At 46.0% G+C, this 139124-nt stretch overlaps 8 protein-coding genes and 1 non-coding gene across 26 annotated transcripts; 3 read left to right on the forward strand and 6 right to left on the reverse strand.

The window, feature by feature from the left end:
- Positions 1 to 6716: 6716 nt before the first annotated feature.
- Positions 6717 to 7050, reverse strand: LOC118658700 (60S ribosomal protein L10-like). Its single transcript, XM_036314258.1, has one exon. The coding sequence runs from the start codon at positions 7032 to 7034 to the stop codon at positions 6732 to 6734; it is 303 nt and encodes a 100-aa protein (XP_036170151.1). The 5' UTR covers positions 7035 to 7050; the 3' UTR covers positions 6717 to 6731.
- Positions 7051 to 7094: 44 nt separating this feature from the next.
- Positions 7095 to 7224, reverse strand: LOC118659452. The gene has a single exon (XR_004968570.1). It is a non-coding gene; the product is annotated as a small nucleolar RNA SNORA70 (small nucleolar RNA).
- Positions 7225 to 9366: 2142 nt separating this feature from the next.
- On the forward strand, positions 9367 to 37107 carry EIF2AK1 (eukaryotic translation initiation factor 2 alpha kinase 1). Of its 3 annotated transcripts, XM_036313022.1 has the most exons (16): positions 9447 to 9578; positions 10820 to 10882; positions 13642 to 13803; positions 15529 to 15662; positions 16780 to 16817; positions 17758 to 17857; positions 18669 to 18749; positions 19235 to 19334; positions 20084 to 20144; positions 20473 to 20800; positions 22020 to 22131; positions 24044 to 24144; positions 29417 to 29528; positions 29698 to 29780; positions 33227 to 33460; positions 35470 to 37107. In XM_036313022.1, exons 4-16 carry the CDS (start codon positions 15552 to 15554, stop codon positions 35599 to 35601), a joined length of 1593 nt encoding a protein of 530 aa, XP_036168915.1. In that variant the 5' UTR covers positions 9447 to 9578; positions 10820 to 10882; positions 13642 to 13803; positions 15529 to 15551; the 3' UTR covers positions 35602 to 37107. The 3 variants fall into 3 exon arrangements, with proteins under 3 accessions (XP_036168913.1, XP_036168914.1, XP_036168915.1); XM_036313020.1 differs by lacking the exon at positions 10820 to 10882 and having other exon boundaries at positions 9367 to 9578; XM_036313021.1 differs by lacking the exon at positions 10820 to 10882 and having other exon boundaries at positions 9367 to 9578; positions 20087 to 20144.
- ANKRD61 (ankyrin repeat domain 61) lies at positions 24693 to 28473 on the reverse strand. The gene is made up of 3 exons (XM_036313035.1): positions 28154 to 28473; positions 27151 to 27284; positions 24693 to 25782 (listed from the first exon to the last, which is right to left on the reverse strand). The coding sequence occupies exons 1-3, from the start codon at positions 28367 to 28369 to the stop codon at positions 24837 to 24839; spliced, it is 1296 nt and encodes a 431-aa protein (XP_036168928.1). The 5' UTR covers positions 28370 to 28473; the 3' UTR covers positions 24693 to 24836.
- AIMP2 (aminoacyl tRNA synthetase complex interacting multifunctional protein 2) lies at positions 36414 to 43925 on the reverse strand. Of its 5 annotated transcripts, none has more exons than XM_036313030.1 (4): positions 43788 to 43925; positions 39886 to 40092; positions 37621 to 37852; positions 36414 to 36937 (listed from the first exon to the last, which is right to left on the reverse strand). In XM_036313030.1, the coding sequence occupies exons 1-4, from the start codon at positions 43800 to 43802 to the stop codon at positions 36549 to 36551; spliced, it is 843 nt and encodes a 280-aa protein (XP_036168923.1). In that variant the 5' UTR covers positions 43803 to 43925; the 3' UTR covers positions 36414 to 36548. The 5 variants fall into 5 exon arrangements, with proteins under 5 accessions (XP_036168923.1, XP_036168922.1, XP_036168926.1 ...); XM_036313029.1 differs by having other exon boundaries at positions 43668 to 43921; XM_036313033.1 differs by having other exon boundaries at positions 39886 to 40067; positions 43788 to 43913.
- Positions 43926 to 44007: 82 nt separating this feature from the next.
- Positions 44008 to 63223, forward strand: PMS2 (PMS1 homolog 2, mismatch repair system component). 6 transcript variants are annotated; one of them, XR_004968203.1, is made up of 15 exons: positions 44008 to 44164; positions 45854 to 45993; positions 46868 to 46954; positions 47125 to 47227; positions 48327 to 48510; positions 48636 to 48803; positions 49216 to 49313; positions 50345 to 50444; positions 50814 to 50898; positions 52919 to 53074; positions 53964 to 54804; positions 56964 to 57131; positions 58925 to 59025; positions 59243 to 59369; positions 62517 to 62656. XR_004968203.1 is itself a non-coding variant. In XM_036313014.1 (15 exons), exons 1-15 carry the CDS (start codon positions 44142 to 44144, stop codon positions 62658 to 62660), a joined length of 2568 nt encoding a protein of 855 aa, XP_036168907.1. In that variant the 5' UTR covers positions 44008 to 44141; the 3' UTR covers positions 62661 to 63223. The 6 variants fall into 6 exon arrangements, 5 of the variants coding, with proteins under 5 accessions (XP_036168907.1, XP_036168909.1, XP_036168910.1 ...); XM_036313014.1 differs by having other exon boundaries at positions 59200 to 59369; positions 62517 to 63223; XM_036313017.1 differs by lacking the exon at positions 47125 to 47227 and having other exon boundaries at positions 44033 to 44164; positions 45859 to 45993; positions 59200 to 59369; positions 62517 to 63223.
- Positions 63224 to 64204: 981 nt separating this feature from the next.
- Positions 64205 to 97756, forward strand: RSPH10B (radial spoke head 10 homolog B). 2 transcript variants are annotated; one of them, XM_036313013.1, is made up of 20 exons: positions 64205 to 64553; positions 65924 to 66238; positions 66770 to 66845; positions 68493 to 68561; positions 69839 to 70012; positions 71873 to 71958; positions 73118 to 73238; positions 76441 to 76617; positions 77759 to 77915; positions 79133 to 79254; positions 80345 to 80534; positions 81475 to 81589; positions 82669 to 82748; positions 82847 to 82995; positions 86860 to 86967; positions 88447 to 88590; positions 90203 to 90319; positions 91587 to 91680; positions 95101 to 95296; positions 96102 to 97756. In XM_036313013.1, the coding sequence occupies exons 2-20, from the start codon at positions 65988 to 65990 to the stop codon at positions 96280 to 96282; spliced, it is 2607 nt and encodes an 868-aa protein (XP_036168906.1). In that variant the 5' UTR covers positions 64205 to 64553; positions 65924 to 65987; the 3' UTR covers positions 96283 to 97756. The 2 variants fall into 2 exon arrangements, with proteins under 2 accessions (XP_036168906.1, XP_036168905.1); XM_036313012.1 differs by having other exon boundaries at positions 64205 to 66238.
- Positions 97757 to 98307: 551 nt separating this feature from the next.
- On the reverse strand, positions 98308 to 114886 carry CCZ1 (CCZ1 homolog, vacuolar protein trafficking and biogenesis associated). 6 transcript variants are annotated; one of them, XM_036313023.1, is made up of 15 exons: positions 114687 to 114882; positions 113584 to 113681; positions 113397 to 113490; positions 113044 to 113121; positions 112578 to 112625; positions 111924 to 112007; positions 111085 to 111260; positions 105458 to 105539; positions 103973 to 104034; positions 103217 to 103328; positions 102686 to 102719; positions 101978 to 102095; positions 100387 to 100545; positions 99760 to 99887; positions 98308 to 98643 (listed from the first exon to the last, which is right to left on the reverse strand). In XM_036313023.1, the coding sequence occupies exons 1-15, from the start codon at positions 114786 to 114788 to the stop codon at positions 98588 to 98590; spliced, it is 1431 nt and encodes a 476-aa protein (XP_036168916.1). In that variant the 5' UTR covers positions 114789 to 114882; the 3' UTR covers positions 98308 to 98587. The 6 variants fall into 6 exon arrangements, 5 of the variants coding, with proteins under 5 accessions (XP_036168916.1, XP_036168921.1, XP_036168918.1 ...); XM_036313028.1 differs by lacking the exon at positions 114687 to 114882 and adding an exon at positions 114419 to 114635; XR_004968204.1 differs by lacking the exon at positions 99760 to 99887 and having other exon boundaries at positions 100266 to 100545; positions 114687 to 114885.
- Positions 114887 to 129605: 14719 nt separating this feature from the next.
- OCM2 (oncomodulin 2) lies at positions 129606 to 133133 on the reverse strand. Its single transcript, XM_036315264.1, has 4 exons — positions 133073 to 133133; positions 132362 to 132494; positions 131810 to 131919; positions 129606 to 129631 (listed from the first exon to the last, which is right to left on the reverse strand). Exons 1-4 carry the CDS (start codon positions 133131 to 133133, stop codon positions 129606 to 129608), a joined length of 330 nt encoding a protein of 109 aa, XP_036171157.1.
- Between the last annotated feature and the right edge of the window lie 5991 nt (positions 133134 to 139124).

The following is a 139124-nucleotide window of genomic DNA, read 5'->3' on the forward strand; positions in this document are numbered from 1 at the left end:
GGGACCTCAGAGTAAAATAAATGTATTCCTTCCAAACCTCCTCCTCGTTTCCTTCTGTGGCTGCACCATCTTTAATGTACCATAGCCAACATGTACATTCTTAGGACACTGCAGGTTTCACGGAGAGGAGCAGAGGGGAGAACTGGAGAGAAGTGAGGCATAATGTATACCTCACCGGATGAGTGAGGAAGATACACAATGACACACTTTCAGAGGAACTCTTTCTGGCAAAATTATAGGACTAAAAGTTACCCAAAGACTCAACAGACCTCACATAACTCTTCTATGCGATTTATCTACCTTAACTCACTGACAACCTACACCCAGCTCGGGAGTGCCGTACTATTAATACTTTCATTTCACAGGTAGGAACATGAGGCAGAGATCTCAAAATATTTCCTCTTGGTTCCTAACCTCTCTTCCAACAGTTCTGAGTAAGTGGATTGAGAGACACCATGAAGCAAAATGAAAAAAAAATGAAGAAGAATGTACCTACTTTAAGGTGGGTAGCTCTCAAAGAGCCAGCAAAAGGCTAGTTGCTGAACAATATGTAAAATAGCATACTGTAAGACAATAAAAACAGAAACCCCAAATAATGTCTCTTCTGTGGGGATACTTATATGTAAATATATAAAAAATATATGGACATATACATATATGTATTGGGTTTGTGTGCATATGATTGTATGCATATATGAGATGTAAAGTTTGTGCATATATTTCTATGTTCATGCATATGAATATATTTATATGTATGCATAAGTATGTGTTATAAATTTACATATGCATATATTTTTTAATTAAGTTTTTTTTTTTTTAATTTCAGAGAGGAAGGGAGAGAGAAATAGAAACATCAATGATGAGAGACAATCATCTGAGCCAGCAACCCAGGCATGGAACTGTGACCTCCTGGTTCATCGGTGGACGCTCAACCACTGAGCCAAGACCCTCTATCTATAGGTATATATTTATGTATGTACACACACGTCCCAACAGAAAGTACGTAGGACTTGGTGCCTGTGTTTTTATTGTCTTGCCGCATGGTATTTCACTTATTGATCAGTTAGTTGCTTACACATATATTTGTGTGTTAATAGAAAAACCAGGAGGACACCCAACAGATAAGCTGCTTACTTCTGGGGAGGGGAGAAAGACTGAGATTGGAGGCAATGGAGAGCCGAGAGTGGAGCGCGGGGTGCAGGCCGAGGCAGACCCGAGCATGGCGCTCCCCCAGACCCGCCACCCCGCCCAACGCCGCCCGAAGACCAGCCCAGGAGGGAGCCAGCGCCCGGGTGCGTCTGTGCTGGACCAACCAGCCTGCCCTCCCGGAAGGGGCGGAGCCTGCGGCAGGGCCCGCCCCTTACAGCGGCCAGCGGAAGGCCGGGGCGGGATTTCCGCTTCCCAAGGAGCTACTTCCGGGTTTGATGGCGAGCCTGGCAGGACCCGCGTGAGGCGGCGCTGGACTGGCAGACGGGGTGCGGCCGCGGGTGCTGGGGGGCAGCTCTGGGTCCGGGAGCGCCAAGCGGCGGGCGGCCCGGTTGGGGCGGTGCCTGCCATCGACTTGGCGGCAGAAGCTCGGACCGCAGGCGTGATGGCGAGCGGCCGGGGTGGATAGCCGAGCTGCGGGAACCGCTTGTGTACCGAGGGCGTCGGGGAATGTGTGTCCAACTCACCTCCGTTAACCGTTGAAAGGAACGGCCACGGCCGTCAGAAAATCCTCTCGCCTTGAAGCAGGAGAATAAGGGATGTCGGAGGCAGGCACTCCCACCAGGCTCAGAGTCACCCCGATTGGGGAAGGTGGCGTGTAGCGCCCGGCAGCTGGAATCAAATCTCCCAGGAGCGAAGACCTGATGGTCAGAGATCACCGAGGAGAATGACAGTGTTGGGTCATGTTAGACATGAGCAGAGCAAGGCCGATGGTCCAGTTACCGAAACGCACCAGGTGCCTAGCCAGGGGCAAAACGGGAACCTCACCCCCAGGTAGCCTGTCCCGCCCTATCGTCTCACTGGTTTGGACCCCTGGTCTGTCTTTCATAGCGCTGCTCAGGCGGTTCAGACACCCTGACCTTTTCCTCCCTAAGGACAACATCTAGGCCTCAGTTGTATTTCAGCTCCAGGCCCAGAAAAGCACCAAAGCAAGACAAGTGAGGCTGTGGCTGCCTTGGGACCAGCTGCATTGACGACCCTAGGGCGGCCCTGGCACCCGCCAATCAGTGGAGACCAGGACCCTGAAAGAGCACACCTGGGAAGCTGGTGAATATCCTATTAAGACCCTCCCCTAAGATTTCTGCCTGCAAGAAAGAGATACATATGCTCAGGACAAAGGACCGAGTGCCTGCTCTCCCTCCAAGGAGCACACGGGTGCGTTCTCTTCCCCCACAGGCATGTATCCCCTTAAGCTCTATCAGCGGTTCTCAACCTGTGGGTCGCGACCCCTTTGGCGGTCAAACGACCCTTTCACAGGGGTCGCCTAAGACCATCCTGCATATCAGATATTTACATTACGATTCATAACAGTAGCAACATTACAGTTATGAAGTAGCAACGAAAATAATTTTATGGTTGGGTCACAACATGAGGAGCTGTATTTAAAGGGCCAGAAGGTTGAGAACCACTGTTCTATGCAATTCCTTGTTTCACTATTCTAAGTATACTAGAGGCCTGATGCATGAAAATTCATGCACTGGAGGGGGGTCCCTCAGCCTGGCCTGCCCCCCTCTCACAATCCAGGAGCCCTCAGGGGCAGGAGTCAACCCGGCGGTCAGGGGAAGGCAACACCCTCATCACACCTCTGCTGCTGTCACTGCTGGCAGCGCAAGCCTCGGCTGGCCCTGGTCAGCTGGGCAGCAGCCATCTGAGGCTTGCCTGCCCCTCAGGTGGGCCCTGGATGGCTGGGGGGGCTGAGTGTGGGTCCGGCCGCACCATGGGACTGCCACTCCCCCCTCCTCCACCCCCCCAGGTTGAAAGGACTGTGGGACTCCAGCAGGGCAGAGGGGACTGGGCGCCACCATCTTGTGGCTATGGGCACCTCCATCTTTGTGACGGTGATGGGCAATTTACATATTCCCTTTTAAAAAATATATATTTTATTGATTTTTTACAGGGAGGAAGGGAGAGGGATAGAGAGCTAGAAACATTGATGAGAGAGAAACATCAATTAGCTGCCTCCTGCACACCCCCAACTGGGGATGTGTCTGCAACCAAGGTACATGCCCTTGACTGGAATCGAACCGGGGATCCTTTAGTCCACAGGCCGATGCTCTATCCACTGAGCCAAACCGGTTAGGGTACATATTCCCTCTTTATTAGATAGGATTTTTGCTGCCATCATGGACCCAATAATACCCTTTGGCTCAGGGCTGTGTAGCTCTTCCCTTTGGCTACCCCATCTCCCATCCCTTTTTTCTTAAAAAAAATTCAGTTTTTCTTTAATCACCATCTGAAATGGCTATTTAGTCTGTCTGTCCACCACCAACTTTAACTTTTCAGGTAACAATTATAGATTGCTGTCCATAAATATGCCAATTCATTTCATCCTCTCTGCAACCTTGTAAGGTTAAGTGGTAGTAGAATCTTCTTTACAGAAGAACTGAGACACAGTTTAAATATTTTTTTGTTTGTTTGCTTAAAACCACAGCTAGTAGTAGTAGAATTCCCAGTAAACATTAAACTGGATACCGGGGTAATTCTTCGAGTTGTTTATAATATTGACATATTGGAGACACCTAATTTCTCTTCAGCTAGGGGAATGGCTAAATTAACTATGGAATATCCAGTTACAGAACACTATTGTAATACGAACGCAGAAAGTTCCCTAGGATGTATTTTGGAGTGGAGAATAAATGCAAGTTACAGAACAATATGTTTTTAGTCATTCTTTTTAAACCAAGCCTCTGCCAATGCTGTTTTATTGTGGTACAAATTTGTCTAGATGAATAAAAAAAGAACTGGAATAAACAGTGGTGAATAGGGGAGTGTTGGGGGGCAACATAGGGATTGTGAGAGTTATGGTAAAACAAAACTTTATCATTATTCATGAGATTTGTTGAGGGGGGGGTTTGTGTGGTCAGAAAAATTATATACTTTATATAATTTAAAATTTTACTAAAAATTGCATTTTTATCCTTTGAGCACCCACTCTGACATAAATGGCATTTGAATAATTTGAGAAATAAAATCCAGCCTTAAGGGGTGAAGATTTGAGGATTATGAGAATATGAACATAAAAATAAAGCATTCTCAGGGAATCCCAGAAGAGAACATAAAAAGTAATTTTAATCAGTGTAGTATTTCATTGTTTAGTCTTGGGGAGCTTAAAATAAATCGGTGTTACCCTAAAACTGCTCCAGGTCTACATTACAAGCTCAAATTGGATGGAAACTCGGAGGTACTAAGTATTCTTTCAAATATGCATCCTGATATTTTAGTTGAAATATTTTATAGCATAACTTTAGAAAATGGTCCTTATTGCTTATCAATATTAATGATTTGCTAAAATGGTTGTACAGTTTTGTAGCCCTGTATGAAAATTGTTGAACCAAAAAGTTTCTAACATCTCTTGCACATTCCTCTGGGGCTGAGGCCCCAGCATGTAAACGGTAAGTCCAGAGATTGAAATGGGAGTGATCCACTCTGATTGGCAGTAACCCCATGAAATTGCCATTTAAAATGTGTCAGCTGACCTAAGGAATATCAAGAAACAATTTGGGAAAAAAATGATTTGGAATTGGGATCCATTAGTTATTCACCGTATTCTGGAAAGTAAAGAGGAAAGCTGAAATAGATATACTCACCTGAAAAGTTCCTTTATATCTGGGACTTCCCTTTATATGGTGGGCAAGACCCCATTAGTAAAGGATTCTAATTCTGATGACATCACAACTGTTGCCTGGTAGTCAGACAGATCAACAGCATCTTCACAAGGTGTTGGCTTAGGTCATTCCTGACCCTGATAAGATGCTGAAATCGAGTTTAGCATATGTATTAATTATTGCTGTGTAAAAAATTACCCCAAACAAGCATTTATTTTCTACCACAGTTTCTGAGAGTCGGGAATCTGCGAGCACTGTAGCTTGTGTTTCTAGCTCAGTCTTTTTTTTAAAAAAATATATTTTATTGTTTTTTTACAGAGAAGAAGGGAGAGGGATAGAGAGTTAGAAACATCGATGGGAGAGAAACATCGATCAGCCACCTCCTGCACATCTCCTACTGGGGATGTGCCCGCAACCCAGGTACATGCCCTTGACCGGAATCAAACCTGGGAGACCCTTCAGTCCGCAGGCTGATGCTCTATCCACTGAGCCAAACCGGTTTGGCTCTAGCTCAGGCTTGAGTTTACAGTCAAGCAGTTGTCCTGAGCTGCAGTCATTAGGGTTCTATTGGGGATGAAGAATCTGCTCCAAACAACACTCCCCTCTTGTTGGCAGGACTCAGTTTCTCATCACATGGGCCTGCCATAAGCTGCTCACAAGAGCAAGGTGGAAGCCACAGTGTCTTTTGTCTTGTCTTGTTTATCCTCGGCGGAGGATATTTTTTTCCATTGAGTTTATTTTTTGAGAGAGTGGAAGGGACAGGGAGAGACAGAAACATTGATGTGAGACATCAATTGGTTGCCTCTCAGACCGGGATACAGTGTCTTCTAAACCAGAGACTTTCAACTGCCATGCCATGCAGCACATTGGTGCACTGCAAGAATTTTTGTCAGATGGCAAAAAATAAATTTCTTGATGTGCCACAGAATTTAGTAATTAGTTTATGTGTGCCATGAGATGAAAAAGGTTGAAAAATCGCTGTTTTAAACTAATCTTGGAAGTCTCATACCATCAATTTTCCATATGCTAATGATCATCTAAACCAACCTTAGCACATTGTGAGAGGAACCTTGAAAAGGGAAGCAGAGATCATTGGGGACCAGCTTGAAGGCTAGCAACCATGGTGTGGTACCATTTCCCAAACTCTCACTGATCATTACTAGTCACTGGTAATTACAGGATGGCTAGAACTGTAGTTGAAATAAAGGAAGTAGAGACTGTAGAATTAGAGAAAAACTGGAGAAGATTGGATCCCAGGTTCCTTAACATCAGATGAATACATACTCATGGAAGATGGTAAAATGTGTACAACTACAATTTTACACAATATGCAAAATTATTTTATTAGTTACCTTAGGAGGAATACCGGGAGTTTACTTTCAGACAAATTGGAGATGCTATTGAGTCATCCACGAGAGCAAGTCTGTGCTGCACAGATACATTGGGGAGTTGTCAGCTTACAGGCGGCCTGTAACGTGATAGGAACACATGTGGTTATCTTCCGAGAGAAGCAGCAGCACAAGAGCCCCACAGAACTGTCCATTGGAGAAGGAGCTACGGAAAGGGATGCTGAGCTGGAGGACGGGTAGAGAAAAACTAGAATTGTGTGACACCATAGAAACCACGAGAGGAAGCGGTTCCCTTCTTCTTCTTCCATTTTTATAGTGGCTGCAGGAGGTTTCATTGTGTGGGTGTTCCCTGACTGCTCTTTTATTTGGGATTTGGATTGATGTCAGTGCTTTTCTATTATACACTACACTTTGGCAGATATCCTTATAGGTTCATTCCCCCCTCCCCCCCCCCGTTGGTTATTTTTTTGGATATACTCCTCTATGTAGGTCCAAGAGTCTGCCTATTTATTTTTTATGGCTGAAAAATTGATTTATTGGTGGGTGTACGGTGGGGGCAGCACCGAGACTCTCACAAGTGCAGGGCTCGCCATTTGTCCAGAGGACCACGATTACGGATGTATTTGACCCCACAGCCATCTGGGATGAGGCGCTTCTCGGCCACCATGTCTTCAAACTCATCCGCATTAAACTTAGTAAAGCCCCACTTCTTGGAGATGTGGATCTTCTGGCGGCCAGGGAACTTGAACTTGGCTCTGCGTGGGGCCTCAGTCACGCGCTCCTTGTTCTGCAGCTTGGTGCGGATGGACATGATGACTTGGCCAATGTGGACTCTGGCCACTATGCCTTGGGGCTTTCCAAAGGCACCCCGCATGCCTGTCTGGAGCCTAGATTGGGGGCAGCATGAGTTCAGACATGCGTGTCCACCAGAAAGGGCTGTATCCAAGGTCCCTTAAGGCAACCCATACTAGCAACAGGTTGCGTACACTACCAAGGATGCTGCTGTTTGCAGCCATTGCACACCAGGAGTCTGCCTATTTAAAAGCTTTTACTCTAAGTTGCACACGTCTTCTAGAAAGAATGCCTTTTTATTCCAACCAGAATGAGTTTGCTTTTTTCTCCATTCTGGTGGTAGTGGAAAAGTGGTGAGAACTACATATTGCACACTGACATTTTTTTTTTCTTTTTCATACTGACATTTTTAATATTTGCAAGTGTGCCATTGTATGGGTGTTCATAATTTATTTATTTATTTTCACCAATTATATTGTCGTCTTGTTTTTGGTATTACAACTAGTACTATAATTAACTAGAAGCCTGGTGCACGAAATTCATGCACTTGAGGTGTGTGGGGGGGTCCCTCAGCCCAGCCTATGCCATCTCGCAGTCCAGGACCCCTTAGAGGATGCCCGACTGACAGCTTAGGCCTGCCGGTCTTCTGGCTGAGTGGCACTCTCCCTGTGGGAGTGCACTGACCACGAGGGGGCAACTCCTGTGTTGAGCATCTGCCCCCTGGTGGTCAGTGCATGTCATAGTGACCGTTCATTCTGCCATTCGGTCTATTTGCATATTAGCCTTTAATTATATAGGACTAGAGGCCCAGTGCATGAATTTGTGCACGGGTGGGGTCAGGGCTCATTGGGGGGGCTGGCCTGGGGGAGGGGATGCGGGAGGTTGGCTGTCTGGCCCCGCTCCCATTGGGCTGGTTGGACAGCCACAGTGGGTGTCATAGCGACTGGTCGTTCCAGTCATTCCAGTCATTCTGGTCACTTGGCTTTTATATATATAGATAGCTTTTTTGTTTAATATTTTTGCTTATTCTTAACCTGTCCCTTAGAATAATTCCCTGAAAGTGGGAATGATGAGTCAAAAGTGTTTGAATTTTTAAAGCTGTGGAAACATAGATAAATCACCCTCTAGAAAATCTGTGCTCTTCCTATCAGCAGGGCATGGAAAGGGATCTCCCTAATCTTTTACATTTGGGAGTTGTCCGTGTACATATGGTATTCCAAGGGATTGTCTGGAGAACTACACCTTTCATTGCTTCTATCAGGCTAAATGCACCCAGTATGTCTTTATATGAAAACTATGCGTAAATAAAATTATTGAATAATACCATTTTCTCACGTTGCACGTCAGATTTTGAGGCCCCCATATCTGAAAGGCTTGTATTCCAGCTATATTATCTGATCTGTGATCTAAGAATTAATTCCAATAGCAGTGTGTTGGGGACCAAGTGATAGCGACATCTCCGGGGGACAAAGAAGGAGGAGATTTAAGGCTAAGGGCTTCAAAAATCAATCCAGTGGCCATGGGGTCACTTGGAAAAGGCCTGTCTCAGGTTTGAAATAATTTCAGTTGAAAGTTCAGTTTCAAAGCCAGCAGAATTTTTGTTAGGTTGGATTCATTTTGGAATCTGGTTGGCATTTCCTGTGCGTGTGGTTTTTATTTGTTTCTTTCTTTATTTGCATTTCCCATTTTGTCTGGTTTCACGATTGACCAAATTAGGATCAGTTCTCTTTGACACGGGTCATTTTTCTTCTTTCCTTTTTAAAAAATATATTTTTAAGATCAACCAAAGGACTTACATGCATGCATATAAGCCTAACCAATGGGCACAGACACCAGGGGGGTGAGGGCATGAGTGGGGGTGGGTGGGGGGTTAATGGAGGGATAAGGACACATATGTAATACCTTAATCAATAAAGAAAAAGTATTTTTATTGACTTCAGAGAGGAAGGAAGAGGGAGACATTGAGCCCTTGACTGGAATCAAACCCAGGACTCTTCAGTCCGCAGGCAGACCCTCTATCCATTGAGCTAAACCAGCTAGGGCTGACACAGGTCTTGTAGATGCTTTTGGTTAAAAAAAAAAAGTGACAAATAGTCCCTGTTGTGTCTGCAAAAAGTAGATATTTGGGGTTAGAATCTGTGCAGAGAGCAATAGTGGTACCCGAGTCTTGGCGTGAGATAGGAGCGCTCTGATTCATGGAGGGTAGTCAGATCTCCAGGACATCGAAGAGGGGCCCCTGGGGGCTCGGGGGCGGGGGGGACCTCCCGCTGGCGTGGTGGGTACCCGGACGCCTGCGCCGGGGCCATCCTAGAGGGACCAGTCCACCCTGCCCTCAGGAAGGGGCGGAGTCCGCGGCAGGCCCCGCCCCAACGAGGCGCCCGGGAAGCAGGGGCGGGACTTCCGCTCAGGAGGGGACACTTCCGGGTTCGTTGGCGATCGTCGCGGGGGCTGTGTGAGCAGGTGCTGGGCCGGTGGGCGGGCTGGGCTGCGGCCCGCGCTGGGCCCGCGATGCTGGGGAGCAGCCCCGCGGCACCGGAGCGCGAGGCTGAGGCCGACGGGGCGGGGGCTGTTCCTGCTCCGCCTGCCATCGACTTCCCGAAGGAGGGCTCGGACCCCAAGTATGACGGTGAGGGACCCGGAATGCCGCGGTGGCCCTTTCCTGGCCGCGTCCACGTTCATTCTCGGGTGCAGCGAGGCTGGCTCCTGGGCCTCGGCCGGTTCCGTGGGGTCCGGGGCCCAGCGGTGCAGTGGGGCGTGGGGGCGGGCGGGCCGTTCGCGTCGGGTCAGCATTTATGGAGACGAGCGGCTGCGGGCGACCCGCTGGCTCGTTTGTGCACATTTCTGCTCGTCTCTCCTCCGCGGACCCAGGGTTTCCGGGGCCCTCCCAGCTCCCAAGCCCCGTGGCTGGGTCCGGCGGGAGCGGGAGCGGTGCCGGCTACTAGGTGGGGCTTTGCAGACCCTGCGGGCTGAACCGTTGGGGCCGAGCTTTGATTTATTGCTTCTGTTGTCTTGCTTCACCGGTCGGGCAGCTGAAGACGTGTCATCGCGAGGCAGTATGCAAAGCCTCCTCTTCTGTACAAACAAACAAACAAACAAACAAACAAAAAAACAACAAGTTTTCATGAGGCTTTTGGTTACTGGGACATACGGTATGTTACTGTCCAACAACATGAAGTGAGAGGTGCTTAGAACAGGGGCTCTAGCCAGTCCGAAGTATCCAGTATTTTAAGGAAAGTGCAGTAGGCTCTTTAATTGCAACTAGTTGTTTTGGCAACTTACTTCACTTGAAAATTTCTATTTATTGATTGTTTTGAGAAGAGTGGGGGAGGGGAGAGAGAGAGAGAGAGAAACATCAATTTGGTGTTCCACCCACTTATGCATTCATTGATTGATTTTTGTATGAGCCCTGACCCGGTGGAACCCACAACCTGGCAATAATCGCACAAATTAAGTTGTGCTATTAAGAATGAATCATTGCCCGGAGTGACTCAGTGGTTGAGCATTGATCTATGAACCAGGAGACCAGGGTTCGATTCCCCGTCAGGGCACATGCCCTCGTTGCAGGCTCTATCCCCAGTGTGGGGAGTGCAGGAGGCAGCTGGTCAGTGAAATTCTCTCGTCATTGATTCTGTCTCCCTCTCCCTTCATCTCTGAAATCAATAGAGATATATTTTAAAAAAGAAGAATGAATACATTGATTCAGGGAGGATTTTACTGTGCAGTGGTTTGAATAGGATGATTATAGAGAAAACACATTCAGTTGAAGCATGAAACAACTGTTAACATGTTAAAATCGATTTAAAGGTGCAAGCCAAGTTGCAAATGTTCTAATTTCTTAAATTCTTCGATTTTCATCCTTAATACCAGCTATAATTCTTGACTCCAGAGGGATACAAAGCAGACCGTGGCAGTTATGAACAGAGGACAGCTGTAAGATAACTATTTTGCAGGGGGCAAACTGATGTTTTCCGTACATAAGGTGGTACTTAGAGCAGCTCCACAGTAAATAGGGTTATGTCATAGAAAAAGTCCCAGCGGTAAACAGGCAAGTCTGCCTGTTCTGTAATGTTGTGATAAGGTTTTCTGCAAACTGAAGATTAGTCTTGAAGGGTGTGATCTTAGATTAGCTTCTAAAAATTCCCTTCTCCTCTGCTACTCATTCTACTGTTGTGTTTACATACTGCCTTTTCTTCCAAAGAAGCCCAGAAGGCCCAGGCCTAATTTATCTTTTTGTGTGGAAATAAGGTCCGTGAGAAATGCAGTAGATGTAAAAACAGAATAGTTAAATGGCTTCTCAAAGGTCTTCTCTCTGATGTGAGGTCACTGTGCCAGTTAATGGTAGAGTCTGAAAATTCAAAACCTAGGTGTCACTCCGAAACCTGTGCTCTGCGGGAGTTTATTGTGTAGGGAGTCATCGGCCTTTGATCAAAGTTACTGTCTTTGATACCCCCTCCCCCGCACCCCCGTCATCTTAGAAGGAGGGCCAACAGTAAGCCCAATGTCAGACTCATTAATTTTTCTTCTTTCACCAGAAATGAGTTTTCTAAAATTGTACCTCAAATTAATCCTTCAGGTTTTTCCCTCGGTTCTTGAACGTCTCCCATCAGGAACAATTCGGTTCTCTACCAAATTGTTCACAGAAAAAATGTCTCCCCTTGGCTGGCATTGCTCAGTGGTTAGAACATTAGCCTGTGCATCAGAAGATCTTGGCTTTGATTCCAGATCAAGGGCACGTATCTGGGTTGCAGGTTCAATCCCCAACCTGGGTTGGGGCTCATGCGGGAGGCAACCAATCGATGTCTGTCTCTGTCTCTCTCTCTCTCTCTCTCTCTCTCTCTCTCTCCCCCTCCCCCCTCCCTCTCCCTGTCTCCCTCCCTCCCCACTCCTCCCTCTCTTCCATTCTCTAGAAATCAATGGAAAAAATATCCTCACTCCTTGGGTGAGGATCACAAAAAATACTTTTAAAAATGTCTCTGTTGTGGACCAAAACTTCAGTTTTTGACCCGACAGCCCTTTCATGCTGATACCTCAGCATGGCAAAAAGCAGCTCTCAGGTAACAAACAAAGGAGAGAATGCTTTTGTTGTTGGAGAACCAACGGATTAGCACAATTTTAGAACATAAAGAGGCCATCAAGAGTGCTCATGTTGCTAAGGGTGTGAGAAAAGCAATGATCACAGGCAGTTGAAGTGGTAGAAAAAGTTGTTGATTTGGATAACGGGGTTGAGGGCATGAGTCGGGGGCAGTGGAGGGATAAGGACACATATGTAATACCTTAATCAATAAAGAAATTTTTTAAAAAAGCAGTGAGCGGTGGAGGCCTCGATAGTGAAAGAGCATCGATGGAGCCTGCTGGCCTCCTGAAAGGCACCCCTGGAACGAGTGCTGAAAGCGACTCCTTTAAGGCTGGAAGGGGGTAGTTTGATAAATTCAAGAAAAGAAGTGCTTGTTTATAGGTTAAACAGTACATTGAACAGTACTGTATACAAAAAAGGTTAAAACAGGGAATCATTTGGGGGTCTGGGACGGATTAATTCAATTTCCATTCTTTCTAGAGGGGAAAAATGATTTGGTTTTTGAACAAATCCCCTCTCGAACAGCCTTCTGGAACTAATTGTGTTCGAGAACCAAGGTTCCACTGTACTGAGAATTCAGTGTCTCATCTTTCCTCTAACAAGCCCTCCTACCAATTTCCGCTCTCATTAACACCCCTTCCTCCCGTTCCTGGTGTTTTAAATCCTGGCCGGTCCCTTTCTTTCTTGCTATTTCTGCGACCTATTCTTTCCTCCATGTTTCTGTCCGGTCGCCTCCTGTACCAGCTGATGACCTTCAGTTGAAGTGCAAAGTCATCTATCCGGTTGGTCTTGTGCAGTGGAAAGAGGACGATGGGCTCGGGAGTTAGTCGGTGTGCCCGCTTACAGATTTCTTACCTTCTCTAGGAGATCAGTGTCCTCATCTGGAGAATGGGAATAGTAACACTTACCTTTTACTGTCCCGTGAGGATGAAATGAGATTGTACATATAAGACACCTGTCCATATGTAGCATATGCTCAAGAGTCAAGTTTTCCTCCTCCTTCCCTTTCTCCTCTGCCAAACTAATGTCTTTATGCCTGGGCCTACGCTGTCCTCGTGACAGGAGGCATCCCCGCTTGTTTGCTTGAATATTCATTCATTCATTCATTTCTACCTTTGTGTACATCACTACTACCAAAACGTTCTCCCTTCCCCCAGTGGCATCTTCCTGCTAGGCTTCCAGCTTCCAGAATTCAACTCAAAGCTCAATTCCAAAAAGTCTGTCTTGATTAACCCCACTCAGCTTAACTACTGTGTTCTTTTTAAAGCCTAGTTTTTATTTATTTTTTTAATATGTCTTTGTTGATTTTAGAGAGAGGAAGGGAGAGGGGTAGAGATAGAAATATCGATGAGCGAGAAGCATAATTGATTGGCTGCCTCCTGCACGCCTGCTGGGGATCAAGCCTTCAACCTGGGCATGTGCCCTGACCGGGAATGGAACCGGTGACCTCTTGGTTTATGGGTGTTGATGCTCAACAACTGAGCCACACCAGGTGGGCTGTGGTGGGTTTTTTCCCTTGAAGTTACATAGTTTGTTTCTTTAATTAGAATGTGTTATTTTGTCATTCTGAGATATGTTTACCATTTATTACAATTTTTCCTTTATTAATTTGTAGAGTCTGATGTTCTAGCAGAACTCCAGGTGTTAAAAGGACCGCAGCAGCAGCAGCCGACCTTCCCTTTTGCAGTTGCCAACCAACTATTGCTTGTTTCTCTGCTGGAACACTTGAGCCATGTGCATGAACCAAACCCATTTCGTTCAAGACAGGTGTTTAAATGTTAGTAAGCATAAATTCATCTTGCTAAATAACACTTGTAAAAGTACTATGGTATTTAATGCTGCGGGTGTATAAAAACTTGAAATAAGTATTAATAGCTTAAATTTTTAAAAATATATATTTACTGATTTCAGAGGGGGAAAGGAGAGAGAGATAGAAACATCAATGATGAGAGAGAATCATTGATCAGCTGTCTCCTGCACGCCCTCTACTGGGGATGGAGCCCGAAACCCGGGCATGTGCCCTGACCTGGAATCGAACTGTGACCTCCTGGTTCATAGGTTGATGCTCAACCACTGAGCCATGCTGGCTGGGCAATATAGTTTATATTTCTTAAAATTCATTTTATATTTTGCTTTGGGTAATTCCTTATGAATATAACTAGAGGCCCGATGATATGTGCAGGGGTCTTGGCCCTCACAGCCTCAGCTGCCTCGGCCCTTGCAGTCCCGGCTTCATCAGGAAGGGGCTTCATCCAGAAGGTCGTTCGGAAGGTCATTCCACCATCTGGTCTAATTAGCATATTAACTCTTTATTATATAGGATTACTTGGTTCCCCGAAAGATTAATAACCATAAAATTGTTCATATTTAAATAAAATATAGGTTTTTTTGTATCTATAACATGATAATCCATATAATGTGTGAAGCTCTCTTATGGTTTAGTCAGTGAACAGGTAAATGAAAATCACAGTTAGTCATTTTGAACCAGGTCTTGACCAGAACGCTGGAACAGCAGTATTTTTGTTGTTGAATAAGAAACTTTTCCTCTACACTAAATACTTTTAACACCAACTGTGTGGTGTTTCTTTTCCTGTACCGCCCAGCTCTCTGTGTTGGTTAAGATATTCCATAATAGAAACAATAGTTAATATTCACTTTTGTTCGTTCTAATCATTTATTTCCACTTCTGCCTTTATTCTTATCACAATGCCTGTTTGCAAAATGAAATATGTTTGAAAATCAGAAGACTACTGTGATTACATTTTTCTTGCCTTTTTAAAAGATGGAGCTTAGTATTTTACTGACCAACCAGGAATGGTTAACAAATGACTGACTGTCCAATGTCAGAGAAGTCAGAATAGATGTGCTCCTGAGCAGTGAGTGTACCAGTTGCTTCACTTTGACCGAATCAATCCCCAGTTGGAATGCGTGTATGAATGGAACTTTTTTCTCATAGAGCAGTGGTTCGCAACCTTCTGGCCCTTTAAATACAGTTCTTCATGTTGTGACCCAACCATAAAATTATTTTCGTTGCTACTTCATAACTGTAATGTTGCTACTGTTATGAATCGTAATGTAAATATCTGATATGCGGGATGGTCTTAGGCGACTCCTGTGAAAGGGTTGTTTGACCGCCACATGAAAGGGGTCGCGACCCACAGGTTGAGAACCGCTGTCATAGAGGCTGTTTTCACTGTGCTCTGTGTACTCTTCAGAAGTGCCATTTTAGCCCAGCCAGATGTGGCTCTGTGGTTGAGCGTTGACCTAAATCTATGAACTAGAAGGTCACGGTTCGATTCCTAGGCAGGACACATGCCTGGGTTGCAGGCTCCATCCCCAGTAGGGGGTGTGCAGGAGGCAGCCAATTGATGATTCTCTTATCGTTGATGTTTCTATCTCTTTCTCCCTGTCCCTTCCTCTCTGAAATAAAAAAATATATATATTAAAAAAAATTACCATTTTATTGATGGCCTTCTAATAATTCTCCGCATTCTTTTTCTAGTACTTTGTCAGACCTTTATCAAAATGGGGCTGCTGTCTTCTTTCACCTGCAGTGATGAGTTTAGCTCATTGAGACTACATCACAACAGAGCCATCACTCATTTAATGAGGTCAGCTAGAGAGAGCGTTCGTCAGGTGAGCTTCAAAATACGTGCTTGGTATGTGACAAAAACGTTTTGATTTCCAGAGGGCTGTATCTTAAAGCGTTATGAAATCCTGGTTATAAAGAGGTTTATAAAATGTTTAATTTGTTTATGTAACAACTATTTATGAACGGCTGCTGTGTGTTCGGCTCTCTGGTACGTGCTGGGGTCCAAGCAGTAAGCAACATAGACAGAATCCCGGCCTCAGGGAGCTTCTGTTGTAAAGAGCAGGTAGTAAACAACGGAACAATGACAATGCGGAAAAATAAGTGGGTTCGATGGTGAGAATGTTAAGGAGAAATAACGCAGGGAAGGGACTTAGAAAATGTGTGAATGTTACGGAGGGTGGCCAGGGAGGGCCGCACTGAGACTCATGTAAGTCAGGAGCTGAGGCTGAGAGGAGGCGCCGCGCAGATGCCTGGAGGGAAAGCACTCGAGTGGAGGCACAGCAGCTCCCCAGTGAGCAGTGTGTCAGGTGTGGGGGAGCAGGATAGGCAGCCGTGTGGCTGGAGTGAGCAGGGGAGCGTGGGGGGCAAGAGGGCAGTAAGGGACGGTGGAGTTGGACAATAGAGTCCGATTTTGAGACCATTTTAATGTCTTTGGTGTTCACGCAGTGGGACAGGCAGCACTGCCGGACTTTGAGCAGAAGAATGGCATCATCTGACTTATGAGTTTAATGGGATCAACCAGCTTCTGTGTTGAGCATAGACTGGGGGGCCACGGGCAAAAGCAGGGGCACTGGTGCATCATGCAGGCAGGAAGCGATGCTGGTGGCTCTGAATGGGTGGTAGCCGTGGAGACGGGAGTTGTCCGTTTCTGCATACTGGTATATTTTGAAGGTAAAAATCACCATTTGCTTATGGTACTCCTTGGTACATTCTCAGCTTTGTCAGTGGGTAGCAAGAATGTAGCTTTTTTAGTAGTGATCTTCTGGTTAAGAGAGAGATATTTTCCATTGTAAACTTTTAGGTAATGTTGAAAAAGCCATTGAGTCTTATTTCTAAATATTGTGTAAGCATTTGAGACTATTGATATGACATTGAATTTTGATAGATTCCTTATTCCATAAAATTTTCAAAATGCTTTTAAAAATAATTTTTTTATTTTAGGATCCTTGTGAGGATAGTTCTCATATTCCGAAGATCAGGTGTGTATCAAATACTTTTGTGATTATTTAAGTATTACTATTAAGTCAGGATTAAGAATCAATCCTGAATTAATCAGAAATGAGTTTTGAGTTTAAAAATACTATATTTAGTATAGTTTATGCAAATTAAAAAACTTTGTTCTCGGCAATTAATTACTGCTCCAAGATTTGCTTTAATTCTCATTTCCCTCCTTTAATAAAAAATAAAAAAGGTTTTTTTGTTGTTTTGCTTTAAAATTTTTTTTCTTCATTTTTGATCCCCTGCTCTCCTCATTCACTGTGGATTCCATAAGCCCCAGCCTTAGTGCAGGGCACTGATATCTGGTCTCTGTCAGGGAAAACCATTGAATGTTGCCTGTATTTAGGAAGTGTTAATATAAAATCTGTAACTTGTCTGGAAATTTCAATGACTTTCTCACTTCGCTAATCTTTTGCCTGTTTAGTTAGTCATTGAGTACTTATTACTGGTAAAATACTTAAAATTAGATTAATGATTTTAATCTAAATCAGGTTTTCATTTTGCTATCATATCAACCTGTCAATTTGCTTAGCAAATGTTTTTTTCATAGAGAATGAAAAATTGCATTAAAATATTTTTATTGACCTCAGAGAGGAAGGGAGAGGGAGAAAGAGGGAGAAACATCAGTGATGAGGGAGAATCATCAGTCGGCTGCCTCCTGCATGCTCCGCACTGGGGATCGAGCCCCAGGCATGTTCCCTGACCAGGAATCAAATCGTGACCTCTTGGTTCATGGGTTGACATTCAGCCAGTGAGCCACACTGGCCGCTCAAAATTTTCATTTTAGCTCATCCTTTCCAAGTCACCACAATTTAGTGATGAAGGAAGTTAGAAGGTCAGTAGTAAAACAGGGAACATGAACTGCCTAGAACATTCTGATGTGCTCATGCTCTAATATTGGCTGTTTGTTTTAACTTTCAGATCAAGGGAAGTAGCCTTTGAAGCACAGACTTCACGTTACTTAAATGAGTTTGAAGAGGTTTCCATCTTAGGAAAAGGTGGATATGGAAGAGTATACAAGGTTGTTTTCCGCATGTCTTTTTTGACCTACTGCTTTAAATAAATGTATTGAGAAGTTCTTTTCAATATTGAAAGTTGTTTTCAATATTGAAAGTAGGCAATTTCTAGGCAGTTCCTAGAAATTGTGTATATTTACTTTTCACCAAGATTCGTCATTTATGGGGAAGTGGGCAGGTTTTCATTTTTTCCTAACCACATTGGTGGGTTGGTGGATTCTGGAAACTGAGTTTTTGTCCTATAGTTACCTTTTATTTATTTATTTTTTTTATTAAGGAAAATATTTTTTATCATATCAACCTGTCAATTTGATTTATTGATTTTCCACAGAGAGGAATGGAGAAGGATAGAGAGTTAGAAACACCGATCAGCTGCCTCCTGAAGAACCCCCACTGGGGATGTGCCCGCAACCAAGGTACATGCCCTTGACCGGAATCGAACCCGGGACCCTTGAGTCCGCAGGCCGACGCTCTATTCGCTGAGCCAAACCGGTTAGGGCCTATAGTTACCTTTTATATAGAATGTTTTACTGAAAAGAATTGTGCTACTGTTTTTTGGGCTTCACAGAGCCCTTTGGCCAACACTGCCATTCTTCCGACCGGGGGCTTCTGGGAGTTGGCCTCTCCTTGCATTTGAAAACCTGTTGTCCAGCTGAGCACGGCTGACTTCCCTGACCATAGCAAAGCGCTCAGTGTTTTTACCTTAATTTTACCTCTCTGGCTCGTTTGGATGGTCTAAGTTCAGGTTAAAGAACTTTCCTTATTCGGTTGAAATTTAATGACACAATATACTTTGTCTTTTTCTCTACTTTTTAGGTCAGGAATAAATTAGATGGTCAGTATTATGCGATTAAGAAAATCCTGATTAAGGGTGCAACTAAGACAGATTGCATGAAGGTAAGATTTAAAAAATGTATTTATTTTGAATAATTGAGTATTTGTTTTTTTGAAATAGTTGTTGTATGTGTGTGTGTGTGAGAAAGAGTGTATTTGGCAAATACTAGGTGTATGGCTTGCCAGTTTACTAAGAATGAGTTACAGTAACAGTCTTCTCCCTAACATGCCGTGTGGTCCTGGACAAATTACTTAGTCCTCCAAGTCACGTCTATCTTCTGCCCTTGACAACAGGTTTTATTTACCTTGTGAACTGGACTTCGTTATAGGAGAATGAGTGTAAATGAACTATGCAAAGCATAAAGTGCCATGTATATGTAAGTTTAGTGGCTATAACAATTGCTTTGGTCTCTCATAAAGATATTCCCGTTATTTTAACATCGTTTAGATTGCTTGTACAGAGGGCTTTTTCTGTTTGCTCTATTTGACACCATGAGCATTTAACAACTTGCCAGTGAAAGCTCGGTCTAATGATGCTTCTCCTTCAGGTTCTACGGGAAGTGAAGGTGCTGGCGGGCCTTCAGCACCCTAACATTGTGGGCTATCACACTGCTTGGATTGAGCATGTCCATGTGGCCCAAACACAAGGTAAGTTTCAGATTAGATAGAGTTGAAGGCTGGCAAAGCTCATTCTTTTATGTTTTTTACATTTTAAAAAATATTAAAAGGCACAAAAAGACTATTTTGTGAAAATTATATGAAATTGCTCATTTCAGTGCCAATAAATACAGTTTATTAGCACACAGGCTCATATATAGGTGTTGTCTGTGGCTGCTTTTGTCCACAGTAGTGGAGTTGAGTAGCCGCAGCAGAGTCTCAGAGCCCGAGAAACCTGACCAATTGGTCAGGTCCTGCACAGAGAGTTTGCTGACCCCTCGTGTAGAGGAACAGCTGTTTTATAGGTCCTTATATGTGCCAGTGGTTTGAATAAGCTTGTATTGTACTTTGCCAGAAGATCATGACATTTTCTATTTTTTGTTAATCCTTACCTGAGGATCTTTTTTCCATTGATTTTTAGAGAGTGGAAGGGAGGGGGAGAGACACAGAGAGAGAAACAATGATATGAGAGAGATACATTGATTGGTTGCCTTCCACATGAACCCCAACCGATGACTGGAGATCAAACCTGCACCTCAGTATATGCCCTTGACCGGAATCAAACCCAGGACCCTTCAGTCCGTGGCCGATGCTCTATCCACTGAGCCATAGTGGCCAAGACAGTCATGATGTTTTTAGATAGGTTGTTTCATTTGGCATTATTTGTATATTTTAGCTCTGCCTTTGACTATGAATTAGGAAATTGGGCTGCTTAAGGATTTGTTTCTGTTTTTATTCAGCAGATAGAATTTCTGTTCAGTTGCCATCTCTGAAAGTGATCTCCGCCCAGGAGGGCGACAGGTATGTGCACTGGTGTAGCCTTTGCAGGTTGACATAACCTGTCACCTGCATTGGGTTGCCTTTGTTTTTTGCTGTTACGAGTTCAGGAATGTTTTAGACTTCGTTTTTGCTTATTTTCATTACGAAATGTTAAATTATTTCCTTCCCTTAGATATTTCCTGTTAGAATTTTAAATAAACGTAGTTGCTAGGTAGATTTGATGATTCCCCCCAACCCCCAGGGCTTTACCAGTAAGAATTACATAGGCCTGAAGGAACAGTCGAGTTACTCTTGATCTTTTTTTTACATTGATTATTAATTATTATTTTTCCTGTTTTTCCCCCTCCAGAGATCAATATGATGTTAAAAATGATGAAAGTAACAGCTCATCCATTATCTTCGCCGAGTTGACCTCAGAAAAAGAAAAACTCTTACGAGAGTCTGGCATTGAAAATCAGAATAACAAATTGGTGAACTATTCCCCCAATCTAGTCACAAGAGATGCCAGTGGATTTGAATTATCCATTGGGCTCCAGGAAAATGGCCTGGCTGAGTGGTCTTCGAGATCGATGGCTGCGAATCAGCTGCCACTTCGGCTTAATTCAGACTTGGAGGGGAATTTCACATCCACTGAGGACTCGTCTGAAGAAAACTTAAACATGGTGGGACAGACAGAGGTAGATTCCTGTTTACTCATAATAATTGTACAGCGGACTGCGATTAGATATGGCCGCCCCTCTTCCTCAGCTGACTTCCCACCTGTTGTTCCTCCCTCTCTGCTTAGCCCTTCTGTCCCGTGTTCAGTCTCTTCTGTCCACATTCCCTATGTATTTGAACTTCACACGTTCCCTTAGTTAACTCGCCCTTTTCTGGGTCATTCCTTCCTCTAGATAGTATCATATATGTTCCCTGGAGTGGGAAGCATGGTGCACAGTCTGTTTCTGTTGTATGTTAACACTGGGTTATAAATATATATTTATGCAGAAAGATTTTCTACATTTGAAACATGGCTTTCAGAGGGTTCGAGTAGGATTACCAGGTCATGTTTCAGGCAACTCTTGTTGAGGGCTACACTGATGCACTGGTGAGACTCCATCGTACTCGCTCCAGTGTCAGGTATTAGTGTTAAGAAATCTGAAGATTAACAGGGTCTGCACATAACTGGTCATACTAGATTACAAAGCTGTGTACACACGCAGAACTAATGCTTACTGTCCGGGAACACGTGGCCGCGTGCATGTGATTCTTTATGTACAGTGTGAAGCCAACCAAACTGTCTGTATGCTGTGGGGTGTACACAGAGGAGCAGGTAGCATATAGCTGTCCTTTTATACTTGACTAGAGGGGGCCCAGTGCACAAAATTCGTGCACAGGTAGGGTCCCTAGGCCTGGCCGGCGATAAGGGCCGCCAGCTGGGGCTTTCCTTCCTCCTGCTGCCAGCTGCCGGCTGGGGCCTTCCTTCATTCCGCGCCACCCCCTAGTGGTCAGCGCACATCATAGCAAGTGGTCGAACCCCTGGTCGGTTGAACTCCCGAGGGGACAATTTGCATATTAGCCTTTTATTATATAGGATTTTAGCTTTCAGAACTTTATGTAGAGAGCAGACCAAACAGTTTCAATGCCTCAGTGTCACATGTGAGAGCTTCTCCCTTTTGACACGGCCTAACTGCAGCAGGTCTACCCCTGCCCACTGGGAATATGACACACAGTTTTAAGTATTGCTTTCCTTCTCCATCTCCTTCACTAGACTTTGGGCATTGTGGGCAGGCCTAAGTGTCACTTTTATCCTCATCACTCAGGCCAGTGCTTGGCCTAGAGTAGGCAAGTGAGTATTTGTTGGCTAAACGAATACTGTGAGTGGTACAGAGATGGGACCAGTGTTGTGTCGCCCTCTAGATGCAATACCACCTGATGCTGCACATCCAGATGCAGCTGTGTGAGCTCTCCCTGTGGGACTGGATCGTGGAGAGGAACAGGCGGAGCCGGGAGTGTGTGGATGAGTCTGCCTGTAAGTACCATGCGGCTCTGCAGGTGCGGGGCTGGGGGATAAAGACAGGAGGACCCGCCGCCTCCTGCTGCCAGGTCTTTAGATGGAGAAAAAAAAATCTTTTAAACCAAAGAAACAAGCTTATTTCAACATGTTTCAAAAACAAATAGTAATTGGAAGTTAATTTTCTCTGTGATAGATACATAGTTTATTGATATTTAAGCAGTAATGTGCTAGAATTTAGGAAACTGATTTAGGGTGGAAAAGGTCTTTAAAATTTTTTTAAGGAAAAAATTTAAATACTTGTTTTTATTTTTTTAACCTGCAAATGTGGTATTCTTACAAAAAGAAACCATAAAAGAAACCATTATAGGAAGGCATGTGGTCAAAAGTTTGTTTCCCTCAAGCTCCAGATCCCATTCCCTCCCCTCCAGTTGTATATTCCCTAGAAATGCTATCAAGTTAATATATACGTGTGTGTGTATGTATCCTCACCCAAGGATATGTTTTTATTGATTTTAGAGAGAGGAAGGGAGAGGGAGAGAAGGGAGATGGATGTGAGAGAGAAACATCAATTGGTTGCCTCCTATATATACCCCAACTGGGAATTGAACCTGCAACCAGGATATATGCCCTGACCAGCAATCAAACCCTCGACCTTTTGGTGTATGGAATGACACTACAGCCAACTGTGCCACACCAGCCAGGGAGTCATGTTAATATATATATTTAAAAATATATATTTTTATTGATTTCAGAGAGAAAGGGAGAATGGAGAGAGAGAGAGAAACATCAGTGATGAGAGAGTATCATTGATCGGCTGTTTCTTGCACGCCCCTTGCTGGGGATCAAGCCCACAACCCCGGGCATGTGCCCTGACCTGGAATTGAACGGGTTACCTATTGGTGCATGGGTCAGTGCACAACCATTGAGCCACACTGGCCGGGCTAGCAGGCAAATTTTTAAGTTGATAATTTTGTATGGCCCTTGAATAATGTTAAAATATCCACATAGTCCTTGGCAGAAAAAAGTTTCCTCTCTCCTGTTTAGTGGAACCATTGCTTTTACACACACGCGTGTGTACACATATCCACACACACACACAGATCCCTAAGTTGTATGCTAGGTAGTATAAAGGACGGTGTGGAGTGGGTGTGAGCTGTTTATAACAGAGTGGGCGCATTCGGGGTGGAGAAGGGGCCTACAGTGTTCTTGTTCTTGAAGGTCAACAATAGGTTGAGGGTTTAAAATGACTTGAATACAGAAGAGCTAGTAAGTTCCCACTATATTACTAAACTTCCTTGGCTGGAAACTTCAGGATGTTTTTTTAATCAATTTTTTTTTTAAATTTTAGTCTTACAAACCTCTCCACCCTCTAAATTCATATGCTCTGTCATCATATTAACAGATGAATTATTCAGTCATTTCCTTTTTCCCCATATGCTTCATTTGTCAGCCATTTTTAGAAAAGTGCATTCTAAATCCGGATGATGCAGCTCACCCTTTGGGGTGAACATAACTTACCTTCTTACTCTATTATTTGTACTAGAATCTCCAATCCACAGTGGGCCAGGATACCAGACTTATTAGCATGAAACCCAGGGTGGCAGGGGTTGAAGGGGACTTAAACGTGAATTAGTCTGGCCACCTGGTGCCTGGGAATTGCTTACTAATTGCCACGGGGGCTCTGAGTGAAATGGGAGGTCCTTTCTGGTGACAGACTCCATCGAAGGTGGGCGCTAGTGTTCGATGGCAGCTTTACTAGCTGAGGAGCCCTCTGGGTTTGAACCATTTTTTGGAGTGTTGACTTTGTTGAAAATCTGAATGTTGTCTAGGTGTCAGATGTTAATGTATTTAGATAATTAACATTTAGATATTAATGAGTAAAAAAAAATTAGAGAAAGAAAAAACATTTTTTTTTTTTTAACTTCAGGTCCTTACGTTATGGCCAGTGTGGCAACAAAAATTTTTCAAGAATTGGTGGAAGGTGTATTTTACATCCATAGCATGGGGGTTGTGCACAGAGACCTGAAGGTAAGTGGCAAAGATGAAATCATTGAAAACTTATCGGGGCTGACTTGCGTTGATTCATTGAATGAAGGGGACTAGGTGCCCTAGGTCATTTATCTGGAAGAGTGCCATTGCTTTCATGTAAATCATCATTTTTTAGGTCCAGAACATAAAAACTTGACTGAATTTAAAAGCAGTAAACTTCGGGCATTTGAATATTCTCACTGTTTTTCCGGTAGTAAGTGTGTTCTACATGCTGCTATAATTGATGATGCTAAGTGTATTTAATGCTGACAAAAATATTCATCTATTAATTCAATCTTAGAGGTAAAGTCTGTTTTTATAATTATCTATCTTAAAGGAAATTTAACATAGAAAATTTCATTCTGCTGTTTTCAAAATCTATAGTTACTATTCCAACATCTATCCACAAAACACTATCAAGAAAGAGAGAACATATATTTACTTCTTTGGCTGAGAGTTTTAAATTAAGTTGCTTACCTTTCAGGCAAAATTTAAAACATGAAAAATGCATTTAAAAGAATATCTAGAGACAAAAAGGTAATATGCAAATCATTTTATTTTTTGAAGAAGTTTAAGAACCAGTAGTTTGTACATTTGGGATGGATGAGGCCAATGGATTGTTTTCTGGGTACCAGTCTAGCCGGAAACCGCGATTGGAGTCCTGAAATCCTGTGGCACTGTGACCTGAGGCCTTATTTCAAGAGGGAAGCCAGGTCGTAATACCCGTACACAGAATTCCAGAGCTTCTCGGGGAGGAGGCGCTGCACATGCTGTTTGTAGCTCTCCCCATAGATGTTCCTGATGCTTCTCTTACAGATGTCCTCTAGGGAGAAGGGTTTTTGCGACAACTTGATTAGGGATTCCCTTAAGAGTTGGAACTCTGATAGCATGAGTCCTGCAGGCAGAATTCCTTGGTTATTGGTCAGTCTCAAGGGGTAAGAGCGGTAAAGCAACTTGGCAAGCAGCGCCGTGTCCCTGATGTTGGAGCTGCGCTGGAGGTACATGTGTATGGGAGATTCCCCGTTTTTTGTGAGGATGTTAATGTTGGCTTCAAATTCAAGCAAGAGATCGATGACTGTCTCTCTGCCGGCAAAACATGCCTCGTGGATGGCTGTTTGGCCCTTGTGGTCCTGGACATTGACTTCGGCTCCGTGAGTCAGCAGCAGCCGGATGCAGCTCAGCCCTGCTGCCAGCACTCGGCCCGCTTTGCTGGACGCGGCGCACACCGCCAGCTTCAGGGCCGTGTTCCCCGTGAAAGGGACGGCGTAGTTGACGTTGGCTCCACAGGCAATGAGTGTTTCCATCATCTCCTTGTTCAGTATATCTGCAGCCATGTGCAGGGGAGTCATGCTGGATTCATTAATGGCATTCACCTGGGCACCGTTTTGGGCTAAAATGGAGAGGACTGGGTAGGTCCCGTATCTTATCGCCAGGTGGAGGGCGGAGTGCTTGTGGCTGTTGTTCACCCGAGCGTTCACTTGGGCTCTGTGCTCACACAGGATGCGGAGACACGTCACGGCGTTGTTCTGAATGTCCGCCAGGAGCCTTTGGATTCTGTTCCCTGGCTTTGTCTGGACGGTAGAGGTGATTGGCCAGTGCAGTAGCATCAGGTGAAGTGTGGTGAGGCCTCGTGTGTCCCTGAAATAGGTAGTGAGCGCTGGTTACACTGAATAAATAGTGGAAATGGCTCTACGCGGGGAATTAGTGGTCAAAAAGGTGACATTTATTTAACGTAATCCCCGCCCTGCCCTGCCCTGCCCGGTTTGGCTCAGTGGATAGAGCGTTGGCCTGCGGACTGTAGAGTCCCAGGTTCGATTCCAGTCAAGGGCATATACCTTGGTTGCAGGCACGTCCCCAGTAGGAGGTGTGCAGGAGGCAGCTGATCCATGTTTCTCATCGATATTTCTAACTCTCTACCCCCTCCCTTCCTCTCTGTAAAAATCAATAAGATATATATTTTTAAAAATAATAAGTAAAGTAATCCCCACCCTTACTTAGTTAAAAAAAGTGTGTGTAAATCTCATTGCTGTTTAATTTTTCAGGATATCACAGCGTTTGGGGGGGGATGCATCAGTGCACGGGGGCCCAGCTTCCGCTGGCAGCTTGTTTTTACTTTGTTCCTCCTGCAAGGGTTGGGCCTCTTCAGGGCTGTGTCTCAGTGTTCTTGGCACCGCAGCTCCTCAGTGCGGAGCTGAGTTCTGTGGACTTGGGTGCGATCGGCTCTGCATCTGTCCCTGGGCCTGATGCTCCCTGTGTGTGTGGGTGGATTAGATCGGTGGTCGCCAACCTTTTGGACCTCACGGACCACCAGTGGTTCTCGGACCACTGGTTGGCGACTGCTGGATTAGATGACAGGGTTGAATCTGGAAACCCACAGCCACTCTGCACTTAGGCCAGGGGTGGGCAAACTTTTTGACTCGAGGGCCACAATGGGTTCTTAAACTGGACCGGAGGGCCGGAACAAAAGCATGGATGGAGTGTTTGTGTGAACTAATATAAATTCAAAGTAAACATCATTACATAAAAGGGTACGGTCTTTTTTTTTTTAGTTTTATTCATTTCAAACGGGCCGGATCCGGCTTGCGGGCCGTAGTTTGCCCATGGCTGACTTAGGCCCATCCGTCTTCATTCCCTGCTTCCACCCGGGTGGATGCATGTTTTACAATCTGGCCCTCATCTGCTTTTTCCTGACATCTCTCAGGATTGCCTCCAAAAGCCCTTTGTTGTGGCAGAGAAAGGGGGAAGGGTTATTCGGAACTACTGCTGAGCGCTTAGTATTCGCGATGCTTTAAGTGGGCTGACTGATTTGTGTTCTTGCATTCCCCCCCTCCCCCGCCCTTTTTCAGAGTATCTCCTCTAATTAGCAAAGAAATTGGTTTGTTCAAAACAAGATAATTTCTAGGCCACAACTCCTGCAGAGCGGATGAGCCCAGACATGACTGGGAAAGCTAACGTCTAGGTCACGTGTCTCCTCATTAAGAAGTGGCCACCTGTTGAGTTACTTACCTTACTTCCGGGTCAGCACCGTGTTCTAACAAACAGTGCAAGCTCTGTGCCTTGCGGTGCTCGGCAGCCAGGTGGATGGGGATGATGGACTGCGTCTGCTTCAGGGGGAAGAATCCAAGTCCGTTACAAGCGTCCTGTGTGGTTAGAACAGGGTGTTAGCTTGCCAGTCCAGAGCAAGCCAGTGGTCTGTGTGTCTCAGGGCAGCACTTCTCTGCTATGTGCATTGACATTTTCCTTTTCTTTGGCCTGTTTTCCGTGACCCAAAGCCAGTGAATTTTATGAATGTTATAAAATCTGTGTGTTAAAGGAAGGCAGATTTACCAAGGCAACAAAATAACTCGCTCGGAGCTTTTAAAGTTGGTTGTTGCGAGGAGCTCATGGTGTGAAATGAATGACAATTGCTATTAAGCTGCTTCGTCCTTAAACTAACCCGCAAGGTGATTGACAAGTAGGTTTTGGGTTTTTTAAGGTTTTGCCATAGTATCAGCAGTAAAACCTACACTTCCAGGGTTTCAGAGATAAGCAGCAAATACTCTGTCTATGATTAGCAGAGGAGTTTATGCTGGGTCTTAAAAATGTATATGTAAGTAGTGGCTTTACAGCATGGCTGCAAGGTAAGAGGGCAGAGTAAAGGAGAGGGTCACTTTTCAAAGGAAATAAATGATAATGGTAATAATTATTTTATAAACATTTAGAAAATGAAAAGTTATACGTAAAAGGGAAAAGAGAATTCCATCCCAAGGACCCAGTGACCACTGGCATGTTTGAGAGGCGACGCTAATGCCCCTCCAACCGAACGAGCGCTGGTCTTTTCCCTCATCAGTATGGTAACTGGAAGGGCGGTGTGGGCTGCTGGCGGGAGTGGCTGGCACACGCTGTCCAGCCGCGGCCTGGTGGGGACCGACAGCCAGGAGGTTGAATGAGTTCACAAGAACTTGATGGGGGTCCTTTCAAAGCACCACGAGTCTTTTCTCTAAAAGTGATGGAGCAGAGAGGAGGGTACCTGCGTCAGAAGTAACCCGCAGCTGGTGGAGTTGGCCAGGACCGTCAGGGGCTGGTTGACGGGGTGGCTGCGCAGCAGGGCCTGGATGGCAGCGCAGTCCTCTGTCATGATGGCTTCGTAGAGTCTGGCGTGGACCACTTCACGTGGGCCCTCCTCCAGGGACTGGGCCCCGTCGGCGACCAGCTCCCTGCTGCCTCTCTTGACTATGTTTCCCATGAGAAACACGTAAGATTGAGGACTTCAGAGGTCAGGGAAACTTGTTGCGGAATTGGTCAGTTTCTGAGTCTTTATGATTCCTCAGTTCAGTTCTAGAACTGTTCTAGAATTGTTGAGAGCCGTATCCATGAACACGACTCGTTTCTGTATCAGAGCCAGACTTTTTCATACTTTGTTCCTATCTCACATGATGTCAAATATAAGCACAGGTTTTAGGCCTTCCTACTTGATCACAAAAACATACCCAAATTATCTTACATGTAAGGCTCTATTTTCTCTTTCCATTTAGCTATAGATAAAAAAACTAACAAAGCTAATACACAATTATACATTAAAATAAAAAATTAGAATTACTACATTTAAAATAAGAAAACCCAACTTTCAGCCTAACTGTTTAGATGTCAGTGGCCTCCTCCCCTTCCCGCGTACAGGGCAGTGTTTCACCGGCATGGGATTGGTTCCACTGGGGACGCTCCGGGTCTGTGGTGGTCGCTGACATAGCGCTAAGTGTGTGCCTTTACAGTGTGACTTAGTCGTCCCCGATCCTGGCTAACAGAATTATCTGGGAGCTTAAAACATTTTTTTATAGTTTTTCTTTCATTAAGAAAAACTGCAGTGTTGGACTTGTTGGAGAGGACAGTCGTTTTTATATTTATTTTTAAAAATATTTTTAATTGATTTTTAAAGAGGAAAGAAGAGAGACAGAAACATCGATGAGAGAGAAACATCATCGATTGGCTGCCTCCTGCACGCCCCTACTGGGGATCGAGCCTGCAATCTAGGCATGTGCCCTGACCAGGAATCGAACCAGTGACCTCTTGGTTCCTGGGTCGATCGATGCTCAGCTGCTGAGCAACACCAGCCAGGTGCGATTTTTTTAAAAGCTCCCCGGTGACTCTAATGTGTGGCTGAGTTTGAGAACCACTGCTCTGATTTTTAATTTTTGAGGGGCTACTTGCTCCTGGGTTGAAAACTCTTTAACATCCAGACATTTTTACCATTTGTTTCTAGAACGCCAAGGAATTCACTTGTTCCGTTTGTTTGTAGCCCAGAAATATTTTTCTTCATGGCCCTGACCAGCAAGTGAAAATAGGAGACTTCGGCCTGGCCTGCACAGACATCATTCAGAACCCAGACTGGACCGGCAGGGGTGGGAAGAGTAAGTTTTGGCATTTTTTTCCATTAAAAAAACAAGATGTCACTTTTTAAAGAGAATTATGAAGATTTAATAGCAAAGTGAGGGAAAGACAGCGTGCCGTGGTACCCAGATCAGTGTTCCTGCATGTGCTAACGCTGCGGAATTTAATGTGTAGCTTTTCAAATTACAGGACCACCAACACATACTTCCAGAGTGGGCACCTGCCTGTACGCATCACCCGAACAGCTGGAAGGATCTGAATATGATGCCCAGGTAGTGTTTCCTGTTTCTTACCTTTTGCTGGACTTACTCTGCAGTTGTAATAACAAAAAGCACAGCGAGAGCAGTGCAAGTCACGAGGGCAAGGTGTTTGGAGGTAACAGTTCTGTAGTTTATCTACCGTCCAGCGGGCACAACAGGAAACTTGACTTTGCAGCTGAACCTGACTGCATTTTTTTAGGCTCCTTGACTATTTCTAAACCCATGGGCATAGCGAATAGTGTCTGAATGAACTTTCCCTTCAGAGTGCCACATTCACCCCAGCAGGCGAGAGTTCAGAGGCCTCTTTTCAGCTTCCCTTCTTGTTTCCAAGCTCAAGTAATTGCTAAATAATGCTCGGGGCAGCGTGTCCCTCCCGTCCCTTTAATCCACATTGTTCCCGGAAGGAATGGTAACTCCTTCTCTCAACATAAAAGCCTAATAAAGTTTATTCCTCTTTTTTTTTTTTATATATATTTTTTATTGATTAAGATATTACATATGTGTCCTTGTCCCCACGTTACCCTCTACCCGCCCCCCCCCCCGCTCATGCCCTCACCCCCCCGTTGTCCATGTCCATTGATTAGGCCTATATGCTTGCATAGAAGTCCTTTGGTTGATCTTTCCCCCTTACCCCCACCCTCCCCTACCTTCCCTCCAAGTCCCGACAATCCAATCAATGCCTCTCCGTCTCTGGATCAGTCCTTGTTCATCAGTTTATGTTGTTCATTATATTCCACAAATGAGTGAGATCATGTGGTATTTATCCGCTCTCCAGTTCCATCCATGCTGTGGCAAATGGTAAGAGTTCCTTTTTCTTCTTCCTCTTCTTAAAGAATACCTTTCAGCATTTCATATAATGCTGATTTGGTGGTGATGAACTCCTTTAGCTTTTTCTTATCCGTGAAGCTCTTTATCTGACCTTCTATTCTGAATGATAGCTTTGCTGGATAAAGTAATCTTGGTTGCAGGTTCTTGCTATTCATCACTTTGAATATTTCTTGCCACTCTCTTCTGGCCTGCATGGTTTCTGTTGAGAAATCAGCTGACAGTCGTATGGGTACTCCCTTGTAGGTAACTGACTGTCTTTCTCTTGCTGCTTTTAAGATTCTCTCTTTATCTTTTGCTCTTGGCATTTTAATTATGATATGTCTTGGTGTGGTCCTCTTTGGATTCCTTTTGTTTGGGGTTCTCTGCGCTTCCTGGACTTGTAAGTCCATTTCTTTCACCAGGTAGGGGAAGTTTTCTGTCATTATTTCTTCAAAAAGGTTTTCAATATCTTGCCCTCTCTCTCCTTCTGGTACCCCTATAATTCTGATGTTGGTACGCTTGAAGCTGTCCCAGAGGCTCCTTACACTATCTTCATATTTTTGGAATCTCTTTTCTTTTTTCTTTTTCGGTTGGGTATTTTTTGTTTCTTTGTATTTCAAATCTCTGACTTGATTCTTGGGATCCTCTTGTCTGCTGCTGGATCTCTGTAAATTATTCTTTATTTCAGTCAGTGTATGCTTAATTTCTAGTTGGTCCTTTTTCATGTCCTCCATGGTCTCACTATACTTATTGAGGGATTCATTAAATTTATCGGCGGTTTCCATAAAATTCTTGAAAAACCTTATAAACGTGGCCTTGAACTCTATATCCAATCGTTTGCTTTCCTCCATTTCTGCCATTTGTGACCTGTTTCTTTGTCTCCGCATTTTGGCAGCTTCCCTGTGTTGATAGAGTGGCCCTGCGCTCCAGGTGTCCTGTAGGGCCAGTGGCTCAGCCTCCCCAGTTACCTGGGGCGGACACTCTTGGTGCCTTGCTTGTTGTAGAATCACTGGGAGGAATTGACCTCTAGGCCAATTGGCTGTGAGAATCAGCTGTGTCTAAAGTGGGAGAACTTCTGTGCTGAAGACACCCTTCTGGGGCAAGACTTGCTTCAGTGGGGCTTTGGTGCTCACTGAGTCTGCTCCCTGAGTGTGTCCCTTATGGATCTGAGGAGTTGCAGTCTGGATGGTCCCCCTCTGACCACTGGGTACAGTGGCTCCTGGATCTAAGGAGGTGCTAATTCAGCCTCTGCCTGAGGCCACACAGCAGGAGCCACGAAGAGGCTCAGCTGTGAAGCTATGCAAGCCGCTGCGGGGCCTTGGGCCTTCTCTTGGAAGTTCCGGGTCTGCCTGGCTGGGCTGCAGTTAGGTACATTCACATGCAAAAGCCTCTGCCGCAGCCTGGGTGGGGCGGGGTCTCAGGGAATCAAAGGGCGGATCAAGGAGCTATGGCTGATTCTCCGCCCGGAGTCGCGCGTCTCAGTGACCCGCTAATTGCTGCAAGCACCTCTGAGGGAAAGCCGCCTTCAAGTTCGCCCGCTGCCGGACAGACCAGCTTCTCCCCGTATGAGTCCTGGGTCCCCAGAGACTTCCCGGAACCGGAGTTCAGAGCAGTCGGGAGCTTGTGATTCAAAAAGACAGCCTCGTCCTCAGGTGCCACCCCCTTTCCTCGCGCACGCGAGCCACCGTACCTCTGCACTTCACCTCCGCAGCGCCTCTGGCTCTCAGCGTGCTTTTCTTTCCTTCTAGTTGTAGAATTTACACTCAGCCAGCCTTTCTGTTGTTCTGGATGATGTTTGCTCAGTCCTTTGCGGTAATTTTCAATTGTTGTGTGAGGCGACAATTTCCCGGTGTTTACCTATGCCGCCATCTTAGTTTTCTCCTCAAGTTTATTCCTCTTAATGAATCGTTGAACTTTTTTGTTTTGTTTTGTTAATCCTCACCCAAGGATATTTTTTCCATTGGTTTTTAGAGAGAGTGGAAGGGAGGGGTGGAGAGAGAGAGAAAACATTGGAGTGAGAGAGACATAGTGATTAGCTGCCTCTGGCACTCGCGCCCCTCCCTCCCCCCAGGGTGGGGAATGAACCCGCAGCTCAGGTGCATGATTGGGAAAGAGCTGCCAGAAAAGAACCATGGTCGTTTAGGAAGCCTGTCTAGTCCAGGCCCTCCTAACAAACGTATTTTCAGGAGAAGCAGCACAGTTTCCGCAGTGTGCTAAGCTTTGCCAAGACTTCCTGCCTGTGAGTGAAGCCGGGTGAGGTTGGCGGAGGCCCCCGGGACACGCCCCAGCACGAGGGATCTCACATCTGTGTCTGGCTGGCCGGGCTTGGGTTTTCAAGGAGGGTGGATGGAGTCAGGTGTGTGGTACAGACTCTGTGGTGATGGGATCATCCTGTCCTCACCTGGCCATTAGTCCTTTGTCCCCTGAGCCCCTTTTTTGTATTAAAGGGAGGGGCTTTGTGACAGTACTTGCCACCTCGCAGAAGATCTGGCTGGCAGGTAATGGCCAGTGAGAGATGAGCCAGCCGTACGTTAGAGACTGTAGTCATCCTTTCTATAAATGCTCTCATGCTGGAGAGGACGGCGTCCTGACAGGGAACTGTCATGCTCACTGTCCATCTCATCACTCAGTGACCCTCCCTCCTTTCGCAGTCGGACATGTACAGCTTGGGCGTGATCCTGTTGGAGCTCTTCCAGCCGTTTGGAACAGAAATGGAGCGAGCACAGGTTCTAACGGGTCTGAGAACTGGTCAGATGCCCGAGTCCCTCAGCCAGAGGTGTCCCGTCCAAGCCAGGTGCATCCAGGAGCTAACCAGAAAGAACGCGTCCCAGAGGCCGTCGGCTATGCAGCTGCTGCAGAGCGACCTTTTCCAGAATCCCGGAAGCGTATGTACATATTTTTTAAAGCTGGGGAAAATATGGAGCTTAGAATTCGTTTAAATTGAGTCCTATTTCATGAAGAACAGTAGAGCTTACAGTAAGGTTTATGCAAACAGTATCTGAACCCATTCGCAAGAGTTCCCAGTCTAAGTGCACACGATGACCCCTGCCAGCTGCCTGCTCTAAAAATTGTAATTACGGGCTTCATCTCGCTAAGCCAAAAGGTGCTTGCTAGTTTTCCTTTCCAGCGCTGGTGTGTAACCTTTCATAAATGATTCTAACATGCCTGCCAGTAAAAAGGGACACAACAGAGGGTAAAATCACAGCAGTCATTCTCAGCGGGTGAGCAGGGGTGCCGGAGACCGCCTGAGCCAGCCTGAGGTCTTCAGCATTCACGTGCGATTCTGGCGCTCCGTCCTGTGCATGGCATTGCCCCGGGCAGCCCATTCCCTTCCTCCCACCTGACCCGTAGCATGCCAGCCCCTCATCTGCAAGTATGACTCATCCATTCTGGCAACACGACTCATCTGTTCTGTTCCTTGAGAAACTTGCTGAGAGTTAAGAGCTTGATTCAAACATATGCGCACAGATCCTAGAGCACTTTGCCACTCAAAGTGTGGTCCTCAGACCTGCAGCAGCAGCATTATCTGGGGTTTATTAGGAACACAGGATCTTAGACTCCACCCGGATCTGCTGAGTCGGAATCTCCTTACAAAGACCGAGTGGTTTACATACACAGTTGCCTGAGCAGCACTGCAGAGAGCAGTGGTTGTCTGTCTCCAGACCAGCAGCATTAGGTCACTGGAACTTGACAGAATTCTCAGGCCCTCCCGCACACCTCATTCAGGGGTGGGGGCAGCCATCTGTGCTTTAACAGGCCCTCGAAGTGATTCTGGTGCCCACTAATTTGGGAACCTCTTATAGTAACTGTTTAGTTGATTTATCTCCTACTCAAGGCTTATTAATTTTCAAGTAAAACTGAATCTTACTAGCTTGAATGATAAACAGGCAGATGGGGTACTTTTCTGAGACTTTGAAAACGGCAATGTGGTTATTAAATGACCTCAGATGGAAGGGATTTCTCACTCCCGGTTAAGGTAGCTTTTAGAGACCAAGTATTTGTGTTTATGGTAAGGATGTCTCCTGTCTTATAGAATTTTTTATAAAATAAAACCATGCAGAGGGGTCTTAATAATCCAGGGGGGAAGTTAGGATTATTCCATGACTTTAAGAGTGTGTATCAAAGCATTGAAACTCTTACGGAAATGAAAAAAACACCTGTAAAACTAATATTTAGTGCAATATAATTGAGAAAGTGTTTCAAGAGTAGTTTGAACAATGCCCGCCTCCCCTATAACTCAGGGCGGCGAATTGTCGTGCTCCTGGCTACGTTTGGATCAGCTTCCAGCACCTGGTCTTGGGCACTTTCGATGTGAAATGTCTTCTTGAGTTCACAGAATGTGAAGTTTTTGCTGGTGTCACACTCTGGGGCAGCGCCATCATTTTCCTCCATGTGTTGACAAGTCCCTTTCCTTGGTTCGTGGCTGCCCACCCCGTCCAGTGGCAGCAGGGCCAGCATTTCCAGGTCAGCTGTTTCTCCTGTGACAGTGTTTTGGGTTGACTCGATTGCCACTGCCAGCATTACCACTTCTCATTGGCTGCTGTCCTTGGCCAGTCCCCTTTCAGTTGTCCATTTTTGAAAAAAATGCCACTTGGGTTCTATCACTGGGACAGGGAGACAGCCTGGCTACACACATGGCCTGTGTGTGGACTAACAGATGCACTGACAGACTTTGAGTGACAGGATGACTGTCCGGATCAGGACGTCTATCGGCTAGTGTTTTGTGGATAAACTTGTGGTAACTGACATTTGAACCACGTTGCTGGGTTACTGGCCTAATTTCACTAAACTGATGACTGGATCCATGCATTTTGGGACTGTGCGAAGTGAGGCATGCTTGTGTATTTAAAAGGAAAGAAGCCATTTTAATGGAGCTTAAACATTTCTATTTCAGGTCAATCTCACCCTGCAAATGAAGATAGTAGAGCAAGAAAAAGAAATAGAAGAACTAAAGAAGCAGTTACGCCTCCTTTCTCAAAACAAAGGGGTGAAGGATGACATGAAAGATGGGGGTGTTCCTGTCTAGCTTAGTCTCCAGAAATATAAAAATGAACTTCAACTCTATAAGCTAAACCCAACTGGAATATATAATTTCAGCCTTAGGGTAGAGATGGTGAAATACTTGGTTTTAGTCAGGAGCTTGTACATGATTTATTCAAGTGAGATTGCATTAGTACCACCACCTACTTCCTTAAGTAGCCCTTTCCTGACCCAGCATCGGAACTCGACTGCTCTAAACACCTATTGTACTCTTTCCTGTCTTTTGTCCCACAAGCTCCTTTTCCTGATTTCTTAGTATTAGTGTCTGTCTAGTCTCTCAGACTAAAAGTTTAGGCATCAGCATCAGTTCTTTTTCTTTTGAACTCTGTCCCCCTCTAGAAGCTTCTGCAGAAATCTGAGTGTGCTCCACACCCAGTCACCACCCAGATCCAGCCTGCGCACGAGCTGGGCTTTTTTTAAGCCTCTCACACGCTGCCAGTCAACCGCCAGGACATCTCAGTTCACGCCAGGCTCAAAAGCCTTCGCTGCCTCCAAGAGAACACTTCAGCTTGGCAGTGTATGTCGCCCAGTCTATTTCTGTCCTCATCACCTTCAGCTTGGCATCATCATGCCCTTTCAGAGCTCTGTACTTCATGCCCCGAAATGATTTCAAAGCAGCTCGGCGGCCAGGGTTCCTGACTTTGCCCCTGCGTTGTTCTTCACAGCGCCGGACTCCTGTGCTCCTCCAAGTCAGCAATCTGACATGCTCATCTTTGCACTCAGGCGCCTGCCGCCTGGCTGGCAGGTGGTGTGGTGTACTGCATGTGATACCGCTGAATTTTAAATAAAACAGACCCACAAGTTACACGGTGCTTTTATTGGTACTCCACAACTGGCCTAAAGACCGGTTTTAGTACAAGTCCCTTTACCAACAACAGGCATGAAACACCACCATTCTTACAATCTAAACCCTTTACAATCACTTCCTGGGGTTCACTTAAGGAGCTTGAGGGCAGAGCTGAAAGGGGCCAGGTTCTCACAGGCCCGCATCCACTTCTGCACGTTGGCTGGCACGGGCACGCTGCAGCCCCCCGCCTGCTGGAGCACGGACCAGAGCACCACGTCCGCCACGGTCAGTGTGTTCCCCACGAGCCAGGGGCTCTTCCCGAGAGCAGCGTTCATGGAGCCGAGCACGGCGGCTTTTTCTTTGCTGCTTCCTTCTTTTAACTGAAAAATGGCTATATCTACCCAGCGATCGATGAGGGTTAAGTTTACCGCATTATGCTTCTGGCCGAACAGAGAGAACAAAAACCGTGCGATGTTCCCTTCCCCTTCGATGGGGCACATCCTCTGGACACTGAACTTCATCTGGGTCTTGGGCACTGAAAGGAAAACACCCTGAATGTCAACAGGAGCAGCACCCGGAGAAGCACTTGTCCACGCGGGGAGGGGATCCACTCACCGTGAACTGGTGGCAAGGGAAGGTGTACTTTCAGAGAAAAAAAATCACATGTTTTAGGTGAAACATTAAAGTTTAAGCTATGTTTAAAGAGTGCAGACTATATGTTAGGCAAGTAATCACGTCTGGTACTTGACCCTGACAGTTTTCAAACTAGAAGGGACCTCAGACCATCTACTCCAGCCGTGTCTGGATTTGCAGGATGAGGACGAAACCAGGAGTCCCCTCGCCCAGGTCAGAGACTTGAGGCCTCCCTGGGCGAATGGCATTACCTCACTTCCCTCTGTATAAAGGTCACCAGGGGAGGCATTCTTTAGTGGGATAATGAGTAAATGATACCCTCATCCTTTTATGTCCATCTGAATAGAAAACATCACTGTCCCCGTAATGATAGGTTTTGGAATGTGAGGGCAAGGCGGCCATGACAGCTGCTACTCCCCTGCTCCGGCTGGCTAGACAGGATCCCCCTAAAGCTGCATTCCTCTTCTAGGCCGCCTGACAGCACGTGGCTGAAGGACATCACTGTGCTAGCCCTCGCTGCCTTTTACTAAGATCATAGTGCACATTCCATTACATAGGATAGGGAACCCAGTCCCCTCTACTTACCATTCTTCCAAATGAGAGTAAAGCCCAGCTGGTACTCATGACGGGGCGGGTTCTTAGTCTGCTCGCCAAAGCACCTGAGGAGGTTTACTGGCACGTTCTTGACCGCTGAATGCGTGTGAACAGTGGACAGGACCTTGTACTGGTCGCAGAGCAGCTGGTGCAGCACGAGCAGGGAGAGGGGAGGCGAGGCGGGGTTCGCATTGATCACGATGTCTTTCAGGGCCCCGTAATCCTGGGGGCGGGGGGACCCAAACAGCAATCTGAGCGTGTACTGGTACCAGGTGCTATTCCTACACCCCAATGCCCACGAAGAAGGTGCCATCACCCCACCTCACAGCTGAAGTGAGTCCTGGGGCGATAACGTGACTCATCCAAGGTCACTCAACTCAGGGAGGGGAGCTGGGCTCTGAGCTGATGCCAACCCCGAACCCCTGCATTGCTGGCTCCTGACAGAAAGCTGACTTTCACTGTCAAATTAGTAAAACATGTTAGGAATGACACTTCTGTTTGTTCCCAAGTTAAAAAAATCACATGCAATTATAATCGGCCTTTCATGTCTATGGGTTTCACACCTGCAGATTCAAACAACTGGGGAATGAAAACTATTTCTTTTGTTGTTAATCCTTTCCTGAGGATATTTTCCCATTGATTTTAGGTAGATAGGGAGGGAGGGAGGAATATTGATGTGGGAGACACATATTGATTGGTTTGCCTCCCTTGTGGGTCCTGACCAGGGTTGGGGGTCTAACCTGCAACCCAGGTACGAATGTGCCCTGGACTGGCAATCAAACCCTCAGCCTTTCGGTGCAGGGGCCAGTGCTCTAACTATTGACCCACACCGGCCAGGACTGAAAACTTCTTGATCCACGGTTGGGGATCTGCAGATTATATGCATTGTCCTGTCATGTCATGGAAGGGACTTGAGCATGTACAGATTTTGGATCTGAGGGGACCCTGCAACCAGTTCCCCACAGGTACGGAGGTAGGACTACATTCCGTTTACCAACTCTTTCTAACACCTGACCCCTAACAGCGTCTCGTTTCTGTACCTACACCAATTTGTGTTTGCGCTGTGTTGAAGCGTCTCTTGGAGTCAATCTGGCCTCTGGTCTTGCTCTCCTGACCGACGCCCTTCACATGGGCCATGATGAATGCTTTGCAGCTGTCTGACCACAGTGTGTCACTTGACACTGTGCCTTCTGAGGTATCCACATTCATCTCAGGCAGCACGTGCCCTGGGGAGCCTTCCCAGTGTCTGAGACTGGCACCGCTGACTCACCACGGGGCCTCTGCACACAAACGTACTGGGTGACAAAGGGACACGTGTGGAGAGGTACGGAGGTTACAGACACAGCCCCGGGAGAGACTGTAATCCCACCTCCATTTTTCAGGTCAAGCAGTACCATTTCTATTGCCAATTCTGCAGGAGAGTATTAGCAGGGATTCTTGGGACAAACCCTTTACACCAGCGGTTCTCAACCTGTGGGTCGTGACCTCTTTGGGAGTCGAACGACCCTTTCACAGGGGTCGCCTAAGACCATCCTGCATGTCAGATATTTACATGACGATTCCTAACAGTAGCAACATTACAGTTACGAAGTAGCAATGAAAATAATTTTATGGTTGGGTTACAACGTGAAGAACTGTATTTAAAGGGCCAGAAGGTTGAGAACCACTGCTTTATACCTACACTAAATATTACTTCGTAATAAGACATTCTTTCCTTACCTGTCTCTTTATACCCTAAATTAGCTGAATACTGTAGACTGATCATTAAAGGTGGCCAATACAACTTAATTTTAATAAAGCAAACTGAATTTCGCAAAATACACTTGCAATATGGCACTGTGACTGGCTCTTGTTGAGATGTTTCAACAGGATTGGTGGGATTTTTGTGTGCAGCCAGAGCCCTGAAATTCAGGCTACTCTCAGAGTCGGGGTTGACGGCTGACCCTGAGCAGCACTGAGGGGTGACTTAAGGTCTGTTTCTCCAGGGCTCAGGCTGCCGGGATGCTGCCGGGACTGGGAGAAGCTGTACTGGACTCCCTTCTCTTCAGCATGGGTCTGGGAGGTCAGCAGCAGCAGCTTTAGAATTTGCTGTGGCTTCACCAGAGCTCATGCGCCTATTCGGTGCAACGGCACAACCACGCAGGGGAGAAAAGAACGTGCTCCGTCCCACCTCCGAAAACTAGCGAGCCCAGGCCTCACTCGCATGAGCACCAACCACCCAGCATGCTGACGTTCTTTAGTTTTAAGTGAACTCACCTTCCCAAGGACTGAATTTAAGTCCAATGCATTGGCTGATAAAGCGGTGCGCTGTTCGGCTTGGATTATGTTGGTTACATCCAAGTCCGCATCTGGCGTCTGAATCATCTTGGAGAGACCATCGACTGCGGCTTTCAATTCGTACAGACGTTTTAAAATGTTATCTTGACGGGACTCCAGAGCTTGAAGAGATGGGTCAGACCCTCCCTAAGCAAACCAACACCAGAGTGTTCATTTCCTCGATCAGAGCAGTCTGCTTAATTTGATCACTTTTCTTCTGCTTAGATCCTCAAATTCATCAAACCTCCCACCTTTTAAAAAACAGTAAAATGAACTAGCAGAATCTCATTTCTCCCATAGACTAATAGGTCCTGCAAGCAGATCCACAAATGCTTTAAAATAAATAAAAAACATGACTGAAAGCCCCTTTGTATGACTAACTTCGGGGCATTTAGTCTAAGAACAGAGAGAGATAGAAAATAAATACAAATTGTTCTTTATTCATATCAAAACACTTTGCTTGAACAAATAGAAAAAGGGGGGCAGTGAAAACATAACTCAATTTACACTCTATAGCAGGGGTGGGCAAACTTTTTGACTTGAGGGCCACAATGGGTTCTTAAACTGGACCGGAGGGCCAGAACAAAAGCATGGATGGAGTGTTTGTGTGAACTAATATAAATTCAAAGTAAACATCATTACATAAAAGGGTATGGTCTTTTTTTTTTATTATTCATTTCAAACGGGCTGGATCCGGCCCGCAGGCCGTAGTTTGCCCACGGCTGCTCTATAGGAAAAGGGAACACACATAGGTTAAAAAAAAGTGTTCTTTGGCTTGTAAGTCTCTCCGGGGGTCTAATGGTCAATTCCCCAAATCATTCACTCTCAGGGCAGCACTGGCACTCTCACTGTAGAATCACCTAGAACTTTTCCCCGCTGACATGTATAAACATGGAACACTTACATTCTTCATTCACCGAACCTTTGCGTCTTTTCTTACCTGGTATAGTGACTGGTACACAGTTACCAATAATGTTTATAATAAATCTCAAGTCAATCTAGATTTAGCTTATAAAGTAATATCAAGAAACCTCCCAGTAGAGTCACATTGTACTACCTATCTCCAGATTCCTGAGCTCTCACAACAGACCATCCACTTTGAGTTGAGAAAATAAAACATGAGCTAAATGCTTGTAATGAGAAAGGGCAGGAACATGGCAATGACCTTGAGTTATTATAAATATGCATTCGTGATACAATGCGAGTGTAAGTGTACTTGCTCACAGTTGAGTGCTGCTAAGTTTAATTCTTGGGAACATCTGTTCCCCCTAGTCCAGTGATGGCGAACCTATGACACGCGTGTCAGAGGTGACACGCGAACTCATTTTTTGGTTGATTTTTCTTTGTTAAATGGCATTTAAATATATAAAATAAATATCAAAAATATAAATCTTTGTTTTACTATGGTTGCAAATATCAAAAAATTTCTATATGTGACACGGCACCCGAGTTAAGTTAGGGTTTTTCAAAATGCTGACATGCCAAGCTCAAAAGGTTCGCCATCACTGTTTTAGTCACTCCTAACACTTCCCTCTCATTTGGATCAATTCACCACTAGGTGCTGGAAATTTTCTGGAATTCACTTGCTTCTAAGCGTGCCTGCTCCACTGTCACTGCCCAAGTTCAAGGCACCGTTTTTTTCACCTGGTTTACTTTCATTGGTCACCTCACACCAATCTACAAGATGGCAGCCAGAGAGAGGAAAACAGAGGCAGACCCTGTCACCTCCTCCCCAATGCTAACCTCCTAAGCTAAAAAGCAAAGCCCTTACCCTGGCTTGATGAAGAGTTTGTATGATTTGCTCTCTGGCTGCCTCCTTTCACATAATTCTCTTCCTGCTCTGTCTCTAGCCATACAGTCCATGGGATTCCTAAAACACACCATGCCCCCAGTGGCCACTGGACTTTTCTTCATTCTGTTCCCTCCATCTACAACATTCCTCTTTTATCTCATCTGTTTAACTCCTCTTTACCCTATAGCTGAATTGCCACCTTCTCCCCTCTCTTGCCTGATGCTCTTGTTTAAGGTCAAACAGCAAAAATATAAGGTGATTGACTTCTGGGTGGAACAAAGAACAATAAACAGTTCCGTATGCCACTTCAATAATAAGGTACTGAAAATAGACCGAACAGTGGAACAACCGAACCGGTCGCTATGACGTGCGCTGACTACCAGAGTGCACGCGAGTGGAACATGGCAGGCGTCGGCAGTGGTGGGATGGTGAAGCAGGTGAGCGGGGGCTCCAGACCAAGGCAGGGCACCAGTCGCTGTCATTGGGATGAGCCTCTGGTGGTTACTGAAAATTCTTTGCTCCTGGGCGCCAGTCACACAGGGAACTCGCACCCATTGCTGGCACTGGAGCTGCCGCTTGCACCTGCTGCTGGTGCCTGGCGAGGGCCTCAGGGCTTCTCCATCTCCCCCTGCTCCTGAGGGGTGACTGGGGCTGGCAGCCACCTCTTGCACCGGCTGCCGGCCCCAATCGCTCAGCACCTCAGGGTGCGAGCGGAGCCAGCACCATCAGTGCATGCGAGCAGTGGCAGCAGGAGCAGGGCTGCCGGCCGATGGGACAGGGGGCTGCAGTGGGAGGGTCCGAGCAGGGGCGAGGAGGATGGGCTGAGACCCATCCCTGTGCCCACCGCAGCCTCACAACCCACAGTTCCTTTCAAGGTGCACGACTTCGTGCACTGGGCCCGTAGTATTAATAATTAAAGGGCCTCAGCATAGCTGGATCTCACCCCTTGATCTGAGGCATAAGGAAATGCTCAAATCTGCTTATCATCCCTTTTAATGTTGGGCTGTTGTTTTTCTTGCTCAGACGAGACTATGACTTGGCCTATGTGTTTACCCACTTGTTTCATACGTATTTAGAAGCAGTTATTCTTCCAGTTGCTCTGCTCAGGCTGGATTTCTAATTATCTGTCTACCCACACTGCCAACATCTACTACAGAAGGGGGACTTCCAAAGTTATAAGCTTTGGGGAGGATGCCAGCATCAGGAAATGTATACACTGCTGGTGAGAGCCTATATCAGGGCAACCACTCTGCAAAGCGATTTATAGTATCTAGTACTTACCTGCCCGCCGAGTCAGCAATTCCATCCCTAGTGAAATACCCTATGCCTGCTCCTGTACAAAAACACTCACTGCAAAATGAAGCAGCTTACAATGCAGCTTTACAAAGGACCCGGCATCCATGAGCAGTGGGATGGGCCAACAGCGGGGTTCCAGTTAACGCGTTGGGACAGCAGACCCGCAGACAGGACAAAGACTGCATTTCACGCAACAAAGCGAGTCCTGAAATCATGTCTAGAAGCAGCAGCCAGACACAAGCCACCAAACTGCATGCTTCCATTCACGTGGCTTAGGGATGCATCCTTAGGTGGCGCAGTAGGAGAGAAAAGCAGGACACGATCACGGAAGTCGGGCCCTTTGGGGTACTTTAAGTGGGGCACTGACAACGTATGTTAACCTGGGTGACACTGGTTATTCTTAAAATGGTCATCGACGTGCTATACACTTTTCTGTGAGTAAAGTTTAAGTAGTTATAAGCGAATAAAGAAAACTGATACACGACCCGGGTCTGGAGGGATCCTGGGCCCTACTCGTGCATCCCCGCCGGCTAGGCCACGGCGCCTGCGCACTGAGCGGTCGGGAGGCCTTGGCGCCTGCGCACTGAACGGACGGGAAGGCGGGGGACGGAGGTGGGGGGCCGCGCGCTCCTACCTGCACGTGGCCCGCATTCTGCGCCGGGCTGCTGGTTGGGCGGTGCACGTTGGGGAGCCGGTACATGCAGGTGGGGAGCTCAACGCGGAGAGATGAGCCACCCTCGTGATAGGGCTTTACCTGGTACATCGGCATCGTGGGAACCACAGGAGTGACGGTGGCGGGTGAGGGACACGACCGCCCAGAAACCGTCAGACTACCACGTCCCGCGGCCACCTCCTTTCTGATCCGGATTCGGGCGTTCGGGGAAACTCACAGTTCGTGTGCTCTAATTGGCTCGGGTTCTCTGACGTCACGGCCCAGATTTTTCATACCACCAATCAGCGAGAAGGAGATGTGAGCCTCTGTTTCCGCCCCACCCGGAAGGGGTGGCACAGTTTCAGAAGCAGCCAATGGGCGGCTCGGAGGCGGGGCACCCGTGGGAGCGGCGGTAGGAACTGTCGCGAGTCCCAGAGCGCGTCAGGCTCCGCATCCATGGAACGAGCCGAAGCGCTGAGGTGAGCGGTGCTTGCAGTCTCCCCTCGCCGTCGTCCTTCGTCCTTTTTAAGGCGGACGGCGTTCCTGCAAAGGAGGGGGAAATGCCCAGGGCGTGTGGGGATCCTTCCGGCCAGCAGGCCCCGGAGAGGGCTCCTCAGCGCTCCGCTCACCACTGCCACCTCGCGAGCCCGGTGCGGCCGGGTCGGCGGGGGATCGGCCCGCGCCCAGGCTGGCTGAGCCCAGACGCCGCCACACGTCCATGGACGTGAAGTCGGGCCTGAAGTCCCAGTGCACTGAAGGCTTCTCTCCTTTTGGGGCAAAAAAAAATTGAGGTTATTTGGAGGAGGCTTCAAGGGACCTGCTGATTTGCATGGCCGCCGTTTAAAAAATGCAGAACCTTTCTCTCTGCTTAGAATGCGATCACTGGCTGGCAGGCCACACCGAATTCGGGGTCGCGAACCTTCCTTCGGCGGGTTCCCTGCGTTCAGTGTCAGATCCCTGAGCCCAGGTTCGCCGTGTTTCAGTGTTTTGGCCCCCACCCCCCAGAGTCAGTATCAGAAATGGACCCGAGGCCTGTGGCTCCTTCCTGTGTCCTGTTTCACCCAAGTTACCACCCCGTTGACGAGGAATTGTGCGGTTCATGCACATGTGGAATGCGTTCTTGGGGTTTGCCAGGCAGGAGAGGGAGAGGGGCGCCGTCTAGAGTGAGAGGCCGAAGAGACCGGGAGCAGTGAGCACCATGGTGGGGTCTCGTCGAAGGGAGGCCTGGAGAGAAGGGGCCGGTGGAGCAGGCTGGGTTCGGTTGCGACTACACGTTACACTCCATGCAGCAGGCTGTTTTTCAGCAGAAACATTGTTTGACCAGACGGGTGCTTTCTGAAGGAGCGGTGGTGGTAGCCCGGAGGATGGGTTGGAGTCGGGAGGAAGTGGAGACGAACAGGGTTGGAAAACGCCTACAGCAGGTGCAGCCCTAGCCGGGTGGGCTCAGTGGGTGGAGCGTCGGCCTGCGGACCGAAGGGTCCCGGGTTCGATTCCCCTTGTCGGGGCATGCGGGAGGCAACCGATCGATGTGTCTCTCACTTGGATGTTTCTCTCTCTCTTTCCACTCTCAAAAAATCAATGGAAAAATATCCTCCGGTGAGGATTACAAAAATAAATAAAAAAGCAGGTAGAGCCAATACTTTGAGGGCCTTTAAGGCAGCAGCTGGCAGCCTGGACTGGGAGTCGGGATTCAAAGGCAGCTATGGGAACAGTTTTACAACCGGCACCCACCCAGGTTCTCCGATGGCTTTGGTTTTGACATAAGCCCTTTGTATTTCCCATCATTCTCTTGGTTTTGCAAATTGTGTGAGAATTGTTGCTTTCTCTTCTCAAGAAAGAAGATCCCATTCTTGCAAGAAATTATTGACCCATTGATCCATAGATTGAGGGGCACATGTGTCTCCCCCATGTAGATCCCGGCATCATTAGATTTTTAGATTTCTATTGCATTCGTAGCATCTAAGTCAGAGGATTTTTTGACAAACGTTTCAGAATTGTAGAACAACATTTAGTATTTGTGAATGTAATAAATGCTTGTGTTTGTATAATAAATGAACATGTTAGCCCCGTTAGCTATTAGCAGAGATGAATCACTTCCTACCGTTGTAACCGGGATGGAAAGTACGTAAATGCACCCTCGCCTTGTTTCTTGTAACTGGCTCCTTTAGTGCAGAACTTGCCAAGGTCGTCAAGCCTCTCGATCGGAGGTCCGTCCATCAGGTCTGTTCGGGGCAAGTCGTCCTGAGTCTAAGTTCTGCCGTGAAGGAGTTGGTGGAAAACAGCGTGGACGCCGGTGCCACTAATATTGGTAAGTTTGGGAGACTTAAGCCCCAAGAAATAGCCAGCTGATGCTGTTTTGTTCATGTAACATTTGTTACTGTCATAAAACACTCAATTATACTTTTAACTTCAAGTTAGTTAATAAAGTAAATTACTATGTGCTAGGTAGTAATAATAATAGCAGTTGACTTTCATTGTGTTCTTGCTATGTGCTAGGCAGACATTGTGTTAAGAACTATGGATGGGATACCTTATTTAATCTGCAGAATAATCTTATGAGATAGGAATTATTACTATTGTTACTACTATCTTTATTTAACAAAGGAGGAAGTTAAGGCGCAGGGAATTTACTTTTTTTTTTTTTTTAGGTTATAAAGCTAGTAAAATATGACCCCAGGAAGTCTGATTCCAAAGCCCGTTTTCTTTAATGAGTATGTTAAAATTACTCTTTTTAGCCCTAACTGGTTTGGCTCAGTGGATAGAGCGTCGGCCTGTGGACTGAAAGGTCCCAGGTTTGATTCCGGTCAAGGGCATGTACCTTGGTTGCAGGCACATCCCCAGTGGGGGTTGTGCAGGAGGCAGCTGATTGATGTTTCTCATCGAAGTTTCTAACTCTCTATTCCTCTCCCTTCCTCTCTGTAAAAAATCAATAAAATATATTTTTTAAAAATTACTTCTATAAAAAAATTATTCTTTTTAAAGAGAGAAAAGAAAGGAAAAAATAAAAACAGAACTATTTTATTAGTGCTAGTAAATAGCAAAGAAGGACTTTAAAAAATAAAATGACAATAATACATTTAAATAAGTGTAGTTATGACTCAAATTTGCATATGTATGTTATAAATACTGTCAATATAAGGCTTTTACATGGATCAATTCTTTGAAAAATTTTTTATCCTTAGATCTAAGGCTTAAAGACTATGGGGTGGATCTCATTGAAGTTTCAGACAATGGATGTGGGGTAGAAGAAGAAAACTTTGAAGGCTTAAGTAAGTTGAATTTTTCTAACCCTGTTTTAAAATATGTAGGCCAAATATTTCAGAATGTTGAGTAAACGGTAAAACAGCTTGTCAAAGCCAGTTACTTTGGTGGGCATTGTGTATGCTCACTGCTATACCCCTTCAGGTATCCTGAGCCTCACTTTGCACCTCTCTTCCAGCTCTGAAACATCACACTTCTAAGATTCAAGAGTTTGCTGACCTAACTCAGGTTGAAACTTTTGGCTTTCGGGGGGAAGCTCTGAGCTCACTTTGTGCACTGAGGTGATGCAACATTTTTATCTACTAACTTGACTGTTTGTAAAAAATCTTTCTGAAAATTAAAAAGCATAATTGGAATCATTATTATTTACACCTCTTTGTCTTGAGTGTCTCAACTTTTCACTTCTGCATTCTGTTTTATCTTACTATCAATCTAAGTGATAATGCCTCTCAAATGTAAGCAATGAATGAATGAAATGAAGCATATAGTATTGTAAAAAAATTGTTACCCTTAGTCAAGCAGTGACTTCTCAGTTTTTTAAAAAATATATATTTTTTTATTGATTTCAGAGAGGAAAGGAGAGGGAGAGAGAGATAGAAACATCAATGATGAGAGAGAATCATTGATTGGCTGCCTCTTGCATGCGCCCCCACTGGGGATCGAGCCCGCAACCCGGGCATGTACTCTTGACCAGAATTGTTGTCCACAGGCCAATGCTCTATCCACTGAGCCACACCAGATAGGGCTGACTTCTCAATTTTAAAATAACAGAGATAATAAATTATAGATGCTATTGGTTTTAACTTCAATTTTTGAACTATAATATCTTTTATATCCTTTTAAAAATTTTGTTAGAACACTAGAAACCAATCAGAAAGAAATGTTTATTTGTGAATATATAAGTTTTGAGATCTTTTACTCTTTTGCAGTTTAAACAAATTTCAGTTTTTATCAAAACAAAGCATTTACAGCTGGCTGGTGTGGCTTAGTGGTTGGGCATCGATTTATGAACCAGGAGGTCATGGTTTGATTACTGTCAGGGTTCATGCCCGGGTTGCGGGCTCAATCCCCAGTGTGGGGAGTACGCAGCAGGCAGCTGATCAGTAATTCCCTCATCACGGCTTCTATCTCTCCCTCTCCCTTTCTCTCTGAAATCAATAAAAACATATTTTTACCAAAAATCAACAAAAAGAATTTTCAGAACTTTGTCATACCTTAGATTTTATGATGATCCCTCACCCATTTGAACTCTTTTGATTATCTCAGAGGGTTCATCATCTCTTAGTCTTGAGAGAACAAAAGTGAGAAAGTGAGCGTGTGAGGTCCTGATCGCCAGCACCTGATCTGACTGACCTGGCCACCCCTGGCATTCTCTTCCAGTGACGTCACCATTTCTACCTGCCACTCGTCTGCGAAGGTTGGGACTCGACTGGTGTTTGATCACAATGGGAAAATTACCCAGAAAACCCCATTCCCACGGCCCAGAGGGACGACAGTCAGTGTCCAGCAGCTGTTTTACACGCTGCCTGTGCGCCATAAGGAGTTTCAAAGGAATATTAAAAAGGTGCAGTCACTTCAGGACCCCAGAAGCATTGAGACTGTTAGGAACACCACAGCAGAAGATCTGCTAGAACGCTTTACTCTCTACTTGTTCTCTTATTAAGTCTTTTGCCTGTGCTTTTTAAACAGGAATTTGCCAAAATGGTCCATGTCCTCCACGCGTACTGTATCATTTCCTCGGGCGTCCGTGTAAGTTGCACCAACCAGGTGGGACAAGGAAAACGACAGCCTGTGGTGGGCACAAGCGGAAGCTCCAGCATAAGGGACAATATTGGATCTGTATTTGGACAGAAACAGGTATATCTTACTGCTCTAGTGATTAAGGCAGGTTCCTGTTGTCCTTTACGATAGAATGGAGAATAAAATCTGAGAACTGATATTATTGGGTATCTGTCACAAAAATTAATGTTAAATTCTGCGAGTTTTACTTCACTCTGGTAGAGAATAAAATAATACTCTTACTCTCTGTCTGAAAAAATATCAAGTATTATGGGCAATATGTTGATTATGGATAAGCAGGAGCTAAGTATTTCATCTTTCTAGAGAAAAATAAAAATTAATATAATGCAAAAAGCAGCTGTCGAAATTCCTTTTGCTCCTACTGAGGTTAGTTGACTAGGAAAGAAAACACGAGAACCCTCACGTCTTCCTCTCTGCAGTTAGGTCCCTTCTGTCCGTTAGGAAATCACTGAGTCCTGGTTTCTTTTAGTTGCAGAGCCTCATTCCTTTTGTGCAGCTGCCCCCTAGTGACAGCGTCTGTGAAGAGTTCGGGCTCAGCTGCTCAGATGCTCTGCAGAATCAGTTTTGGTGAGTAGATTGCCTCCAAGAAAAGGACAATCAAGTATTTTTTTTCTTTAGTTTTTTCTTTTTAAAGATAGTTATTTTAAGACTTTTAGTTTTTTTTGTCCATTATAAGCCTGTAAGCAGTGTTACTACTGAGAAAGAGATGAATACGAAGGAGTCAGTCACTTAATTCAAACAATATTCTGGGTAACTGATGTGTTTTAGGGGTTTTCTATTGAATTAGTCTTTGTAGCAAAGGTTACGTTTAGTGAACAATTAGAAAAATTAAAATAAACTATTTTGTGTATAATGTTTTACTTTATTGGGATCTGGCAGTGAGCAGTGGAGGCTGTGTTTCCTTTAATTCATGCCTTACCCGAAGTCCAGTCCAGCATCATTACTTTTAATGGAAGAAAAATAGACATTTTTCATAAGCAAGACTGGGCCTGTGGGGCATGTATTGCTTACTCTCCCTCCACTGGCCTTTGGCCTATGCCTGGAATTAAAGACGGGGGATTAATTTATGTTAAGGCATCATTCTTACAGAAATGCAAATATTCCTGAGGTTGATCTCAGGTGGAATAAGCACCTAACCAGCACCTCAGTAGATACAAGTTAGCTAACAGAGCAGATTTTAAAAGGGCAGGGAATGTGGGCAGAGATCCTGGTGACAAATAGTCGAATTTCCTGGCTAGCCTGTGGGGGCAGCACGAAAGTTCTGGAATGTGAGTTTGCAGTGAGGACCCACTCCTTATGTGGGGGCCCAGGATTTAATAGGGAAGGTGAGAGGAGAGCAGAAGCAAATGGTTTTGAACCCGTGCCATTGCCTGTGGTGGATTTGCTCTACCGGAGTGTTAGAGCCTTCTAGAAGGTCCGTGTCCTTCTTATGACTCACTGGAATGGAACACAGATGCACATTAACTGAAATGTTAGTACTTAGTTGCAGGCCACTGGTTGTTATGTTTTTATTTCTTTTCTACTTCAAGAATGTGCCATATTCTACGCGTTTCTAATCCTTTTCACTCTGGCCTCCTGCCCTTGTTCACACTGAACAGTATCTCGGGTTTCATCTCTCACTGTACTCATGGTGTTGGACGGAGTTCAACGGACAGACAATTCTTTTTTATTAATTGGCGGCCATGTGACCCAGCAAAGGTATAAATTTTTTTTGTGCAAGTTTTTTTTAAGTCATACAGATACATTTCTATGTCCATTTGAATGTGTTTTATGAGTATTTAAACTGCACCTGCAATGTTTGGCATTTCTTCAAGAGCATTTTTAGATTGGAAAAAGATTCAGTCTTAGGGATCTATGATGTAGGGGCACAAGGAATCATTTTTGGGTGATGGATGTATTCTGTATCTTGATTGTATTCTTTATATATGTGTAACTTATTGCAGACCAATTACACCTCACGAAAGCTGTTAAAAATGTATCCCTTTTGTAGTGGGTTAGAACAGCATGTTGTTAGAACCCTGGGGAAAGGGAACACTTACTTTTTTCTAATCTTTGTTTTGTTTGTAGGTTTCCAGACTCGTGAACGAGGTCTATCACATGTATAATCGACATCAGTACCCATTTGTTGTTCTTAATGTTTCTGTTGATTCAGGTAAGCTCCACTGACATTTCAGTAAAATTGGTGACTTACTCCTAAAATAATACAATGACCGTATAAAGCTCTGCTATGACTGGAAACAGACTCTTACAGTAACAGTTAATGGCCATGTATTTTTTTCAAATATATTTTTATTTTTATTGATTTCAGAGAAGGAAGGAGAGGGAGAGAGAGTTAGAAACATCAATGATGAGAGAGAATTGGGGGTGGGAATGGAGCCTGCAAACCAGGCATGTGCCCTTGACTAGAATTGAACCCGGGACCCTTCACTCTGCAGGCCGATGCTCTATCCACTGAGCCAAACCGGCTAGGGCCTCTTTTTTTTTTTTTTTTTTAAATAGGCCTTCAGTCTGTAAAATAATTACAGACTCTTATTTGTTACATTTTTAATACAGATTTTCCTGCTTTCTACTTGAAACTGTGTTAATTGTATTATTAGAAAAATGTGCCTTTTTCATGTCAACAAAGGGAGAAGGTTCTCCCTGACTTAGAAATTAATTTATTTAATATTTTTCTTATGATTTTAAAAATTCTGGTTTATTGCTATCCAGTATTTTTTCTAGGTACTTAGACAATACATATGTGCACACCTTAAAAATTTGTAATGACCTCTGTATCTATCCATATACTTTGGGGTGAGAAAAGAATTTTGGGTAATTTTGTGTAGTACTCTTTGTCCTTAGATATAAATATTTTCTTCACTATGTCATTAAAAATTATTCAGAAACATGATTTTAATAGCTACATTTATTATATTCCAGTGTATGGATATATCTTCATTTTAAACTTGTTTATTTCAGTTTTTGGAAATTTAAATACTGTCCTTATAATTAAATCATTATCTATATATTTGATTATTCCCTTTAGATAAATTCCTAGAATTAGAATGACTACACTAGTGGAAATGATTGTGATGTACCAATTTACACATCTACCAACAATATATTAGGTATTATACTTTTTAACCAAATTTGGTAGGTGATAAAGTGATATCTTCCTTTAGTTTGCGGTTTTATTATACACTAGAGGCCCGGTGCATGAAATTCATGCACTCAGGGGAGGAGGTGGGTGGGAGGGGTGCCCTCAGCCAGGCCTGAATCCTCACAGTCCAGTAGCCCTCGGGGGATGTGTCCAAATAAGCCATCAGTCGGACATCCTTAGCGCTGCCGTGGAGGCGGGAGAAGCTTCCACCACGGCCACTGGGCTCGCCAGTCATAAGCCCAGCTTCTGTCTGAGCAGCGTTCCCTGTGTGGGAATGCACTGACCACCAGGGACCAGCTCCTGCATTGAGTGTCTGCCCCCTAGTGGTCAGTGCATGTCATAGCGACTGGTCGTTCTACCATCGGGCTGAAACCAGCTCTCCAACATCCCCTGAGTCATCCCGGATTGCGAGAGGGCACAGGCCAGGCCAAGGGACCCATTGGTGCACAATTGGGGCCAGGAGGGACCTGGGCCAGAGAGGGATGTAGGAGGTTAACCAGCTGGGGAGGAACCAGGGAGGGCTCCAGGGCATGTCCAGCCCGTCTCCGATTGGCCAGACTCCAGCAGCAAGCTAACCTACCGGTTGGAGCGTCTGCCCCCTGGTGGTCAGTGCACATCATAGTGACTGGTTGACCAGTTGACTGTCTGCCCCCTAGTGGTCAGTGTACGTTATAGCGAGCAGTTGAGCGGCCTTAGCATATCATTAGCATAGTACACTTTGATTGGTTGAACAGATGACCAGACACTTAGCATATTAGGCTTTTATTATATAGAATTTTCACCTGCTTATTCTTTTTCTTATGCAATTTACCCATTGAAATCTTTGCATATTTTTTTCTATTTAGAAAATTGTTCATCTTTTCCTTGTTTATTTGAAGGAACTAATTTTATAGTTTATGAATAATAATTTGGACACTAATGTCTTTAATAGTACATTTGGTCAGTACAAGTGAATAAAATAGTAGGTAGGGGAATTTCTGTTGTTATAGGTGAATTTAAACACAGTAAGTGTCTCTTCTTTTTTTTGCCTTAGGATGTGTTGATATCAATGTTACTCCAGATAAAAGGCAAATTTTCCTACAAGACGAGAAGCTTCTGTTGGCAGTTTTAAAGACATCTTTGATAGGAATGTTCGATAGTGATGTCAGCAAACTGAACATCAGTCAGCAGCCGCTGCTGGATATTGAAGGTAAAAAACTGCAAGTGTATCAACAGCTTCTAAAACATAGCTTTTGTGATACTTTCCTTAGTTTCTTTTGACATGAAATAAAATCTCCTCTTCTAGATAGAAAAGATGTGTCTCTCTAGAAAGTAATCTGTTTAAAAAGAACAGGAGCACCCGGGCCAGGTAGCTCAGTTGGTTGGAGTGCTGTCCCCATATGCCAAGGTTGCCAGTTTGATCCCTGGTCAGGGCACATACAGGAGGCAACCAATGAATGTGTGAATGTGTAGAGCAACAAATTGATATTTCTCTCTCCCTTTCTCTCTCTCTAAAAGAAAAAAGAAAGAACACGAGTCATCATTAGTCACAGGGATGTGTTCTTACCAGAACTCAGCTGAATGCTGTGCAAGCCTTTTCATTTTCAGAGCTCTGAGAAAGTTGATCTTGACAGTTTTTGCCCATTTTCTCATTCCTTTGAGGGAGGAGGGAGTTTTTGGAGGCCCTTACAGTTGGGTAGTTTCCAGTTTGGGGCTATAATGAACAAAGCTGTGGTGAACACCCTCACCCATGGCTTTGTCCAGTGTAGGCAAGTGTTTCTGACGGGAGAGGCGAGGCTGGGTCCCAGGCAAGCATGTGTTTAGGTGTAGGGGACTCTCCCAGAGCGCTTTACACAGCAGTGTGTCCGCCTCACTCCCACCGGCCATGTGGACGCATCCCATTCCATCCTTGCCGCGTGAATGCTTGTGTTTTCATTCTACCCATTCTGGTGAGCAGACCTGGGCGTCATGTGAGGTTTTCAGTTGTCTCTCTCTGTGGTTAATGTCGAACAGTGTTCATGCTTTCTCAATTTGTGTCTCCTCTTTTGTGGCACTGTTCCTCTTATTCCTGACACTCCCCTCTGTTCCTCTCTGCCTAGGCCACTCACTGAAACCGCACTGGGCAGAGACGGAAAAGCCTCTGCCAGAGAAGCAGGGGAGTCCCGCTTCGCTAGGGACGCCAGGAGAAGAGAGAAGGGCGGTGACCATTTCCAGGCTGCGGGAGGCCTTTTCTCTTCGTCACTCAGCAGAGAACAGGCCTCAGAACAGGCAGGTTTCTCCGAGACAGAAGAGAAGCGGGCCGTCTTCCAGGCCTTCAGACGCCCTCTGCCCCCAGACACCCTGCTCAGGCGCAGGCTGGTCCGGCCCTCCAGGAGGGGGGATGAGTCCGGAAGAGGACAGAGTGGAGGCGGAAAGGGACTCAGGGCATGGCAGTACCTCCGCAGGCTCAGAGGAGGGGTCCAGCACCCCGGACATGGGCAGTCACTCCAGCAGTGACCGAGCAGCCAGCTCCCCGGAAGACAGGTCTTCACAAGAACAGATGGAGTCGTGCGAGAAGTTGCCTGAAACTGGGCGTCGTTTTTCAGACATGGAATGCCATTTAGACCCAGACGACAGTGGATGTAAATTTAGAATGTGGCCTCAGCCAACTAATCTCTCAAACACCAAGCGTTTAAAAAAAGAAGGAATTCCCTTAAGTTCTGACATCCCTCAGAAATCAGTTAATACACAGAACATGACAGTGTCTCAGGTTGACGTCGCTGTTAAAATTAACAAGAAGATCGTGCCCCTGGACTTTTCCCTGAGTTTTTTAACTACACGCGTGAAGCAGTTACATCACCAAGAGCAGCGCAGAGGCGAGCAGAACTACAGGAGGTTCCGGGCCAAGATTTGTCCTGGAGAAAATCAAGCAGCAGAAGAGGAACTAAGGAAGGAGATAAGGTAAAGGTTTTCCCTGAGAGCACCTTTGCCCATTGGTGTGTGCGTGAGGCAAAGGCCGATCCTTCCAGAGTCAGCTTTCGCTCCTCTGGGTGTTGCGTGCTCTGCTGTGAGGGCATCTCTTCTGGGTCAGGCCTGGGTGTGGCTCTGCCTTGGCACCAGCACCTGGGCCTCTGGCTCCTGCTGTCTATCACGGTGGCCCTCCCTGGGGTTTTCCGTGCACCACAGACTTGTATCTCAGATCCTCAGACTTGCCCCACTTTCCTCTCTTTCTCCCTCTGTCTAGAACAGTGGTTCTCAACCTCTGGGTCGCGACCCCTTTGGGCATTGAATGACCTTTTCACAGGGGTCGCCTAAGACCATCGGAAAACACATACATAATTACATATTGTTTTTGTGATTGATCACTATGCTTTAATTATGTTCAATTTGTAACTGAAAATACATCCTGCATATCAGATATTTACATGACCATTCATAACAGTAGCAAAATTACAGTTATAAAGTAGCAACGAAAATAATTTTATGGTTGGGGGTCACCACAACATGAGGAACTGTATTAAAGGGTCATGGCATTAAGAAGGTTGAGAACCACTGCTCTAGAAGATTCTAAATTTGGAGCCAGTTTGATTCCACAAAGCGGCCGTTATCCGTACCAGTGCATCCCTGGCAAGGCTTCCTCCATTCACCAGCTTTTCACTGCCTCGCACATCCAGCAGATACATTTGCTATAAAGAACTCTTTCTGCTGCCCAAAACCATGCAAGAATTTTCCCCTTGGATTTCCTTAGCGTTTCCTGTCTGTCTGTCCAAGTCAGTGGATCCCTTGATCCTGATTTCATTCCTCTTCCTCAAGGGTTTCAGCCCACAGCGACTTTTTTCCGCTGTAAGGAATTCATCCACTTTTGGTGGATATTGCTCTTTTCCATTTTCCATTTCAGTGTGTATTAGGAAAAAGTAGAACACTTTGTCAGACCTGTGGTTTTAAGAAGATCATTCCTGATAAGGCTACGGAAAAGGAGTCAATTTAAAGAAAAATATTAATAATACAGATATTAGAAAATACTGCCCCCTTTTTCAGTCAGTAATCATGTACAACATCGTGACTTGTTAAAATGTTGAATTCTGAAATTCTTAACTTTTTCTTTTTTTAAAAAATATATTTTATTGATTTTTTTACAGAGAGGAAGGGAGAGAGATAGAGAGTTAGAAACATCGATGAGAGAGAAACATCGATCAGCTGCCTCCTGCACACTCCCCACTGGGTATGTGCCCGCAACCAAGGTACATGCCCTTGGCCGGAATCGAACCCGGGACCCTCAAGACTGCAGGCCGATGCTTCATCCACTGAGCCAAACTGGCTAGGGCTTAACTTTTGTCTTTCTAAACTTTGCCTTGCGGTTGACTGAACACAGTGCAGCTGTGTAATGACACTGAACTTTTGTAGCACTTTTAGTGTGGACCACATAGGCTTTGCCTGATTTAGAGTATAAGTTCTTTCTGTTTTTCATATATTTTTCTTTATTTCAGAGAGGAAGGGAGAGGGAGAGAGGATCATTGATTGGTTGCCTCCTGCACCCCCCACCCTCACTGGGGATCGAGCCCGCAACCCAGTCATGTGCCCTGACCCAAAATTGAACTGTGACCTGTGGCTCATAGGTCGACGTTCAACCACTGAGCCACAGCTGGGCTAGAGTATAAATTCTTCAAGACTTTTATGTTATGTAATTTCTTCGCTATTCATAGTGCCTAGCTTACATTGAGAAAGGTCTTCAGGAAATATTTCCTTTCAGCAGTGTGTAATTAATTGGGGTGTGCGTAATTAAGTGGGGTGAACTTCTTTGCATGTCATCTGGTGAAACTGTGAACTCGGATGCAGTGAAGAGAACCAGGTTCTTTCAGGTGCACGTACACTCACACAGTCACAGCAGGTGTGTGCTGGATAGGGACGCACACGTCAGGTGCCCGAGTGAAAGCTGCTTGTCCTTTACCTTTGCATTCTGTCAGCCCTCGAAAAGTGAAGTTAACTGCGATTTTTAAAAACAGAGATTTTAAGTAATTCAACAAGCACTTACTGATCACCTGTTATTGTGGTTCTTGATTTTTTTTCATCAAAAAAATAGTCTTTGAAAATGTCTCACAATTAATGTTTTCTCCATGCAGTAAAACGATGTTTGCAGAGATGGAAGTCATCGGTCAGTTTAACTTGGGGTTTATCATCACCAAACTGGACGCGGACCTCTTCATCGTGGACCAGCACGCCACGGATGAGAAGTACAACTTCGAGATGCTCCAGCAGCACACCGCGCTGCAGGGCCAGAGGCTGATCAGGCAGGTTCACGTCAGGTTCTGGATTTTCAGGGTCATTTCCCCTCCCGCATGTCAGATCTAATAGCTTACATGTGTGCCTATGTATGTACACATAGATTTGCCATGAGCATCCCTACAGAAAATTTTTATACTTTTTACATAATAATAGTCATACCTGCCATTTACTGAGTGCTTATGATATGCCAGGCATTATTGAAGGCATGTATTAATTTACTTAATTCTCACAAACTATGAGGTAGTCACTGTTACAATCACCATTTCACATAGAGGTTCAGTAACGTGCTCAAGGTCACACAGCTGTGTTCTTACAAGTACCCAACATTTTCGCCATTGAAAAACATCCGTCACTGGTTGGCCAGAAAACCCTTCTGATGAAAGGCAACTTTTAGTACTTAGTACATCTGTTTATAGCACATGGAATGTGCGTGTTCAGGGCAGCATTGCCTGCATGTCAGTCCTCAGCTACCATAGACAGTTCCAATGGCTAGATAGTCACCGCAGATTCTGTATTTCCCTGTCCTTTGCCAGATTGAATGTTGGCAACTGACCATGTGGTGGTGTGATGGTATACCATGTAAACCAGAAGTATTTTCCTTTCTTTTTAAATGTTTATTGATTTCAGAGAGAAGAAAGGAGAGGGAGAGAGGGATAGAACATCAATGATGAGAATTATTAATCAGCTGCCTCCTGCAGGCCCTTCACTGGGGATCGAGCCTGCAACCCGGGCATGTGTCCTGCCCGGGAATCAAACCGTGACCTCTTGGTACATGAGTCAGTGCTCACCCACTGAGCCACACTGGCTGGGCCAGAAGTCTTTTCTTAAGCAAAATTATAAGAAGAGGGCATGGATTTTCACTTGAGAAATTAAAAATACAAAAAAAAACTCAGATCCCAGCAGAAGCAGATCCCGGCATGAAGAAATGTACAATAAGGAGTCACTGAGCGGGGAAAGCACAGGTTTCCTTACAACATGAGGAGTGCTCTCTTTCCTGGGGGATGCACTAATTGTGTTGTTTTCAGAAGAAGTGAATGGCAATGGAAGGACCTTTAATAAGCTACTTCATAAAATTTTCTTAGAGAATCCTTCCCTGACCCCCTTTCTTTCCAGGTCAAGTCTTGCTTACTTTCTGCTCCTTGGGCACCGTGTGTCTCTTCTTCCTAATTCCCGGTGTAGCTGTAGCTGTAATTTGATTGTTTGATCAATGCCTTTCTTCCCCACTAAACTGTTACTCCACGAGGGCAGAGACTGGGTCTGTGCTTTCTTACGGGGTCTGCTCACTCTAGTCCCCCGGAGAGGATTCAGAAGAAGACAGGTGGGATGGCAGATTCATGAAAAGCACCTTACTTGCCCTGACCGGTTTGGCTCAGTGGATAAGAGTGTCAGCCTGCGGACTCAAGGGTCCTGGGTTCGATTCCGGTCAAGGGCATGTACCTTGGTTGCGGGCACGTCCCAGTGGGGAGTGTGTAGGAGGCAGCTGATCGAAGTTTCTCTTTCATCGATGTTCCTAACTCTCTATCCCTCTCCCTTCCTCTCTGTAAAAAAATCAATAAAATATATTTTTTTTAAAAAAGCAACTTACTTTTATACTTTAACTCCTGAAGCGAACTTAAAAAAAAAAATTAAAAGGAAATTCTGAGAAAGTTTTGTGACAGGAAAGGCACATAGCTCAATGAAGTGTTACTATTCCTGTTGCTTTTTGAAAGAGCTCACAGTATTGTTTTAATTTCATTTCTGCGTTATACCTGCATGTTTGACTTGAAGATATGTCTTGACTCTCTCCTTTGTCTTTCAGACCCCAGACTCTGAACTTAACTGCTGTCAATGAAGCCATCCTGATAGAAAACCTGGAAATCTTCAGGAAGAATGGCTTTGATTTTGTTATCGATGAAAGTGGTGAGTTATTACTTAAGCCTGTAGAACTGTGCCCTTTTAGAGCTGGGACTCATCTTTGAGGTCACAAGAAGTGAAGATGGTTGCCCTCACTGTCAGATACCTAGTACAGGTAGCACTCAAACAAAACACATTTTTCAACTAATGATATTTTTTCTTCAAATTTTATTCTTTTAGCTCCTATCACTGAAAGGGCTAAATTGATTTCCTTGCCAACTAGTAAAAACTGGACCTTCGGACCCCAGGACATCGATGAGCTGATCTTCATGCTGAGTGACAGCCCTGGGGTTATGTGCCGGCCTTCCCGCGTCAGGCAGATGTTCGCCTCCAGGGCCTGTCGCAAGTCTGTAAGTAAAGGAAGCTCCCCTGCCAGGACCCCAGGGTCTGCTCTCTCTAGTCCCCAGAAGTCCTCAGCTCAGCAGATGAGCAGTCAGTGTTGTGCGTGTGGCTGTGACGGCCACAGGTCATTGTACAGATAGAGCCTCATCGCTCTGTCAACCTGACATGCCATCTCCACATGTCTGCGTTCTCTTTGACTCTACCCCATAATTGCTGCTTTTTCTCTACTTCCATTAAGCGTATTCTCTCTCAGAGGTTCGTTGATCCCAGTGCAGTTAGCTGTCCATGCATGTTGTTTGTCTACGGACCATGTGGATATTAACAACGTTGGTAGATAGAGAGCTGCTGCTGCCCTGCCTGCACAACACTGCGCAGGTCGCACCGAGTCCTTCATAGGGTGCCGTGAAGTCAGCACGCATTTCACAGGGCGCCGTGAAGCATTGCACATTAACTCACTGTGCAGGCGCTGGAGAGGGGAGCAGTGGTTGACAGCCTGGTGTCCAGGTAATGTAAGTGAATCTCTATCTCCTGGCCCATTGGGAAGGCCAGGACGCCATTCCTTCAACATGTACCCCGGGAGCCCCTGCTGTGTGGCCCACCCTGTGCCAGGTGCTGGGGCCACAGAGCCACAGTGCAGATGAGGCCCTCGTCCTTGTGGAGCTCATAGCTTAGTGGGGAGAAATAGACATGGCAAAGCCAGCTTCACATACCAGTAAGTTCAGTAAGGAAACTACAACAGTGTTGGGATAGGGAGTGCCCACAGAAAATTGAGGTGAACAGTAGAGGTGGGGAGCAGGGAAAGGCTGTCGGAGGAGATGACATCTGAGCTGACCTTAGAAGATGAGAGGGAGCCCATTGGGTCAGAACCTTCCAAACAGAAGAAATGGCAAGTGTGAAGGCTCCGGGGGTTTGAGCAAAGCTGGGGACTGATCCGAGTGACCGAGCAGGGGACTAGGACAAGAGAAGCCCAGCAGCCATGGACCCACAGCGGGTCTTGCTGGTCCTGGTCAGACCTGAGAGTTGGTGCTGCGTGTGTTGGGAGCCCCTGGAGGGTTGTCCTGGCTGAGAACAGACGAGGGCAGTGATGCGAACCTTTTGAACTCTGCGTGTCAGCATTTTGAAAAACCCTAACTTAACTCTGGTGCCGTGTCACATATAGAAATTTTTTGATATTTGCAACCATAGTAAAACAAAGACATATGTTTGATATTTATTTTATATATTGAAATGCCATTTAACAAAGAAAAATCAACCAAAAAAATGAGTTCGCGTGTCACCTCTGACACGCGTGTCATAGGTTCGCCATCACTGGCCTAGGGGGTGCCAGAAATAAGGGTGGTGGGGAAAGCAGCAGCTTTTTACATTTGGGGCGTGAGTGGGATTAAGAGTTCAGTTTAGATGTGTTATATTTGGGATTCCTCTATCAGTGGTTCTCAGCCTTCTGGCCCTTTAAGTACAGTTCCTCATGTTGTGACCCAACCATAAAATTATTTTCGTTGCCACTTCATAACTGTCATGTTGCTACTGTTATGAATCGTCATGTAAATATCTGATATGCAGGATGGTCTTAGGCGACCCCTGTGAAAGGGTCGTTCGACCGCCAAAGGGGTCGCGACCCACAGGTTGAGAACCGCTGCTCTAGATGGTAAGTGGAGGGTCTAGAACAGTCCTATTAATGAGTCCTGCGCTCAGGGGAACTGTCAGTGCTGGAGATAAAACGTTAGGTGTGCTTCACAGCCATGTTGGATGAAATCACTCAAGAGAGGAGTTTAACTAGAGCAGGGACTAGGGCCTGAGATCTGACTTTCAGCCACAGATTCCTTTGATGAAGGCCTACTATCAACCCAGCGCTGGAGTCTGTGAGAGAGTTGGGACTGGCCTGTGCTGAGAGCCAGACATTTAAAATTATGTCTTCCTGTGACTCAGAGATCAGAGCCAATGGCTGCTCCTTCACGCCCGCCTGGCAGGTCCATTCAGCTGCAGCCCTTGTCCTCCAGGCAGCACCCGAACCTGCCGACTGTCCTGGGCTTTCCTCTGCCGCCCGAGGGCGCAGGCTCTGGCCATCCTGCCCTTCCAGCCCCGTGTGCTGCTCTTGTCTGCAGACCAGTCACTCTGGTCCCCTTCCCGCCTCAAGCCCTGAGTGCTGACCCGTCCCTCTGCCTGGATTCCCTGCCTCACATCCCTGCGTCACATCCCTGGCTCCCTCTGCCCCTGGGCCCTGAGCATCGACTGAAGTGGCCTCTTCCCGGCACTCGGGCACAGCGCCCCTGAGTGACAGCTGTCTTGTTCCTGTTAACTTGTCTGTTGTCTGTGTCCCTTCAACGTGTCAGAGTGCTGCCCCATATCCTGCCTCTGGGACTGTGCCAGTTTCAGGCCTGTCACCTCTCGCCACCTCTCCTTGTTTCAGGGCCTCCGTTTCTTGCTTGCCGTGGCATCGTCCATCTCCCTGTATCTGTCAGATAGTGATAGGGGCTATGGAGCAAAGGCAAGGCGAGGGCTACAGAGGGGTAGATGAGGAGAGCTGGTTCCCTGAGAGGAGGCAGGGGCATTAGGGCAGAAGCCTGAAGGGAGCGGGGAAGTGAGGCATGCCCACATTGGAGGAGAGCCTCCCGGTAGAGGGCACAGCCAGTACCAAGGTCCTGAGGCAGGCACTGCCAGTGTGGCTGCAGTGGGGGAGGGAAGGTTGTATGCTTGCAAGTGCAGGCATGAAGGCCAGATCAGGTGATGCACTTGCGCTGTTATTCGGGTGAAGAGCCAGGAGCTCTGACACCTTTCAAAGGGGTCACTGGCAGCTGAGTGGAGGATGGTGGGTGTGGTTAGGGGGAGCAGGGAGCTGTTAGGAGGTCAATGCAGTTGCCAAGATGACAGGTGAGGGTGGCCGGCACAGAGGTTGTGCTGGCACCGTTGAGACTGGTTGGCTTCTGGGCAGGTGACGGCATCTTGAGGAAAGGGAAGGAGCCAGGGAGCGGGGGGTGTCACAGAAAGGTGGACGCTGAGGTATTAGAAGGCAGTGTTGCCTGGGGGAAGATTTTTCAGGGAACGTTGGTTTTGAGTTGTAATCTTGTCCAGCTTTGTTTTAGAGAAAAATTTGGCTGGAGAGTTGTTATTCTAACCCAGACCGAGTAAAACTTGAAACCGCTGTGTCTCGTATTCAGGTGATGATCGGAACTGCTCTCAACACAAGTGAGATGAAGAAACTCATCGCCCATATGGGTGAGATGGACCATCCCTGGAACTGTCCCCACGGCAGGCCGACCATGAGACACATCGCCAATCTGGATGTCATTTCTCAAACTTGACCTTGTTTTATAGACTGGACTTTTCTGTTTTGCAAGGCAGGGCTTAACGATTTTGTTTCAAAATTAGCCTACTTAAGAAAGACAAACACATAGCAGCGCCATTTAGAAATGATGTTGAGAGCCTTTTGCACCATGTGGAGTATTGCTGCAGTGTTTTTTGTTCTGAATTTGTGTGTGTGTGTGTGTGTGTGTGTGTGTGTGTACAGGCAAGAGCACGTTTTTTCTAAAATGGGAAGAGCACTTTGGAAGCCATCCAGGCCTCTGCTCTGGCCCAGCATATTTTAGGCTGCAACGCTAAGCCTAATGATGATTAAGTTGGCAATGGTTTAATTTCATAAATTTAAAATTATGATCCTCTTGGCTCACTAGTTCTCAACCCTGATGTACATACTTTTTTTTTTTAAAGGAATAATCTGGAAAACCTAGTGGGGGTTCTCTGCCCGGCTGGGAAGAAAGGACCCAGTGGAGCTGGGGTTATGATTTTTAAATGTTCCCCGGTGCGGCCAGGGTCGCAAGGCACTGTTGTAGGCAAGGGGAAATAAAAGGTTTGGATTTGGCCGTAATTTAATGTTGTGATGTGGTTTCCTTGGGGTGGGAGCTGCCAGATATTCCAGTTACTGGCTCTGAGTGGTACTGGAGGTGGAAGAATCCCTGTGTTTTGTCAGATAGCTTTTCATGGAACCTCATCCCATTTGAACTCTGCCAAAAATGCAGCTAAAAATGCCGTCTGTGGAGTCCAAGTGGTGGTTGGTGTACAATGGCGAGTGTAGGCCACCTCCCTGTTCTCGCCCTCCCTGCCCAGACCTCGGGCCCCCTGGGAGAGAGGGCTTCCATTCCCAAACTTAGAATTCATTCTTCGCTGTAATGAGACAGCCAAGTAATAAGTATTACCAAGTTATTGTGTCAAGCTTAGGCTGGTGTGCCTGTCTGCAGGGTCTTATTTAATATTTTCAAGAACTCTGCAGATTGGGGTTTCTGGCCTCAAAGATGGCCATGTCCTAATCCCAGACCCTTGAATATGGGTCTTTGTAGATGTGATTAAGAAATGAGCTGAGAAATGGAGGACCTATCTTGGCTTGGTTGGGTCGACCCAATCCATCCCATGACTTAAACCTGGGAACCTCTCCCAGCTGTGTCAGGGAGATGCAGCCACTGACGTGGAAGATGCAGGAAGGCAGACTCTAGAGGTGAGAAAACAGACTCTCCCCTGCAGCTGCCAGAAGGAACCGGCCCTGTTGGACCCCTAACTTACAGAACCGTAAGATGGTAAGTTTGTGTTGCTTTAAGCCCCTAGGCAAGTTTGTGTAACTTGTTTACACCGCAAAGGAAAACTAACACCTGGATTAATTATTCTGTTATGGTGAAGAGGAAGGGGGACAGAGGTCACGGGGCAGTTAGCGGAGGTGGGAGAACCCAGGTCAGGTGCATCCAGCTCCAGATTTCCACCTGACCTTCAGGAGCAGTGGTTCTCAACCTTGGCTGCACATTGGAATCACCTGGGAATCTTTTTAAAATCTTGATTTCTGGACCTCATCCTCCGGAAATTCTGTTTCTTTGTTATGGGGTGGGTGGGCCCCCAGAAATCAGGATTTTAAAAAGATTCCCAGGTGATTCTAATGTGCAGCCAAGGTTGAGAACCACTGTTCTGGAGTAAGGGGGCAGAGAACACGTGCTTCTAGGAAGCTCGGCCCCTTTAAGGATGGGGAGGGGCGGGGCCTGCTGTTGCCTGGAGACCAGCCCGGCTTAGACGCGCGCGCCGGAGCAGTGCATCACCTGGCTGGGCCTGGTGTTCAGAGAGAGCCAAGTGAGCGCCCCGCGAGAGCTCCCGGCGCCCCAGGCCCTGCGACGGACTTAACCGCCAAACGGACCCGCCTCCTCCGAGGACCTGAGCAGGTGCGTGGTGGGCGAGGAGGGCCTTAGGGAAGGGCAGGAAGTTTGGGGACCCCGGGGCTCAGAATTCACGCTCCCTTTATGCTGCCGCGGCAAAGAACAAACAGGAGAACGCGGTGTCAAGCCTGGGAGGACAGAAAAAAGTTAGTGAGAAACACGCCAGGAGAAAGGAAACTTGCCTTGCAGTTCAGATTTCACTGATACGGGACCGGAAAGCCTATATGGTAGAAGCCTGCCGAGTTCGATGTGAGCAGCTTGCTTAGCTAAGACAGCAATGGGGTGGGAGTGGAGACTGAAAGTGATTTTTTTTTTTAAATGAGTAATTCATCTATTGTTACTCCTCACCTGAGGATATTTTTCTATTCGTTTATAGAGAGGGGAAGGGAGGGGAGAGACAGAGAGAGGAACATCAATGTGAGAGACACATCGATTGGGTGCTTCCCCCATCCGAACCCCCGACCGGGGCCAGGCATTGAGCCTGCAGGGATTGGCCCTTCAGTTGGCAGGCCGGTGCTCTATCCACTGAGCCAAACCGGCTAGGGCGAGTGGAAGGTTTTGAATGGAGAGAAGCAGGACAGTAGGAGCGCTAGAGGAGGGGTGGAGCTAGCAGGTGAGTTTCAGAGGACGCCCTGCCGGCAGCGGAGGGCGTGGGGCACCCCCTGCATCCTCTGGGCACACAAGGAGGGATGGTGCCTTGGACTCCAGGACTGGGATGCTTTCAGTGGGGCCGGTTTCAGAGGCCATGGACACTAGGGCTTTGGAGTCCTACCCCTCTGCTCCACCTTGACACCACCCTGTTTCTGGCTGACATAGGGGGTGGGTGCTCAGGCAGTGCTAGTGCTGGCATGGGGAGTAAGGGGCCAATGACTTCAAGTTCCAAAACAGGAAAATGGCGTGCCATCATCGCTCCATTACTGACTGTGTGCTCTTCCCCATACTTTGGAAATGCTTCGTGCATCCATTTCTTTCATTCTTACAAGGAAACAAGGTACTGTTATTCCCATTTGGTATCTGAGGCGGGAGGACATCAAGTAACTTGCAGGAATCCAGCTTTGCGCACTTTGCCACGGGAGACGGGCTTTCACAGCACGGACTGGCAGCATGCTAGCCCTCAGAGGTTAAGTAGCCGTTTTTCATGGACAGGATGACCCTTTACTGGGACACTATTTGTAAACAGTGCTTCCAATTTAAAAACCATTTAGGAACAACCAATGTAATATTGAGGCTATATTATTTTTATAAACTGGTAATACCTATTGTAATTTTTCACGCTTTTAGGAGAACGGTAATGGCATTGGGTTGTAAAGCTAACATTTCAGCTACGAGTGAAACCCTCAAGTATTTGGAGACATAATTTTTATTTTTTTTTTCAGGTAAAGCTCATCAGTGACTTGAAACAAACAGCTCTCAAAGGAATTTGACACTTAAATAAAGGCAATGGTGAAAGAAAAGAAAAAAACAGACAAAAAAGTGGATAAATCTGCCCACTCTCCCTCATCTCTCTCTGATAATCCGGAGCTTTCCAAGCCAGATGGCAATTCCACTAGACAAGTAATATCCCCAATCATTGTCCCACAATTGGGACTAAGTGAACCAGGATCCAAAAGAGAGTCCAGAAGTGAGAATCAGCAGTTAGAAGATGCCCTTCAATATGAAGACCCCATTCTGACCAACCTCATCATTGAAAGGTGATCTTAACGGGCGGTATTGTCCATGCTTGCTGCTCTCCTCTCTGCTGAACTTGAGATCTCAGGCTCCTTCCTGCCTCAGGGCCGTTGCGCTTGCTGTTCCCTCTAACTGGGGTCCTCTTCCCGGGATTCTTCTAATGGATGTTTTGTCTCAGGTCCTTTAGGTCCAAGTACAGCTCTCACGTTCTCTGAAAGGCTTCCACCCTGACTCTGCGTACGGTAGCCTCCTCCCCCGGTTACTTCTTTCACAAAAAATGAACTCGATACGGAATTCTCTTGTTCGTGTGTTTCTTATTGATTGTCTGTCCTCAGTGAACTGTACGCTCCCGAGGCAGGAACTTTCCAGTCTTGGGCACAGTTCACTGTTCTCGGCCTGGCTTTTAGAAGGGGACAGGCATCCGGTGGCCCCCGGGGAGTGTTTGTTGGCTGAATAAATGTGACAAGTGCTTCTTCATTCATGTTAATTATGTATCTGACCCACTGTCACTTGGGGTCACTCACGTCATGACCTTGAGTCTCATTTCTCTGTAGCTATGAAGGGGAAAAAGTCCATGGACTGTACCAGGGAGAAGGCTTTGCAGTCTTCCAGGGAGGCTGCACCTACCGCGTGAGTGACACATTCGGGGGCTGTGGGGGGAGGAAGGCACCGGGTGATGATAGATTTAGATTTGCATCAGACAAATCCACTGGTTCTTCAAAGAACTTGGAAGTCCTTAATGCTGATTTTATTTTGAACACTGTCTACGTATTTTAAGGTAAAAACATGGATCAGCACAACTGAAGTAGTCCTTTTATTGACCTTTATTTGTTGTACAAACATTAAGGTCAGTCACTACAGTAAAGAATGAAGAATAAAACCCAGTATCATCATCCTCTTGCCATACATGTTTTTAATTTGCTATGTTCCTTTCATTTCTTAAATGGATGTATCAGTGTTTTCACCTGGGAATCTTCATTTAAAGAAATTTTTTAAATGTTTTATCCTCACCTGAGGATATATTTATTTTAGAGAGAGAGAAACGGGGGGGGGGGGGGGACATTGATGTGAGAGAGAAACGTTGATTGGTTGCCTCCTATATACACCCCGACCAGGGATTGAGTCTGCAACCTAGGTATGTGCCCTCACTGAGAATCGAACCCACAACCTTTTGGTGTATGGGACCGATGCTCCAACTAACTTATGAGCCATACGGCCAGGGCTGGGTATATTCATTTTGTATATAACATCTTGGATCTTTTTTCGCTTCTGAATCCTTCTTTGTATTGTCACATGGTGTCATAACTTAATTGTCTCATTGTGGTAAACATACATAACATAAAATGTATCATTTCAACCATTTGCAATTGTACAGTTTAGTGGCATTAGGTGCACTTAGCGGGTTGTACAACCTTCACCTCTGTCCGGTCCCAGAACTTGTTCATCATCCCCAAACAAACTCTATACCTGTCAAAAACTAAGTCCCCATTCCCTCTTCCACAATAATTACTTTTTTTTAAAGATTTTTTAAAAAATATATTTTATTTGATTTTTTTACAGAGAGGAATGGAGAGGGTTAGAAAGTTAGAAACATCGATCAGCTGCCTCCTGCACACCCCCTACTGGGGATGTGCCCGCAACTAAGGTACATGCCCTTGACTGGAATCGAACCTGGCACCCTTCAGTCCGCAGGCCGACACTCTATCCACTGAGCCAAACTGGTTAGGGCCACAATAATTACTTTAAACATTGCATAGTGTTCTAATTCAACTGTGCCATACTTGTTGGATACTTTGGGGGCATTTTCATTTTTTGCCTTTATTAGTAATGCCACCGTGAGGGCATTCATTCATTCATTCATTCATTCATATTATCAGAGAAATATGTGATTATTATAGGATCACAAATTTTTGTGGTTGGGGCCACAGGCATGAGTTTTAGTTCCCTGAATTTTTCCCCCTTAACATACAACATGTTCAATTTCCTGTGTCACAAAAACTCTCAAAATGCAGACACAGATTGAATTCAGGCTTCCATTTAACAACTGTCCACGACTGCCTATAGTGTAAGTTGTAGGGAACTGGATTTTTCCGGACCCTCCTCAGACCCTTTTTAGAACAGGATAGATGCCAGTGTGGGGCCGGCTCAAGGTGGGCTCTGCCACTGTTGCGAACGCGTGGACAAGCATGGTCGTGCTCGTGCGGGTGGACGGGGGAGGAAGCTGTCGTGTGACATCAGTGCCTGGTCCCAAGGGTTTGTCGTCATTCTGTTTTGAAGGGTATGTTTTCAGAAGGACTCATGCATGGACATGGGACTTACATTTGGGCCGATGGAGTGAAATATGAGGTAAAGCATATAATATGTCGTAGTTCTAAACTATAATTATGAGACTTAATGGTCAGATTCCCACAACTAAACGTACTACTTTCATAAACGTAATTCAGCACATGGGTTAAAGGAACCCACAGAACCAAAGAATGTAGGTGAAAAGTAACTGGTTACGGCCCGGGGCTCTCTGGTATTGTTAGCAGTGTCACTGGTTCTAGAAGGTTCTGTGTTGTGTGCAAGGACAGCACACCTGCGTGTCCTGGGCTTCTCCTACCTTTTACAAGCAGTTTCTCATACACTCTCTTCTGTATGTTCATTTCTTCGAGATCAAACCATAGGCATCCATGCAGGTCTCCCTGTTTTTGCTGGCTGGTTGTTTTACACTATGGGCAACTCTCTTGACCCATCTTGCTGGGCCGAGGGGAAGATGTATTTTTTAAAAAAATATATATTTTATTGATTTTTTTACAGAGAGGAAGGGAGAGGGATAGAGAGTTAGAAACATCGATGAGAGAAAACATCGACCAGCTGCCTCCTGCACACTCCCCGCTGGGGATGTGCCCGCAACCAAGGTACATGCCCTTGACGGAAATTGAACCCGGGACCCTGGAGTCTGCAGGCGGATGCTCTATCCACTGAGCCAAACTGGTTAGGGCGGAAGATGTATTTTTAAATCATTTGCTAGAACCAAACTGCCCTCCAAGAGAGGGCTCGGTGTCAACTCCCACTCACAGCCTCCCTCGGGATGGCTTCCAGGAATCCATGTTCCCCAGGCCGGGTGTCCCTGCTTGCTGCTCCGAGCTCCGTCTACACCAGTGATGGCGAACCTATGACCTGCGTGTCAGAGGTGACACACAAACTCATTTTTTTGGTTGATTTTTCTTTGTTAAATGGCATTTAAATATATAAAATAAATATCAAAAATATAAATCTTTGTTTTACTATGGTTGCAAATATAAAAAAATGTCTATATGTGACACGGCACCAGAGTTAAGTTAGGGTTTTTCAAAATGCTGGCACGCCGAGCTCAAAAGGTTCGCCGTCACTGGTCTACACACCGCCGTCCAGATACGTTCTTCTGCCTGGGCTTCTACCCAGTGGAGGGACCGGGCGAGGGCAAAAGAACGGGCTGTGTAGCGAAGGAAGGAGGAGGGTGGAAGCGGGGGCGGTAGTTGCGTGTTTCCATGGGAGAAGAGACAGGTATAGAGGGGGAGTCGAGGACGTGTCTCAGACCCCCCCAGGCTCAGGAACCGCTCGCTGCCTGCTTTCTGACTCCTTCGGCCTTTTTGCCCCAGGGGGAGTTTGTGAAGAACATCCCCATGAACCAGGGCGTGTACACATGGCCGGACGGCAGCACCTACGAGGGAGAAGTGATCAACGGCATGCGGAACGGCTTTGGTGTGTTCAGGTGCAGCACGCAGCCCGTGTCCTACATCGGCCACTGGTGCCAGGGCAAGAGGCACGGGAAGGTGGGTGAGGCCGCCACGTGACGGCCCTCTGTGCCTGGGATGAACAAACCCGCAGGCGGGAAGTGGGGGCTGTGAAGGTAGATCAGATCCACTGTTTGTTTATTGCGGTGACATTCACATCCCCGGAGATAAACCATTTTAGAGTGAGCAATTCAGTGGCATTTAGTACATTCTCAGTGTTGTGCAAACACAACCTCTTTCTTGTCCCAAAACATTTAAAACATTTCATCACTCCAAAATAAACCCCGTGCCCATTAGGTAGTTACTCCATAGCCCTCTTCCACCGCGCCCCTCACCCACTCCCCCCCCAACTCCTCCCCCCTCGCCCCCCCTCCCCAGCCCCAATCTCAGCAACTTGCTTTTTTCTATCGGTTTACCTATTCTGGACATTTTGTATGAAATAGAACCATACAATGTGTGACCCGTTGTGTCTGGTTCTTTTGCTCAGCATCATGTTTTTGAGGTCCTTCCCTGTTGTAGGTACTTGGCTCCTTTGTGCGGCTGAATAATATTCCACTGTGAGGATGAGCCACGGTTTGTTTATCCATTCACCTGCTGCTGGACACTTGCGCTGCTTCCATCCTTTGGCTCCTGTGCACAGTGCTGCCGTGAATGTACACGGAGGGTCACCTGGGGACTTGCTCGCAGGTCTCTTGGGTATATATCTAGGAGTGGAATCACTAGGTCACGCGGTACCTTGACGTTTTAACATTTGTAACCGCCACCAAGCTGTTTTCCACGGGGGCCACACCGTTTGCATCCGCACCTGCAAGTGTAGGTTATATTCACTTTTAAGCAAGATGGTTGTTTTTTGGTACAACTCTTGGCTTTGGTATGGGACGATCAAATACTGCAGCAGTGTTTTTAGAAAATGCCATAAGAAGTTTACCATGATAATCATCACTTTACTGAGATTGAGACTGTTCGGTTGTGTTGTTTGTTTGGCTTGGTTTTTAGCTCATTGCAGATCACTTCGAATATATGGGAGGGGTTGGGGCAGTCAGTTCTCCACAGAGGCACCTGAATGTCTGCAAGAAGACACAAGTTAGCTTGACAATGAGGAAGATGGAAAAATCACACCCTCACACTCACACACGCGCGCACACTCACACCAGCGAACAAGCAAGCAATTTGAGGCCACTCAGTGTAGATCTGGATGCCTTGCACTGTGGTCAGTCCCCTAGAGGAGCGAGCTAAGTAAGGTGTCCCAATGGATAAAGGAAAGGGGTTTTGGTGCATAAGTGAGTGGCCTTCAGTTACATGAAAGGTGCTACTATTACTTAGGTGACAAAGCAGGATTTCTTTAGGCACTTATCTGACTGATAGTTATGAAGATAATGAGTCTACTGAATGTGAGGAATGTTCATGCCCTCAAGTGGCACTTTGTAAGGAGTAACTGGTTTGCCCTGACCGGTGTGGCTCAGTGGATAGAGCGCCCGCCTGCAGACTCAAGGGTCCCAGGTTCAATTCCGGTCAAGGGCATGTACCTTGGTTGCAGGCACATACCCAGTGGGGAGTGTGCAGGAGGCAGCTGATTGATGTTTCCCTCTCATCGATGTTTCTAATTCTCTACCCCTTTCCCTTCCTCTCTGTAAAAAAATCAGTAAAATATATATTTTTTTTTAAAAAAAGGAGTAACTGGTTTGTGACATTATCTCAGTCTCCCTCGGCGGACACTTTACCATATTCTCGACTGCGAAACAGAAGCATCACAGATTGTGTGTCTTGCTTTAGTGTGATGTTTGACTTCTGTATGGTTTAGGCTCCTTAAATTTATAGTATATTTTTATTTTCACCTATAAAAAAACATTGTCTTTTGAGGCTTGATTTTTTTTACAAAAATGACATTATTTATTTCAGGGCTCCATTTATTACAATGAAGAGGGTACCTCGTGCTACGAGGGGGACTGGGTTCACAACATCAAGAAGGGCTGGGGGATAAGACGGTAGGTACCCCCCTCCCCCTCCGGGGTCTGGGCAGAAAGTGTGCGGGGACCCAGATGGTGCTCACCGAGGCTCTGGGAAGATAAGAGGCAGGAATCACAGGGAATGCATTTTCTATAGAAGCGAGTGGAGTATTCCAATTAACCCAATATAACCCCACGGTAATGAAAATATTCTACAGAAAATGTAGAAAAGCATCATATTAAATGTTGTCCAATCATTCTGTTTTCCTTTATTCTATGTAAAAATGGCCTTCCTTTGTTCTCTCTATTACTCATGGATGTCCATGATATAGGTTACATTTTCTGAAGAATTTGACATATTTGCTTGATTTTTAGATTGAGCTGATAAAGTCAAAATATTTGTGGGCAATATCACCTAATTATAATACTCCAGGGAATTATTATTATTTTTGTTAATCCTCACCCAAGGATATTTTTCCATTGATTTTTAGAGGGAGTAGAAGGGAGGGGGAGAGACAAAGAGAGAGAATCATTGATATGAAAGAGACACATCGATTAGTTACCTCCTGCACAGGCCCCAGGGCAAGGGGATTGAGCCTGCAACCAAGGTATGTGCCCTTGACTGGAATCGAACCTGGGACCCTTCAGTCTGTGGGCCAATGCTCTACCCACTGAGCAAGACCAGCTATGGCCAAGGAATTATTTTTAAAGATTTAGGCCCACTGGCGTGACTCAGTGGTTGAGTGTGGACCTATGAACCAGGAGGTCATGGTTCAATTCCCTATCAGGGCACATGACCAGGTTGTGGGCTCGATCTCCAATGTGGGGCATGCAGGAGGCAGCCGATCAATGCTTCTCTCTCATCATTGATGTTTCTCTCTCTCCCTCTCTCTTCCTCTCTGAAATCAATAAAAATAATTTTTTTTAAAAAGATTTAAAATGACTGCCCTTATTCACTTTGTTACTATTAGATGATCAGAAAGTTTAATAAAGTAATTTATTCTACCTCCTAAGGTGATTTTTTTTTTTTCTTTACCAACCACATACTCATCCTTTGAATTTAAGTCAGAGTAGATTGTATGCATGAGAGAGTTGGATTTCTTCATAAGAGTACAGGGAGAATGTCTTAAGAGAAAGTATTAGTAAAGGTAACGGATTGTTTTGAATTGTTGTGGGGTATTTTGTGTTTTTTTCCTAGTTATAAATCTGGAAATATGTACGAAGGGCAGTGGGAAAACAACATGCGCCATGGGGAAGGCACGATGAAATGGCTGACAACTAACGAAGAGTACAGTGGTCAGTGGGAGAATGGTGTCCAGGTACTCCGCCAGCTGGTTTTAGCAGAATATACCCAGAGGTGGACGCTCTGCTGATCCCCAGCACATATATTATTTGGTATGGTGTTGTATGGCAGTCTGAAATTCAAGTTATGCTAAATTTAGAAACTCAACTTACAATTTCCTGGTCTAAACCAGATGTTTGTAACGCTGTTTTATTACTTGGTTTGCTCGAAAGGTCTTCCACACAAATTAGATTCTATTCTACTATTGGTGAACCCAAAAGGCACACGGTATCTGTGAGGCCTGAGACCATTATTTATATGTTAGAAGCAATGTACTTTCTATGGTTAATTTTATATGGTTTATATTGCTAGGATTTTTCTGATGATATCTTGTATATATTAATCTGGTAACCAGGAACTTTGCTAAAAGCACATAATAGTTCTAGTCACTTTCTTGTAGATTCCTTGGGACTTAAAAAATTGAGACATCATATTGCCTATAGTCAACCTTGTATTGTATTTCCTTTCAATGAGTGCCATTGTTTTTCTCTTGCTGATTGTGTGGCTGAGACCTCCAGTGTGATACTGAACAGGAGTGGAGAGAGCAGACATCCTTGCGTTGTTCCTGACCTTGGTGGGAAAGAATTCAGTCCTCTATCAAGTGTGATGTTAGCTCTCCCAGCTCTCGGTTTTTCATAGATGCCCTTTATCAGGTTGAGGGAGCTCTCTTTAATTTTTAATTTGCTTACAGTTTTATCACGAATTGATGTTGAAGATGTCTAAAGTGTTTCCTGCCTCTAGTCAGATGATCATGTGGATTTTCTTCTCTTGCCTGTTGATATGTTGAATTACATTGGTTGATTTTCAAATGTTGAACCAACCTTGCATTCCTGGGATAAACCCAGCTTGGTCATGATGCTGTTATCCTTTTCATGCCTTGCTGGATTCCATTTCCACAAGCTTTGTTGAGAAGTTTTGTGTCTACGTTCATGAGGAATATTGATCTAGAGCAGTGGTTCTCAACCTTCCTAATGCCGCGACCCTTTAATACAGTTCCTCATGTTGTGGTGACCCCCAACCATAAAATTATTTTTGTTGCTACTTCATAACTGTAATGTTGCTACTGTTATGAATTGTAATGTAAATATCTGATATGCAGGATGTATTTAGGCGACCCCTGTGAAAGGGTTGTTCGACCCCAAAGGGCTCGCAACCCACAGGTTGGGAACCACTGATCTAGAATATTCTTTTCTCATATCTTTCTAAGCTTTTAGTAATGAGGGTAATGTTGGCCTCATAACATGACTTGGAAAGTTTTCTGGAAGAGTTTGTAAAATTGGTATTATCTCTTCTTGGTTGTTTAGTTGAATATGCCAGTAAAGCCTGTGGGCCTGGAGTTATTTTTGTGGGAAGAGTAACTATAAATAACTACATATTAGCTATAAAATGTATTTCTTTAGTAAATAATGTGCTATTCATTTATTCTTTTTTTATTTATAATTTTCTTTTCTTTTCTTTTTTTTTACAGAGAGGAAGGGAGAGGGATAGAGAGTTAGAAACATCGATGAGAGAGAAACATCGGTCAGCTGCCTCCTGCACACCTCCTACTGGGAATGTGCCTGCAACCAAGGTACATGCCCTTGACCAGAATCAAACCTGGGACCTTTCAGTCCGCAGGCTGACGCTCTATCCACTGAGCCAAACCAGTCAGGGCTCTTTCTTTTTTTTTTTTGTTTTGTTAATCCTCACCCGAAGATATTTTTCCATTGATCTTTAGGGAGAGTGGGAGAGAGAGGGAAAGACAGAGAGGAATATCGATGTGAGAGAAACTCATTGATTGGTTGCCTCCTGCACAGCCCCGACCAGGGCCCGGGCCAGGGACATGCCCTTGACCGGAATAGAACCTGGGACGCTCTATCCACTGAACCAAACTGGCTAGGGCTTCCTTTATTCTTGAGTGAGCTTTGGAAGTTTGTGTTATTGGAGGAATCTGTCCATTTCACATAAATTATTAAATTTGTTGGCATAAAGTTCATAATATTTACTTCATTATTTTAATATACAGAGGAGCCATAGGGATGTCCCCTCCTCTGACACTAGCAATTTTTCTTTTTCTGTTTTTCTTCACTAGTCTTGCTAGAAGTGTACCAATGTCATTAAAATTCGCAGAGCCAATTTTAATTTTATTTATTTTCTTTGATGTCTTTCAGTTTTCACTTTGATATCTGCTCTTTGCTATTATTGTTGCACACTTTGGGTTTTATTTGCTCTTCTTTTCCTAGAGTTATAAGGTGGGAGCCTTACTAATTGGGTACAGTTCTTCTTTTCTAATATAAGCATTTAATACTACAGGCTTTTTCCCTCTAAGCACTGCTTTGTCTGTACCCAACAGATTCTGATACACTATGTTCTAATTTTTGTTCAGTTCAAAATATTTTCTAATTTCCCCGTGACTTACTCTTTAGCCTATAAATTATTTTGAAGTATGTTGTTTCATTTCCAAATATTTGGGGATTTTTCCAGATATCTTTCTATTGTTGATTTTATAGTTTATTAGTTCCACTGTAGTCCAAGAACACACTTTGTATGATCGCATTCCTTTTAAATATGCCTATCTTATGGCCCAGACAATGGTTGTCTTGGTGGATGCGAGATGTGTTTCTGCTTTTGCGGAGTGGAATGTTCCCCAGATGTCAGCTAGATCACTGTGATTGTTCAGGTCTTCCAGGTCATCACCCATTTTTTGTCTACTTTTTATATCCATGTCTAAGAGAGAGTGTTGAAGTGTCCAGGTTTAATTGAAGATTTGTCTATTTCTCCTTCCGGATCCATCATATATTTTGAAGCTCTGTTGTCAGGTGTATACATGTTTAGGGCTTAGTTGAGGTTACCACTGGAAAGTAGGATTTTTTTTTTTGTATCAATCTGCACGTTAAAAATAAAATTAAAGATAATAACTAAAATAATCACTATCAAGTCAGGCACTTTCTATCTTCAGTCTTTGCACCCAACCTGCAGGGAAGATATTATTTCCATTTTACAGACGAAAGACAAAGGCTTCAATAATTTGCCTGAGGTAGAAGGCTAGTTAGGAAGTAGCTGAGCTGAGACCCTGAAGTCCATGTTCTTTGCCCCTTCAAATAAGTCATTGTTTTTAACCCACACCTAACTGTCAACAGATTCAAGTACAAAGAGGAAATATCTTGAACATTTCTCATGGGCATTTCCTTCCTTTTCAGAATGGTTTAGGGACACACACATGGTTTCTAAAGAGAGTCCCCAACACCCAGTATCCTTTGAGAAACGAATACAGAGGGAACTTTGTAGATGGATGTCGTCATGGCCACGGGAAGTTTTACTACGCCAGTGGAGCCATATATGAGGGGGAGTGGGTTTCCAATAAAAAACATGGCATGGTGAGTACAGGTCTGTGAGGTCACATTTTAAGGACTATGTAAAGCACTTGAAACACAGTACAAGGCGTGCCATTCTCTATGCAATTTGCATAGGATAACTTATTGCTTTTTTCAGACGATTACACAAATTTAAAAATAATCACCAACATAGTTTCCTGATATTTAGAGGTTGTGTGTGTGTGTGTGTGGTTTTGGTTGTAGAAAATCTAGCTTAATCTTCTATAAATTATAAAAAATAACATGGGCTTCTATGTTGGTTTGATTCAGCAATTCAGTGTTGCCAGGTTTTCGCTGTCTATCCATGATGTCCCCTGCCATGTCAGTTTCACCCTTACACTGCCCCTCCCTCATGATTGCAAGATGGCTGCTGTGGTTCCTGCCTTCACATCCACATCCCACACTAAGTAGAAGGGGAGCAGAATCTCTTTTTCAAGAAGCTTTCCACAAACATCTTGAGATTCACTGAACTGAATTGGGTCATTTGCCCATCTCTGAATCAGACTGACAAATGGTCTGGGTTTGACAAATACCAAGAGAGTCCCTTTTCTGTGATGGGCACTCTGCTGGCCATTAGCATAGTTTAATAAGACACATCCTGTGACCTAGGGGTACTTACAATTGGGGAGAGGTTGTGAGGCAGATACAGCAAGAAGAGAGGGGCGAAGAGAAGGAGAATCAGGAGGAGGAGGATTTCTGCAGTGACGTGAGAGTCTAGGAACCTGATTATGTGTGGACTAAGTGCATATCTTAAAAACAAACAGAAACTCAAAACTCTTTGTTGGTTTGTTAATCCTCACCCAGGGATATTTTTTCCCATTGATTTTTAGAAAGAGTAGAAGGGCGGGAGGGAGGGGATGAGGGAAGAGAGAAAGAGAAACATCGATGTCAGAGAGACATACCAATTGGTTGCCTCCTTCACACAGCCCGACTGGGGCCGGGGATCAAAGCCGAAACCCAGGACATGCCCTTGACCGGGATTTGAACCCGAGACACCACTGTCTGCGAGCTGACTCTCTAACCACTGAGCCAAGCCGGCCAGGGCAAAACTCCAAATTCTTGAGAAAGATTTTGATGTACATTTACCAATGGCTTTCTAAGGAACTTTTTTCCTAAACTTCACAAGTTACCTTTCTATCTGCAGGGCCGATTAACTTTCAAGAATGGACGCGTGTATACTGGCCCTTTCTCCGATGACCACATAGCGGAATTTCTAAGTCTCGACAACGAATTAGTACATTACCAAGACCCGTCTGCTGTGTCTGTCCTCGAGAGCCAGTATGAAGGGTCTTCCAGTGCCGGTAAGGAGGTCCCCCTGCCGGCTGAGAGTTCATGGGCCTGCGTTCTCCACTGCTCCACTCATCACAACACCCCTCACCCCGCAGAAGGCAGAAGCTTCCTGGGAGCAACTGCTCTCTCAGTTGCCTATTTATTCATTTACTGAATGTCCTGGGGTGACATCCAACTATATAATAAAAGGGTAATATGCAAATAGACCGAATGGCAGAACAGAACAACCAAAGTGTAATATGCTAATGATATGCTAAGGCAGCTCAACCGCTCGCTATGACATGCACTGACCACCAGGGGCAGATGCTCCGACTGGTAGGTTAGCTTGCTGCTGGGGTCCGTCCAATCGGGACTGAGCGAGATGGGCCGGACATACCCTGGAGCCCTCCTGTGGTCCCTCCCTGGTGGGGTCCCTCAGCCTGGCCTGTGCCCTCTCGCAATCCGGGACCCCTCAGGGGATGTTGGAGAGCCGATTTCAGCCTGATCCCACAGGCCACTCCTCTTGGGAGGGCGCCAGATGCAGGGCTCATGGCTGGTGAGTGCTGTTGCGGCAGCATGAGGCTCTCCTGATCAGGACTGATTGGGCGTGAGCCCATGGCAGGCACAGTGGGGCTGGGATGAGCAGTAGCAGCAGGTAGGAGCTGCAGGCGGCTTTGGACTGCGGGTTTCGACCGGATCCCTGCAGACCACCCAGAGCAGCGGTTCTCAACCTGTGGGTCGCGACCCCTTTGGGGGTCGAACGACCCTTTCACAGGGGTCGCCTAAGACCATCGGAAAACACATATATAATTACATATTGTTTTTGTGATTAATCAATATGCTTTAATTATGTTCAATTTGTAACTGAAAATACATCCTGCATATCAGATATTTACATGACCATTCATAACAGTAGCAAAATTACAGTTATGAAGTAGCAACGAAAATAATTTTATGGTTGGGGGTCACCACAACATGAGGAGCTGCATTAAAGGGTCGTGGCATTAGGAAGGTTGAGAACCACTGACCCAGAGGGACCCCGTCTGTGCATGAATTCGTGCACCGGGCCTCTAGTTGGTTAATGAAATGATACTGGTTTCAGGTGTACAATGCCATAGTACATCATCTGTTTAGTGGGATTTTGGAATGCTCTTGTATCACACGTCTGTGGGAAATTATTTTGGCATAGCACTGAAAAATGTCAACATTGCCTGTCACGTTATCCCCTGTGTTTGCCTCCATTTGCTAGAGATTATCCGAAGGCTTAACGGCAGTGAAAGTACATCCGTGCTAGGCTCGAGCATCGAGCTGGACCTAACTTTGTTGCTAAACATGTACCCTAAGGGGGAGCAACCGGAGGAAAAGAAGCAGGTAAGAACCTTTCGCACTGTTCCAGATTTGTATTTAGGCTTAAATATTTTTTTTTTAGAGAATTGACTTTTTAATGACAGTTGACGGACACTAGTATAGACTTTGTATTTCAGCAGCTCTCCTGATGCCCTCTTCTGTTCCAGGGTCCCGCCCGGGTCCCACCCAGCCTGGTCCTCCCCATCCCTTTAACCTCCTCCAGTCTGTCACGGCTCCTCCGTCTCCCGGACTTTGAGACTTTTGAAGGGCACTGGTCAGTTCTGTCCCTTGTTTGGGTATATCTGATGTTTTCTCAGGATTATATGTCTTTATTATCTGTTCTCAGAATCATTTTGCCAAAGCGTGGGTGTCTTTTCCTGAGCCGGGTCTGGATCATTCTCGTCTCAGCTGGAGCAAGCCGCAGCCTCCTGGCTGTATATGCCTATCCTTTCCCATCCAAACAGCTGCCTTTGCTGTCAGTCAGTGTCACTGGTTAATCGATCCCCTGACATCCAGCCCTCCTTCCAACCTGCCTCTGTCAGTTCCCCTCCTCACCATGCCTTCCCGCTCCCAGTTTGCTGAGGGTGTCCGTCAGGAATGGATGTTGCGTTTTGTCAAATGCATTGATGCGATCACGTGTCCTTTCTTCCTAGTGAATAATACGGTGACTTACACGGACTGACTTTTCAAAGGTTGAACTGGCCTTGCAACCCCAGGATAAACCCCGCTTGGTGTGGACATGCTATATTTTTAAATATGTTGCGAGATTCGATTTGCTAGTCTTTTGTTGAGGATTTTTGTGCCTGTGCTCCTGCGGGATATTGATCTGTAGACGAGAGAATTTGGTTGCTGCCGTTCAGACGGGCTGCTAGCACCGAGCAGCAAGAAAGGGGTTCCCCTGTCCAGATGACCGCACGTTTTCTGTCACTCAGAAATTGCATGCTGTTGGCCTGGGGTCGGGCGGGGAGAATACAGTCCTCGCTGAGCTCTCTCAGTGACCAGAGGTGAATGCTCCTACTTCCCCTGTGTCATCGCATTAATCTAGCAAACAGGTGTTTCTCTGCTTTTGTTCTCATCGGGCAAGATTAAGATATGCATGGCTTTCTCCTTTCAGGTAGAATATGCTATCTTAAGAAATATTACAGAATTAAGGAGAATTTACAGCTTCTACAGCAGCCTAGGATGTGAGCGGTCCCCGGATAACACCTTTCTGATGACGAAGCTTCAGTTCTGGAGGTTTCTAAAGGATTGCAAATTTCACCACCATAAAATAACTCTCGCCGACATGGACAGGGTAATAAGTGGTGAGTACTCCAGGCCTGGCACACCTCTCAGTTCAAAGAGTAGTGTGACAGCTTGTCACCAGGAACCCAGTTAGGAGGTGTTGAGGGGTGAAGGCAGAGGCTGGGAGGGGTGTTGCAGAAATCAGCACGTGGCATCTTTCTGCTCAAGGTGCTTAAAATGCACTTGAAGAGGCATCTGGTGATGTAACAGCAACCCCATGGCCATCTACAGCTGGGAGGGTCAGCAAAGCAGGGGCTCCTTGCCTGTTTTTATAAATAAAGTTTTATTGGAACACATCCATGCCCATTTCTGTACCTATTGTCTGTGGCGGCTTCTGCCCTAAAACACCAGAACTGAGTGGTTGTGGCAGAGACTGGCCCACAAAGCCTGACCCTTTGCAGAGAAGTTTGCCTACCTCTGATCTATAGTAAAAACATGCTAAATTGTCGGGTAGGAAGCAGAGGGTGTCAGGGAGAACGAACGGCTTAGAATAGCCTAGAAAAGGCGTCAGGTAGTCTTGGGCTTGGTCTCGATTTCAAATTAAAAAGTTCATGCAGTAAATTTAATGACTTTGAAGGTTTTACTCCTCTCAGCTGAATTCCGGGAGGCAGGACTGAAAGCCTCCAGTTATCTACTTGAAAAATAAAATATTAGAACTACTCACTTCAAATTTGAGTGTTTAAAATAGACCTGGAATCCATTTAGAATTATCAGCATTAATCAAATTAGGCTCAGAAAACTTGGAAACACATTGGGACACGAGACGTTGAAAGTTTCTTGTGTAAAGTGACTAGATAAAGATCTTTCGAGTGGGACTTGATTTTTAGGTGGATGCGGATATACAGCTCCGAGTATTCTCTAGGAAGAAAAGTACTCACTGCTTGGGATTGTGTAGCAGGAGAAAATAAAAGAGAAGATTCTAGAAAATACTAATCATCCTCTTCAATTTTCTTATTCCAGAATACAGTGGCATACCAGTTGAAGAGATTCATTCTCCATTTACAAAAATACTTTTGAGAATATTTCTGACCTATCTCCTGCAGCTGGCTTACCACATTCATCACAAAGAATACCAGTAAGTCTACTTCTGGACCCTGGGAGAGGACGCAGGCAGAGCTGGCCGTTCTGGCAGTTACATTTGTCCTCTTTTCTTTCTTTATTTTTTAAAAAATTGGTTTCAGAGAGAGAGAGAGAGAGAAACATTGATCAGTTGTCTCCTGTCCGGGGATCCAACCTGCAGCCTGGGTACAGGTCCTGACCGGGAATCGAACCCGCCACCTTTTGGTACGCAGGACGATGCTCCAACCAGCAGAACCGCCCAGCGAGGGCTGGCCTCTTGTCTTTGTCATTCTCATCATTATTTTCACAAACTCTAGAACTTAAGGGCTCGACACAAAAATATTAACCACAAAACCATCAGATACCAGCTTTAAACGTGGAACCCTTCAGATGTGACTCGTCATGTGTCAGTACCTGCAAATAGCTCTCAGGGTTTTACTCAGAAATAGTCACAACCAACGTTACCTTCGGCCAGAACTTCCTGTCTCTCTTGGAGCAAAATTGACGTGCAGACCCCTCACTGCTTCCCCGGATAGCATCTTGCAGAACCAAGGTGCACGTATGGAAGTTAAGGAACTACCATGGTTGTAGTGCCACTAAGTAAATTACAGACTCTATTGGAATTTCCCTGAATTTTCCCACCCTTGTCCCGTTTCTGTTCCGGGATTCAATCCAGGATCCCACATTGTGGAAAGTTGACATAGCTTAGTCCCCTACAATCTGTGATAGTTTCTCAGACTTTGTCTTCTACGACCTGACACTTTTGAAGAAAATCGGTCAGTTAATATAAAATATCCCTCGATTTTGGTCTGCAGAGCTTTCCCCTCATTCCACTGAGCCTAGGGGTTTTGCGGAAGAATATCAGGGAGGTGAGCTGTGCTTCCCGTCACATCCTATCAGGGAATCTGACATCACTGTCTCATTACTGGTGATGTTCACCTTGACCACCTGGTTACAGCGATGACAGCTGCACTGTCTCCCGGACACTCACTATTTTTCCCTTTCTATACCCTGCTTGTTAGAAGCCAGTTCCCGAGCCCATAGGGGGGGACCCACCTCTTGGAAGGGGGAGTGATCATATCTTTTTAATCACAGACACAGAAGCCCCTCGCTCTTTCTGTGTTTCACAAAACTGATGACAGAGAACATTCATCCCAACGCCTGCCATGTAAAAGGTAAACACAGAACCAACAGGATTCTATTCAGCACTATTTCTTCAAAGTGTAATGTTGGAACCATGCTTTGCGTGTTTACCTTTCTGTGGTATTTCTAGGCAGTTTATTCAGTGGGCCACAGCGGTCCCTCTACTCGATGAATTACATCGACATGTGCTGGGAGATTTACATGGCGCACTGCAGGCCGAGCACAGTGCCGCCCCACGAGCCCGCCATGAAGATGAGGCACTTCCTCTGGATGCTCAAAGTAAGCAAATGATTTTAATGAAAGGAAGCGTATGCCAGACGGTGCGCAAACGGCGAGGGGAAGATCTGGGATGGGTTTCACAGCCAAGGAACGTCTCCCGGGTCTCTTTGGGCAGAAAGGAGTAATTCCACGGGGCTGTGGCAGGGAATGGGTGGAAACGGAGTGCCCACCACTATGCTCCCACGCAGGGGACGGTGCAGTGGGGGCCCCGATATCTTTACTGATGCTGACCGTGCGGTTAAAGGAACGGGGATGAATGCCACTTAAAAAAATTACAGTCATTCCCGTAACCGGTTTGGCTCAGTGGATAGAGCGTCAGCCTGCGGACTGAAGGGTCCCAGGTTTGGTTCCGGTCAAGGGCATGTACCTTGGCTGCGGGCACATCCCCAGTGGGGGGTGTGTAAGAGACAGCTGATAGATGTTTCTCGCTCATCAACGTTTCTAACTATCCCTCTCCCTTCCTCTCTGTAAAAAAAATAAATCAATAAAATATATTTAAAAAAAATTACCAGTCCTCAAAAAGTAATTTACAAAAGTTATCAGTTTGGGAAGTAGTGAGAGCATCTAATTTACACAGCATTTCCATACTAAATATTGGTAGCTTTTGTTTCCTGATACTTTTGATTTATGCTTGTGGAAAGATACATGCTAAAACTGAAAGAATTGGATACTAATAGGGGATAGAGTGCTTTAAGAAATTTAAGTGTTGTGTGTATATGAAAAACTGACAGTCTAGTGTCTATAGGAAAATCGTTTTTTTATAAAGTATGTGATTTTTTTTAATTATTATTTTTTAAAATCCTCACCTGAGGATATTTTTCCATTGATTATTACAGAGAGTGGAAGAGAGAGAGAAAGGCAGAAACATCAATGTGAGAGAAACATATCAATTGGTTGTCTCCTGCCTGCACCCCGACCAGGGCCCGGGCCAGGGAGGAGCCTGCAACCAACGTATGTGCCCTTGACTGGAATCGAACCCGGGACCCTTTGGTCCGAAGGCCAGTGCTCTATTCACTGAGCCAAATTGGCTAGAGCCTTTCTTTCTTTTTAAAAAAATTTATTTTTATTGATTTCAGAGAGGAATTGAGAAATAGAACCATCAATGATGAGAATCATTGATCGGCTGCCTCCTGCATGCCCCCAAATGGGGATTGAGCCCACAACCTGGGCTAGTGCCCTGACTGGGAATCGAACTATAAACTCCTGGTTCCTAGGTTGACACTCAACCACTGAGCCACGCCAGCTAGGCAACAGTTCTTTTTTTTTTTTTTTTTTTTTTTTAATATATTTTATTGATTTTTTACAGAGAGGAAGGGAGAAGGATAGAGAGTTAGAAACATCAATGAGAGAGGAACATTGACCAGCTAGCTGCCTCCTGCACGCCCCCCACCGGGGATGTGCCCGCAACCAAGGTACATGCCCTTGACCAGAATCGAACCTGGGACCCTTCAGTCCGCAGGCCGACGCTCTATCCACTGAGCCAAACAGGTCAGGGCAACAGTTCTTTTTTATTGCTGATAGCATTCCGTTTGATGGACACACCACGAAGATTTGTTTATGCATTCACCTATGGACATTTGGGTTGTTTATAGTTTGTGGCTGTAATGAATAAAGACAGTATGAACAATTGTGTACTGTGGACAGTTTTCATTTCTCTGGGGTAAATGTGCAAGATTATAGTTGGGTTTTGTAATAAATATTTAAAAATTTTTTAAACCACCAACATATTTTCTGAAGTGGTCAGACCATTTTACACCCACACCAGCAATGTCTGCCAATATCTGTCTTTTAATTGGTGATAGACCATTTACATTTAATGTAGTTACTGATATGTTAGTGTAAGTCTGCTGTTTCTTTTTTCAGTTATTTTGTTTCTTCTGTTTTTCATTTCTCTGCTTTCTTTTACCTTGTCTTCCTGTGGGTCACTTGGAAGGTTTTAGAATTTCATTTTGATGTCATCATTTTACTAATATAGTGAAGTACAGAAACCCCGCTTCCCTTTACGTCTCTTCACCCCCACCACTTATAATTGATACTTCCTCTTTAGTTTAGAACCACATCAGACAGTGTTATAATTTTTGCTTCAACTGTCAGACAAGACATCATTTATGAAACTCAAGAGGAAAAGGAAAGTTTATTGTATTTTCCCGTATTTTTTTTTTACCATGTTCTCCCTTCCTGAATGGAGGTTATTCCGTGTATACCCTGTGTTTTGGGGGGTATAATGATAATGGGAAAATGAAGTTTTTTATTTTATTTATTGTTGACACTATTATCTGTAGATATTGATCTCTTATTTTTTTTTTAATTTTTTTTTATTGATTTCAGAGAGGAAGAGGGAGGGAGAGATAGAAACATCAATGATGAGAGACTCATTGATCAGCTGCCTCCTGCACACCCCCTACTGGGGATCGAACCTGCAACCCTGGCATGTACCCTTGACTGTATGGAATCCGGGACCCTTCAGTCCATAGGCCGACACTCTATCCAGTGGTTCTCAACCTTCCTAATGCCGCGACCCTTTAATACAGTTCCTCATGTTGTGGTGACCCCCAACCATAAAATTATTTTCGTTGCTACTTCATCACTGTAATGTTGCTACTGTTATGAATCGTCATGTAAATATCTGATATGCAGGATGTATTTTCATTGTTCGAGACCCACAGGTTGAGAACCGCTGCATCCACTGAGCCCACCCAGCTAGGGCTCGGTATTGATCTCTTGATGTACAGTTTTTCAAGGGAGGATTTCTCCTACCACCTGGGGTTCATAAACCTGGTTTTCACCGTTCCTAGAGGGGAGGGGAGGGGGGGGGGTCGGTGTGGAGGGAGGAGCCTCCCAGGATGCACTTCCGCGTCCTGTTTCAGCAGCTCTGTGACTTTAGGGGACCACGTGTTTTCCAGGCCATGTGCTCTCTGGTTCAGTATCTGAGACCAAGCCTCTCTTCAGCTTAGAGGTGGAAAGGTCTTTGCCTCAACTCCCAGGGAGTCTTCCTGTGTCAGCCCTACCTGCTGTGTGCCTCTCCCCCACAGGGGACCTGCCTTGCCTCCAGCCTCCCTGAGCTCCTATTCCTCTGCTCTGCTGAGTCCCCTGTCCCCACTTCCCCACCTGCAGAGTGGGTTGCTGTCTCACATCTGGATCACCCACTTTCCCATTCTCTGTCCTGTGTTTATGTCCCTTAAAATCTTCACTGTTACATATATATTTTATTGATTTTTTACAGAGAGGAAGGGAGAGGGATAGAGAGTTAGAAACATCAGTGAGAGAGAAAAACATCGATTAGCTGCCTCCTGCACACTCCCCACTGGGTAGTGTGCAACCAAGGTACATGCCCTTGACCAGAATCGAACCTGGGACCCTTGAGTCTGCAGGCCGATGCTCTATCCACTGAGCCAAACCGGTTAGGGCTTCATTGTTACTTTTGAAGGATTAGGTTAGGAGAAGAGGTAACTACCAATGTGAATCCAGAATGCTTCACAAAACTATCAGTTTTCAAGATACCCATTTCTGGTATATTTTCTTACAGCGTTGTACTGATATAAATTGACGTAAAAAACAGAGATGTTGCCGAAACCGGTTTGGCTCAGTGGATAGAGCGTTGGCCTGCGGACTGAAAGGTCCCAGGTTCGATTCCGGTCAAGGGCATGTACCTGGGTTGTGAGCATATCCCCAGTGGGAGATGTGCAGGAGGCTGCTGATCGATGTTTCTCTCTCATTGATGTTTCTAACTCTCTATCTCTCTCCCTTCCTCTCTGTAAAAAATCAATAAAATATATTAAAAAAACAACAACAAAAAACCCCCCCAAAAAACAGAGATGTTTGTAATTATAGTTCCTTATGTTTGATTGGTTGTTTCTTTTATAGGACTTTAAAATGATAAATAAGGAATTAACATCAACCAAATTTGTGGAGGTCATAGCGGAAGACAATCCTTTCATGTATGATGGAATTGACTGCAACTTGGAACTTGAGGTCTGTAGTGAGGTGGCTCAGTGGTATAGGTCCCATTCAGGCTGTTTGTTTTGCATTGGATACTAGAACCAAGATTTGATTGAAAAGAATTCTAACCCATGCAAAACTATAAGTGTGTGTGTGTGTGTATCCTTGATTGTATTAAAAAACTAGAGATTAAGATTAAAACGAAGACTTCAGATGTCAGGAAATGTAAATATTTCTCTCTTCTACGCGTCCAGTGCGGCTAGAGAGTGGTCCAGTTCCTGAGTAGGGGTGGCTGGGGATTGAGAAAATGAAAGAGACAGACACAGAGATGGAAGGAAAAAGCTGGGGCCAGGTGGGACAGCTGTCTTCTGATGCAGAGTCAGGGACAGGGACCCAGAGCCAATACAGCGTGTTTATTTTATACAGCAAAAAACAGGAAGTTTTATTAAAAGTCAAGACAAAGGAGATTATGTGCATTCTTGGGTATTCCTGGTGCTTGGCTGGATTTAAATAACAAAACCCACCCCCTGGCACCTGGGCTGAAGGTCAAGCTGACAACACTCCTGCCTTTTGGCAAAGCGTGTTTCCAGGATGTGGCTTTGCCAACGCCACTGGCTTCAGGTGACGATAATTAAAGAAATGCGCGTGTGCCTTCCCAGGCGCTCTCTACAAGGAAACAATGACCAAAGTCAAAAGAATATGAAACTACCATGCTGTTTCATGGATAGCTTATTTAGCAATTGAATTCATGTATATGTTCTGTGGTATACATGTCATATACTCAAAGATGCTGATTGGTCTCCTCCTCCTTTGAGTTAGGTATGTGTCTTTAATTGTTAGTGTTTCTTGCAGCAGGCAAATGTCTCCTTTTTCCAGCTAGACCCATCATTGGGCAGGTCTCAGCAAACTGTCAGACCAGGGACCCTGGTGCTGCGGGCATGCTGACCGACTGGAAGAACCAAGTTTTGGGTCTTCCCTGGAAGCAAGGTTCTTGCTCCTGGAAGCAGGTAGAGGCCGGCCTGGAGCCTCTGGTCAAATTAGGGGCCTGTTCCAGCTCAGACTCAAAAGGGCCCTGGGCTCAGGACCAACAGCTGGACAAAGTCCGAGCCAGCCAGCCCCAGGTGCACGCACTCTGCAGGCCCGTGTCGGGGCCACGTGGGTGTGGGGAGGGGGACAGGATGGCTGCCAAGTGGGTAACACACTCGACACTTGGTTTCTGGGTGCCACTTTTCTACTTAAGAAAAAAGGAAACACTGGAAAATGACGGCCCTCCATTAGCTGTTATAAAATGTCTTCATCAAAGTAGAGAAGCGGCTTACAGATGGAATAATAGAACATAGAATAGGCCTCTTAAATGCTGTAGGTTTGATTGCAACCTCGTGTACACCCCGGATCCTTCAGCCCTGAGGAGGGGGTGGTGGTCTCTGGAGCAGAGAAACAAACGCCGAGGTGAGCGCTGACCCGCCTCCAGGTGTGTCAGGATGAATGAGACTCTAATTTCTTCTATTTCAGCTTGTGTTCTTGGAATTCTTTGAGGCTCTCTTGAGCTTCGCATCCATCTCTGTTACTGACCAAATGACCAAATCCCATGTAAGTGGCCTATGCGATGACTTCACTGGAAACAGAGCTGGGATCGCGTATCTGCCAACAGACAAGGTAGAATTTGGAGCAAGGGGTGGTTTCATTCTGGAATGGGTCACCACCCTTAAAACTATCCTGGGCTTTTGTAACCCTTCTGGAAATGACTGAAGACTTCTTTTCACATGTTGTTTTTCTTTTTTAAGTTAGAGAAATGGGTTTCCTAGTCACACCCCAGGAAGCCGTCTCCTAGCCCCCAATAGGCGCTACTGTAACGAAGGTCAGAGTGCCCGCAAACACACTGGGTGGCCACGAGTCTTAGAACCCCTGAGATGCTTGTTAAGTCACCTAGTGTTGGCGGGGGGGGGGGGGGGGGGATCTGTCGCAGAGCCCAGGCGCTAAGGGACAGCTCCTGAGTGTGCACGAGGTGCTGGAGGGGGCCCTGAGGATGGGGCCTGCTCACCGGGCTGGGCCCAGGCAGGCCTCCCTGCCAGGCCTCAGTGGAGCAGGGCCGTGGCAGTAATTCACTGAAGGACCCAATGCTGAGGCAAATTGAGACAAACCAGTTGTGGATGGGCGTTTTGGGTTAGTGGGCTTGAAGGATTTCTGGGCCATTTATTTGGAGTCACAAGGGAGAGTTTTGGGGGTCAGGGGAGCCCCACAGCTGCAAAACCCTTCAGAGCTGGTCATCTAGGAGCCTTCTCCCGTTGTTGAAGGAGAGCCTCTTGCCTACCGCGAGGCCCTGGGCTGTGCCTTGGGCTCCTCGTGTGCCAGCAGTTTAACTTCAGCACCTCACAGTTCACCCCTGTGGCCAGGCTGGCTTCTTCCAGGTTGAAGGGGTGACTGATGGCTTCTCCAAGTCACCTGGGAGCCTGGTCACTGGCTACAATGTCTGGGGCTCTGCTTTGGGGAAATGAACGTCTACCTTACATTCATCTATGCTTGCCTGGCCGGTGTGGCTCTGTGGTTGAGTGTTGACCTATGAACCGGGAGGATCATGGTTCGATTCCTGGGCAGGGTACATGCCCGGGTTGTGGGCTTGATCCCCAGTGTGGGGTATGCAGGAGGCAGCCGATTAATGATTCTCTCTCATCATGGATGTTTCTCTCCCTCTCCCTCTCTCTGAAATCAGTAAGAATATATTTTTAAAAATTCATCCATGCTGGGATGGATGGCATCGCTGTGGATGCCAGGAACTGAGTCTGAACATTCTGGTCTAGGGGTCATCCTCAGACACCATCCTATCAGCTTCACTCTGGCTGTCATGTGGCATTTCCATTGCCCATCAAGATAAACAAATCACACTGCATTCATACCATGGAGTGTGTGAGCCAGCAACAAAATCGCACGATACATGCAACGTGCATGAATCAAAATAAGTATGCTGGGTGGAAGAAGCCAGACAAAAATGCTGGTTAGATACTATTGTGTAGAAAATTCTAGAAAGTGTCAAGTAATCTGTAGTGACAGAAAGCATATCAGTGGTTGCTGAGGATGGGGAAAGAGGGGTCCCCAAGGGGCACAGGGAACTTTCAGGGGTGATGGATATGTTCACTGTTCTGACTGAGGTGGTTTCACACGTGTAGACATGTTGACATTCATCAACTGGTGCCCTTTACGTGTATGTGTGTGTATGTCCGTCTCCATGGAAGCCAGAAGTTCTCATGGTTGTCCTTCCTCTGACCATCAGAACAGGAGCCTGAGCGCAGCAGCGAGCCAGGAGTCTGATGTGCACTTGGTCAACTCCATGTTGTCTTCATCCAAGTTAGCGCTCTTGCTCGATTTCAGCAAAATCCAGATAACAGAGGTTTGTGTTTACAACCCAACCCGTAAAACCCGTGACGAGGTGCAGCTTCCAGCACTTTGTGTACCTAGTGTGCTGAGCGCTCGTCCGCGCTGGGATCTGGCAGTGAACTTGAGGCCCATCCTCCCAGGGACCATACCGTCTAGTGAGGGGGCGGGGGGGGTTGATGCCAGGTGAACACAGGAACAGCTGACACCCACGGGTGCTTACCAGGTGCCATGTGCTTCCCGGGCACTAGCTCGCGCAGCACCCCCAGCAACCATTAGGTGCTACTGTTATCTCTAGGCAGGAGCTGAGGCCAGGAAGGGTGCGGAGCGGGCCTTCTCGGATCTAGTCAGTCGTGGAGCGGGGGTTGTATCCCGGCGGTCTGGCTCCCAATTGGCCCCATGACCATAGCGCTGTGTTTACACTCATTGACCAGAAGCGAGAGCCAGGCAGGCTGCAGATTGGAGTGATGCGGGCAGGTAGGAAGGCCTTCTGATGAAGTAACAGCTGAGCATACCTGAAGGCAGTGAAGTACAACCGTGTGATCCCCTGGGGAAGACGTTCTGTGCAGAGGCCTGAGGTGGGAGCACGCCCCGGTTGTGGGCGGAACAGCTACAGGGAGTGGAGCCACGGGGGAGGCGGTGGGCCAGCCCAGGGAGGTGTCTGACTGTGGTGAGGGAGATACAAGCCCTGAGAGCAGAGGGGTCGGCAGGCTCACTATGGCTTCGTTGACAAACCAGTCAGGAAGCTTCTGGAATGATCGGAAGGGGCTTGGAAGGCTGTGGCCTGTGAGAGGGAGAGAGAAGGCAAAGGTGATCCCAAGATTTGGGGCCCGAACGACTGGAAGAATAGTTACTGTTGACCACGACAGGGGAGGAGACGGGGCGGGGGGATGAGATCGGGGTGAAATTAAGGGGCTGGATTTGGACATATTAGGACACATGCCATCCAAGTGGTGAGCAAGTAGCACGGCTGGATATACAAGTGTGGAGTTCAAGGGCGAGATCTAGCTCGAGACAGAAATGTGGGTGTGAATAGCATATGTGTGGGAATTAAAGCCATTAATATATGAATGTAAGTAGTATTAACTGTGCATAATATTTCCTCAACTCCTTGGTTTCTTGGCGGGGAGCCTTGCAGTAGATACAGTAACTGCTACTTAGCTTAAAGAGAACAGCCTCATTAACAATTTCTAATTATTTGAAATGTAGAAAATTAGTTTTAGTACATGATGATGCAGAAATAATATTCTTTATAATTTTTGTGTTTTTTTTTTCCATAAAAGCCCAAGTTCAGGAAGTCACTAAGTGATGACAGAATTTCCAAAATGACTATTAAATCTCCAGGAAAAGGGCTAATGTTTTCATTACCTCATTGTGGTGAGTATCTTAATTATATAACTTTAATTTTGGCAAACTGTTGCTTATACATGATTTTTAAAATTTATGAAAAAATGTACAACCATCTTAAAACATTTTTTTAATTAAAAAATTATGTATATAATTAGGCTGGTACTGCTGCTTCCAATTCTGTCTCCAGCTTCACAGAGTACCTTGTCGGGCATGATCTTATGAGTTTTGGGTTTGTTTGTTTTTGGTATATTTTTTCAGCTTCATGGAGATATAATTGACCTGTAGTACTGTATAAGTTTAAGGTATACAACATAATGATTTGACTTACATATATCATGAAATGGTTGCCTCAATTCATTTAATTAATATCTATCTCATAGATAGCAAACCATTTTTCTTGTGATGAGAACCACTGGGACTTACACTCTTAACTTTCATATACAACAAACAGTGCCGAACTAGCGCCGTCATGTTGTACATTACATCCCTGCTGCTTATTTATCTTCTCAGTAAGTGGAAGTTTGTGCTTCTCGAGGACCTTCCGCCAGTTCTCCCCCCCACTCCCCCCCACCCAACCGCAAATCTGCTTGTTCCTGAGTTTTTATGTTGTTGTGACGGTCCTACATGTAACCGAGATCCTACAGTGTTTTTGTCTGACTTACTTCACTTAGCATAAGGCCTGGAGGTCCATCCACGTTGCTGCAAATGGCACGACTTCCCCCTTGTGTTTGGCTGAATAGAATCATGTTGTATGTGTGTTCCACAACTTCTTACCCAGTCGTCTGTTCGTGAACACGTGGGCTGTTCCCATGACAATAATGGGAAGCAGCTATCTATTCGACATTGTTTCTATTTTCTTTGGATATCTTCCCAGAAGTGGAATTGCTGGGTCATAAGGTAGTCGTTCTATTTTTGACATTTTAAGGAATTACCATAGTGTTTTCCACACACCAGCCAGGAAGCTCCTGGAATGATCAGAAGGGACTTTGCTCCCACTACTGACCCGTTTCCCAGCATGCTCTCCCTGGTCTTTGTGATGGTGGCCATTCGAACAGGTGCGAGTCTGTTGGGCATTTCCCCGGTGATCAGTGATGTGGAGCAGCTTTTCACGCTGGCCATCAGTATGTCCTCTTAGGAGCAATGTCTACTTGGATCCTCAGTTACATTGTGTTTTTTTGTGGTTATTGGTTTTTATGAGTTTATATATTTTGGATATTAACCCTCCTCAGATATGATTGGCAAATGTTTCCTCCCATTCTGTGGACTGCCTGTCCACTTTATATGCTTTCCTTTGTTGTGCAGAAGCTTTTTAGTCTTCTGGAAGCTTCTCTATGACTAGGTACAGGAACACCTGAATGCCAGGCGGCTGCCAGGATTGCAGCCCATAGGAGACTTAACCAACAAGTAATACTGAGGCTGTCTCCTTCGCTTTGGTTTTGAAAGATGCTCAAGTTGAAAACAACAACTAAACCCTCATTCAATCCCTCACATTCCTCTTACTATCCTCCCGCCTAGTCACATCCTGTAGCATTCTATCTGCTGAGTCCACCTCCTCCCCTCCCCGTTGCTTCCTCAGCCTGTCCGCACGGGCTTCCAGCTGCATCCCTCCCCTCCCGCTGGGGCACCCAATGCCTCCGGGTCCTCTTTCCAAAGAAGAGCCAGGTATGCTGATCTGAAAAGTCAGCATCATCCAAGCACTTGGAAATTAAATGCAAAGCAAACAACAAGCAGCTGAAGTCCTCTATTCTGCTAAAGAATTCTTTGAGAATACAGTGGGGCCTTGACTTACGAGTGTCCTGACTAATGAGTTTTTTGAGATACCAGCTGTCTCTCGGCCGATTTTTTGCATTGAGTTGATAGAGTAATTTGAGTTAACGAGCTCCTTAACGAGCTCGGTCTCGAAACGAATTAAACTCGTAAGTCAAGGCCCCACTGTACTTAGAAAATTGAAATAATTAAACATTACATACAAGACATGGTCAAAACTATAAAATAAATTTATAGTATTAAGGGTCTTCACTGTTAAATAAGAAACTCTGATAACTAAACATTCACCCCAGAAGATAAAGGGAGGAATATCCAAGTGCAAGGAGAGCAGGAGGAGCATGGCGACAAAAGACACTCACAAATGAGGCATAGGAGAGCGAAAAATATTGAAACTGACCATTCTAAAAGCTGGTTCTTTAACTAAAAAGAAAATAGACATCTTCAACCTAGTACAGTCAGAATAAAAGTGGTAAATACACACATCCTAACTAGGAAGAGAAAATTAATAACAAAAGTCAACTTAAGAAAATATAGGAAACCTGAATAATCATGGCCGAAAAACTGTGAATAAGTCAGACAGATAAAGACAATTGCACCTGGCCAGTGTGGCTCAGTGGTTGAGCATCAACCTATGAACCAGGAGGCCATGGTTCAATTCCCAGTCAGGGCACATGCCAGGGTTGTGGGCTTGATCCCCAGTGTGGGTCATTGCAGCAGCAGCTGATCAATGATTCTCTCTCATCATTGATACTTCCTTTTTATTGGTTTTCTTTTCTTATCATCATTGATAATTATCTCTCCCACTTCCTCCTCTGAAATAAATAAAAGTATATTTTATAAAAAAAAGAATATTACGCCCTAGCCAGTTTGGCTCAGTGGATAGAGCATCAGCCTACGGACTGAAGGGTCCCAGGTTTGATTCCAGTCAAGGGCATGTACCTTGGTTGCGGACACATCCCCAGTAGGGAGTGTGCAGGAGGCAACTGATTGATGTTTCTAATTCTCTATCCCTCTCCCTTCCTCTCTGTAAAAAATCAATAAAATATATATTAAAAATAAAAGAATATTACTTATGCCCAGCCAGTGTTGCTCAGTGGTTAAGCATTGACCCCATGAACCAAGAAGTCACCAGTTCATTCCCAATCAGGGCACATGCTGGGTTGTGGGCTCCATCCCCAGTAGGGGGCGTGCAGGAGGCAGCTGGTCAATGATGTTTCTCCCTCATCGGTATTTCTACCTCTGTCCTTTTCCCTTCCTCTCTCTCTAAAAAGAATATTACTTCTTATCCAATTCAGAGTTTAAAATCCTTTTATTTTCTTAATGAAAACTGTCTTTAAGACAATATACACAAATGCCAAGCAGATTTCCTTTTCCTGAAACATGGACAATGTTAATACATTTTCTAAAATTTTAATTTAAAAAAACAACAACAAAAAAAAACACTTAAGCTATTCAGAAAAACATCACAGGTGCCAGGAGACTGGAGAAACCTAATGGTCACAGCTATGGCGCAGTGGCGCCTGCCTCGCCCCCTGGTGGTCCGTGCAGCGTCCTGCAGCTCCTTTCACCCCCAGAGGCCAGAGGAGCACCGCACCCCTCCTAGAGGGGCAGAATATGGGCACGGCTCCAAGGTCGCCGCACCACTGGATGGATGCTCACTGAAGTGAAACTTTCTTCCAGAGAGAAAAAAAGGCAAGGACGAACAATGCGAAAACATCAACAGGTGGATCAACTGTATGTGTATCTTTTTTGTGAACACGTTCTTCCAAGCATACAGACATGAAGAAACTCTCAAGGAGAAAATAAAGGAAAATAAGTTACATTTCACAGCCATGGCCAAGTGGAGGAAGACAGAAAACGACGAGCTGGAAGCAAGGTAACTAGAACCCTCTCGGCCCCTACCTGGAGCTGCCAGGAGCCGGGACCAGTGCTTTTGCTGAAAGCACACGACTTCCTGGGGAAGGAGGGGGGGGGCGAGAGGGAAGGGGGCGGGGTGGTGGTGCCTGTCCTCATGGGGCTCCCCGGAAGAACCCTCCCTGGGAGCTTCCTGTTCTCTAAGGTGGTGGTGACGTCTGTGTCGCAGGGCTCACACAAAGAGGCAATGTGACAGAGTCGCTGAGTCAGACCACAGATCTAGATCGCCTGGGTTCAAATCCCAGCCCACCATTATAACCTGGGTGACCCTGGGCAAAGTCAGCCACTTGTGTGCCTCAGTTTCCTGGTCTGCAAGCTGCGGTGAGGATGACGTGAGCTAATGTGCATAAAGCACGTAAAACAATGCCAGGCACACGGCCCTGAAGGGCTGCACCCTTACCTGTCCCGAGCCTCTGTCCGGGCTCAGTTCTGTGCACACGTGTTGGGCCAGAGTCCAAACGCCTGCTTTCTGTAACGTGCCCCTCAAGCCTGTCGGCCTGTGGAAGAAGGCAGTCAACTGGTCTTAAGCAAAAGGACTCAGAGGATTTTCAAAGGCTACTTACTAGCTGCCTGTTGCTAAGAGAAAAGTGGTCCACAAGTCACTGCAGCTCTCGTCTAGATATGATATCAATTTAGTTCAGAAAGTGACGATAACTTAGTTTTTGGAAACTAAGTTATAGACAACTTTACTCCACATGGAGCATAAAAGCTGCTTTGAAATTACAAAGGAAGTAACACCATCTCCTTCTGCTTGCTTCTGGTGATAGGCTTCTGATGTTGGAGATGAAAGAGGAAGAGGTCAAAAGACAAGACCACCACGTGGTCGACATCACTGTGATCAAGGAACCGGTGGACATCCCATCCCTGCATGTAATGCTGGGCCTCCCGAAAGAGGCCCACGTATTGGGCCTGTCCAAATCCTTCGTAAGTAAGAAGAAGAAAAGATAGAGGTGACCGGGTTTGTCAACGAGCCACAGGAACCAGCAGATGTGAAAGCAGGTTAGACCAAAGCACTGCAATGCATTTCCTGACCAATACAGTTGTGTTTTACTTCCCGTCGCAGTGTGCTTGAATACCACGCCCTGTCCACTGTTCCCAGTTTTTCTAAGGTTGGACCACTCAATGCCTGCGCTCTGAAAACTGAGCTGCATGAAAATACATGGATATGGGGAGTAAGTGAGTGTGTATTCAATATGATTGGTGATTAAGTTTTGAATCTGATAAAACCAATCACATATCAATGGGGAGTAGATGCACTCATTGAAACATTTCTTCAGGCTCCCTCCCCAAAATAGTTCCTGTGCCCCTTGTCACCGCCCTGTGTCCATATCCTACCTGTCCTCTTACCTGGCGGCCTCTTACGGGACTCATTCCCGCGAGTCAGCACCACAAACATTGCAGGACCCAAGGTCAGGAGCGGGTGTGCAGTTGGCGGTTAAGTGAATACTCTAAGTCTCTGTTAGAAAATGTCAGAGCTAATAATTTGTTTTAAAATTTAAGACCTACCACCAAAAGCATAAAAAGACAATTTCTAGCTTTCCAACTGGCAGAAGGAAGAAAACTATCATCTAACATAAATCTTGGAAAAAAGGAGAACAATGAAGAAAAAAGATGGAAACAGAAAACAAAAGATGGTGGGGAGAAGTGCCAAGATACCAGGAATCACCAATGTAACAGGCTAAACTCACCTCTTCCCCTCCCAAGCTCCAGAGGTACTTAGATTGGATAAAAAAAAATAAAAATCACTTCAATGTTCCTCTTTACAAGGGAAACATCTTCAACAAAATCATATAGAAAAGATAAAAATAAAAGTAGGAAAAATGCACCCGGAAAATCTAATCAAGATGATTAGAAAGCAAGCATTATTAAAGGTCAACAACATAGAATTTAAAGCAAATATCAGCATAATACAGATAAAAATAATTAAAAAGGACCAACAACCAAAAAGATGCAGTATTCCCATGCATTTCCCGAACTAGCCTTGCCAACAGACCAGGAAGAGCAACACTGAGTACGGACATAGACAATTAAAGTGCCTACACGAAAACCAGCGTGCAACAGAGAAAAAACACTGGCTACATTTTTGGTTGAAAAGTGCAACAGTTTCAAATGATCCCTCAGAGACCAGATCTCTTTGGACTGCAATTAGCAAGTCAGCAATAAACACAAAGCATGCCTTTATTGAGAGGAAGTCATAGTGGAAACTGCATTATGTAAGACAACAAAAACACTACAAATCGATGAGGAGTTTTCTCCCATCTCCTCCCTAACTCACAGGAGCATGCAGGTCAGGCGACGGGAACTGGAACCCCTGTGAGGGCTGGGTAGGTCCAGTGATTCTAGACCAGGGGTGGGCAAACTTTTTGACTCGAGGCCACAATGGGTTCTTAAACTGGACCGGAGGGCCGGAACAAAAGCATGGATGGAGTGTTTGTGTGAACTAATATAAATTCAAAGTAAACATCATTACATAAAAGGGTACGGTCTTTTTTTTTTAGTTTTATTCATTTCAAACGGGCCGAATCCGGCCCGCGGGCCGTAGTTTGCCCACCGCTGTTCTAGACCATGCCTGGCTTGTTTTCACCCCGACTCTGGGGGGACCAGGCCACTAAGGGCAGGTTCTGTTAAGTAAAACCCAGCCAGCTCTGTCTCAGCTGTGAAGCAGCTTGCAGAGTGCACTGGGAGTTTGTTCTACGTAACAAATCGCTTTATGTTTAGGCCACACGGGGGCACTTTCACTCAGCAGGATATATGAGGTCAAAAACCGCATCAGTACTCAAGGTAAAAACCACGTCTAGCAATTCCTTTGGGCAAAGGCCTTAGTTCACCACTTCAGTTTTAGGGACCAAGGAAGGGACCCCAACTCTGCAAAGCTCCAGCTGGTCAAGTAGCCCCCAGGATGAGCCAGGGGCCCACTGGCCAGTGTGGTCTACACACAGGCAACAGGAGAGAGACTCAATGCAAAACCGGAAGTTTAAAAACTTTAACAATTTATTAGTCTTATTTTCCAGTAAAATATTCACATAATGTCCAAAGAATGGAATGATAGAATGTCATTGGCTAATTCCACATAAATATTTAAAATCTAAAAACTTCAGAGGATCATCAGACTGAGTAGAAATTTGATTCTTCAAAGCAAGTATTGCTTTACTATTGTCATTAATCCAGTCAATAATATGACCAATAACCTGCAGTGTAAACAGAACGCTTGCTGAGTGGCTTTTTAAAAGATGCTTCTGTGAGCCGTTACCCGTCAATCCAAGAAGAAGATGTTATTGAACTGCGTGGCGCAAAGTTTCTTTACCTCCTCTGCAGGAAGAACAGAAAGCAGTGAGTAAGGGAGAGCTTTTCACTCAAAGGTTATATGATACATATTAGTACCTTAAATTCTTCTGGAATAAAGTTGGGAATAAGTAATTATCTGCATTAATGTTGATCTTATTTCTAAGAAGCTGAGGCAAGAAACATTAATAAACTAGGAGAAAGAAAAAGCCTAACATGCCCACGAGACTTCAGTGCTATTTAACAGAGACACACTGCCTCTTCGAGCCTGAGAAAGCTCAAACCCAGCACCCACAGGGCCTGAGACACCCACGGTGAGGGCCTTAGGAGCACAACTTCTAAAATCTTGAGAACTCTGATGCAAGCACGAACTCCAGCTGCAGCCATGACCTGTGGACCAGGTGCTCCAGCGGCCTCTCTCTCGTGACGACTCAATTCCCATTGTACTGAGCCACGGCCTCACTGCGGTTTCTAACACACACAACTATGCATGTGTTACTAGGATAGAGAAATGGAATATGCCCTCGGAGATACCTGCAGAAAAAGCTCACACCTAACGTTGCTGACAGGTGGCAGGCACTTGGGTACATCCCAACTGTCCACTCCCTGCTGTCTCTTGCAGAGCCGCACCGGGGTTGGGTGCAGGGAAGGTGACACCACCCTTGCCTCCAGGCCAGCACAAAGCAGCTGCTGGGATCGCAGTGTGCGGAGGACAGACCGGCTCTGGCTGGAGCGGGAGGCACACCCCAGCGTTACTGCTCCCGCACAGAGTGGCTGTCATTGCTTCATGAGCCTGGCTGCCCTGCTTCAAAGGGCGCATTCTCACCCAGGAAGAAAGAAAGACCATTTCATCCACAGTATGTGAAGCCGTGGGATTTTCTCCTTTGGCCTCATAAAAATAATTTTCCTTTGGCCATTGTCAAGTTTCCCGTGACACGGGCAAGTTTTTCACATACTTTTTCAAGGAACTAATCTACAGAAAAACAGACTGGATCAAAAGGTTTCCTCCGAGCAGCGGAAGCATCTGCTTGAAATCGCAACAGTCGTGCTGTTCTATTGAGCATGTGTCTCAGTACAATGAAGACAGTGGTTTTTAAATATCAGAAGCATTAACATTGTGCTCAAATGCCAAATCCTATTTACCATTTACTTCAATCAGGTTTGCATTTTTTTGATTCAAAATAACATAGAGCTCCCGCTGGTCAGACTTTTTCCCAACAACCCAATAATCACTCATGGCTTTCACGATGATTTCCTCATCTTCGTCCACCCTGCAAGACAAGAGTTTCAAAATGCAGTCGTTTATTACAAACAGAGCCAGACTGGGAGAAACTATCTACAACAGGAAATCTCAGTCATCTGAGAACTCCAGGGAGTCCCGTACGAGTGACCCGAAGCTTTGGGCTGACTGATGGGTCTGGAAGCCCAGAGAGGTGGTCGAGCCTCTCTAAAGGGCAGTGGTCACTGGGTTTTGAAGACAATTCCCTTAATCCTACCAGACCTGAGGCCCTGAACCTAACTGTCCCCTATACCTGGGCTTCTGAGCATTAAAGAGAAAAAACCAACATGATATAGAAAAATGTTAGTTACATGCAAACAAGTGGTTAGAATAAGATGGAACTTGGAGACATTGTAGAAAATAGGTCTACCTTTCATCTAGCGCCAATATTCCACCTTTGTGTGGAAATTACCGAAAAATCGGTACAGCGGTCTGGTAGGGTCTCTGCTGATTAGAAGGGGGCACCTCGCTTGAGAGGTGGTCAGAATTACCTGGTGAAGTCACTGTTGATGTCACCCAGAATCTTCATCAGATCCGGGTGAACAGATGTCAGCGACACACTGGGTGTTTTTCTCATGTGAATCGTACTTTTTTCCGCTAAATTCATGTGGTTGAAGTAGATAAACTTAAACTGGGGTTCTTTCTCAGACCTGTGAGAACAGAGCAGTGAATGTAACGTTCTGAAAGGGTTCTCCAAGTGACACAAGGACACTGTTCAAACTTGGAACCGTGTGGCTGGGCCCTGGACTTCCCACTGCTGGGCCTTCCCGTCGAGAAACTGCATGAAGGTGTGACAGGCTCCTCATTCATTCGTGTGAGGAGCCTGTTACATTTACGTGATATCTGTGAGGTCCCAATCTGACGGAATTTTCCAGAGGGCTGAAGTGTATTGTTTAAAAAATAAAAATAGTTACACCATTTTATGACTTTCTCAATAAAAGTACAATGTTTTATAAATGGCAATCACTCAGTTATTCCCTGAATTTTCTGTTTAAAAAAAAGGGGGGGGGAGGGCAAACTAAATGAATACAGACTATGTATCTTTGGCCCCGTTTTTCTAAATAAAGTCTTACTGGAACATGGCCACACCTCATGTTAATGTACTGCCTGTGCTGCTTTCACACAAACCACCATTGAGGAGGTGTAACATATACAGCCACGAAATCTAACATACTTACTACTCGGCCCTTTTCAGAAGTCTGCTGGCCCATTAGGAGAGTAACATCTCCTTTATCCCACAGAACCGGGAACACACGTGTTCATGTGTGAATCGGTCACAGAACTGAAGCTAACTACTGTTAACTAGCAACACTGCACCCTCCTCAGTGGAGATCAGCCTTTCTGCTGAAGGATGATAAACATTTAGTTGGGATGCAGCTTCAATTACTGTAAATGAGTAGGCGCTACCCCACTGCCCCCCAGGTCAGGGCCTGCGACTTCTCAGGGTCCCACCCAGACAGCTGGGCCACTAGGTCCAGGGCCTCCTGCCCTCCCCTCTCACTGTGCCCTCACTTAAGTCACAGTCTGGGGTCTGGGTGAGAGGCTGAGCGGCCCTGCCACTGGGGGCTCAGGGCCTCTGCTTACTGCAGGGCTTGCAGCCACGTCCTGGGGCTGAGGGTGCGGAAGTCCGCCCCCTGGGTAAGTGGGTTATTACTGTAATACTGTGCATCTAGGCAAAGAAAGTATGTAATAGCTTAGTGTCCAGGAAAATGAAAAGGGAATTCTTATAGAAGCAGAATTTTTGTCGTTGTTAACCCTCACACAGGGTTTTTTTCTCCACCGGGCTGGTCGAGTGGGATGTGGGGTGTGGGCGGTCTCTCACAGGCCAAGCCTATGGGCAGAGCGGGCACACCTCAGCACATACGCTCATGCCACAACCAGGGCAGGCCAGCCCAACCATCAGCGTGGGCAGAAAACTCAGGAGCAGCTCCCCCGGAGCCTTTCCGACAGGACTGAGCTCTCTGCTGTTCTCTGGGGGCGGAGGGAACGCGAATGATACTGTCCGTTTGCTTAAGGAGAAACCCCCTGACTCTCCCAAGCCCCGTTACATGCTGGGAAGGAAACACAAAGTAAAGCACTAACCCAGATGCTCTTTTGTTGACGTTAAATTGCTCACAAATGTCTGATGCCAGCACCGTGAGCTGGGGCCCCACAATGCTGTCCAGTCTTCGGCAAAAGTCCAATGTAGGCTGCACGGAGGCTAGCAGGTGAGGCAGAAAAGCAGTGAGTGCGACCATGCTCTGGGGTAAAAAGGTCAATGTTCATTTACTGTCTTGAGAACAATTTTGCCGTCTTTACTGAATTAACAATTCAAACCTTTACTGGATCTGGGAGATGAGGCAATTAAATGATCAGATCTCCCTGCCCATCCTCTCTCCCCCTCAATAGAAGAGAAACAGAAAAATCAAAATTATATTTAAGATGGAAAAAAACAGCAAAAGCAAAGACGTCTCACTGAGAATGTTGACGTAAGCATGTGCTGTGGGTGGTAAACGGGCTGTCCACCCCAAGTCGACCCAAGAAGGTCTAATATTTAACAAACATTACACAGCACGGATGGGCCACGTCTGGGGCTCTTCAAATGTGACCTCATTTAACTCGCAAAGCCCCCTAGACAGGTGCCTCTGTTACCTCCCACAGTCAGGGGGGCACGGGTCCTGCTGCTGACAAGGACTTGACTTCCCTCGATGCTGCTATGACAACATGTTGACCATTTAGGAACAGAACACAGCGAATTGTAGAGAGAGAAGGCTTGGCTAAGGCTGGAGTCAGACACAGGGGTGTACCTACCGTCAATCATGAAGCACACAGCCGCGCTCATGGCCTGGGAGGAAAAACACACCGCGGTTACAAGGCGGCACAGAGGGAAGGCTGCAGAGCCAATGCAGTGACCTGGCTGGACTCCTGACTGGACAAATCACCTTTGTAAAGGTATTTCCTGGCCAACTGGAGAAATCTGGATATGGAGTGAGCACTAGATGAGATTAAGGAAGAACTGAAACTGTCTCTACAGAATGAGCAAGTCCATAGCTGTAAAAGCACGTGAGGGCAGTACTCAGTGAGGTGTGTGCCGGGGGCGTCCAACTGAGCATGCAGGATGCCAGGCCTTGGACAGCTACCCTCTCACAAGTAAGGAAACTCCTTCACAGGAGCTGGAAAGGAGGCACTATTCCGGAAGGGCACCCATGTTGAGTTTCATCGTAATGTTCACGTCCAGCATCTGTTCTGAGAACATGTAAGAGGTTTACACACATACCCGTGAACACACACGGGAGTTACTTTGGTGTTAACCTGGAACACTGGAGGGAAAACGGTTGTTACCTTATAAACGATGAGATGGAGGGCTTCGTAAGTGTCATCGGTATTTACAAAGATTTTGGGGAATCTGCATTTTGCTTCCGGATCATTAAGGTTCAAGGGTCCAGTCAGAAATCTGAGAAGCAAGTAAGAGATGACTCAATTCAACTAGGAAAATTATAAACAGGAATGTACAGGGTGGGTAAAAGTAGGTCTACAGTTGTGAGCATGCAAAACACTGAGTTCATTCTTATTTATTTTTGCATTAGTTTCCACATGAACAACTGTAAGCCTACTTTTGTCCACCCTGTATAAATGGAGTACATTCTACTTACTATACAGCCATTTTGGGGGGAAACTAGATATTACTTAAAACACCAAATCAGAATGTAGAAAAGTAATAGTTTTAATTCACTGGAAACAAGACAATTCCTTTGTTGATCATCTATCTATATATATATAAAAGCCTAAGTGACTGAATGACTGGTTGACCAGTTGCTATGACGTGCACTGACTACCAGGGGACCGACGCTCAATGCACAAGATTGGGCTCCCTCCTGTCTGGATCAGGCCTGCGGGGATCGGGCCGAAACCAGCTATCCGACATCCCCCAAGGGGTCCCAGATTGTGAGAGGGTGCAAGGTAGGCCGAGGAACCCCCACTGCACCGGGCCTCTAGTTATCAATAGAACAGCACAAAGGTAATTCAGGGTTCATGATTTTATCTTTACCAAGGAAGATGATAAACTCCAGTACCGCACCCCGAAGAACAGAGTCCTACCTTCCATAGTGCTGAAGATTTCCTGGCATTTCTGCCCTTATGGGAGAATCCCTTCCTGCCAACTGTGAACAAATCGATGTTGAGAAATGACTTATTAGATTGTCTACTTTCAAAGCTCTGAAAAGCAGCATTCCTCTACCAGTTGGCTCTGTGCCACTTTCCTACATCAATTTCCCACGCTCCTTCCACCAAAAAAAGAGGGGGGTCACAGACACAGAGGACTCATTTTAACCAGAACCATCACAACATAGCTTCCCTGGGCCCTAAATTCCCTCTCCTGATTTAGTGCTTTTACAGCAATAACTGAAATCTCCCATGCGGTTAATGCATCCTAGCAATGACATGAATTACTCAACTTCACCTTGTATCCCCGATGGGGAACACTCTCTTCCTATTTTCTAGATGTGGAAACTGAAGTCCACAGACGTTCACCAGCACACACAGCTCCCAAGCAGGAGGGCCAGGTGTCAAACCCAGGCCCCTGACACCCGAGTCCCTGCCCCCTACCAGGACGTTGTGCCTCCTCCTAGACTGCACATTCCTAGTTTCCCTTGCTGAAGATGTACTATTTCAACATCATAGAAAATAAATAAAAAACACTCCTCCCCCATCCAACAGTCATACTAGCTAAAAAACTTGTTACTCTTCTAAAAAATGATGTCCTTTTAGGCTACATAACACTGCAGCATGTGAAAGATTTAGCAAATGAAAAACTGAAACCAGCAAAACCAATAGTGAAAATGCACAGCCAGTTCTCAACGTGAGCAGTTCGCACTGAGAGGGACGGCTCGTGTCCATGCACAGGCCACGCTGTACACTGTGGTTTCCTGTTTCACAGCCCGGCTCTTCGGGATGTGATAAAGCAGTTTCTGCTGTTGCCACGGCACCGTCACACCTGGAAAAGCCGCCTGCAGCGGTCCTTCCGGAAGCAGGTGCTTTAGCATTAGACCGCCGCTGAGGTCGAGTCCTGGCCCTGCCACTTGTTAGTGGGGTGAGTCTGGCAAGTCAGTTCAGGCCCCCCAGCCTGGGTATCCCACCGGAAGGCAGAGATAGGGACCCAGCAAGCATGCACCTCCCGACAACAGTGCTAACAGCTGGCAGCAGCAGAAAACTGTGCTGTTGGGGTTACCACTGCTTTGTCAAAGGTCCTGGCACGTTCCGAGTTCCCAGAACCCGACCTAAACACCAGTTCTCCCTCTACTCAGTGAATTGCTCCTTTAAAAACACACCCTTGCTATTGCCTTTTATGTAATAAAAGAAGAGCTGACACACGTGGCTTTCTGTGTGAAGTGAAATACAGCTAACCAGGTCTCACTCCATACCACACTAATGATGTAAAATAGGGATCGGAGCTGCCCCAGCCACAACCAATTACTACATCCTCCTCCCACCCCAACCTGTGTATGTGCATGTGTACATACATGCATGCATGCATGCATATACCTACCTACCTACCTAGAGAGAGAGATTAGCACCCAACCGTACCTCAGGTTCGATATGCCTTGGAAAGAGGGATGTGGTGAGGTATTTGTATAAAATTCTCATGTCATCTTGTTCCAATCCACTCCTGAAACACAGAAAAGCAGTCAGAAGTGGGACTGGTCGGTCTCCCCTCTTTTACATCAGATGGAGAGCCCTTCCCTGACCGGAGGTTCCAGAGGGAACGGGTTACACCTGCGTCGGCTCTGGGACCTGCTGAAGGCCGCGCCTGTGGCGTGCACGGCACGGGCCGTTTACAATAAAGTCACAGGACCCGATTCCCTGGCTGAGTTCCACGCAGGACGCTTCGGGGAGCATTAGGAACCACGACGCTCCCCTTCGGGACGGAGGCTTCGCTCGGCTTCTGGCCACACGCAGCGCCACCTTCTTTCGCTCAGCATCCGGGAAGGCAGGGAGGCGCTGATGCTGCCGACAGGAGCTGACCCTGCTACGTCTCGGAAATGGAGTGGATTTCAATTCTCTGGGTTTCAGTGTAGGCGAAAAGGAGGAAGAGAAAGAAACCAACCTCAGGCAAACCATCTCATCTGAAATGAGGCGACAATGAGCAGCCTGTGGGAAAATGGCTGAGACGCTAGCTGGCATCGGACTCTATCTGAAGTCGGGTCTGTAGGTAGGAATATAAGCTGGGTGTGAATCTGTATCTGGGTATTTTTCCTGTTCAGGATAATTGGGAAAATTGTGTGAGGAAATCAGCCTTTATATGAACTAAGCCCGTACACCGTATTCCGGAGGCTCTTTCTTCTTCTTCTTCTTTTTTAAAAGTATTTATCGATTTCAGAGAGAAAGGGAGAGGGAGAGATAGAAACATCAATGATGAGAATCACTGATTGGCCGCCTCCTGCACGCCCCCTACTGGGGATTGAGCCCTCAACCCGGGCCTGTGCCCTTTTGCTGGAATCGAACCCGGGACCCTTCAGTCCGCAGGCCGACGCTCTATCCATTGAGCCAAACCAGCCAGGGCTCTTTCTTCTTTTTCCACTAAAATCACGTCAGACAAAGTCTGGTCTGTCCTGCCCTCCAGCTTTCTCCCATGCCGCCCCTCCTCTAGCACCTCTCCTCTTCCGAGGTCCAATTTCCGTAACGTCTCGTCCACACACAGAACTAGAAGGGAGCCCTGCACGCACAGGCAGCTTGGTTCTGTTTCCTGCAGGACAAGGAGGAGCTCAGGTCCAAAGGTAAAACCAACAGAGAAGAGGTTCACAGCCAACCAGGCAGATGGAATTGGCAAACCAAACCATGGAAAGGTCACCCACTGGTTCCTTTTGCGGAACTAATTGCGATAAGGGGGTGGGGGTGGGGGGGTAGAGAAACACAAAAGCAAAACAGGCTCTGGGTGTGATTTCCCCTTTAAGACATAAGTCAGTCCCAGCGGGGAGGGCAGCTAGGATAAGCAGAGACAGCGCGGAAAGCATTGCGCTGGGCAGCGCTTCCCCAGCTGCCTCCCTAGCAGCAGCTACTGGGCACCCTGGCTCCCGAACCCCCCAAATGTGGCGTGGGAGCCAGGATAGAATACACACGGGATTTTTAAGATTTGGCACAAAAAAATGCTCGTTAAGAATTTTTTTATATTATTTACAGGCTGAGATAACTCTTTAGATATATTGGGCTACAAGATATAATATAGTAATTCACTTAACCAGGTTCTTCCTACTTTATCTCGGCTACTGGAAACTTTTAAAGCGCCTATGTGTTGTGCATTACACTCTCACCATCCAGCGCTGTCCTAGACCAGAGGGCAGGAGTGGAAACGCCCTATAAAAGGAAAGGGTGACATTAATTCCTTAACTGCTGACCACGCCCACTGTGCCTGGGGCTTTGTTTTTATTATTGCACTTAAGATTTAGTGCTAGGCATTAAATCCTTTGGTGCTGGTTTTCTGGGTAGAACATTTTAAAAAACTAAGTTGCAGCCAGCAGTTCAGAGCACAGGACACCAGCAGGTGCTCCCCGTTTGCAGAGGGCAGAGAGGCGTGCAGAGTTATAGGGTCTCTACCAGCTCTGACCAAGCAACTCTCCATCCAGTATCTGTGCCCCATTCCTACCCGCGCTCCCCTACAAAAACAAATGAAGTAATGTTGTTAGTTATGCCAGATGGTACCTTCGGGGGCAAGTTCTTATAACTGCACGGCAATCTTCAGTGATTTCAAAATACAAGTTTTTAAAAAACCAAACAAGAGTTCCTTCCTTAGCACAGAGAGACAGACAACCACATGAAGCCAACAAAACCCTGCACTCACGGCCCAGTGAGTCAGGACGCCCCCCACAGGAAAGAGCCCCTCATGCTCAGAAGAACAGAGTTCTCAGTCTCCCAAAGAGTTATTTCATAGGAATGATTTTTTTTCCTTTAAAAAACAACTTTTCTTCTGTTCAAAGTGATGCTACTACTTTGTCAAGACTGACTGCTCTTTCTGGTTTATGAATCAACTAGAGGCCCGATGCACAAAATTCACGCAAAAGTAGGCCTTCCATCCAAGCTGCCGGCACCGGCTTCTTCCCTCTGGCACCTGGGACCCAGGCTTCCCTCGCAGCCCCGGCTTTGTCTGGAAGGTCCTCTGGAAGAACGTCCAGTCTAATTAGCATATTACACTTTTATTATTATAAATAACTCTGTGTCCTGTGTTGGTGTCATTGCTAAATGGACTGCCGTTGTTTTGCTCTAAGACTTCCACAAGTGCTCTGAGGGACGCAGCCACTGCAACGCTGCAAGCGACACACGGCTGTGGTCTGCAGTCTGTGCGTGTCAGTAGAGCATGCCCTCTGCTTCTGAAGATGGCGCCCAGTTATTTAAGTCAGGGACTTCTGTCGGCAGAAGCACTGTCAAGAACAGGGCTGTGAGCATCCAAAGCACAATCCTCACTTAGGATTAGTTTAGTCCAGAACACAGACTTACTGTCATGTATGGAACATAATCCAGCCAAGATCAAAGAGCATGGTCAGCTCTGATTAACTTAAAATATCTAAGGCATTTATTTATAAAAGCAATTAGCCCTGAAAAGTAAGTCAGTTCAATAAGAGGAAAATTCTCTTAAAAAAATAAGCCAAAAACTTCGGACAAAGAAAAAATCAACTGAGCGCTGGCTGGGCGGCTGTTAATTGGACCGTCATCCTACACCAAAAGGTTGCAGGTTCAATCCTGGGTTGGGGCGTGTACTAGAGGCGACCAATCAATGTTTCTCTCTTTCCTTTCTCTCTCTAAAATCAATAAAAACATGTCTTCCGGTGAGGATTAAAAAAATAAAAAGAGAGAACCAAGATGGCGGCATAGGTTAACGCCGGAGTTTGCTGCTTTGAACAACTACTTCAAAAGTGAAACCAAAAAACGGAAGGGACATCACCCAGAACCACAGGAACGCTGGCTGAGTGGAAGTCCTACAACTAGGAGGAAAGAGAAACGCATATGGACACTCAGAGGAGGCGCAGTGCTGAAGTCAAATACTGAGGTGCGGAGTGCGCGGAACGGGCTGGCGGCGGAGGGCGCGGTTGGCGTTTTCAATCAGGAGGGAGTCACAGAATCTGAGCTCCAGATCCGGGCGAGTCTTTAGGGACCCAGACTCAAACGGGAGAAGCGGGACTGTCTGGCTTCGGTCAGAGCAAGTGCAGCTTTCTCTCCGAGCTTTGCAGCGGGTGCTGGGACTCAGAGAGGCAGAGCCCCTGGGGACAGGACTAAGAGCCGCCATAACTGCTCTCTCCGGCCCACCCTGTTGATCCTGTGCGACCCGCCCCGCCCAAGCCCTGCACACAGGCATTTGCCGGATAGCCTCAGGCAAAGGCTAGATTAGCACCTCCCTAGAGGACAGAAGTTCTCTCACTGCTGACACAGCTGATTCTCATAGCCACTTGGCCTGGAGGTCAAACCCTCCCTGGAATTAGCTACAACAATCAAGATTTAACTATAAGACTGCGAACAAAGACCACTAGGGGGTGCACCAAGGAAGCATAACAAAATGCGGAGACAAAGAAACAGGACAAAATTGTCAATGGAAGATATAGAGTTCAGAACCACACTTTTAAGGTCTCTCAAGAACTGTTTAGAAGCCGCCGATAAACTTAATGAGATCTACAAGAAAACTAATGAGACCCTCGATCTTATATTGGGGAACCAACCAGAAATTAAGCATACACGGACTGAAATAACGAATATTATACAGACTCCCGACAGCAGACCAGAGGAGCGCAAGAATCAAGTCAATGATTTGAAATGCGAGGAAGCAAAAAACACCCAACCGGAAAAGCAAAATGAAAAAAGAATCCAAAAATGCGAGGATAGTGTAAGGAGCCTCTGGGACAGCTTCAAGCATACCAACATCATAATTATAGGGGTGCCAGAAGATGAGAGAGAGCAAGATATTGAAAACCTATTTGAAGAAATAATGACAGAAAACTTCCCCCACCTGGTGAAAGAAATGGACTTACAGGTCCAAGAAGCGTGGAGAACCCCAAACAAAAGGAATCCAAAGAGGACCACACCAAGACACATCATAATTAAAATGCCAAGAGCAAAAGATAAAGAGAGAATCTTAAAAACAGCAAGAGAAAGAAACTCAGTTACCTACAAGGGAATACCCATACAACTGTCAGCTGATTTCTCAACAGAAACTTTGCAGGCCAGAAGGGAGTGGCAAGAAATATTCAAAGTGATGAATACCAAGAACCTACAACCAAGATTACTTTATCCAGCAAAGCTATCATTCAGAATTGAAGGTCAGATAAAGAACTTCACAGATAAGGAAAAGCTAAAGGAGTTCATCACCACCAAACCAGGATTATATGAAATGCTGAAAGGTATCCTTTAAGAAGAGGAAGAGGAAGAGGAAGAAAAAGGTAAAGATACAAATTATGAACAACAAATATGCATCTATCAACAAGTGAATCTAAGAATCAAGTGAATAAATAATCTGATGAGCAGAATGAACTGTTGATTATAATAGAATCAGGGACATAGAAAGGGAATGGACTGACTATTCCTGGCGGGGAAAGGGGTGTGGGAGATGCGGGAAGAGACTGGACAAAAATCGTGCACCTATGGATGAGGACAGTGGGTGGGGAGTGAGGGCAGAGGGTGGGGCGGGAACTGGGAGGAGGGGAGTTATGGGGGGAAAAAACAGAGGAACAAATGTAATAATCTGAACAAGAAAGATTTAATTAAAAAAAAAAAAAAAAAAAAAAAAAAAAAGAAACTGCCTGGTCTGGTAGCTCAGTTTGTTAGAGTGTTGTCCTGATAAAACAAGGTTGGGGGTTCGATCCCCAGTCAGGGCATATACAAGAATCAACCAATGAATGCATAAATAAGTGGAACAACAAATCAATGTTTCTCTCTCCCTCTCTACCTTCTTCTGTCTCTAAAATCAATTTAAGTAATAATAAAATAAGTAAATAAATAAAAAATAAAAAAGAGGCTGAAAAATATCAAATTAGTATGAAATAAAGGGAAATTTTGTATCATTTTGAAATGCTGTAATCAGCAAAATGGGGAAAAATTACAAATTTAAAAAAAAACAAAAAAAAAACAAAAAAAAATAATAAAAAATAAAAAGAGTCAGCTGACATCCTATGAACAGCAGTAATATCTAATCCTATCACAGCCAACACCAAATCCATTCAGGGCGTACCTACCAGATGAGCTGGTCATTATAGAGAAAGGCAGTGTATTTGACTATACTCAGGCTCTCCTCCATCCTGTTAATAAAGGACTGGATTTTCAAATAAGTCATTTTATCCAATGGGAAGAAACTGATTCCACCAAAAATGTCGAGTAGATCGCATGACTGCAAATGCAGCGTTTGCAAATACTGTAGGAAAAAATAAGGCACAACATTTATAAATAAGCACACTGAATATAGTACTCTTTGACAACTGAAGATAATTAGCCCTAATTAATGGTACAACACAACCACACTCTGGCAACAGCACGCCAACAAGCCAGCCAGTGGGTGCACCACAGATAACTGGATCTGAAATTAGTACCAATTTCAAAATATAAAGTTCAAACGCAACTCATTAATGTTTCCTCAGTATTGTGTTTTCTCTCTTTGAAGTATTTGATTCCTTTTATTAGTGCATCTCAAATTAGGTTAGCCTCATTTGTGATATCATGGATATACTTAGTGACGTCTTATGTTAAAATGATGTTGAGCCGAAACTGGTTTGGCTCAGTGGATAGAGCGTCGGCCTGTGGACTGAAGGGTCCCAGGTTCGATTCCGGTCAAGGGCATGTACCTGGGTTGCAGGCACATCCCCGGTGGGAGGTGTGCAGGAGGCAGCTGATCAATGTTTCTCTCTCATCGATGTTTCTAACTCTCTATCCCCCTCCCCTCCTCTCTGTAAAAAATCAATAAAAGATATTTAAAAAAATAATAATAATAAATAAATAAAAGGCCAGAAAGTTGAGAACCACTGCTCTAAAGGTTTGTCTGGACACTATCAAGATTGTAAATAAAATTCAAAATACTTACCCGATGGAAGAATTTCTCTAATCTTTCTTTTAGGAGCTTGACACCTCCATCTTCCATGGCTCTCATAAATGTACCATTAAAAAGCTAAGGGTGTAAAAAGTTTTAAAAAGTCAATTTCCCATGCCCTTCAATCATCTGGTATGATAAATTCTTCTTTTACTTTTAGATTAATTTGACTTATTTAATCCCCCAGTTCCTTTTAAATATAGGATCTAGTCACATGAGAAAGGAGGAGTTATAAAATAAGTCACCAAAAATTAACACACTGTTAAGTGATGTTGTGATTTTTATGAAATCACCTAATTGTTTTGGGCATGTTTTTAACCTCAGCTCATACCTACGTTTAACTTTACATAAGTATCGTCACCAGACTTCTTAACCAGATAGTGTGTATTTTCCTCAAGAACTTGGACTGTCCTGTTCACCAATAGGGACACATTCCTAGTACAGGGCCAGGAATGGAGAAGTACTCCGAGCTCACTGAGTAAGTGTACATACAAACTCAGTACTGTCCCAGAGGTCCCATCATTTCTTCCCCTCATCCAGTTACACAGTCACCTTGCAATAATCTAAAGAATTAAGAATTAGTTTTAAACAACCCCTGTCAATGGGGGTAACTGGCTAGATTCAATTCAGAAACAATGTCACGCTCACCTTGTACATGCTGTAGCACTGCTGGAGCACGGAACTATAAACCTTGTCCTGCAAACAACACAAAGACACAGCACAAGCCTCAAGGTGAAAGGAAAGACAATTCTTTACACGGTAGGTAGGGTACAATGACTGTTGGCAAAGCAATATGATGTTTATAAACCTGATCCCACAATAGTTGTGTGCTGAAAAGAGAGATATTTAAATTCAATTATTCAATTATAAAGCAGTAAGCCTGATTGCAGGAGGGATTTAAACATGGATGATGAGTAGAAGGCATTAGTGAGACATGGTACATCTACCTTTTTATAAGATTGTACTAATGTAAACAGTAGCTAGAAAACCTTACTATGTGTGTCCTGAGAAACTTCTGCAAAGCAACATAGCTTAAAACTGGCCGAGAAAGTCACCCAACATATTTAGGAATAAATGTTTTCCTAAAAAATATGAAATAAAAGAATGACATTACCAACAACTCCTCTTCTTGGTATTCAACAACTGGTTTTCCATCTTTACTTTGCTTTTCAATGATAGGATTCCGAACAACCTACAAAGTTTGATAAAGTGAAATTATACAATGAATCAATTATAAGTTTTAAAATTTGCCCCTAAACTTAAATATTTGATCCTGTCATAACAAAAACACATTTCTTAAAACAGCCCCAAGAACAAATACTGAATAGGAGTTGGATTTTAAAATTGCAACCAATCTTATTGTAATTTTACTCTGATGCAATAGCCAGAGGACTTTCCTAAATTCTTAACAGTAAAGATCACCCATAACTTTACAATTTCAAAAAGATGTACTGTGTATGTAAATACCATGACCATCCAGAAATTTTCCTCTGGTTCGTTGAAGAACTGCCTATTCTTCTGTGTATGTAAAGACTTCGCAGGCTTTGATGGACTGAAGGTCCTAAAAGGGTGAGAAGAATGTGTTGGGGACGATTCTCCAGTGTGAGCTGTAAGAACCCACTGAGCTTTGCAGAAGCGCCTTTAAAGGCGTTACCTTGTAAACTGTACAATAGCTTCACACAAGCCGACATTTCTAATTTTTTCGTTCTTCTCCACTTCATTTGGGTAATAAAACAAAATTTTGTTTTCCTCCTATGTATGAAGGAGAAACAGAACCACAGCATTAACATAAACATTTTTAAAATCCTAGCTGTTGAAAATGCTGATTAATGTCAACCTCTCATATCATACATGCTAAAGGCAAAACAAACCAACCAACCATTCCCAAGCCAAAAAAAACAACCCCATAAAAAACCAAAAAACTTTTCAGAAAGAGAATGATCCTTTCAATGTGTAAAACGCTCCCCAGACTGAAGGACAATTGTGATACGCACGCCACTGAGGTAGCACTACTGGACAATTACTCTGGCACTCCATCTTCGGAGTTCCTTCCTCATGCTGGTTTGTAATAAATACACCAACGCTATAAAGAAATAGGCGTGTGCATGTGCGTGTGCGCGTGCGCACAAACTTCCACCTCCCCGCGAATGACACCCAGCAGGTTCGTGGGCATTTGGACTGACAGCCTTTAAAGGGGCTGTGATTTCCTGCCAGCAAAACCTGGCTCCGGACATCCTTTGGGGAAGTCGCCACCCCCCCCTACAGCCTACACGAACACAAACTCCTGGAACTTAGCCACTGAGTAATAATAACTGGGGAATCTCTGCGAGGGTCCTTCCGCCAAGCCCGCGTGACCTCGGGGCTCCGGCCCCCGCTCCTCCACGCCGCCGGTCGAGGACTTCCAGGAACAAAGACGCCCGCGCAATGTTAGCCACGCCAGGACCCACGCGAAGAGAAGGGACTCGACCCGTGTGCGGCGGGCGACTCACCCGACGAGTCTTCACTCCACACACGGGCACTGATCCGGGACCCGAAGCACCCGGGCTGCGCTGCCAGGACCCCGCCGGACCCGGGACCCGGCGCACTCCTGGCCCTCAGGCTCGGTAATGCCGCAGGAGGAGGGCAGAGTGGCAGGTGCTGCCCGGCGCGGGGCGGCGAGGGTCACCTGCCGGGCGCACCCCGCGGCTCCCGGAGCCCGCCGCCCCGCGCCCCGGCCGCCGGCTGACCCCGCGCGCAGCCCCGCTCCGCCCCGCTCACCTCTCCCTCGCGCGGCCCGAAACGCGGGTTGTAGATGAAGAAGCTCAGCAGGGCCGGCGGGAGCTGCTTCTCTTGGGCCGCCCCGGCCGCCGCTGCCGCCATCCCGGCCCGGCCCCCGCCTCGGGAGCCTCCCTCTGCCGGTCCCCAGACAGCCGCCTCCAGGAAACCGCACTTCCGCCTCCTAGCGGTCGCCCCGGAAGTGGTCGCCGGCAGCCCGGAAGAAGAAACCGCAGCGCGGCGTCGCCTTCGGGCGCACCGGAGTGGGTAGGTTCCCGGGCAGGCGTGTCCTCCGTGAGAGGTAAGGCGAAGGTGACGTGGTTTTTTTTGTTTGCGCCCAGGGTTCTGTCTTGGGTCGAGGGCATGGCTGCCTGTTTACGGAAAAGTGGATGGAGCAGAGTCTTGCGTAGCAGGAAGCACGAAGGCGCGAAGACGCCCTGCGGGGAAAGAAACTCGCGCGTGCGTTCGGTTGGAGATGGGCCCGTCTTCATCTGCAGCCTCCCTTCGAGCATCTAAGGTGTTTTTGGGGGTTTTTTGGTTTTTTATTTATTTTTTATTCCAATTTGAGAGACATCGGGTGACCGTGGTTCAAACCAAACCGACAGACTTCGCCCTTTACGCCAACTCCTGTGGCTCCGAAGAAAGACGGCCGATCTAAAGGCGCTGCCCGGGAGGCGCTGTGTGCGCCCCAAGTGGGAGCGGCCATGGCTTCCTCCCGAGGAGAGCCAACCCCTCGCCGTGGCGCCCAGGGCATCATCGCCCTTCCCAGCTTTTAGGATTCCCTTGCGTTTGAGGCCTGTGGATCCTGGCGCAGTTGGAATGGCTCGCCGCTTCTGGTATTTGGAGTTCAAGCCGATGGAACTGCAGCCGACTGCCTGGCCAAGCTCAAGAAGACCTGAAGCTACCGTTAGGTTGTCTGCTGTCAGCTGGTGGTGGTTGGCATCCGTTCAACTCTGATAGGAAACCCCAATTTGGGGTACGGGGAAGGAGAATTTATTCAGAACAGCTCAACTGCGAGACAGCACAGGTGTGGAACAGCAGGGCCGTGAGGCAGGTCGGGTGTGAGGCAGCCCCGTGTTGCAGCTTGGCCCCTCTCTGGCAAGACAGCTGGACTCTGCTGGCCCACTCTGGCCTGGCCCACTCTGGCCTGGCCCACTCTGGCCTGGCCCACTCTGGCCCGGCTCACTCTGTCCTGGCCCAGCCAGACAGCTTACCTGGTACAGCTCCAGCAGGAAAACACAATTTTGGTAGATGAGGAAAGCCCATTCCCCGAGTCAGAGGGAATCTGATTTATAGGGAGGGAAGTCCGACTGTCCCCGTCCCCGTCCTCCCCTACCCCCCTGCAAATGAGGACTCCAAGTCCACAGTTTGGACAAAAAACAAACACTGTCCTGCCTTAGCCGGTTTGGCTCAGTGGATAGAGCATCAGCCTGCGAACTGAAAGGTTCCAGGTTTGATTCCAGTCAAGGGCACATGCCTGGGTTGTGGGCTCCATCCCCAGTGTGGGGAGTGCAGGAGGCAGCCGATCTATGATTTTCTCTCATCATGGATGTTTCTATCTCTCCCTCTTCCTTCCTCTCTGAAATCAATAAAAAATATATTAAAAAAACAAAACACAGCAACACTGTCCTGATTTGTCCTAATGGAGGCACCTGATTGGCCAGTGAAAATGCTGATGGGGCTATAGCTGTGCAGCTCCGATTGCATGGACAAAGTCCCAGTCCTATTGCTTGAAATTGGATTCCAGGAATTCCTTTAGGAGGGTTGGCTCAGATGGCAGGCAGGCAGTTCAGTGCTCCCTGAAGTGTAGCTTGTGTGAGAGGCCCCTGTTTAGCAAGGTTGCTAGGCCCTGTTTTTAAATTTGGCCCAATTGGCCACCTAGAGCCCTTTTCAGTATTTTCTTGGAGTCAATAGTCATCTGTCACAGATTAAGTTTAAAAACAGGACTTCTTATCCAACCTGTCGGAATGGGTCTTCACATTTAGGGGCGCGGTGTTGGAATTTGGACATGAGAAAGATCTGAGCACTGATCCTAGCTCAATCCCTCACGAGGTGTGAGACCTTGGACTGGTTACCTAACCTTTCTCCAGTGTGTATCTCTTGTTTGTAAAATGACTAATAGTAAAGGCTTTCCTTGAAGACTTCACCATAAGAATTAAATGGACTTTGAATTGGACATCTAGTGCCCAGCACTTAATCATTATTCAACAAATTATTACTATCATTACTTGCTCTTGAAAGACATTTTCAGTGTATGCAAATATATGTGATACACTACTAGTACATTAAGGAAATGAAGGGTCAAAATCATGTGATCATCTGAGTAGGTGAGAAAAAGCACTCAACAAAATTCAGCATCCTTTCATGGTAAAAAAACAACAACAAACTCGGTACAGAAGGGATATACCATGCCTTAATAAAGGCCACATGTGACAAGCCCACACTTCACATTTGAAAGGTTGAAAGCTTTTCCTCTAAGATCAGGAGTCCTCCCCAGAACAATCCGGCAAGAAAAAGAAATAAAAGGCATCTAAGCCATGAAGTAAAATTGTCTCTGTTTGCAGATAATAAGATCTTATATATAGAAAACCTTAAAGACTGCACCATAAACCCCTTAGAACTAATAAAGAAAGTCAGTAAAGTTGCAGGATACAATATCAGTATACAAAAGTCAGTTGTTGCTAACAAGGAACTATCAGAGAAAGTAAGAAAATCCTATTTACATTAGCATTAAAAAGAAAATACTGCCCTAGTCGGTTTGGCTCAGTGGTTAGAGTGTCAGCCCACTGATGAAGGGTCTCGGGTTCAATTCTGATCAAAGGGCACATACCTCAGTTGCAGTCTTGATCCCGGGCCCAGTTGGAGTGAGGGTGGGAGCAACCAATTGATGTGTCTCTCTCACATCCATGCTTCTCTCTCTGTCTCTCCCCCTTCCATCATCTCTAAATATCAATGGAAAAAATATCCTTGGGTGAGGATTAACAACAACAAAAGAGAATAAAGTTCTTTGTAATAAATTTAGCCAAGGAGGTAAAAGATTTATGCATTGAAAATTATAAAACACTGATGAAAGAAATTGGAGAAGGCACAAATAAATGGAAAGATGTTCTGTGTTCATGGATTGGAAGAATTAATACTGTTAAAATATCCATTCTACCTAAAGTGATCTACAGATCCAGTGCAATTCTTATCAAAATTCCAATGGTAATTTTTATGGACACAAAAACCAATTCTAAAATTCACATGGAGCCACAAAAGACCTTGAAGAGCCAAAGCAATCTTGCGAATGAAGAGCAAAACTGGAGTCATCACACTCCCTAATTTCAAACTACATTGCAAAGCTTTAGTAATCCAAACAGTATGGTATTGGCATAAAAACAGACACAAGATCATTGGAACAGAATAGAGAGCTCAGAAATAAACCCGTGCACATGTAGTCAATTAGTTTATGACAAAGGAGCCAATAGTTACATTGGGAAGAGAATAGACTCTTCAATAAATGGTGTTGGGAAAACTGGATAGCCTCATGCAAAAAAGAAAAAAAAAGAAACTGGACTTCTATTTTGCACCATACATAAAAATCAATTCAAAATGGATTGAAGATTTGAACATAAAAGGTGAAACCATAAAACTAGAAGAAGACCGGTAAGCTCCTTGACATTGGTTATGGCAAAGGTTTTTTGGAGTTGACACAAAAAGTGCATGCAACGGAATAAAAAACTACAAAGCTGCACAGCAAAGGCAACCATCAACAAAATGAAAAGTCATCCTATGGAATAGAAAATATCTGCAAGCCACACATCCAGTAAGGAGTTAATATCCAAAATATCAAGAATTCATACAAACAATAGAAAATACTTTCAAATAACCCAATTTAAAAATGAACAAAGGATCTGAGTAGACATTCTTCCAAATAAGATATACAAATAGCCAACATGTACATGGTACATGAGAAGATATTCTTTCAACATCAGGAATCATTTAGGGAAAGGCAAAAACGATGAGATATTACTTCACTCCTGTTAGGTCTATTTTCAAAAAGACGAGATAACAAATACTGGCTAGGATGTGGAGAAAGGGGAACTCTAGTCCCCTGTTGGTGGGAATGTAAAGGGGTGTAGCCACTGTGGAAAACAGTTTGGAGGTTCCTCAGAAAATTAAAAACAGAACTACCTTATGACTCAGCAATCCCATTTCTGGTTATATATCCAAAGAAAAGAAAATCATCCAGAAGAGGTATCTGTACTCCCATGCACATTGTAGCATTATTCACAATTCCCAAGGCATGGAAACCATCTAAGTGTCCATGGACAGATGAATGAATGAATAAAATGTGCTGCCTGTGCGTCCAGTAGGGTATTATTCGGCCAGGAGAAAGAAGGGCATTCTGCTGTTTGTGGCAACATGGATGAGCCTGGAGGGCATTATGCTTAGTGAAACAAGCCAAACGAAGAAAGACAAATATTTTATGGTATCACTTAATGTGGAATCTTAAAAAAAAAAGTCAGACTCGGAAACAGAGTAGAATAGTGGTTGCCAGGGGCTGGAGGGTATGGGGGAAAGGGAGAGGCTAGTAACAGGGTACACACTTTCAGTTATAAGATGAATAAAATCTGAGGCTCTAAAGTACAACATGGTGACTATAGCTGATAATGCTGTGTTGTAGTATTGAAATTTGCTAAGAATAGAATTGTATTTTTAAGCCCCCTCTCCCCCCAAAAGGTAAATATGTGGAAATCCTTTCATAGAGCATACATACCTAAAATCATCATGTTGTACATGTTAATAAAATTACAATTTTACATGTCAATTATACCTCAATAAAGCTGGAAAAAGAATTTGTGAACTCAAAATTCCAAGAGAATGAGATGTAGGACGGCACGTTTTTGTGGTAGAAGGGAGTATGATTTCAGGTAGAAAGTTGCCGTTCCAGGGTGGGAGGTTTTGGATAGTCTCAGCCGTTGCTGTGGTCCCGTTGTCTAGCACAGTGCCTGCCTTCAAGGACATAAAAGCTAAAACCATAAAACTGTACATGTGTGTGGAATGGATGAGTTACGGGATTTGGAAACAGGGAGGGTGGAGAAACGGATTTAGAGATCCACTCTCCTCCTTCAGAGGTCACAGGCTGATCTGACATTCCAGTGACTTCTCTCCTCCCTCTACTCAGCTCAGTACTGAGCTCCGAGGGGAAGCCACTGGGTAGAGGTTTGGGCATAATCTACACCTCTAAGGCCTTTTGTACAAAGGACCGCTTCATCTCACCCTGTTGGCGGAAATAACAGACCCAAGAGTCAAGTAGCCAATCTGTTCTCTGCCGATTCAGAGCTGAGACTGTCATTCAGAGGTGGTCATCATCCCATGGGTACATCTCTCCCCTGCAGTGAAAATTGTCCTCGATCTCCATCTCCTCCTGTGACCACCTGAAAGGATCTACAAAATGTGTGATTCTTTTTTATTAAAGAATGCAAAATCTGAAGGAAACTCTCTAAGTCAGGGTTCAATCAGAGAACAAGAACTACTAGACAAAAATATAGGGTGTCCCCCCAAAATGTATACACACACTTTGCATAATTATAAAGACAGTGTTTATTAAAATACATTTCATTTTCAAAACTGAGCTATCAGCTATTAAAATGTGTATACATTTTGTGGGTCACCCTGTATGTTCATATATATGTATTCTATATATAAAGTGATTTTTAGGTGTTTATTACATGTATTAAGCTATTATGTAGCCATGGAATATGCTGTCATTTACAGGGGTGGGCAAAGTAGGTTAAATCACCAGCTGTCATTACCCAAAAGATAAATCATAGGTAAGGATATGAAATAATAATATAATAAAAAGAGATATTATGCAAGTAAATCTATAAATATAAAAGGCCAAGTATCTGTCCTCCCCTCTGACTGGTAGCTATGATGTGCACTGACCACCAGGGGGCACCACGGACCTGGTGCTGACAAACCAACACTTGGCTTTCCCCAAGTGGGACACAGACCCCGCCACCACCCTGGAGTGACACCCCACCAAATTGCAGCCAACGCTGCCAAGACCTCATGGCGCAAAATGTGGCCCACAGCCCAGCCCATCCAGGAAACGGTGGCTGTGGGCGCCAGGTAATGATGTCACATAGCAAAACCCAACTTCCTCTCCCTAGCAACTAGACTCCTTGGAGTTTCTTCAGCCCAGGAACCCAACTTGCCTTATAGCCAGGTGCAAACATTTTATAGTTCAACCAAATGTCTGTGAAGCATTTTCATGTGCCTCATCTCATTTGATCCTCACAGAAGTCCTGGAGTAGGTAGATAGGAGACTCAGTAGAATCCTATTTTCATTAGCCGGAAAACAGATTTAGAAAGCTTAGAAACTTGATCCAACTGAAAAGAAGAAATGGTGGAACTTGGAAATGACTTCAGGTTTTCTCACTGCGCAGAATGTAGTCAAACACTGCTGCAGTTACATATTTTACCCTTTGTTCTCCCTGTGTGATCTACAATAATAATCTGCTTCGTGTTGATATTTACTGCTGTGTCGCTGACAATTATCTGAAAGAGAAGTTGGGTGCTTCACTGGGCTGGAAAAAGTTTAGCTGCATCAGAAAGCAGGTCTAATTAAGCAAGTTTGTGTGTGTGTGTGTGTGTGTATATATATGTATATGTATATACATATATATACACACACACACATCTATACTAATAAAAGGGTAATATGCAAATTGGTCACAATGCCCTCACAGTCATGACCGGATATGCTAATTAGCCACGACCAGTATGCAAATTGACCACTCCAACACAATAATAGAGGGATATACTAATTAGCCCCGATATGCTAATTAGTAACAACCAGTATGCAAATTGACCATCACTCCAACACACAAGATGGCCTCCCCCATGTGGCCACAAGATGGCTGCCACAAGATGGCCTGCAGGGGAAGGCAGTTGGGGGCAACCAGGCCTGCAGGGGAGGGCAGTTGGGGCGACCAGGCCTGCAGGGGAGGGCAGTTAGGGGTGACTGGGCCAGCAGGGGAGGGCAGTTGGGGGCGATTGGGCCGGCATGGGAACAGTTAGGTGTCGATCAGGCTGGCAGGGGAGTGGTTAGGGGGTGATCAGGCAGGCAGGCAGGCAAGTGGTTGGGAGTCAGCAGTCCTAGATTGTGCGAGGAATGTCCAACTGCCCATTTGGGTGGGATTGGGCCTAAATGGGAAGTTGGACATCCCTTGAGGGGTCCCAGATTGAAGAGGGTGCAGGCTGGGCTGACAGACAACCCCCCCCCCCCAGTGCACGAATTTTGTGCACCGGGCCTCTAGTATATATATGAAAGGCTAAGTTGACTCATGCATGCACGGTACAATAAAGCTCTCGCTGGCACTAATCGCACGCATGTGTTTCCATCTGTTATTGTCGATCGTGAATTTGGTTGACACTTTTATTATAAAGAAAGGGCGAATAGCAATATTAAAATATTTCTTCTAATTAATTTCCTTTCACTGTGCATGAATCTGTGCACCGGTACACTAGTAATATAGTTAATAATTAATAATAAAAGAATAAACTGTTTTGCGTACTCACAACTATAAACCTACTTTTTGTATGTCTGCAGAGCAGGCAGTCAGGAAGGGACGATGGATATAAAGAGAGAGAGCGAAGACAGGCTGGGACCCAGGAGGACAGACCGGAATTTATGTCAGTCTCCTATGCCCCCAACTCCAATAATGAGGAGTCCTCCAGGTAAAGCTGGTGTCCCTTGTCACTGAAGGAAACCTACACCTGGAACTGGGAGCCGAAGGAGGAGCCCACACCAAGCAGGGGAGCTGGAAGGTAAGTGACCACCCCACACGGACTTCCGGAGGAAAAAAAACTCTGTTGCTTCTCTCCCCCCTTCCAAATCTCAGGCAAAATGGCTCTCGTGGCCCAGCCTAACTGGTACCTACAGCCTACTCTAGTTGACATGTTGCTAAGCCACCAGACCAGCAGTTCTCAGCCTATGGGTCACGACCCCTTTGGCGGGCGAATGACCCTTTCACAGGGGTCGCCTAAGACCATCCTGCATATCAGATATTTACATTATGATTCATAACAGTAGCAACATTAGTTATGAAATAGCAACGAAAATAATTGTATGGTTGGGTCACAACATGAGGAACTGTATTTAAATGGCCAGAAGGTTGAGAACCACTGCACCAGACAGTTCACGTCAAGATTTGATGAAGTGAGGGGGGGTAGGTACACAGGTGTTTATGTCTCTGCATATTCTCACCTGAAGGCTTCAAATACTTTACAACTCAAAAGTAATGTAATGTGTGAATCCATGTAATCATTGTAGAAGTCCTATGCAAATGATGTTCAAGTCCACTCCCTGACCAAAAAAGTTACTTTTGGAAGCCAGTTAAAACATTATGTAAATGAATAGCCTTTCCAGTGAATAAATTAACAGGCCCGGTGGAAACGATCCTGGTGATTCCAATTTCACCTGTCTTCTTAAGTGTTTGCACAGTAATACCATCCCTTAGCATTAGCAGAGGAGATAGAAGATAGGTTTTTGCTTGAAATTGGATTCCTGGGGACTCATTACACAAAATTAAACTGCAGTCGTTACGCAGAATGAACTATGGAGCTTGTAAACCAATAGACAAGTATTTCAGAAATCTTCCCTGTTGGCTACACTTTTTATTTGACCTGGAAGGGACTGTGAAAGCCTATGAATTTAAAAAATCATGTACGTATTTTATAATGTGCTGTGCTGAAGCCAAATAAAAACGATGTTTGAAATATTTTTATCATTCTGAATGAGCTTCAGCAATGATGAAGCATTCATGAAGCTGGCATTGCGATCATATTCCATTTATTATAAAATATGAGCCAAATGACAAATAAAAACTGTACAAATTAAAGTTACCGTTGCTTCCCTATTTAATAAGCAATCAGGAAAAAGGACAAACACCAGGCTTGTCAGCTCTGTCCCCTGTGTTGCCATCTAGACCCTCATTTCAAAGTCAAAATACATGATTTCATTGCCGAGAACATGCTCTCTCCAGGTAGGTCAGTGGTCACCTGCAAGTGAGGTCAGCTGAGCAAACAGCCACAAAAGTGAAGTTGTTTACATGCCTGCCAAGTCCTTTTCTGGGTTGTTGGGATTTTACTTAGGGTTTTTCCAGTTTTGATTGGACTTTGGATGTGTTATATTTTAAAATTTTCCCTGGCATATAGAATTACAGTCTAGTCTAAAATAACTAGAAATTTCAGGAACATGGTAAGTATGCAGGGCTTTCATTAATTTGAATGTGGGGTGAAAATATTTAAAATCAGAATTTGTTATTTTGGCTTCGTAACAATAATTGAGTGAATTCTGCATCTTTGTGTTGAATGTTCTGTAATTACTCAGGTCTGCTTTTAGAAAGGCCCCAGTCTTATCTCACTGTTCTGTGATCCTACCAGCTGGCGATCATACTGTTAGCATTTTGCTCTAGATCCTTTTGCTCTTTTTGTCTGTGAGGGGCATATTTATTAGGACCCATTTGCTTTGCATGAAATTTATATAATGATTAAAGTTGGGTAGTTTCTAAAAACATTTTTTGTTTTCAAATCATACTTTACCAAAGATTTGGAAATGCTAATGTTTTCGCAATATTTAAACCTAGAAAAATAACAGAAAAACCTCAAACAGTGCTAATTAACAAATATGGTCAAATGCCCAGAGCTGTTGTTACCTGTATTCAGAGGTGGAATGCCCACCCCTGCTCCCCAAAACACCCAAATTTAAACAACATAATTAAAAGTGGATATGGGTAAAGACAAGATTATTGTTTCATTTAAGCATACCACCCGGTACTTTTGGGGTGTTAAACACAAAAAGATGTCTCCTTTGATTGCTACTTCTTGTCTATTGGCAGAGACTCTAAAATTAATTTCCTAAAACTGGGTTGGAAAAATGAAAAAGTACTATATTTGAAATGGGCAAAACTAATTTGAATTATACTTTTGAAACAGTAGAATGAACCAAATTCATGAATAGCTGACCATCACTCTATGGACAATTTGTGGCCGTTTATCCTCTCGTATACATCTGACCTCTAAGCATTTTCCCCAAGAAAGACATCAGTATGACCCTATGACACAGGGTCCCGTGCTCCAATGACCCTTCTAGTCATGATTCCTATAAGATGCCCCCTGAGTGACAGAAAGGAAATAAGAGAAACCCGTGATCTTTGCTTCGGTTGGGGGGTGAGGTGGCCTTTGCTGGTCCAGAGGGTGGTGATGGCTTGTAATTGGCCAGTTGAAAGCCCAGCACCATTATTCCTAAAGCATCATCATTCCCATTGTTTCCTGAAGCGTGGGGTGCCCAGAGCCCTGTGGTGAAAGGGCTGCGGGGTCACTGTGAGCTGCTCAGGGGCTCCCTTTGCTGAGAAAGGCGAGTGGAGTGAACCTAGGGTAAGGGAAGGATCTGCATGCACGTGTGGTGTGGAGGGGAGGGCAGAAGGGCGTCTAAGAATCAAGCCTCTTAGGTCAGCAGTGGCCAGGACGGCCCTTCTATTTCGAGGGATTGACAAATGCGGTCTGGGGGACATTTTCACAAACCAAGAGGAAGGCAGGGGGTGAGGAGAGGATGGAGAGCAGGCAGGAGTGAGGAGAGGATGGAGTGCAGGCAGGGGTGAGAGGATGGAGTGCAGGCAGGGGTGAGGAGAGGATGGAGTGCAGGCAGGGGTGAGGAGAGGATGGAGTGCAGGCAGGGGTGAGGAGAGGATGGAGTGCAGGCAGGGGTGAGGAGAGGATGGAGTGCAGGCAGGGGGTGAGGAGAGGATGGAGTGCAGGCAGGGGGTGAGGAGAGGATGGAGAGCAGGCAGGGGGTGAGGAGAGGATGGAGTGCAGGCAGGGGTGAGAGGATGGAGTGCAGGCAGGGGTGAGGAGAGGATGGAGTGAAGGCAGGGGTGAGGAGAGGATGGAGTGCAGGCAGGGGGTGAGGAGAGGATGGAGTGCAGGCAGGGGTGAGAGGATGGAGAGCAGGCAGGAGTGAGGAGAGGATGGAGTGCAGGCAGGGGTGAGAGGATGGAGTGCAGGCAGGGGGTGAGGAGAGGATGGAGAGCAGGCAGGAGTGAGGAGAGGATGGAGTGCAGGCAGGGGTGAGGAGAGGATGGAGTGCAGGCAGGGGGTGAGGAGAGGATGGAGTGCAGGCAGGGGGTGAGGAGAGGATGGAGTGCAGGCAGGGGTGAGGAGAGGATGGAGTGCAGGCAGGGGTGAGAGGATGGAGTGCAGGCAGGGGTGAGGAGAGGATGGAGTGCAGGCAGGGGTGAGGAGAGGATGGAGTGCAGGCAGGGGTGAGGAGAGGATGGAGTGCAGGCAGGGGGTGAGGAGAGGATGGAGTGCAGGCAGGGGTGAGAGGATGGAGTGCAGGCAGGGGTGAGGAGAGGATGGAGTGCAGGCAGGGGTGAGGAGAGGATGGAGTGCAGGCAGGGGGTGAGGAGAGGATGGAGTGCAGGCAGGGGGTGAGGAGAGGATGGAGTGCAGGCAGGGGTGAGAGGATGGAGAGCAGGCAGGAGTGAGGAGAGGATGGAGTGCAGGCAGGGGTGAGAGGATGGAGTGCAGGCAGGGGGTGAGGAGAGGATGGAGAGCAGGCAGGAGTGAGGAGAGGATGGAGTGCAGGCAGGGGTGAGGAGAGGATGGAGTGCAGGCAGGGGGTGAGGAGAGGATGGAGAGCAGGCAGGAGTGAGGAGAGGATGGAGTGCAGGCAGGGGTGAGGAGAGGATGGAGTGCAGGCAGGGGGTGAGGAGAGGATGGAGTGCAGGCAGGGGGTGAGGAGAGGATGGAGTGCAGGCAGGGGGTGAGGAGAGGATGGAGTGCAGGCAGGGGTGAGGAGAGGATGGAGTGCAGGCAGGGGTGAGAGGATGGAGTGCAGGCAGGGGTGAGGAGAGGATGGAGTGCAGGCAGGGGTGAGGAGAGGATGGAGTGCAGGCAGGAGTGAGGAGAGGATGGAGTGCAGGCAGGGGTGAGGAGAGGAGAGGATGGAGTACAGGCAGGAGTGAGGAGAGGATGGAGAGCAGGCAGGGGGTGAGGAGAGGATGGAGAGCAGGCAGGGGTGAGAGGATGGAGTACAGGCAGGAGTGAGGAGAGGATGGAGAGCAGGCAGGGGGTGAGGAGAGGATGGAGTGCAGGCAGGGGTGAGGAGAGGATGGAGTGCAGGCAGGGGTGAGGAGAGGATGGAGTGCAGGCAGGGGTGAGGAGAGGAGAGGATGGAGTACAGGCAGGAGTGAGGAGAGGATGGAGTGCAGGCAGGGGTGAGAGGATGGAGAGCAGGCAGGGGTGAGGAGAGGATGGAGAGCAGGCAGGGGGTGAGGAGAGGATGGAGTGCAGGCAGGGGTGAGGAGAGGATGGAGTGCTGGCAGGGGTGAGGAGAGGATGGAGTGCAGGCAGGGGTGAGGAGAGGAGAGGATGGAGTACAGGCAGGGGTGAGAGGATGGAGAGCAGGCAGGGGTGAGGAGAGGATGGAGTGCAGGCAGGGGTGAGGAGAGGATGGAGTGCAGGCAGGGGTGAGGAGAGGAGAGGATGGAGTGCAGGCAGGGGTGAGAGGATGGAGAGCAGGCAGGGGTGAGGAGAGGATGGAGTGCAGGCAGGGGTGAGAGGATGGAGTGCAGGCAGGGGTGAGAGGATGGAGTGCAGGCAGGGGTGAGAGGATGGAGTGCAGGCAGGGTGAGGAGAGGATGGAGTGCAGGCAGGGGTGAGGAGAGGATGGAGTGCAGGCAGGGGTGAGGAGAGGATGGAGTGCAGGCAGGGGTGAGGAGAGGAGAGGATGGAGTGCAGGCAGGGGTGAGAGGATGGAGAGCAGGCAGGGGTGAGGAGAGGATGGAGTGCAGGCAGGGGTGAGAGGATGGAGTGCAGGCAGGGGTGAGAGGATGGAGTGCAGGCAGGGGTGAGAGGATGGAGTGCAGGCAGAGGTGAGGAGAGGATGGAGAGCAGGCAGGGGGTGAGGAGAGGATGGAGTGCAGGCAGGGGTGAGAGGATGGAGTGCAGGCAGGGGTGAGGAGAGGATGGAGAGCAGGCAGGGGTGAGGAGAGGATGGAGTGCAGGCAGGGGTGAGAGGATGGAGTGCAGGCAGGGGTGAGGAGAGGATGGAGTGCAGGCAGGGGTGAGGAGAGGATGGAGAGCAGGCAGGGGTGAGGAGAGGATGGAGTGCAGGCAGGGGTGAGAGGATGGAGTGCAGGCAGGGGTGAGAGGATGGAGTGCAGGCAGGGGTGAGGAGAGGATGGAGTGCAGGCAGGGGTGAGGAGAGGAGAGGATGGAGTACAGGCGTGTGCGGGGAGGCAACGAGGAGCTGGCCACGAAGTGACAGTTTTGTTCTCCAGCTCTCCCCAAAGACTTCATTTTCCAGCTGTAGCTCCCCATTTTGACTCATTTGAAAACTGCCTTTGTAATTTTGTCCCCTGAATACTATCTCCAATATTACTCATTCTTCTTCAGATTAATGTCTCCTGCTCCCCGTAGCCTGGTCTCAAGTACTGGAGCCACCTGTCTGCTTTGTTTTTTCTGATGCACATTAAAATAAACACGTAGTTGTTCAAACAAAGTGTTCACCCTGTCCCTCTAAGGCAGTGGTTCTCAACCTCGGCTGCACATTAGAATCACCTGGGAATCCTTTTAAAATCCTGATTTCTGGGCCTCATCCTCCGGAAATTCTGTTTCTTTGTTCCTAATGATGAGGCCCCACCCCATAACAAAGAAACAGAATTTCCGGAGGATGAGGCCCAGAAATCAGGATTTTAAAAAGATTCCCAGGTGATTCTAATGTGCAGCCGAGGTTGAGAACCACTGCTCTAAAGTCACGGTGAGGCCCCACAGCCGTCTATGCCCCCAGACTTTAAAAAGCCGCGCTCACATGACCCCCCAAAAACCAGGGGTTCAAAGTCACCGAATGATGGAAGAACCCAGGGCCTTGGGAGCTCGAGTACGGGGGTAAAAAGTGTATTTTTAAAGGGGCGCCCAGGGAAATGCCTCAGTTCCTCCCAGGAGTCCTCAGCCCCCGGGCAGGCAGCCGGAGCAGCGCTTCAGCCTGCCACCTGGAAGGCAGCCCGGTGAGAGTTTCCTGGCCGGAGATCGCCCCACCCTCATGAAAGCCTGTAACAGGACCCCCCAGCTCGCCTCAAATGTTAGGCAGTTCTTGGTGTAATTGGTTCAGGTGGCATCGAGTACAAGCCAGGAAAATAGTGGCTGAGGAAGAGGGGGAGGCAGCAGGAGGTTGGGTCAGAACAGGAAAGTCTCAGCTTGTTTTTCTAAGAAAACAAAACACGTTTGAAAATGGGTCTGCTTGTGCTCACCTAGCACGGTAAGCCTCCTTGGCCGCACCTCCCACTTTTTCTGTCTTGTCCGATTTGCTGTTGCTTAAAGCTCTCTTACGGAAATCTAACACCCAGGAGCAGAAAGCACGTGAGCAAGAGCGGCTCTGCTGTCTAAAACCCTTCCTGTTACTGTCTGACTCGGATACACGGCTGAGAAAGACCTAGCTTGACAGTGCCAACTTGCTTGTGACATGTTTTTCCAACCTGTTTTCTGTTCGCTCACGCACAGCACAAACGCTGCTTGCTTAGTGCTTGCGGGGACCAGGCATCATCTCAAAGTTCCCAAACTGCTTTCATCCAGCTCCCTTCCTGGGAAAAAACCACACCCACACAACAGCAGGTGATGAGAAACGTGTCTTTATTAGGTGATTTTTAAAGGCATTTCTGCTGGGGGCCTTATGGGAGTCGTCAGGGCATACCCACCGCCGGAAAGTCATGAACGACTAAAGTCTATTACCTCACTAAACACCGAGCGAGTCGCAGGAGCATTCCAGGGGGAATTAATAAATAAATTAGGGAGAAGAGGTGGGGTTTCCCGTTTTCCTGGGGTTTTGGAGGCCTTCCAGCTGATTGTGTCTATCTCCATAGTCTGGGCTCTTTAAGAATGTACCATTTCCTGGAATTCTAGAACAGAAGAGGTGAGAACAGGGTCAGTGGAGATGGCTCAGTACTTTACAGACACTGTGGCCCATGAGAGTTCTGAAGAGGAAAGAAACGGAGCAAATTTCAGGTGATGGGCATGGCCCCCCAAGAGCACAAAAGGAAGAGCGTGTCACCGACCGCAGTCCAGATGGTCTAAGTCAGTGGTTCTCAACCTGTGGGTCGCGACCCCTTTGGTGGTCAAATGACCCTTTCACAGGGGTCACCTAAGACCATCCTACATATCAGATATTTACATTACGATTCATAACAGTAGCAACATTACAATTATTAAGTAGCAACGAGAATAATTTTATGGTTGGGTCACAATATGAGGAACTGTATTAAAGGGCCAGAAGGTTGAGAACCACTGGTCTAAGTGTTTCCTCTTCCTGCCGAACCGCCTTTAACCACCTCCTGTAGCTTTGCTTGTATTAGAACCTGCCCACCCGTCCTCTCTCCATGGCCAGGAGTGAATTTGGTATAATGGCCAATCACAATCTGTGAACTTTTAACTTTTTGTCTGGTCAGTTTAAGATGGAAATGGGGGGTTTTCGTCTATAGTATAGCTATATTTTGCATTTTTGGAAACATTTAATGAGGTGAGAATTTGAACTAACTTTTCTCTTTGAATCTTAACCAAACCTCCAAAAGCTTATATTACTAAAAGATAATAATAATCTATACTAATAAAAGGGTAATATGCTAATTAGACCAGAAGACCTTCCAGGAGACCTTCTGGACGTAATTCTGGACAAAGCCATAGTGGCGGGGCCAAGGCAGAGGTGGTTAGAGCAATCAGGCCAGCAAGGGGGGGAGGTAGTTGGGAGAGAGCAGGCCGGTAGGGGGGGCAGTTGGGAGAGAGCAGGCTGGATCCTGCCTAAACCGGCAGTCGGACATCCCCCGAGGGGTCCCAGATTGGAGAGGGTGCAGGCCAGGCTCCCCCTCCACCCCTGTGCATGAATTTTGTGCACCAGGCCACTAGTACTATTAATAATGGTGACGATGTAGATGCTCCGGAGAGGAATTGAAAATGGGATTTACTTCATATTTATTAGTAAGCTTTGCCTATTTTGGAAGTCTTTCATGGTTAGGTTGAAAAAATCAGTCTCTCCTTACCTAAACCATTTTCCCGAGTTATTTACAGAAGTGACACCAACTCCCAGTGTGGACAGTTATCGTGGCATCATTTTGATTAGATTTTTAAAATAAGGATCTAAAGGAGCAGTTTTTAATTTCAAAAGAATGCCACCATAAGGCCCGCACGTACCTTCTGCGTTGGCACGCACACACAGTAGCCAGCGAGCACATGAGCGACAGGACAAACCCTACGAACACACCCTGCAGCCAGACAGCATGCTGACAGTGGAATGTGGGCTCTGCACACGGAAGCCTCCAGGAATGGGTTTCAACCGGTTTATGTGGCCTCTGCGTCACATTGTCCATTTCGTGGGCTAATAGCCAATCAAACATATTTGTTTAAAGCAGTGATGGCGAACCTATGACACGCGTGTCAGAGGTGACACGTGAACTCATTATTTTGGTTGATTTTTCTTTGTTAAATGGCATTTAAATATATAAAATAAATATAAAAAATATAAATCTTTGTTTTACTATGGTTGCAAATATCAAAAAATTTCTGTATGTGACACGTCACCAGAGTTAAGTTAGGGTTTTTCAAAATGCTGACACGCCGAGCTCCAAAGGTTCGCCATCACTGGTTTAAAGCCTTGAAAGCTAAGAGGCTTTCCTACTCTAGACAATAGGCCCTTTAAAGTATAGACACTCTTGAGAATGTCGATCCTTCCCTCGTTCAGAGGGGCTCAGATACCTCGGGTGGGAATTCCTTACCCTATTTTCAAAGCACATGAAGCTGTCTTGCACATAATTGGCCAGGCAACTCGCTAGTCCCCTAGTAAAGGATATTTTCTGGTTCATAGACAGTGACCAGCAGGACCAGCTTCTATGGTACAGCCTCAGCCAAGTGCCAGTCTTTCCTAACATCCGTTGCACCCTCACTTGAGTCCCATTTTACAGGTGAAAAGACTGAGGCTCAGCAAAGTTAGGAAAGGGGGCTTTTAACCCACATCCATCTGATCTCACGGCCCAAGTCCCCTGATGCTCCTTGCGCTAGTCTCATGCTCTGTGCAGGTGTGAGCTTACCATCAGCCCCAATTTTTCCATCTCCATCGTTATCTGCAGCCGCCATCAGGGACTTGGTCTCTGTCTCGGTCAGCTCTCTAGCACCACTCTCAAACTTCTGGAGGAAAAACCTACAGGGTAATAGAGACCGAGGGGGATTTTCTGAAAGACCAAGCACTTCCCGCTTACCCTTTCTTTTCCTCTTCTAGCAACAAACCCCCTGTTCCCAGCAATTTTGGTCATCAGTCCAGGTGTTAGCAAGCAAAGGTCTCCTTCATTGTAGAAAGTATTTGCTGGGCATTTTGTTTCAGAAATTTTTTTTCAGAGTTTTGTTGATAAGTCCATTGGCCAAAGAAAACCCCTAAAACTAGCTCATCTTGGCCCCTCCAGTCTTAGGTGCCCATGTTTCGGCATGTGACCAGCCGGCTCAAGTCCTTCCCTTTCTTGAGGCTGCTGAATGCCCGGCATCGAGGCTGGTCCATAAAGAAATACCGAGCAGCTGGCCTCCACTGCACCCCAGCCCCACCAGCAACGTCGGGGTGCCAGACAGGCTTAGGACAGGCTTAGGCTTACTTAAGCTCTTCTTCATCCAGGTATCCACTCTGGTCGTTGTCTATGAACCGAAAGACATCCTTCACCTGACTGGCCGACATCTTGGAGAGGCCTGATGTCTGGAAGAATTTTTGGGGCTCAAAAGTATCTGGGTCTGAAGAACAGAGAATGGGTTATTCTGGTGCTCACGGGACCTCATCCTGTGTTTGGGCCAAGATGCTGAAAACATGGGTTATTAAAAATAAGAGTATCATTGAGCCACAGGGATGCTCTGCTCAAAAAAAATAAATCTTTTTAAAGACAAAGAGCGCTGTGACTGGTTCAAGATTCTTAAGCAGCCAAGCCTGGATGGCTTTGGGTATCATCTCCTGCCCCCGCCCCAGCTTTCCTCTCCACTTGGTTTGCCCCTCTCTCCTCTGCTCCCCTGTGCCTCCCCTGCCCATTTTACAGCTGTGTCTCCAAGACCCCGGCACCCCTGGTCTCCTCCGGGAGGGAAAATGCAATTGTTGGAGTCAAATAGGTACATAGCAGCCAATGACCTCTTTTCTCGCTGTGAGTTTCTTTCGCCTTACGGAAATGAGATCTCATGTCCCTATAATCTTAGTTAATCAAGAACAGTTTTATTCTCTGATCCCATGAACTTTCGGCAAAGTTCACATGTTAATTTTTTGGGACTTTGCTGGAAGTGCGAGTACAAGGGAAAACCCCGCCCGTGCCTCAACCGCCCTTTACCTTGGCACTCCTGCAGGGCGGCCGCAATGTCTTCCGCACTGAGGACATCTGTGATGCTCATGGTCCACCTGTCCGCACGGGATAAGGGACAGCTGGTGAGTGGCGGCAGGAACAAGCTCGTCTTGGGGGATCCCCCTCTTTAGCCCATGGAAACAGTACATTCATTGAGAACTTGAAAAATGTAATCAGCGTGGTATTAAGTGATGGGACAGAGTATCCACACAGAAACCAAATACTGAGAAGATCCCAGCCATCTGTGTCTCAGGGCCCTCTCCGGAATACACCCCGAAGATGAAATTTAAAGCACAACCTAAAAACCAATTTGATTTCATTTTCTTATCAAAATTATATTTACATAATTGACCTTTTATATAAGCATCTACAAACCATTGCGAAGTAAAGCATGTCACAATTGCAGTAGCATCTTCCTGCACCAGCCAGAGAAACGCAATGTTGCAAATTCCACAGGGAAAGGATAGACCTTCTGTGGGAGAGATGCTATTTCTCCTGAAGGATGGGAATCAGAGACAGGAAAAGCCCATCTTCCGGAGATCAGAATCCTTCCAGGTGTCAACTCCATGGGAACAGAGAAATCTGAGCACAGCATGCACCAGCCTAATAAGAATGCGTAGGAAAGAAGAGTCTGGGGTCTGGTAGGTCCACCAGCTACTCACCGTTTTAGATTCCCCCCCAAGAAGAATCAGAAAAAAGAGCTGAAGGAGCAAAAAACACGGATGTGCTTTTGCGTCCTTACTGACCCACCTTATATAGGATTGAAAAAGTGATAGTAAGAACCTCTTAGATTTCCTTTTCAAGGATCAAGTGAATGTAGCTCAAATGTCTTGCCTTACTAATTAAACCTCTTTTTTTCTTCTATTTATATCTCAAGGGAAGGTGGGTGGGAACAGCCAATTTTTAAAAACAAACCTCAACAAACCTTAAGGCATCAGTTCTGCAAACAAACCCCTCTGGTGAAGCCTGGAGAAGGCACTAGAGGCCAGAAAGCGGCCGAAATGAGGTGAACGCATAAACTGTAAAGGGCACCCCACATGTTAGTGGCTGCCGCCTGGCGCAGGCCTGTTGTTAACCTCTGCGACTGTGGCCGTGGGAGGCCGACCTCAGTCCAGACTTGAGACTCAAAGTCAGTGTGTCAGATGGACACAGGACTTGTCCAGAAAATGAACGATCCCGGGTAGATGACTTTCTAGAAAAGCCCTGACTTTGCTATTTCCCAGCTGTATTTTCAATTGCACACACTAAAAAGGCAGCAGGGAGGGGGGACCACCAACCATTTCCAACCCCATAGCTAACATTGGCAGTAAAAACATCAGGCCAGGACTTGAGCCAGCAAGATGATTGCATTGAGCAAACATTCAGTCCCCTCTATGGCTAGGGCTGTGCCAGACTCTTTTTTTTTTAATTGCAGTAAATAAACACATTTTTAAGTGTACCTACAGTACAGTAGCGTTAACTGTAGGCATGTGGTTGGTTGTACAACAGATCTCTAGAACTTCTTCTTCTTGCCAAACTGAACTTGACGCCCATTGAACCAGAACTCCCCATTCTCCCTCCTCCCAGCCCCTGGCAACCACCATCTGCTTTCTGTCTCTAGGAGTCTGACTGCATTAGATGCCTCCTACAAATGGAATCGTGGTGTGTTTGTCTTTTTGTGACAGGCTTATTTCACTTGCATAATGTCTTCATCCAAATGGTAACATATGTCAGGATTTCCTTCTTTTTAAAGGCTGAATCCAAGCTTTTTAAAAGTCAAAAACCAGGCCCATGTTGCAATCAGAAATATTCAGTGGCTTAGAAGTAGACAATTCAAAGGCTCAAGGGAGAGGCCTCAGACTCCTCCGTGGGTAATGTCATCTGGTTGGTCATCTTCAATTTGCCCCAAATATATTCTCTGCCCCCACCCCAGCATCAGACTTCAGTTTGTGTTAGCAATAAAAGTTTCTCTCAGGAACATCTACCGCATTTCTTAAATTACCAAATCTCGGGCCAAGAACCGTTTCTGTCCTGCCCATATTATATGGCCCAGTGCCCACTAGCATAGTGCCTGACCTGTTAGGTGCCCAGTAATTATTTGATGAATAGATACATAAAAACAGCAACACACACACACACACCCCAAAACTCAACCTGAAAACAGGATTACCAGCTAGCATCAACTTGCCTAACTCTTAAAAAACAGTTTCTGAAAATAAGTCTCAAGAGTTTTGATTTTGCTTCCTGACATTACGTTGTCATGGAAACTGAGCCTTTTCTTTCCCCAGGGAAGGCTTTATGATTGTCCATAGAGATTAAAAAAAACAACAGAACAAAACACAAAAAAACCTGCCCACTTAAATGAAAATAGCATATGAGTTAAACCAAGACACGTGTTTTTCTGGTAGAAAATAAAGATAGCAGAGAGTTAGTAAACGTCATTTAAATCAGCACAATAGCCAGATTATGACTTGAATTCCACTGTGCGCAATCCGGGGTAAAAATGTTGGTTCACACAAAAGGACAAAGAACCTATGATTCCGCTATCTGAGGCCCCTGGAGTAACGTTTGCAGAGACAGAAAGTAGAAGGGTGGGTGTCAGGGGTGGGGGAGGGGGATGGTGAGTACTTGTTTAATGGGTGCAGAGTCTCAATTTGGGAAATTGAATGAGTGTTGTGGATGGATGGTGATCATGGTTGCACATCAACATGAAAAGCCACAGAACTGTACACTTAAAAGTGGTTAAAATGGTAAAGCTCATATTTATGTGTATTCTACCACAATAAAAAAAAATGCTGATTCAGTAGTCTTCATTATTTTGGCCGCCGATTCACAACCACTCCCAGGAAAGAGCAGGAGGCAGATTCGGAAGTGGGTCTTAATTCGAGCCCCGCTCTGTCCTTTTACCAGCTGTGGGCTTCTGGGCCTCAGTTTCCTCATGAAAATAGGAGTCCTGCAAGCACCTGCTCTGTCAACTTCCCAGCGTTCTTCTGAGGATCAGGACCAAGTGCAGATCTGCAGACGTCTGGGGAGGGCTGAGTCCCCTGTTGAACCCCACCCCTGTCCTGGGATCGCAAGAGGATTTCATCTGTGTCCATTCTGCTCCATTGGTGGGGGCTTCCAGAGTGGAAGGAGAAAATGCTGGGATCGGTTAGCAATGTCTGCAGCGGGGAAGCCAGGGTGCGTGTTTGAGCTTTGCTACTGCCAATGGCCCCGGACTCTTAGATCACACTTCTGTCTCAGGTATTTGGTGCTCCAGCTGACCACCTGTTCTAATGCAGATCCCCAGTGTGCCTCTTAACCCACAGACTTCCTCCACCCAGGGCCCCCACTCTGATCACCTGCTGCTTCTGTAGCCCTGTGACGTCTCTCCACCCATGCTGGCCTCACCCATCTCCTGGCTCACTGGCCTGTCCTAGGTGCCACCACGGCCTATTCCCACCTTGTTGGTGACAAATCTCTTGAACATGTCTGAAGACCACGTTTCAGTGTGTTTGCCACTTGCATATTCTCTCAATAGATGTCACCTCCTAAGCATTCCTCAGCTTGTCTTCTTTCCACACCTCACTCTCACCACCCTAGCCCAAGCCACCATCATCTCTTTTGGGATCAACTGCACTGCATTCCTAACTGCCCAGCCCTCATCCACTTGGACTCCCCTCCAACCTGGGTGGGCGGATCTTTTTAAAGCCCCAGTGTGTGCGTTTCCTAGAGCTTCCACAATAAAGTACCGCAGATTGAGTGGCCGAGAATAAGAGAAATCTATTGTTCTGAAGGCCAGAAGTCTGAAATCCAGGTGTGTCAAGGCCCCCTCTGACGGCTCCAGGGAGGGTCCTCCTTCGTCTTTTCTAGCTTCCTGTTTTTGCTGGCAGTCCTTGGCATTCCTTGACTTGTAGCTGCATCACCCAATCTCTGCCTCTGTCGTCACATGGCCAACTTCTCCCTTTGTGTCTGTCTTCTTCTTAAAAGGAATTTCCCAGGAAATTCTAAGGGATTTAGGAGCCCCATATCAGGAACCAGAGTCAAAGACAAAATATTAGAATAAAAGGTGTTTCTAGTGCTTTTACCACCTAGGAAATTACAAGGGTCTCAGGAGCTCTGTGCCAGGAACTGGGGACAGAGACTAATATAAATACATTCTGTTATCTCACATCTACACGATGAGATCTCAGAGGCTCTATAACATACACATTCATTTTATATTTATTTGTTCCAAGCCAGTAATATTTATTCAATTAACTAGCCAATCATTTAAATTAATAATGTTTATTCCTTGTGCCAGGCACATAACAGGCATTCCATAATAATTTATTGAATCAATGAATAAGAAAATTGATGTGCTATGAGCTTGGGTAAATTCCCCAAAATCAGATAGCTGGAAAAGTCAGAACAAGGGTGGGCTCCCATGTCTCCTGACTGTGTGTCTATTTAAGGCCATCCTAATATATAAAAAGCCAGGGGCCGTCACGACTGAAACAACCAGACGGACAACCGAACAGTAGGCTGCGTGGGGCGACCAGGCTGGAAGGGGGGGCAGTGAGGGCCAACCAAATGACCAAACAGCTGGCTGTGTGGGGCGACCAGGCCGGAATGGGGGACAGTGAGGGATGACCAAATGACCGAACAGCAGGCTGTGTGGGGCAACCAGGCCGGCAGGGGGGGCAGTTAGGGGCGATCAGGCAGGTAGGCAGGTGAGCAGTTAGGACCCAGCAGTCCAGGATTGTGAGAGGGATGTCCAAGGGGTCCCGGATTGGAGAGGGTGCAGGCTGAGCTGAGGGGATTTCCCCCCCCCATGCACAAATTTCATGCACCGGGCCTCTAGTGTCCAGATAATAAGGTGAGGCTTTAGAAAAATCTCCTGGGTTTTGGACCTGGCTCTGATATCTGAGGTCTCCAGAACTTTGGGGTGACAGTGCCCCTTCCTGGAAGTTTCCTACTGGATGGTTTTCCCTGGGGTCTGATTCTCGGAGGGATGCCTACCCAATTCAAGGGGCCCCCAGCTCCACATCCTGGGGGAGAGCATACAGAGAAGAGGGGGCCCTGGAGCAAGAGCAGCACCCCTCCTTATGTTGGGTTTAGTTGCGATTTCTCCTTAATTAACTCACTCAGTGTCCATTAAATGTTGCCTCCAGCCCAATGGTAAATTGAGATGGTGATGCTCACATTTCTCGTTCATGAAAAAATCAGTCTTCTAACGCATTTTGTTTCTTTTCTCCTCTAACATTTCATACTTGCCTGAACAGTTTGGGACTCTCCTCATATTTTTGCCCTTGGTCAAAAATCGGTCAGTTGATCAAATAAATGACAGAGTTGGTCAGATGGCAAAAACCCCAAGGACAGGTTTTTAGTGAAAAAACAAAAAAAACTCAGGAGCTTCTTGCCAAGAAGTCCTTGAACGTGGTAACCATGGGGCGGCTCCCGCCCCTGACCCAGAGTGGTGGTGATGGTGGCTGTGGCGGTAGCTGTCCTTAACAGGATGAGGAGGGTGTGCTCGGGAATCCCAGTTCTTCGGTGGAGGAAGCTGGGGTGGAATAGCTGGGTCGTATGGTAGTTGTAACATTGTAAGACACTGCCAGCCTTTTTTCCAAAGAACATTAAATTCAGGAGGGAAAACATGTTGAAAGGTAACTAAGAGCCCATGAGAACTGCTGAGCACTTAGGCAGCATATTTCTGAGTTCCAGTGCCTCCAGACCCTCACCAACACTTGGCATGGTCAGGCTTCTTAATTTGGGACATTCTCATTGGTGTGCAGTGGCGACTCATTGTGGTTCGAATCTGCATTTCCATAATGACTAATGAGAAGTGTCTTTTCATGTGCTTATGCTATAGACCGAACGTTTGTGTCTCCCCCAACCCTCAATTCATGTGTTGAAATCCTGTGTGGATGGTATTTGGAGGTGGGGCCTTTGGTAGGTGATTACATCATATGGATGGAGCCCTCATAACTGGGATTAGTGCCCGTATATTTTTTTTATCGATTTTAGAGAGGAAGGGAGGGCGGGGGGAGAGATAGAAACATCAATGAAAGAAAAACACAAACAAAATAGTGATGAGAGAGAA

Source organism: Myotis myotis, unplaced genomic scaffold (assembly GCF_014108235.1).
Source record: "Myotis myotis isolate mMyoMyo1 unplaced genomic scaffold, mMyoMyo1.p scaffold_m19_p_6, whole genome shotgun sequence".
NCBI lineage: Eukaryota > Metazoa > Chordata > Mammalia > Chiroptera > Vespertilionidae > Myotis > Myotis myotis.

Bases quoted from the DNA above. Each gene is read 5' to 3' on its own strand.
- LOC118658700 (XM_036314258.1), bottom strand. From the start codon at position 7,034: ATGCGGGGTGCCTTTGGAAAGCCCCAAGGCATAGTGGCCAGAGTCCAC.
- EIF2AK1 (XM_036313020.1), top strand. From the start codon at position 9,461: ATGCTGGGGAGCAGCCCCGCGGCACCGGAGCGCGAGGCTGAGGCCGAC. The intron at 19,335-20,083 runs GTAAGTTTCAGA...GTTTTTATTCAG, and splicing joins CCATGTGGCCCAAACACAAG to CAGATAGAATTTCTGTTCAG. The intron at 20,801-22,019 runs GTAGATTCCTGT...GTCGCCCTCTAG, and splicing joins ACATGGTGGGACAGACAGAG to ATGCAATACCACCTGATGCT.
- ANKRD61 (XM_036313035.1), bottom strand. From the start codon at position 28,369: ATGGGAAACATAGTCAAGAGAGGCAGCAGGGAGCTGGTCGCCGACGGG. The intron at 27,285-28,153 runs GTACCCTCCTCT...CTAACCACACAG, and splicing joins GCGGGTTACTTCTGACGCAG to GACGCTTGTAACGGACTTGG. The intron at 25,783-27,150 runs GTAAGTAACTCA...TACCTATTTCAG, and splicing joins GGTGCTGACCCGGAAGTAAG to GGACACACGAGGCCTCACCA.
- AIMP2 (XM_036313029.1), bottom strand. From the start codon at position 43,802: ATGCCGATGTACCAGGTAAAGCCCTATCACGAGGGTGGCTCATCTCTC. The intron at 37,853-39,885 runs GTGAGTTCACTT...CCCCGCCCCCAG, and splicing joins TAAATTCAGTCCTTGGGAAG to GATTACGGGGCCCTGAAAGA. The intron at 36,938-37,620 runs GTAAGTAGAGGG...TTTTCCTTTCAG, and splicing joins TACTCTCATTTGGAAGAATG to TGCCCAAGACCCAGATGAAG.
- PMS2 (XM_036313014.1), top strand. From the start codon at position 44,142: ATGGAACGAGCCGAAGCGCTGAG. The intron at 44,165-45,853 runs GTGAGCGGTGCT...TGGCTCCTTTAG, and splicing joins GAACGAGCCGAAGCGCTGAG to TGCAGAACTTGCCAAGGTCG. The intron at 50,445-50,813 runs GTATAAATTTTT...TTTTGTTTGTAG, and splicing joins GGCCATGTGACCCAGCAAAG to GTTTCCAGACTCGTGAACGA.
- RSPH10B (XM_036313012.1), top strand. From the start codon at position 65,988: ATGGTGAAAGAAAAGAAAAAAACAGACAAAAAAGTGGATAAATCTGCC. The intron at 80,535-81,474 runs GTGAGTACTCCA...TTCTTATTCCAG, and splicing joins CATGGACAGGGTAATAAGTG to AATACAGTGGCATACCAGTT. The intron at 95,297-96,101 runs GTAACTAGAACC...TTCTGGTGATAG, and splicing joins AACGACGAGCTGGAAGCAAG to GCTTCTGATGTTGGAGATGA.
- CCZ1 (XM_036313023.1), bottom strand. From the start codon at position 114,788: ATGGCGGCAGCGGCGGCCGGGGCGGCCCAAGAGAAGCAGCTCCCGCCG. The intron at 105,540-111,084 runs GTAGGTACGCCC...TCTGTGTTTCAG, and splicing joins TATAATGACCAGCTCATCTG to GAGTGGATTGGAACAAGATG. The intron at 99,888-100,386 runs GTAATTCTGACC...CTTGTCTTGCAG, and splicing joins ATCAACAGTGACTTCACCAG to GGTGGACGAAGATGAGGAAA.
- OCM2 (XM_036315264.1), bottom strand. From the start codon at position 133,133: ATGAGCATCACAGATGTCCTCAGTGCGGAAGACATTGCGGCCGCCCTG. The intron at 132,495-133,072 runs GTAAAGGGCGGT...TCTGTTCTTCAG, and splicing joins CGCCCTGCAGGAGTGCCAAG to ACCCAGATACTTTTGAGCCC. The intron at 129,632-131,809 runs GTAAGCTCACAC...CTTCTGTTCTAG, and splicing joins TGGAAAAATTGGGGCTGATG to AATTCCAGGAAATGGTACAT.